Below are 144,179 nucleotides of genomic sequence, written 5' to 3'. Positions count from 1 at the left end.
GGACATTGTGTGACTTTTAGACTTCTCCTCGGACTTTCCAGAAGCGGTGAAGTCACTGTAATCTTTGACTGTCTTTTTATTTTATCATTTGCCTATTATTTCCTTCTCTTTGTTTGGTTTAACTTAGGAATTTGGTTGGAAGATGAATGAGAGTTCTTTTTTTTTCCTTTTTTCCTTTTTTGGTCAACCTTAGGTTTCATCCTGCCAAGAATCATTGCTGGGCGATGGGCATCCACACAAATAAGATGGACGGAGAGAGAGAGAAATGGACAGGGAGTGAGAGAGAGAGACGGAAAAAGAGAGAGAGTGTGTATGTAAAGGGAAAATATGAGATCTTTGTTACTTGGGTACAATGAAGCTAATGGAGGTGCATTCCATTGCACCCAACGGAGGGTTTTCTTTCTCATTTCTGCAGTATAAAATGTACATTTAAGCTGAGCTGAATTTCTGGTGCCTGACTAGACCGCGACATCCACGTTATTTTCTTGGCAACAATATAGATGTTCTTTTCCATTGCCATATTTTTTTTGGGGGGGGGGTTGTCTTTCCTATCCACCCCAAGAGCATCTTTTTGGTGTTTGAGCTTGGTTGTTTCCTGCAGACATTTCATTATCAAACTAGGTAATATCATCAGCATGATCTGTGCATATGGTTTACACAATTACACCCTAAGCTACAAGTGTGGTTCTTGCTCACACTCGCCACCTTCCTTGTCACCCTCCCCTTTGTTTCAACCCCCTCTGTACTTCCAGGTGAGGCTAACAGTGATTTACTCTTAATGTGGAAATGGGAAGGGGGGGAGAGAAGAAGGCGTCGTGAGAAGAGAAGAGCAAACTCCCCTAGTGGCATCTCAATGAGGCTTCTTTGAAAGCAGAGGCCCATCTTCTCTTCTGACTGAATCTTCTGAACTGAAGGGGCGAAGGAGATGGGGGCAGGGTATTGGGCTTCTCCCCAACCTCCATGGAGCCCTTGTGCAAGCTCTACTCTTGAGTAAGGCTACAATAGGAACATGAGGATAAATAATAATGGGGGCATTGCCATTCCAGAGAGGTTAGGAAGATTGCTTCCTAGAGCAGATAAGGGTATGAGTATTGGGCAACTGTGAGTCAGAAGGTTCAGATTTTCTGGGGTCTCTGTGTTATGCAGCTGATCTGTAAAACACACATAAAAAGAAGAACAGAAGTCAGAAACCATTTAATCTGTTTCTGTCAGAGAACATCTGTGATTCTTTTTGGGATCTAGGTCCTGATCACGAAATGTCAGGGAGGGGCTAAACACATATTACTCCCCCAGCGTCCGATAAAAAATGGTCAGTAAGGCTGGAATCATTTAAAAGTGTTTACTCCTGTCCCTACGGTAACCCTGGACATTCTGAGATGCCAAGAGAATTTCCAGAGTGGAAGCTGATGATGAAACGTGATGTCAGTGCAGAAGGCAAGGAGCGCATCAGTCATGGCTATCAAGAGCTGAGCTTGGGGGAAAGAAATCATCCAGCCCTTCTCCTCACCACTCACCTTCCCTGGTAGACAATCTTCACTTTCCGAGAGGTGGGAAATAGCTTTCATTTGGACAGCAGATGACTTCTTTATGCCTTCAGCTAACCTGAGGGAGTGAAGGGGCTGAATCCTCAGCCAACCTGCCTTGATCGTTTGGTGCTTGTCACACCGCCCTACATCTCAGGACCATTGAAAGAAAACATGGGTCACAGGGCCACCCCGTGTGCTGTAGATCTTTGGATGTTGGCAGTATCCAAAGCCTTGCGAGATGGCCTTTTATCCAGCTGTGCCCAAGAGAGGGACATTGTGTGACTTTTAGACTTCTCCTCGGACTTTCCAGAAGCGGTGAAGTCACTGTAATCTTTGACTGTCTTTTTATTTTATCATTTGCCTATTATTTCCTTCTCTTTGTTTGGTTTAACTTAGGAATTTGGTTGGAAGATGAATGAGAGTTCTTTTTTTTTCCTTTTTTCCTTTTTTGGTCAACCTTAGGTTTCATCCTGCCAAGAATCATTGCTGGGCGATGGGCATCCACACAAATAAGATGGACGGAGAGAGAGAGAAATGGACAGGGAGTGAGAGAGAGAGACGGAAAAAGAGAGAGAGTGTGTATGTAAAGGGAAAATATGAGATCTTTGTTACTTGGGTACAATGAAGCTAATGGAGGTGCATTCCATTGCACCCAACGGAGGGTTTTCTTTCTCATTTCTGCAGTATAAAATGTACATTTAAGCTGAGCTGAATTTCTGGTGCCTGACTAGACCGCGACATCCACGTTATTTTCTTGGCAACAATATAGATGTTCTTTTCCATTGCCATATTTTTTTTGGGGGGGGGGTTGTCTTTCCTATCCACCCCAAGAGCATCTTTTTGGTGTTTGAGCTTGGTTGTTTCCTGCAGACATTTCATTATCAAACTAGGTAATATCATCAGCATGATCTGTGCATATGGTTTACACAATTACACCCTAAGCTACAAGTGTGGTTCTTGCTCACACTCGCCACCTTCCTTGTCACCCTCCCCTTTGTTTCAACCCCCTCTGTACTTCCAGGTGAGGCTAACAGTGATTTACTCTTAATGTGGAAATGGGAAGGGGGGGAGAGAAGAAGGCGTCGTGAGAAGAGAAGAGCAAACTCCCCTAGTGGCATCTCAATGAGGCTTCTTTGAAAGCAGAGGCCCATCTTCTCTTCTGACTGAATCTTCTGAACTGAAGGGGCGAAGGAGATGGGGGCAGGGTATTGGGCTTCTCCCCAACCTCCATGGAGCCCTTGTGCAAGCTCTACTCTTGAGTAAGGCTACAATAGGAACATGAGGATAAATAATAATGGGGGTAGTGGACATCCTTGCCTTGTGCCTTTTCTTATCTCAAAGCTCTCAGTACAGTGTACTCAGATGAAGAAGGAAGAATTGTAATATATCTACATCAAAACAGACATTGTTAGTGGCAATCTACGCCCCAAATAATAATTGGATATTTTGGAATCTCAAATAGTGTTCCACTTTTTTCATTTCTGCCATTGCCTGCTCTAGCTCTTGATTTCCTTGTCCAAATTCTTCTTCTTCTTCTTCTTCTTCTTCTTCTTCTTCTTCTTCTTCTTCTTCTTCTTCTTCTTCTTCTTCTTCTTCTTCTTCTTCTTCTTCTTCTTCTTCTTCTTCTTCTTCTTCTTCTTCTTCTTCTTTTTGTAATAACATTTCTACCTTTTTATCAATGATGCCCTGAGTTTTATTTTCCTGGATTTTCTTTTCATTTTTAATGATCGTTTGATTTTGGGCTTTAAATTTCACCTTTATGTCCAGAATTTCTTCACTGACTTTCTCTAGTTTACTTTGTGTCTCTTCATGACTTTTTTGTGTCACTTCCTGACTTTTTTGTATCATCTCTTGGATCAGTTTTAATGAAGGCTGTATTTCTTCTTGAGCGGGGCTTGCAGCATTGTCCCAACAGATCCCTGGGTTGTTGGACTAGATCAGGGGTCGGCAACCTTAAATACTCAAAGAGCCACTTGGACCTGTTTCCCAGAGAAAAAAAACACTGGGAGCCACAAAGGCTGCTGTGCATGAGTTCTCTCTCTCCCTCTCTTTCTCTCCCTCCCCCTCTCTCTCCCCCCTCTCTCCGATCTGCTCATCTGGCAAGCTGGCTTCACGCTGTTATCGAACAAGCTGACACACATTCTTATTGGGCTGGCTCTCCTGCCCTTGAGAGCTGCTGCTTCCTGCGGAGATGCAGCAAAGGCAGGAGCTCCACCCAATAAGCTTGTCAGCTTCTCAGAGAACAGCATGAGTTACAGAGAGAGAGAGAGAGAGAGAGAAGGGAAGCACAAGTGCCTCTCTCTATCTCTGTCTCTCTCTGCAAACTGGGAGCTGCAGGAGAAGGTTGAAAGAGCTGCATGTGGCTCCAGAGCCACAGGTTGCTGACCCATGGACTAGATTGTCCCACAGAGGGCACAGAAGAGGTTTTCTTTGCAAGTCTGGTAATATTTGATGTACTCATTTTGCAACTCACAGTCTTAAACCAATATCCAAGATATAAAAAGAAGGCAGCTGTTGTATGGAAAATCCACCTCCTCCAGTCACATCTTGCATTTAAAATGTTCTCTTTCTCCATATAGTGTTGATTTAGTTTTAACCAAAGTCAACAAATGTAGCTGTAAACAATCTTTTCACTTTTGCTTGTAATCTCAAACCAAGACACTATATCATTCACAGATATCTGTCAAGGTCATTTGTAGTAAAAATACTTTTTCCTCCCCCCCCCTTTTTTTTCTTGCTACTGTTGTTTCTTTTTCTGCCACTAGATGACCTCGGCTTATTTATTAATCTCCGATACCCTTAAAGTGCTTCCCCCGTGTTATAATTGGTTGCCGCTTTTAAATTAGTTTTTCTGGGGGTCTTTACTCTTTCAGCTTTTCCCCATCAGGGTCTCAACATTTTTTAATCCACAAGGAGAAGGAAAAGACTTCAGCTCACCCAGCCTCAGCTCGTTGTTGAGGATCAGCTGTTTTACAGAGCTTCCCTTCCGGCTGGAGATGACTTGGGCTGCCTTGGCTCTCCCAGCAGCCTTTCTTCCGCCCCTTTAGAGGGGTTCTTCAGTTTGTTCAGATTGGTTGCCACCAAATCCAAGCTCCTGGAATGCCCCTCTTTCTTTGTTGCCCCTCCAGGGCAGCTTTCTGGCCCTTTAAGGGACGCTGGGTGAAGCAAAACCGGACTGAGAAGCTGGAACTCCAGCTTCTTCCATCTGTCTCGTCCTCCACCTCGGTCTGGGTTTTGTAGAGGGATCTTCGAGCGGTACTCTAAGATGCAATGCCCCTTTCCCGCATTTGAAACAGCCTGTTGATTTCTTGGCCATGGCCGGTGGTTTTGCTGGTTCGCATGAAGGCTCAGGAGGCGAGTGTCCCCATGGTTTTCCTCGACGGTGTCTCTTCAGTAGATTGATCTCTGCTTCCTCCGCTAGGACGTACCATTTGTCGCGTTGGTGTGGGTCTCCTCTAGGCATGCAAGCATCATACAGGTCGTAATTTAGACCATCTTTGAAATGGCTAAAGAGGATGTCTTCCGGCCAGTTCAACTTGTTGGCTATGGCCTGGATTTCTTGTGTGTATTCAGCTACTGAATTTGATTTGTTTTGATTCTCTCGCGGGCTTTTCGGTCAGCCAGGGGGTCCTCGAATTGCCTTCTCAAATAGGACATGAAGTGGTTGAAGTTGTGGAGTTCTGGGGCATTGGAATCATGCAGGTTCACTGTCCAATCTGTGGCCGCCCTGTCCAGAGCGGATTGCACAATACAGATACGAGCTTTGTCGCTGGGGATGTCTCTCCATACTCTTCCATGTAGCTCAGGACTTGGGTTAGGAAGAACCCTGAGCACTGCAACTCCCTCTAGATTTCGCATCCAGCAGCGGGAATCTTTGGGTGGACCAGTACCTTCACCACCGACGGTGTTCTCTTCCATCCCAATTGGCAGTTGTGGGTCAGTGGGGAGTGGGGGGTGCTGAAACGGTGGCTGCTGCCTCAGCGGACGCCCCTGGGACTTCAGCATCCAATTCCCCCTCAGTGTCTCTCTGGCTGCGGTCCAAGGTAGTGGAGCGGCCACGGGGTTCAGGTTTGTCATCCCCAAGAATGCCAAGGGTTTTCCTCATCAGGTGAATAGCTTTCTCTAAGATCCAATTCGAGTGCTGCACATGATCTCCTTCCTCTTCGCTAAGGTGAAGGGATCTCTCCATTTCTTGCTTCCATCCGGGTTGGTGGCTGCCACGTCTCATGGTCACCTTCCTTGATCTCTTCTCCCACTCGTCTTTCTTCCCAACGCCCATCAACCACCGATGGGTGCATAGCTGTGCATATCTCCCACTTCTTCTTTGGAGGAGTAGGACGTCTCGGATCCCAACAGCTGGCAGGGTGCCAGCCGGAGGAAGGGCTCCCCATTTGTGGTGGGTTCCTTTTTCCCTGCATCAGTGTCTGACATTATAGTTTTTGCAAAGTCCCCTGGTAAGGGTCTTCCTTCCAGGTTGACTATTACTGCAGATCCTGTCTAATGTCAGGACCCACTTCAAGCCCACATCTTAAGAAAGCAGAACTCTTGGAAACAATTTCTTCCAAGCGGGAACTTTTATTAAGAGTAGGTGATAGCAGGCAAAATAGACAGGATCTGAGATTTCCCGCACAACACAGTAGATTATAGTATCCCCAAGCAGGACACCAACACATAGATCGACCGCCTGATGCGGGATAGCCAATCCCTAAGTGTTAAGTCTGTTGTGGGAACCAGCGAGATAACATTGGCCCATCTCCAGCTCACGCAGCAAGGGGCAGTGGCTTCTTCACACCTTTCTCGGAGAGCGTAGACATAAACCAGGCACTGAGGTTACATTCCTTATTTCCTCCTCTGTTCTTAAACTGACAGTTTAAAAGATAAGAGAGATAAGGCAGGGAACAGGATACAGACCCAATAAAGTAAAGGATTTCATTGTAGTGAATAGGGGAAGTGAAAGTAATAGCCCTGCAGGCATATCCCCCCTCCCCCTTGGAAGTATGGCAAAACCTAGGAAAAGGTGGAATGAAATAGAAATGAAATAGGAATGGGTTTTGACGGGCTGATTATTTGCATTCTAAAATATCTTTTGCTAGGTTTTCCCTTATCCTGAAAAGCCAGTTAAAACCCATTAAATCAGACATGTCAAACACAAGGCCCGGGGGCCGGATCCGGCCCGCGAAGTGGTTTCATGTGGCCCGCGAAGCCACCTTTGAAACAGTGAGGGAACGGCCCCCACTGCCTTGACCCTGGCCCAGAGACCCTCCTCCTGCCAGAGACCCTCAGATCCGTCCCACTCCTGCCCAGGCCCCCATAGGCACCCTTGATACCAACGATGTAGAGCTGGCCACGCCCACCCAGTAGGCCACACGCACTCTAGCCACGCCCACCCAGGCCACACCCACCCAGCCCCTTGAGGGCAACTGCAATGCTGATGCGGCCCTCAATGAAATTGAGTTTGACACCCCTGCATTAAATGAATACTTTGGAAAATTTATTATGGTGGTGCTCCCAAGCTATCCATTTTCATGATCGGAGTAACAGTAACAGACTTGGAAGGGACCTTGGAGGTCTTGCCATCTTGATATTTTTACCTACATGATGAAAACTCCTTAATTTCACAACACATGGAGAGACATAACCGTAGTTTCAACTGGGAAACAGTGTGCATCCTAGACCAGGGGAAGGCAACCTTGGTTCTTTTATGACTCGTGGACGTCAACTCCCAGAATTCCTGAGCCATCATGGCTCAGCTTGGAAACCTCTCCCTTTCCCCTCAGTGTGGCTGGCTTACGAATTCTGGGAGTTGAAGTCCACAAGTCATAAAAGACCAAGGTTGCCTACCCCTGTCCTAAACCAAGCTAAGTCCAAAAACATTTGAAAATTCCTGGAGGCCTGGCAATCAGATAAATCGGCCTTCAGCAGGCACATAGAGATAAGCAACATCTACATAGTATTCAAAAAGATACCATGGATACTATAATGTATTGGGCTTGCTTTGTTAAGGGAACACCACGTGGTAATTGCTGGAAGCTGTCTAACGGCTCCCAGCCCCCTTAGACAACCCATCTCCCGCACAGCTATTGGTTGCCTCTAGGGCGACAATAGGTTGTTTCAAACCTATTGGCTGCCGCCTAGAGGCCAGGGTATAAATTGCTGCGTCTGCAGCCCTATTTCCCAGTTCAGATCCTGCAAGCAATAAACCATGTTCTTTGCTGAACTCACTCACCTTGTCTTCATTCCTGCGCAACGAACCCAGTACTTAACAGATACCATGATACAAAGTAGGTCAAAAGAAAACTAAGCCACCTTTAAACTCAATTTTGGGGAAATCTTGACTTTTTATTGGATGTGCCCATATCTAATAATTTATTCCGTGGAGTTTTATATGTGCTGCCAATAGATATTTTTCAAAGTATTTTTTATAGAAATAGATTTTTAATTCTGTTAACACTGGCTAGGTACGTTGTTAGAGCTGACCAGGTGATCAATGACTAATGGGCTTGCTTCTCTGTATTTGTGTCTTACAGTTCAGATGTATGACCCATGGGCAGCAGAAAATCTGAATCTTCAGACCAAGTTCTCCAATAATATCTGTATCTGCTCAAGGAGGCAATCATCTTAACATCTCTGGAACAGGAACACCAGTTCTGAGCAATCTTTGGGTCCAGCCTTCTATATCCCATCTGCCTGAGCAGTTGACCCCAGGCATTCAAAGCCATTTCCATCCAGGAGATTCACACCTCCCAAATATCCATGGAGAACAACTGCAACCTCCCACCTTGGCAGCCAGTAACCCTCTCATTTCTGCCTTTCCTCAGCCTTGCAATATACCACCTCAGTATGAAAATCTTCCTGGCACCAGCCCCGTACAGCAAATACACAAGCCTTCCTACCCCTAGCATTGGCTGTCAACTGGTTAGAGACAACACCTTGGACACAAACAACCAAAACCTGTGCCTTCAGTTGGCACAGAGGAAGGCTTTTGGAGAAGGACACAGGCAACGGGCCTCTTTGTAAGATGAGAGAACCCTGAAATTCTGACTCCCATCCCTTTGGGGGAGAATTTGGGGCTGAATGGTGGGTGCAAAAGTGTTGCACATAGAGAGAGTGTCCACGTAACAAAGGATTATTCCCTACAGGGTGCCTGAAGATGCACAGTCTCATCATGTTCTTCCAAAATGTGCGAAATTTTGCTGTGGGCTCTAGAGAATACAACCCATTGAGACTAATCCCCCATCAATAATGGATATTGATCCAGACCCATGGAGGGGCTATACAAGAGAAGGAAATGGAAACCACGACAGAAAGTAAGTCAGAAGAGCCATCTCTCAATCCAATTTTGGGAAATTCTTGACTTCTTTTTCTTGGATGTGCTCATGTATTTGGCACTATATTCAGTGGAGCTTTGTACAGTATCTGCTGCCAATAGATATTTCTCAATTATTTTTTTCAGAAACAGTTTTTTTAAATTCTGTTAATACTGGGTAAGTATATTGTTAGGCCTGATCAGGACACAGACTAGTAATAGCCTTTGTATTTAGGTCTTACAGTTCAGGTGTATGATGCATGGACAGCAGAGCATCTGAATCTTCAGACTTCAGGTTGTCCAATAGTAAACAACCCTTGTTACCCCAAACCTTGGTTATCAGCAGGTGCAGAGGCGACACCTCGGGCACAAACAATCTACCACTTGTGCCTTCAGCTTGAGCCCTGGAAGCCTTTTGAAGAAGGACACCAGAAATTAGGCTCTTTGCAAGGTGAGAGCTACTTGTGCAAGCCTGGAATTCTGGCTCCCATCCCTTTGGGGCAGAATTTGGGGCTGAATGGTGGGTGCCAAAGCATTGCTCATAGAGGGACCGTCCATTTACCAAGGGATTATTCCCTGCAAGGCGCCTGAAGATGCACAGTCTCATTGTGCTTTTACAAGATGTGTGCAAAAATATGTGTAAGTTGAGGACAATCTGTAAAATACCAGCTGTGCAGGTAGCCACTAGACCGGGGGTAGGCAAAAAGAGCCGAGGTTGCCTAGCCCTGGTCTAGACCCTCCTTGGCTAATTCTGGTCTTCGGAAGAATATTGTTTGCTTCCTGATGATGCTCCTCACTCAAGGAAGACGCCAAACAGGAGGAAGAAAAAGTGCCCTCCCTTTGTCCCTGGGATCTGCTTATTTCCAGATCGTTTTAGTTTTCCAATTCAGCACTTTCTCAGAATTCAAGAAATCTTGATGGTGGGAGCCAATGTCCTTGGAGAGGAGTTGCCGGGAAAGATAGCTTTAAGAAGGACAATTGTATGCACAGGGCTGGAGAACTACCAGTTAGTCCTTGACTTATGACTGGTCACTTAGTGACTATTCAAAGTTCCAAGGGACCAATCTTGGGTGGACCCAAACATTTGTACAGCTTTCGCCTCTGCTGCCCCCTCCTGTCTACTCTGACCTGTCTTATTTTCCACTTAGTTTCCAAGCAAAGATGGAGGTTTTATTGAGGGAAGAAGGCTGTGTGTGTGTATGTGTGTGTGTGTGTGTGTGTGTGTGTGTGTGTGTGTGTGTGCGTGTGTGCATTGTGGTCTTCCTATTGCAAGGAAGAATCTGGCCTGTGGACATCACTTCCCTGTCGAGCTCAGCTGGATGAGGAAGTCTGGTGGTTCTCTTGGCTTCACTCGTTCTTGAAGGCATCTGGTGACAACTGGTGCAGAAGAACTTCTGTGGGGCCATTATTCTCCACTGCTTCCAGGTGATCTGGTTGCAGACTGTAACGTCTAGAAGGAGGAGAACCTCTTTTGCCTGTTTCCAAATTCATTTACTTGGAAGGAATCTACTACAGCTCAGTGGGATTACTTTTTCAAGTCTCCTGCGCAAGCAGAGGGTAGGACTAGAAAACCTCCAAGGTGCCTTCCAATCCTGTTATTCTATGTTGTAGACACACACTGGCTCAGGAGAAAGTGTAGGAGAAAGTTTCTGCCACCTGCACAGGAGATCCATTAAAGTAAAGAAAAGTACAGTGAGAATACATTGACTCTTTACATCTCATGTTCAATTTCTTGGTAATCCAGAACAATTTCTCACCCTTCTATTAAATGATACAGCAAAAACAAAACAAAAAAAAACAAAACAGTTGTGCCATATTTGTGGCCTTTCCCCCCGCCACTGTTGGTTTGGACAACATACTGATGTGAACGAGTATGCTTCTACTGTGTCTGCTTATCTCCAAAAGTGTATGGACGATGTCAGTGTTCTTCAGTCTATTATCATGCGAGCATATGAGAAACCTTGGATGTCACAGAAGGTCCACACAATGTTGAAGGTGAGAAACACAGCTTTCAAATCAGGTGATGTGGCCGCACTTAGAATAGCAAGAGCTGAGTTGAGGCATGCTATAAAATCAGCTAAGTGGGCCTATAGTCGGAAAGTGCAGAATTTCTTTCAAGATCCTATGGACCCAAGACATATGTGGCAAGGTATTCATGTAATTCCTGATTATAAGGCAGCTTCTCTGACACGTAAGGGTGACACAGACACTCTAAAGAAGCTTAGTATGTTTTTGGGATGGTATGAAGCCACAAACAACATTCCAGCAAGGAAGGCTGTTTCCCCTTCCTGATGAGCAGGTGCTCAGCTTTGATAAAACTGCTGTTCAGAAGGTCCTGAGGAAAGTCAACACTCAGAAAGCTGTGGGTCCTCATAATATCCCTGGGTGAGTAAAGGAGTGTGCACTAATGTAGCTTGATCATCAGGAGTCCTTACAAATCTAACCAATCAATAAAATATAATGGTCTTCCTCAGCCTGATCATCTTCACTTTCATGCTGGCTACGTGTCAAGGAGCATGCTTTAGACGTCCCTTTATAACTGAGTTTAAGGATGGTAACCAAACTCTTTATACCTCTGAACAAATTTCACTGCACTACTTGCGAAGGTTTAGTAATGCCAGGAGAAATATTGCTAATTTAATTTCTACCACCCAGGTTTTCATTAAAGATCTACTAACTGAGCCAGGAAACACCAACTGTATTAGTGCAGAAGTCGTTTGATCATCAGGGGTCGTTACAAATCTAATCAATAAGTAAAATAAAATGGTATGCAGCAAATGCAGAGACTTTATATAATGGTCCCATTCGTCCCGTAGTAGCGATCGCCATGGCAATAGCATTTAGACTTACGGTATATACTGCCCTGCAGTGCTTTACAGCACTCTCTAAGCCCTTTACAGAGTCAGCATGTTGCCCCCAACAATCTGAGTCCTCATTTTACCAACCTCGGAAGGATGGATGAATCAACCTTGAGCCGGTTAGGATCGAAGTCCTGGCAGTGGGCAGAGTTAGCCTGCAATACTGCACTCTAACTACTGCGCCATCAGAACTCCTCAATAGACTTCTGATAGTAGCCTCCAACTCTAGTAGATGGTTTCTCGGTACAATATGGCGATTTGGGTTCTGCTGCAGGTTCAACTTTCAGCCCATTCTTTTTTCTTAGGTAAAAGCCGTCCTGCCTCACACATGTGTCGATATATATGATGGGAGGAAGCATCTTATTGGGTCGACTTGGAACACAGTTAATTGTGTAAGATCCGATTGCATCAGAGATGGATTGTGGTGCTGCCACAGGTAGCAAGAGGTTGCAGGCAAGCACCAGATATGTTAATTAGCACGTTTTTTCTTAAATTGAGCCAGAAGCATTTATTGCGATAGCACATGTTCAGCTATGCATAAAAAACACCTTCTGCGTTAGAGATCGGCCGAATGCTGCTGGAAGCAGACAAAGAGACAAGGCAAAGATGGCAAAGAAGAGCCTTTCCTTGGGACTTATCTTCTGGCAACAGGGACAGGAAAGGGCAATGACCTCTCCACCCTTTTTGCATGTGCAGATGACTGACCAGCAGCCCTACTTTGAATGGTCAGGTCTCTCTGGGGCAAGGGAGGGTGAGGGACACTATCCAGGGTCGATCTGAGGCATAGTCCATCTCTCAGATGGAGCGCAGCCTTCCTCAGAGTTGGTGTTGTGATTCAGGGTCAGCCTGTGGGTTCGGCATTTGGGTCGGACGATTCAGAGGAGGGGGGGGGTGTTGGAGAGCTTGCTGAGGGGGTTGGAGAGCTTGCTGATGAGAGCCCTCAGCCAGGCCCCTCTCATCTGGTCACGACGCAGACCCAGCTGTGTGAGCCTGACAGCATGGATGAAGATGACCCACAGCTGGCCCTGTTCAAGGACGCCCGACGCAGGAGGCAATCAATCAGGAGTAAACAGAGGAAGGCAATGGGGCACCTCGGAAGGAGGCAGAGAGAAGCCACGCCCTGAACTGTATAAAAGGGGAATGCGTGGGAGGGCTGGTTTGCTGAAGGCAACCGTTTGAATAGTTCCTGTTTCATCGTTCGTGTTTGCTCTCTTTGCTCTCTTTGCTCTGTTTATGTTTTTATGTTAATAAATTTGGCAGGCTTAGTTCCAGCCTCTTGCCTTCTTGTAAAAGGGGTTGTCCCTGCCTTATCTGCAGGGCCGGTAGCAGGCTGGTACAGAACAGTTGGACCCTAGCTGGGCACATCCTTTGCAGGCCATGGAGATATGGCTGAGCCTTGATATTTTAGAGGAGTTTGAGGCAGTTGCTCTTCAGGGACCGGACATGGTCATTGGGGGTGTGATATTCTGGACCCTTGTTCCTCCTGGTTGGTTAAGGCCTCCTGAGAATGGGCAAGTGGTTGATCCAAGGATATTTAATGCCTCTCTGTGGAAGAATTTGAAAACACCTGTTGTCCCAAAAGGTCAACATTAGACACCACAGCATTAAGACAAGTTTAATCCCGTCTAAAATCTCCCCCTTTGCAGGAAGATTACAGAAAGAGTGGGTGGTATCCAGCAACAGAGGGACCAAATTGAAGCAAATTATCCAGACCCTTTTCAGTCTGGCTTCACAATGGGATGCAGCATTGAAATACAAATAGAACGACTGTGGCAAAAGCAAGCAAGGGTACTACTAATAGTAATAGGCACCCTGGGTGCAATCCCAAAGCAACTGAAGCTCCTCTTGAACACCATCGGCACTGACAAATTCACCATCAGTCAATTGCAAACAGCATATATTCTGCAACAAGAACGCCATCAAATGTCCACATCTGCCTATCCCAGGTACTTGGGAAGGAATCAACAGATGGATAAAATTGTCAAATACAGTCTGAACATCTGGCTGACTGTGAGACAAAAAATAATATGTATAATAATGGTGATTTGCTTAATGACTACAAAAAAGACTATAAAATCAGGATGTTTACATGATGACACACCTTATGGCCATCATATATGGGCAGATTCCATTAAAGTCATTGAGGACCACTATTGTCCCCTGTCACAATTCCATTCTGTGGCATTTGCAATATTGGGGAAGCTCAATCTGTATATGGCTCCAAAAAAGCTTTGCCCAGCATTAAAAAAAATGTTCTTTTCATGGCTGAATTAAAATCGTTTCACTAATTTAGCACAAAACCAACGTTTCCTATGTCCACTTGCAAGCAGTACCTTGGCAGAGTTATAATGCCAGCAAACGATGCCCTCCTAAAGAATGTCAGAATGAAAAATGGACAATGGATTCTCACTTCTAATGCTTTTAATTCTTTCTCGCTCTTTATGAGCTTTCCAACGAGCAACAGAAATGCTCAAGTGTTGTTACACAATGGCAAACTGATGCAGACCTTATCCTCCCATACGGCATGGCTGACATCATAGCACCAGCTTCATGTTTTACATAATTGTTTTTAATAAAAGAAAAGACAAGGAGAAAGATTAAGATGCTGATGTGAGAGATTTATTCAGGTTCATTTACACATGAGAAGTTTATTCCAGTGTGTCCAAGTGAAGAGATCAGGCACCACAGCGCTTTGACAGGTCATCAAGCCTATAGAATTCATATTCACATGTTTCTCGATTTAACACTGTTTTGCATCCTTCCCTTACAGTAATACCACCAGGCCTTCAAAGGGGAAAAAGGAGAAGGAAGAAGAAGTTATGATCAGTCAATGCTGATTTTAAGAAAATATCTCTAAGATCATCTGCCACCTTAGAACTTGCAGACAACTATTGAAACTTTCTGGGAGAAAGGTTGATTCAGTCAAGGCTTGGCTTGATTCTAAAAAACCAATTCTTGGAAATGCTGTTTTTCATGGAGAAATCTCAGGACTGAGACAACCAGAAATTCATTTTGAATGCCCATATTGATTGCAATAAGATTATCAAAAAATGTAACCAAAGCCAGAAAGTAAGTATTAGCGTAGGCACTTACTTGCTCTTGTTGAATTTGCTCTTTGTTTGCCTCCAGCAGCACTCTGGGCGTCCCTAATGCAGAAGATTTGTGTGTAGAATGTCTGTCTGTCTAAGTGCTATCTCAATGAATGCTTCTGCCCTAACCTAAGAGAAAACATGGTATCCATAGCAGAACACCGAGATTCAGCCACAGTTTCATTCCACACAGCATTAACCTTGTGAACTCTCAGGCTTCCTCCTTCCGTTATACATTCAAGATAGACAGTATTTAATAATTTATTATTATGTATATGAAGGGGTGTGTGTCTATACATATGTTGTATATAGTATGTTTTAGGTTTGTGTCATGTATGAGAGCGGGAAATTAAATTTCATTTTTTTATGTGTGCCATTGTGCCCACAGTAAAAAATGACAATAAAGATTATCTTATCTTATCTTACATCTGACGCTTGCCTGGAATCTGTTCCTACCTGTTGCAGCATCTCAATCCTTCTCTGGTGCATTCACACCTTAAACAATCAGCTGTATTCCAAGTTGATCCAATGAGATGGTTTTTCCGATTATAACGATCAACACATGTGTCTGGCGGCACGTCTTTACCTAAGAAAAAAGAATTGAAGAGTTGGAAGTTGAACCTACAATGGAATCCAGATCACCAAGAAACCTGCTAAAGTTGGAGGTTACTTTTGGAAATCTGCTATTGGACAAATGTAACTAGTATAGAAATTCTCTGCATTTGATGCAAAGCATTTTATTTTATTGATCAGATTCATAAGGACCCCTGATGATCAAATGACATCTTCATTAACAAAGAAAGTGTTTTGTGGCCAATTTAATAGATCTTTAATGAAAACTTGGGGTGTAAAAATTAAGCCAGCAATATTTCTCCTGGCATTCCTAAATCTTTGTAAGCAGCACAGTTTTCTGCAAATTTATACAAAGTTTGCTTACCATCCAGAAAATCAGGTACAAAGGGACCGCGACCGCAGGCTCCTTGACATGTAGCCAGCATGAAAGAGAAGATGATCAGACTAAAGAAGACTCTCTGTGAAAGGAAAATAAGAAAATGTAAGCCACCACAGAGAACTTATTGATTGTTTGAGCAACTGACTGTTCAAAGTTTACTAATGTCCTTTTTGATAATGCAGTGCTGTTCATGAACTTTAGAAAAAGCCTCTGGGTTAAGTTTACAATCTTGTGCAAGTGTGTATTTGGATCTCTGTTGCACAACAGGGTCAACCTGGAACATCTCCCTCCCCTTTTTGTGTCAACAGCAAACAATCCGGGATACCCAAATATCTCAGCCATTTGTTCATCCACTATGGTAGTAGTCCTCAGCGTGGAATGTCTTTCAGTTCTTTCCCCTTCCAGAGGCAAAACTCTCCACTGATATCATTGGGATTTGTTATGTACTGGGCTTGTGGTGATACACCACGTGCGTTGCTGGAGCAGCTAACAGCTCTCCAGTAACCCAGGCTAGCTGTCTCCTGTCCTGCAATTGGCTAGCCCCAGGCAGCAAGAGTGGGTTCAAACCTATTGGCTGCTGCCTAGGGGCTAGACTATATATTGCAGCTAGTTGCAGCCACTTCCCCAGTACAGTTCCTGAACGAAATAAACTATGAGTTACCCTGTTCTCCGTTCCACATCTTCATTCCTGCACCAAAGAACCCGCTATTTAACATCCCCCATATCAAAAAAATGTGTTTTGGCATTTGTGCATCTACTGTTAATCCTTCTAAACAGCTAGAAAGTAAACATAATGCAGGAATCCTTGCCCACATAGTACACCAGGAAATCTTTAGTACATCTCAAACTATCCCATCAAATATTTCCTTTTCCTTTTCCCTTAATATCTACTATCTCAGATTTAAACTAATACAATTCTTATTATATCCATTAAGTAAAGATAGCATTGTTATATTTATCAATAAATTATTAGCTTATACATATCCTAGTTACTTTAACATTCAATCTTTATAAATACTCAATGTCCTGTAGTTAGTTTTTCCCAATTTTTTAGTTTCCTGTCAATATTTAAATTTAATATTTATAATTTCCAATTTTTTGGTAACCAAAGTTTATCACAATTCTTAACGAAGTCTAATATTCAAAATACACACCTTATCTGAGTATATTCTATTTCCCACCATCTTACATCATCTAATTAATAATACAATATAACATTTCTTATTTTCAACTAGTTTCCAAATGTCTTAAATTTAATGATCAAAATTTCCCCTATTTCAACATCAAATATTTCCTTTCTTTTTCTCTTGATATCTACTATCTCATATTTAAGCTGATACAGTTCTTATTATCTCAGTTACATAAAAACATATTTATTATATTTATCAATAATATTTTAGCTTATTACATATCTTAATTACTTTTACATTCAATCTTTATAAACAATCAATATCCTATATTTGTTTTCCCCAATTTTTAATTTCCATCAATATTCAGATTCAACTTTTAGTTTTTATACTTCCAAGTTTTAAATAACCAAAGTTTTCTTTATCTCAATTCATAACAAAATCTGGTATTCAAAATACACATCTTGTCTATTTAAGTATATTCTGTTTTCATTAATAATACAAAATCCTCGCTGATAAAGCAAAACCCCAATTTTTTTCAGCCTTATTCTAGTTTTCTTCCCTTGCCATCTCGCCCTCCATATCAGTGCTTTAGGTCATCAAATAGATTGCCCTCTGTTATTATAGAAATTATTCAAAATAAAAGAGACCATCCAGTTGCTATTTTTTTGGAAGGGCTAATAAATCATCTCTCTATTATTCCAGATTCCCATAATTGTCCTGATACATTTATCTTCCCTTTGGTCTGTTCTTTTTGCTCCTCAAGTTTCTTCTGGTTTATATAGAAGTCTTTTCCATTTTCAGTGTTGTCAGTCCCTTTTCTGGACTTTTCACTGACTGTATTTGTTGGACAGTCAAATCCTCTGTAATAGCATTTAATTGTTCCACTTCTTCTGTTATTTTTTGTGTAGTTGATTCTTTAGGTAAAGGTAAAGGTTCCCCCACACATGCGTGCTAGTCGTTTCCAACTCTAGGGGCCGGTGCTCATCTCCGTTTCAAAGCCGAAGAGCCAGCGCTTGTCCGAGGATGTCTCCGTGGTCATGTGGCCGGCATGACTAGACGCCAAAGGCGCACGGAACGCTGTTGCCTTCCCACCTTAGTGGTCCCTATTGTTCTACTTGCATTTTTACGTGCTTTCGAACTGATTCTTTAGTTGTAGTCAAAATTTGAGTTTGTATATCTAGGCTGACATCTTGTTCTTTTCTGTAGCATCTTATTTCATCACAAACTGAAAGAATAGTTTTATGTATTGCTTTTAACATAAGGAGAATCTGTTCCTGATCTTCATCCATATTCTCTTAGTAGTGTGTTAAATTAAGAACTTTAAAGTCAGAGAGTGAAAATAATTTAATAACTGAATATAGAACACAGCTGAGCTTCTCACAGCTGATAATTGTCAAAGTTAAAAAAGTCTTATCTGTAGTCTGGGCTTCCAGCCAAGTCTCCTTTAGACTATAACAGGTTATAATATCAAACTTAGCCACAAGATGTCACCAATGCCATTTAAGGTTATTTTAAGTCCAACATTTTTATAATCCTTTTTCCAATTTTATTTCTTTTTGTAAATAAAAACCAAGGTCTTCGATAAGGATAAAAAATCTTTTGGTCCCCAAATTCTAGAACCATATAAATCCAGTTAGATTAAGGTTATTCTTTCAGTGTTTTAACTCCCCTGGATAGTCACTTGCCGCTATTTGTAAAGGGTGGGATAAAAGTTCCCTTCCCTCTCTCCTCAAAGGGGGAAGATACTTTGGGCAGCTTTTGCAGGAGAAAAAAATGCTTGGGATTAAAGAGAGGTTCAGATCTCACCCAGTATCATCCGCACTGCTTTGGAGTGCCTGGTGGTAAGTTTGACTTTGGCTGTTGTGCAGCCTAGTGACGAGCCATATTTTTATGGCCGGTCTTTTGTCCGCTCATTTGGAGGGATGGCCCGGATTGAGCCCTCCTTGCTGGTAGCCCCTACAGGGCGACTTTTGACCCTTTCCAGGGTCCCTCAGTGGTGTGAAATTGAACATGGAAGATGGAGCTTACCTTTCAACAGCCACAGCAGCTGCGATGGAAAATGGGAAGTCAACAATTCTGACTATATTCCCAAGTTGATATGTCTCCCATACAAAAAAGTCTGTTTGGGCATCTGTGTGTTTACAGTTAATTGTACAAAATAGCTTGAAAATAAACTCTGTTTTTGAATCCTTGCTCAAAAATTAGATCAGCAACATCTGGATTTTAAACTCATCCCACATGCCCCAAAAGTGTGATTAATTGGTTTTGCAAACAGTTCTTTTTGTCCTATCTCGCTTTTGGGGTTATAAAGAAACATCTGGTGACATTTGATCTTCATTTCTTTCTATATTTTGGTCTCTATTGCATCAAAATAATGTACAGAGTATTTCTCCCATTATTATAACCACAGCTATTTCTCTGGGCTCTGCTGGAGAGCGTGACTGTCCCAAAGGGGCCACCTCATTCCTCCAGCCATTTTATTACATCCAAGTCAGTGAAAGCTCATCTTGCAAATGAAGGAGACACCACTTTACTTACCATCTTGGCTTTGGGGAAGACCAGGAGACTCTTGGTAGGGAGGAAGGAGAAGGAGGGACACCTTTCTCTCAGGTCGGCAAGAAATCTGCTCCTCCAATTTATACAAAAACCAAGACCACCCCTTGTGCAATTTTTTTAAAAAAATATCTGAAAGTTTTGCCAGAATAGCCACTGCCAGAAGAAAAACATTTGCTTTATGACTAGCTTGTGTTTGCTTTGTAGATGTGATAAAGGGAAAGTATTTTGTCAGCTTTAGAAAAAGTCCAGATTATGGTGAGATTGAATTCCTCCAGCAGAATGTGAGAAATTGAAACAGCCAGATGGGCAGCTTCCTCCCCATGTCTCCCAAGATGAGCCCTATGCATTTTAAGGATTGTAGCCCACCCAACAATTAGTTGTCCTACTCTTGGAAATGGGACTTACTCTCATGAATGTCCAGGGACTCCCAAGCCAGAGTCAGCACTTTTCGAGCTTTCTTTCAACCTCAGAGTAATATCCTTTGTTAATACTCTCTGAGTCCTCTCTTTATGTGGCTTTCACTGCAGGCTTTTGTCTGTCCATCCAAATCTTCAATAAGGCATTTGACAGAGTAGAGTTGCTTTCCCGGAAAGCTCTTTCTCTCCAGGTGGCAATCTCACAGGTTCTTGTCCTGTGTTAGTCCTGCCCTCCGGCTCTGCTCAAGGGGATCTGCATGCTCTCCAGTGGATTTCCTGCAGTAGATTTTTCTGTTAAAGGTGCACAGTGTGCTTTGTTGCTAAAAGAAACAAACAAAGAAAAATAAATAATAAAACCAATCAAAATTTAGTGACAACAACAGAGCAGCCCAGTAAATATTGACTCACACTTACTTATGCTCTGAACAAAATGAAAGTGTCTTCATTATCTTCCTGAAAGAACTGGGGGTGAACTGGTCACTTGGAAGCAAACAACTTTGTCACCCAAAAAGTAGAGAAGGGAACTAGGGGATTAGCCATTTTGAATCTAATTCTCACTAATAGAGATGAAATGATAGAAGGTGTTGAAGCCACAGGAACATTGGGAGGAAGTGATCATGCAAAATTGGAATTCAACATTATAGAAGCACAAGCAATAGAATATAGTCAAACTAGAGTCTTGGACTCTAGTTTTTGCACTGACAATATATGAGACAGCCTTTTGTTTAAACTGCTTCGCTTTGAATCTTGAGAGGGATATTTTCAAACGGCTATCTTGAGAAGATAAGATTAGCTGCACAGAAGGGGAAGTGTAATTTCATATGTAAAACTAATTGGTGAATGTGATTTATGACGTGTAATTAGGGGAGGGAGATTGTGCAGGATATGATGTATCAAGGGAAGGAGAGGTCAGATTCTGGCATCCCTCCATGAGTGCCAATGTTTCGTTTCATTACTAAGACTTTTTAGATAAATAATATGCCTGCAATTTGTTTGAATTGTCTCATTTATCGGAACCATGACATCAGTCTAGCACAATACCAACAAAGAGGAAAAATAACAGCTCTCAAAAGAAACCAGCATGGCTGCATAAAGAACTCTCGGATAAATTGAAAGATAAAAAGGACAAGTATAGAAAGTGGAAACAGGGGCACATAACTAAGTCAGAATATCAGCAAATAGTCTGAGCCTGGAAAGACGAAGTGAGGAAAGCTAAGGCTCAAAATGAACTAAGTGTTGCGACCAAAGTCAAAATTAATAAAAAAAAAGAGCTTCTTTCAACATGTAAAAAACAAGAAAAAAGTGAAGGAAATGATTGGTCCATTAGTGGGTGAAAATGGCAAGAAGGTGACAAGCAACAGGGAAATAGCAGTTTTTTTGCATCTGTCTTTACACAAAGGGAAAAAACAGACCAACCTATCAAAAATAGTGCCATAAAAAACAGAATAGAAACACGTTAAGATAGGCAAGAAAATGGTAAGTGAGCACCTGACCAGCTTAGACGAGTTCAAATCACCAGGACCCGATGGATTACACCCCAAGGTTCTCAAGGAACTGGCAGATATGATCTCAGAACCACTGAACTATATTTTCAAAGATCCTGGAGCACTGGGGAACTACCAGAGGACTGGAAAAGAGCTGATGTAGTTCCCATCTTCAAAAAAGGAAAAAAAATGGATCCAAGAAATTATAGACCTATCAGCCTGACCTCAATACCTGGGAAGATTCTGTAAAAGATAATCAAACAACGAATCAGCGAGCACCTAGAGGCAAACAAAGTCATTAGTAAAAGCATGCAAACAACATGCAAAGCAGTAGATACAGCATTTGCAGAACCCATTAAATTTCTTTTGTTTAAATGTCACGTCTTTTCCCTTCCGCTTCATCTGTTGCACAGATCCAGACCTTTGGGTGCAGGATATTTTTTAGGAAATGAGAATGTGGGTTAATGTTTTAAGCAGTATAAGCCGTGGCATGAATATCGCTGTTGTCATGAGCAGTATGCCTAAGCTGTGATTACTCCAAAGATCTATCTGGAAAAAAGCTCACTGATTGATTGAAGCAGAATATTTGCTATATAAATTGAATGAATGAATGAATGAATGAATGAATGAATGTTGCCTATTTAGTTTGTGAGATACTGAACACACTGATATCAGGTCCCAAAGACCAAGACCAAGACATGGAATTATTTGGAGCAGTTTAGATGTAGTCCTTGGCTGCATCGATCGAGGAATAGCATCCAGGCAAGGAGAAGTGAAGCACTGGTAGACCACAATACTGTTGATTGTTCTTGTCACTATGATACAAAAAAGATGTTGAGACCCTGGAATCTGTGCAGAGAAGAGCAATAATATGATGAATGTCTGGAATTAAAGCATCCTGGGATGTGGAGAATGATGTCCACAGGCTCTTCTAATTCTTAAAGTTACATTTCTAGCTTTTGCAGTGAGAGAATCAAAGAGTGATGAAAGCTAAAGAAAGAAATCAAGGGATATTTCTGTTTCTCTGCTCCCGTAACTTCATGATCTCTACACTCATTCTCAGGTCCCGAAGTTTACAATGCCTCTGAAGTGAGAAATTTGTACCACAGCATGATTGTTTCAATGACTCTGATAATCTGCACTTATTATTCAGTTCAAAGATCTGACTGTAAAAGGTGTCTCTTTCTCATCTCTTTTGCATACAAATTACAAAGACAAATCTATTAAATAGTCCTGCTCATTATTTCAAGATGAGCCACCCCCCAACCCCTTACCCACCAAAACTGAATAAACATTCAAAGAAAGAAAAATAAAATCCAGGTTGCTTTTGTATGTTTTATGGTTGGAAATACAAATGGATACACAGACACAAGCACAAGCACACACTCCAGCTTCCTTTGATCCAGATGCCTTATAAAAACAAGATGAAGGAGAAAGAAACAAAATGGTCAAAGCCTGTGGTCAGTCCACCTTTGCAGCATTGTATCATAAGTCCAAAAGTCACACAACGTCCGTCTCTTGGGCACAGCTGGACAGAAGGGCCATCCAGCAAAGCTTTGGATATTGCCAACATCCAAAGATCTAGAGCTCAGAGGGATGGCCCTTTGATATTAAATCTTTAGCAACTCATATTTTCTTACGGTGGTCCTGAAATGTAGAGACGCGTTACAATCACCAAACCATCAGGGGCTGTTGGGCTGAGGACACAACCTCTTAGGTGTCTTCTGCATCACTATTGAAATGGATACCTGATCTTGGAAATTTTGAATACATTCCGCCCCCCATAAAAATTATTTACTTTAGAGAACTTCAGCAATTGTTTAAAATGGTATTAAATTGAAATGGATTAAGAACATGTGGTTAAGAAACTCAAAACCCTCTTATTCCTGCACAGCTGAAGCAGACTAAGGATGCTAATCTTTGACCATTCAGGTTAGCTGAAGGCATAAAGAAGTCATCTGCTGCCCAAATGAAAGCTATTTCCCACCTCTCGGAAAGTGAAGATTGTCCACCAAGGAAGGTGAGTGGTGAGGAGAAGGGCTGGATGATTTCTTTCCCCCAAGCTCAGCTCTTGATAGCCATCATGGATGTGCTCCTTGCCTTCTGCAGTGACATCACGTTTCATCATCAGCTTCCACTCTGGAAATTCTTTTGGCATCTCAGAATGTCCAGGGTTACCGTAGGGACAGAGTAAACACTTTTAAATGATTCCAGCCTTACTGACCATTTTTTACTGGATGCTGAGTGGTTAGCAGGCAGCATCTATATCTGTCGTCGTTCGAAATACAGTATTCTCCCTATCATGGCAGGTAGGAATTGGGCCATCTTGCTCTTTGAAGGAATCTCTTCTTTCTCCAGAAGATCCAGTTAGAGGGAAATCATTGCATAACAGAGGCAGAGCTGGGGAAAGGAGAAGGTTTGGGAATGGGCTGTACAAGAGAAGGAAATGATAAAATAAGTCAGAACAAAACCAATAAGGGGACCCATCTCTCAATCCAATTTTGGGTAATTCTTGACTTTTTTTCTTGGATGTGCTCATATATTTGGCACTATATTCAGTGGAGTTTCATATCCACTTCCAATGAATACTTTTCAACGTAGTTTTTGATAGAAACAGACATTTAATTCTATTTCCTCATCTCATCAAAAATTTAGCAGGGGGACTAATGGAACTGAGGGAGTAAAAGAAATAGGCAACACAAAACTGGAGAGCCAAACTGCCTTGCTTTAGTTGTATGTGGCCAAGAAGACAGTTTGGTACTCTTTTTTTTTTTTTTAAAAAAAGAAGTTTTATTGGTTTTCCAGTTTAACATCTATATATTTAGAAAGCATCATGGTGACTAGGTAATCAAAAATTCAATAACAGACTTTGTAGTACATAGTTCAGGTTACATTATCAAAACATCCTTCTCTATTTCCCTTAACATTTAATAGAACATGCTTAAACTAATAAATTTCTAAGAGTAACATGGTCAATTTAAAAATTTGTCAATCCAATTTTAGTTAAACATATCCATGTCCTGTTATTAAATTTTACCTAGTTTTGATTTTGATTATGGTATTCAAGTTTAGCCTTTGACATCCAAAATAGTATTCACAGCCAAAAATTCCCTTATTTCACTGCACCAAAAATTGTAAAATCTAACATATACACAATAGCTGAATAACTAAACTCTACCTAATAGACATTTTCTATTTCACATTGTAATACATGAACGTTATTAATAAGGTAAAAGTAAAGGTTCCCCCGCACACGCGTGCTAGTCGTTTCCAACTCTAGGGGCCGGTGCTCATCTCTGTTTCAAAGCCGAAGAGCCAGCGCTTGTCTGAAGACATCTCCGTGGTCATGTGGCTGGCGTGACTAGATGCCAAAGACGCAAAGAACGCTGTTACCTTCCCACCGTAGTGGTCCCTATTTTTCTACTTGCATTTTTACGTGCTTTCGAACTGCTAGGTTGGCAGAATCTGGGACGAGTAACAGGCGCTCACTCTGTTACATGGCACTCGGGATTCAACCCACCAAACTGCCAACCTTCTGATCAACAAGCTCAGCGTCCTAACCCACTGAGCCACCGCGTCCCTGTACATTATTAATAGAACAACCTATATTTATCAATCTACATCTACTTATACATAACCAAATTCTATTTTAATTTTTAGCTAATTCTTAGTTCTTAGTTAAGGGACATGGCTTTGAAACAGAGATGAGCACCGGCCCCTAGAGTTGGAAACAACTAGCACGCATGTGTGGGGGAACCTTTACCTTTACATAGTTCCTAGTTAAAATATTCAAACATCTTTTAACATTAAACATAGGATCCAAACGCCAAATTTCCGTTATTTCAGTATACAAATTATAATATCTGAAATAAGCCTGATAAATACATAAGCACATTCTAGTTTTATCTTATAAACATTTTCTATTTAAGATCCTCAGTGCTTTTTTTGTAAAAGAAAAAGGTGCTGGAACTCACATATGTCATACAACCCGCCTTGCCTACCCTACAAGGTTCCATCCAAAAAAGGTACCGGAACTCCGTTCTGAGCGTTCTATGAGAAAAAAAGCCCTGAAGATCCTAATAGGTCAGAGATTCTTTAGTTGGGGTCTGGGTTTCAGTTTGTGGATTGAAGGTAACACCTTTATTTTTCAGTATGGAGATAAATATCTCAGTGGCTTTGTGGATTTTTTCAAGTATGAGCTTATAGTCAAACGAAGTTTGTCGCTGGCCTCCCTCCATTTGGAATAGTTATAAATAGTCCTTTAGTGGAGGCTAGTTTTTAAACAAAAGTCAGTAAATGTTCACCTCCACAAATCTTAAAAGCTGAATTCGCCACCCAGCTGTTTCAGGTTTTTATCTTTAGCTCGTGCCAAGGACAGATCCAAATTATAAAATTTATTTGCCAGTAATATTCACTTGCTGAACCAAGCTTAACTACAAGATGTCCCCAGAGCATTTAAAATCCTTTTCAGGCAGAGTAAATTTTATCAGGTTTAAATCCTTCTACATGTTTTTTCCCCTTTTTTCCCTTTTTATTTGTCAGATAGATAGGATAGCCAGTTCCCATGAAAATAGAAGTTTTGGGGTCACCAAAAATTAGTTAATATTTTTTCAGGGTTTTTTTTCCTCCCGGTGTGTTCAAAAGCCACCATTTAACAGAGTGGGGGAAAAAGTTTCCTTCCCTCTCTCCTAACAAGGGGAAACAGATTCAAAAGGCTTTTCGCAGGAACAAAGTAAAAAGTTGGAATAAAGAGAAGGCAGTTCTCACCCAGCTCCTCCGCTGTGTTTTCAAGTGCTAATTTGTTAATTTGGCCTCTGAAGGGAACAGCAGAAGTGATGGGCCATGGGAGTGGCCGATCCTTTCTTCGTCGATCTGAAGAGCTGCTCCAGGTTGACAGGAGGGCTGCTACCCTTCCACCATCGATCAAAGGATCCTCTCCCCCACTCGTTGCCCCTCCAGGGTGACTTTCAACCCCTTTACAGGGGTCCCCCAGCGAAAGAAATCCAGATGATGTGAGGAGCGATCGCCTCACACATCTGGCCATACTCTGAAGCATTACCGGGAATACTATCTACTACTTGGAAGGTCCCAACTTTTGTGTCCCCCAACTATTTTTATTTGGAAGGACTTTAAGGTCAGTGGGGTGCATCTCTCAGACCGCTTAGGATGTGACTGAGGGCTAAACTCCATGATGCCCTCAGCCATCCTATCTGCTTCCAAGGACATTGTAAAGGAAGGAGAATGGTCCTTTCTTAGCCACTCATTTTTCTTTCCCTTTCATTCTGGGTCACGTGTAGAACTGTATTTGTGCCTGGGGGAGTAATATGTGTTTAGCTCCTCCCTGACATTTCATGATCAGGACCTAGATCCAAAAAAGAATCACAGATGTTCTCTGATTGAAACAGATCAAATGGTTTCTGACTTCTGTTCTTCTTTTTATATGTTTTACAGATCAGCTTCATAACACAGAGACCCTAGAAAATCTGAACCTTCCGACTCACAGTTGCCCAATACTTATAGCCGTATCCACTCTAGGAAGCAATCTTCCTAACCTCCCTGGAATGGCAACACCAGTTCTGAGCAACCTTTGGATCCAGCCTCCTTTTCCCCATCTGCCTGTTCGGCTGATCCCAGGCAACACCAGCCTCCAAACCTTTCTACCTCCAGGAGTTTCGCACCTCCAAACCGTCCAGGGTGAACATCTGCACTTAGCCAACCTGGCAGCCTGTAATCCTCCCGTCTCTGCCTTTCCTCAGACTTTCTATGCACCTCCGCCACCTCAGTATGAAACTCTCACTGACACCGGCAACCATCAGCAGATCCCCAGGCCACCCTACCCCCAACATTGGCTTCCAGGTCCTTCATTGCAAGGTAAGGGCTACTTGTGCAACCCTGGAACTTGGTCTCTCATCCACAGAATGCCATAGATAAGACCTAGCCACAGATGTCCGACACATGTCCTGGAGGTCTTTAAGATAGGTTAGAGCTAGGGTAAGAGATGTTTCTTGAAGACCGAGATGCTATAAGATAGTTTTCTTGAGTTCATTTATGAAATGGGACCAGCTGCTTGCACAGGACTCAGTGAAGAGCTACCTCCATCCTCTTCTGCATCTCCATCCACTTGCATAGAGCTCTGAACGACAACTTGATAGGAGTCACAGGCAGATTGAGCCACCAAGGCAGGATCAGCTTGAATAGTACAGAGTCCGCTCAGTTTCTCTTGTTGACTCTTTCAGAGGTCAGAGCCCCAGAAGAGGAATCACAGAAAGCCCAGACTTTCCATCTTCCAGGCTCCCTGGATCAGCCAAGTAGTAGCCTCCATGCATTTGAGGGATCACCTTTGGCTCCTTCTTCATCGTTGCACTATAATTTGGAGGACATTTCTCATCTTATTGGGTTGGAAGGTGAGTGCTAACCATACTTGGTACCAGGTATTACTTGCAGGTACTGACCTTTCTTATCCTTTGGATGACATCCTGGACTTCAAGGGTGGTGAAGATGTAAGAAGGGAATCCATAGCTGGGAGAAAGATGGTAGAGAATGTTTGCTTGAAGAAATACCTCTTGACTTCTTTCTTTCAGTGGGCCAAGCTCCAGGACACCCATCAGATGCCATTATGGAGATTGAGGTCCCACAGGCCTCTCCAGACCAAGAAGCATCAGAGCCACACCAGGGCAAATGTTTTGGGTTGAATGGTGAGTGCCAAAGCATTGCAGATGGGAAGACTATCCACCAACCCAGGGTAGATACTTTGTAAGATGCCTGAAGCTGCAGAGTCTCCTCATGCTCTTCCAAGATGTGTGAAATGTTGCTCTGGGCTTTAGAGAAGACAGTGCATTCAGAATTATCCCCAATCAATAATAGACGGCAATCCAGAGCCTTACCTTTCCCTTCCCTTCCTTTCCCTTCCCTTCCTTTCCTTTCCTTTCCTTTCCTTTCCTTCCTTTCCTTTCCTTTCCTTTCCTTTCCTTTCCTTTCCTTTCCTTTCCTTTCCTTCCTTTCCTTTCCTTTCCTTTCCCTTCCCTTCCCCTTCCTTCCTTCCTTCCTTCCTTCCTTCCTTCCTTCCTTCCTTCCTCTTTCCCCATTACCTTCCTGGGAAGAACATGGAGGACCTCATTTGTCAGCCCTAAAGGATGACTTGAATGTGTAGCAGGGGCTCCGGACTGAGTTTCCTGACACTGAATATTTTTTTCCTTCTATCCCTTCCAGTTAGTCAGTTGCATCAATCATCAAAAGGCAAAGGAAAAAGAAAAACCCCTGGGACTGAAGAAGACCCTCCAGCGAAAAAATCCAAGGAGGGGAAGAAAACTCAGCATCCAATGCCATCTAAGACCAGGGCAAAAAGGCAGCCAAGAACCAGACCTTGCAAAGACATCGCTGTAAAGGTGGCAACGGATGCTCCTAAAACAAAAATATTCCCTTCTCTTCTGCAAGCCCCACAAAATCAGTTCCAGGGTAAGATGCCTGCTGAACTTCTGTCTATGCACGAAGACCCAAAGGTTGCGCTTCCTGAACTTCTTCCACAGCAGCCAGGGGAACAGTGTGACTCATCAGGCTTGGAGAAGAGTCAGCCTAAAAGCCAAAATAAACAGGAAGCAAGGAAAAATGTGAGCCTGTGTGGGGCAAAAAGCAGAAAGTGCTACCCCAGAAGAGAAGCGGAAGGAGCCCCAAAGCCAGTCCCAAAGACCAACCTGGATTGTAAACTGATGGAGTCTGTGCAAGTGTTTCACCCACTGGGGCAGCAGAACGTTCCATCTCTGCCAAGCAAGAAAGTCCATTCCGTTCTACCTCAAAAGCCCGTTCCAGACAATCTTATCCCAAAGGCAAAGCTTTTGCCCAAATCATCAGCTATTCCATCTTCCCAACCTCTGATCACTGCACCGAAGCCACCATTGCGCTTCCTACCTGCCTCTCGGCTGCATCCCCAGTACAGGCCACCAGCATCCTCTGTGTCAGAACTACCTTCACACCCTCCGTCCAAACCTTTATCCCATTGTCTGACCAAGCCCCAGTCACAGCCTTGGCAGAAGCGCTCGTTAATTCCTGTGCCTGTGCCTCCTCAGCCACCAAAGACCCTTGGGAAGCAGGTGCCCCTTGCCACAATCCCACCTGCAACAAAGACCTTGGATTCTGCACTTCTACCCAGAAGAGGCTCACCTGCAACAATCCCACCTGCAACAATCCCACCTGCAACAAAGACCTTGGATTCTGCACTTCTACCCAGAAGAGGCTGGACAACCCAGGCTGCAGCTCCTGGGAAAACCACCAGTCTGGGGTCGAAGCCAGCTGGCGTAGCACAAAATCTTGGGCACTCAAGCAACATGGCAGCACCAACCAAAGACCCAGTGCCCAAAGGTCCACCTTCTTCACCACCATATAAGGGGGACACATTCAGGCCCTGGAGAATGCCACCCCCTGACTTAGAGGTCTCGCGACCCATCACGGATGAGCAAAGGCCCATTCGGGAGAAGATGAAGCGAGAAGCTCAGAAGGAGAGGGAGGAGGCAGCCTGCTGGACTTCGTTGGGGAGAATCAAGGCTTTTGAGGAGCGGGAGAAAGAAATGGACATCTCCCTACATTATGGCTATCCCAGCTTTGGCTGTCCTTGGAGAACATCTACTTGGGCTGGTCCATCTGGAAGACTACAGTCTGGGAACATACAACTACAGTTGGGATTGCACTTTCGGTCAACAAGAGACTGAGGGGGTCATCAACCAATATGTCCCATGACTGCTTCACTTAGCAATCACCATCCCAGTGGTCACGCTTGTGGTCGTTCACTGAGAATAGAGGGTCGTTGACCAAGGACCCATCCCAGTGCAAGCATTCCACGCTTGGCCCCTCAACTCCCCCCCACTTCCCTGTCTGCTCCCAATCTGCCCTATGGCTACCCTAAACCCTGTTGGCCAAACCCCAGCAAGGCACAGCCATGTAGCCTGTTCCTGACCGCAGCCCCCACCCAAAACCGAGGGTCCTCATTCCTTTGGCCCCCAGTCCACCCTCCCCCCCAGATATCCCTGATTTTAATTAACAGGCTTGAAATGGGATTCACACATGGTTGCTGCTAAGGAATTTTAAAAAGAAATGTATTTATTTGGATTTTTTGTTTACAGATTATAACTTAATATATCAAATATTTGAAATTAGACTTCCTTTTAACATACTGTAACATTTAGAAATAGAAGATTCTTTTTTTTACCATAAATGTATTGCTTTAGATTAGTTAAACATTCTTGTTCACTCTTATTACATTCTTATGAATTCAATTAATAGTCATATTACTTTGAGTATCTTAATTACAGATTTGATTGTAATATTTAAAGTTAAGTTAAAGTTCTCAATATATTCCTTGTGTTTTATATTCTGTCTTACAATAAAATGTTTTAAAAAAATATAAAAAGCACTTCCATATTCTTGTAAGAGAAAAACCCCTAATCATCCTAAAAATCAACCAAGTATTACATCCACTTCTTTCTTTTTGTTTCTTGGTTCCAAAAATGAACTGGATGGAGAATCTCTTGGGGTCTCTTCCATGCCACGGAAGGAGCAAAGCAATGGCGCAGAAAAACACAGAAGGAAAGAAGGAAGGAAAGAATTTCAAACTGACAAATTCTTGGAAACATCATTTCCCTTCATTGCAAGAAAAAAGGGATTGTTAAAACCACTTAAGATGTAGAAATTGGTAAATTATCACACTTGAAAATGTCCATGGATTTTTACTTGCCAGTCAGAAATTATGTAAGAATTTAATTCCAGTGTCATTTAATGCAATTTTTAGATTAGATCTTATTGAAGAAACATTTGTCTAAATTGCATTTCTTATTTCCAAACTAACATTCTGCGCAGATATTTAAAAATTCCCCAGTGCTAATTAGCTCCCAGAAGAGCTAGCTGGATTTTCCCAAATCCTGGAGACTGATATTTGGACAGCTATTAAAGGACTCCAGTCCCAAAGAAGCCTCTGATTGATTGATTGTTTGATTGATTACAATTATGCAACACCCATCTCGTCAGAGGCAACCCCGAGTGGCTTAAAAACATTAATCCACCCTACATTAAATTAATGAAACAAAAAATAAGAATAAAAAACAATAAAGCCAGACTTTTTACTAAATTTCTCAAAGCCTCTAATGAGGTGGACACTCCTCTCTTTAAGAGAAACTTAAAGACAGGCAGACAAACAGACACACAGAGACACTTACATGTGATGTTCATATTCTTTTCCAAAGAGTTAACTTGTGATGATATACAGAAATCTTGTGAACAAATTCAACAGATGTTTTCAAAATTCACTTCTGTCCCACAAAGATTTTTAATCTGAATCACAAAGATATTTTCAAAGCCCAAGTATGTTTCTCTTCCCACCATCACAAAGATTTGGTCCGAGTTAAAACTAACGCACCTATTTTCCAAAATACCAGAAGACAAGAAATTAGGGATGAAACTAATCAAGGAGAGAAGCAACCTAGAACTAAGAAGAAATTTCCTAACCTGAGAAGAATTAACAAATGGAACGGCTTGCCTTCAGCGCTTGTGGTGCTCCATCACCGGAGGCTTTTAAGAAGAGGCGGGAGAGCAATGTGTATGAAATGGAACAGGGCCTCCTGCTCGAGTAAGGGTTGGACTTGAAGACCTCCAAAGTCCCTTCCAAGTCTGTTACTGTTACTCCGATCATGAAAATGGATAGCTTGGGAGCACCACCATAATAAATTTTCCAAAGTATTCATTTAATGAAGGGGTGTCAAACTCAATTTCATTGAGGGCCGCATCAGCATTGCGGTTGCCCTCAAGGGGCCGGGTGGGTGTGGCCTACTGGGTGGGCGTGGCCAGCTCTACATCGTTGGCATCAAGGGTGCCTATGGGGGCCTGGGCAGGAGTGGGACGGATCTGAGGGTCTCTGGCAAAAGGAGGGTCTCTGGGCCAGGGCCAAGGCAGTGGGGGCCGTTCCCTCACTGTTTCCAGGATGGCTTCGCGGGCCGCATGAAACCACTTCGCGGGCCGGATCCGGCCCCCAGGCCTTGGGTTTGACATGTCTGATTTAATGGGTTTTAACTGGCTATTCAGGATAAGGGAAAACCTAGCAAAAGATATTTTAGAATGCAAATAATCAGCCCGTCAAAACCCATTCCTATTTCATTTCTATTTCATTCCACCTTTTCCTAGGTTTTGCCATACTTCCAAGGGGGAAGGGGGATATGCCTGCAGGGCTATTACTTTCACTTCCCCTATTCACTACAATGAAATCCTTTACTTTATTGGGTCTGTATCCTGTTCCCTGCCTTATCTCTCTTATCTTTTAAACTGTAAGTTTAAGAACAAAGGAGGAAATAAGGAATGTAACCTCAGTGCCTGGTTTATGTCTACGCTCTCCGAGAAAGGTGTGAAGAAGCCACCGCCCCTTGCTGCGTGAGCTGGAGATGGGCCAATGTTATCTCGCTGGTTCCCACAACAGACTTAACACTTAGGGATTGGCTATCCCGCATCAGGCGGTCGATCTATGTCAGGGGTCGGCAACCTAAAAAAGGAAAAGAGCCACTGGGAACCGGTTCCATCACAAATTAAAAAAAGTGGGAGCCGCGTGCGTGTGTCCATGCACGCGCATGCGCAAAAAGGTTTTTTGCGCATGCGCGGATGCACGCGGCTGCCATTTTTGAAAAAAATGAGATGGAACCGGTTCCTGGTTGCCCGACGGCGCGGCCCGTCTGCAAAGCTGCCGCGTTCGGCAGCTTTGCAGACGGGCTGCGGCAGCCTCCTCAAAGAGCGGCGCCCCTGCCCATTCCGGGAGGTGCGCGCGTACCTCCGCACGAACGGGCAGCGGTGCCACTCTTTGAGGAAGCTGCCACGGCCCGTCTGCGAAGCTGCCGAAAGCGGCAGCTTCGCAGACGGGCCGCGGCAGCTTCCTCAAAGAGTGGCACCGCTGCCTATTCCGAGAGGTGCGCGCGCACCTCTCCGAACGACCGGAGTTGCGCGTGCACCACCCCAAACCTTTGGGGAGGTGCGCGCGTACCTCCGTGCGAAGGGGCAGCGGCGCCGCTCTTTGAGGAAGCTGCCGAGAGACACTGAGGGGGAATTGGATGCTGAAGTCCCAGGGGCGTCCGCTTAGGCAGCAGCCACCGTTTCAGCACCACCCACTCCCCACTGACCCACAACTGCCAATTGGGATGGAAGAGAACACCGTCGGCGGTGAAGGTACTTGTCCACCCAAAGATTCCCGCTGCTGGATGTGAAATCTAGGGGGAGTTGCAGTGCTCGGGGTTCTTCCTAACCCAAGTCCTGAGCTACATTGAAGAGTATGGAGAGACATCCCCAGCGACAAAGCTCATATCTGTATTGTGCAATCCGCTCTGGACAGGGCGGCCACAGATTGGACAGTGAACCTGCATGATTCCAACGCCCCAGAACTCCACAACTTCAACCACTTCATGTCCTATTTGAGAAGGCGATTCGAGAACCCCCTGGCTGACCGAAAAGCCCGCGAGAGAATCAAAACAGTGAGGCAAGGCAGATGCCCAGTAGCTGAATACACACAAGAAATCCAGGCCATAGCCAACAAGTTGAACTGGCCGGAAGACATCCTCTTTAGCCATTTCAAAGATGGTCTAAATTACGACCTGTATGATGCTTGCATGCCTAGAGGAGACCCACGCCAACGCGACAAATGGTACGTCCTAGCGGAGGAAGCAGAGATCAATCTACTGAAGAGACACCGTCGAGGAAAACCATGGGGACACTCGCCTCCTGAGCCGTCATGTGAACCAGCAAAACCACCGGCCATGGCCAAGAAATCAACAGGCTGTTTCAAATGCGGGAGAGGAGCATTGCACCTTAGAGTACCGCTCGAAGATCCCTCTACAAAACCCAGACCGAGGTGGAGGACGAGACAGATGGAAGAAGCTGGAGTTCCAGCTTCTCAGTCCGGTTTTGCTTCACCCAGCGTCCCTTAAAGGGCCAGAAAGCTGCCCTGGAGGGGCAACAAAGAAAGAGGAGCATTCCAGGAGTTTGGATTTGGTGTTAACCAATCTGAACAAACTGAAGAACCCCTCTAAAGGGGCGGAAGAAAGGCTGCTGGGAGAGCCGAGGCAGCCCAAGTCGTCTCCAGCTGGAAGGGAAGCTCTGTAAAACAGCTGATCCTCAACAACGAGCTAAGGCTGGGTGAGTTGAAGTCTTTTCCTTCTCCTTGTGGATTAAAAAATGTTGAGACCCTGATGGGGAAAAGCTGAAAGAGTAAAGACCCCCAGAAAAACTAATTTAAAAGCGGCGACCAATTATAACACGGGGGAAGCACTTTAAGGGTATCAGAGATTAATAAATAAGCCGAGGTCATCTAGTGGCAGAGAAAGAAACAACTGTAGAAAGAAAAAAGGGGGGGGGAGGAAAAAGTATTTTTACTACAAATGACCTTGGCAGATATCTGTGAATGATATAGTGTCTTGGTTTGAGATTACAAGCAAAAGTGAAAAGATTGTTTACAGCTACATTTGTTGACTTTGGTTAAACCTAAATCAACACTATATGGAGAAAGAGAACATTTTAAATGCAAGATGTGACTGGAGGAGGTGGATTTGCCATACAACAGCTGCCTTCTTTTTATATCTTGGATATTGGTTTAAGACTGTGAGCTCCCAGTTTGCAGAGAGAGACAGAGATAGAGAGAGGCAATTGTGCTTCCCTTCTCTCTCTCTCTCTCTCTCTCTCTCTCTCTCTCTCTCTCTCTCTCTCTCTCTCTCTCTCTCTCTAACTCATGCTGTTCTCTGAGAAGCTGACAAGCTTATTGGGTGGAGCTCCTGCCTTTGCTGCATCTCCGCAGGAAGCAGCAGCTCTCAAGGGCAGGAGAGCCAGCCCAATAAGAATGTGTGTCAGCTTGTTCGATAACAGCGTGAAGCCAGCTTGCCAGATGAGCAGATCGGAGAGAGGGGGGAGAGAGAGGGGGAGGGAGAGAAAGAGAGGGAGAGAGAGAACTCATGCACAGCAGCCTTTGTGGCTCCCAGTGTTTTTTTTTTCTCTGGGAAACAGGTCCAAGTGGCTCTTTGAGTATTTAAGGTTGCCGACCCCTGATCTAGTCCAACAACCCAGGGATCTGTTGGGACAATGCTGCAAGCCCCGCTCAAGAAGAAATGCAGCCTTCATTAAAACTGATCCAAGAGATGATACAAAAAAGTCAGGAAGTGACACAAAAAAGTCATGAAGAGACACAAAGTAAACTAGAGAAAGTCAGTAAAGAAATTCTGGACATAAAGGTGAAATTTAAAGCCCAAAATCAAAAGATCATTAAAAATGAAAAGAAAATCCAGGGCATCGATAAAAAGGTAGAAATGTTATTACAAGAAGAAGAAGAAGAAGAAGAAGAAGAAGAAGAAGAAGAAGAAGAAGAAGAAGAAGAAGAAGAAGAAGAAGAAGAAGAAGAAGAAGAAGAAGAAGAAGAAGAAGAAGAAGAAGAAGAAGAATTTGGACAAGGAAATCAAGAGCTAGAGCAGGCAATGGCAATGGCAGAAATGAAAAAAGTGGAACACTATTTGAGATTCCAAAATATCCAATTATTATTTGGGGCGTAGATTGCCACTAACAATGTCTGTTTTGATGTAGATATATTACAATTCTTCCTTCTTCATCTGAGTACACTGTACTGAGAGCTTTGAGATAAGAAAAGGCACAAGGCAAGGATGTCCACTACCCCCATTATTATTTATCCTCATGTTCCTATTGTAGCCTTACTCAAGAGTAGAGCCTGCACAAGGGCTCCATGGAGGTTGGGGAGAAGCCCAATACCCTGCCCCCATCTCCTTCGCCCCTTCAGTTCAGAAGATTCAGTCAGAAGAGAAGATGGGCCTCTGCTTTCAAAGAAGCCTCATTGAGATGCCACTAGGGGAGTTTGCTCTTCTCTTCTCGCGACACCTTCTTCTCTCCCTCCCTTTTCCATTTCCACATTAAGAGTAAATCACTGTTAGCCTCACCTGGAAGTACAGAGGGGGTTGAAACAAAGGGGAGGGTGGCAAGGAAGGTGGCGAGTGTGAGCAAGAACCACACTTGTAGCTTAGGGTGTAATTGTGTGAACCATATGCACAGATCATGCTGATGATATTACCTAGTTTGATAACGAAATGTCTGCAGGAAACAACCAAGCTCAAACACCAAAAAGATGCTCTTGGGGTGGATAGGAAAGACAAAAAAAACAACCCAAATATGGCAATGGAAAAGAACATCTATATTGTTGCCAAGAAAATAACGTGGATGTCGCGGTCTAGTCAGGCACCAGAAATTCAGCTCAGCTTAAATGTACATTTTATACTGCAGAAATGAGAAAGAAAACCCTCCGTTGGGTGCAATGGAATGCACCTCCATTAGCTTCATTGTACACAAGTAACAAAGATCTCATATTTTCCCTTTACATACACACTCTCTCTCTTTTTCCATCTCTCTCTCTCACTCCCTGTCCATTTCTCTCTCTCTCCGTCCATCTTATTTGTGTGGATGCCCATCGCCCAGCAATGATTCTTGGCAGGATGAAACCTAAGGTTGCCCAAAAAAGGAAAAAAGGAAAAAAAAAGAACTCTCATTCATCTTCCAACCAAATTCCTAAGTTAAACCAAACAAAGAGAAGGAAATAATAGGCAAATGATAAAATAAAAAGATAGTCAAAGATTACAGTGACTTCACCGCTTCTGGAAAGTCCGAGGAGAAGTCTAAAAGTCACACAATGTCCCTCTCTTGGGCACAGCTGGATAAAAGGCCATCTTGCAAGGCTTTGGATACTGCCAACATCCAAAGATCTACAGCACACGGGGTGGCCCTGTGACCCATGTTTTCTTGCAATGGTCCTGAGATGTAGGGCGGTGTGACAAGCACCAAACGATCAAGGCAGGTTGGCCTCAGGTTAGCTGAAGGCATAAAGAACTGCTGCCCAAATGAAAGCTATTTCCCACCTCTCGGAAAGTGAAGATTGTCTACCAGGAAAGGTGAGTGGTGAGGAGAAGGGCTGGATGATTTCTTTCCCCCAAGCTCAGCTCTTGATAGCCATGACGGATGCGCTCCTTGCCTTCTGCAGTGACATCACGTTTCATCATCAGCTTCCACTCTGGAAATTCTTTTGGCATCTCAGAATGTCCAGGGTTACCGTAGGGACAGGAGTAAACACTTTTAAATGATTCCAGCCTTACTGACCATTTTTTATTGGATGCTGAGGGAGTAATAGGTGTTTAGCCCCTCCCTGACATTTCTTGATCAGGACCTAGATCCCAAAAAGAATCACAGATGTTCTCTGACAGAAACAGATTAAATGGTTTCTGACTTCTGTTCTTCTTTTTATGTGTGTTTTACAGATCAGCTGCATAACACAGAGACCCCAGAAAATCTGAACCTTCTGACTCACAGTTGCCCAATACTCATACCCTTATCTGCTCTAGGAAGCAATCTTCCTAACCTCTCTGGAATGGCAACGCCAGTTCTGAGCAACCTGTGGATCCAGCCTCCTCTTCCCCATCTGCCTGTTTGGCTGATCCCAGGCAACTCCAGCCTCCAAACTGTTGTACCTCCAGGAGTTTTGTGTCTCCAAACCGTCCATGGTGAGGGCTACTTGTGCAACCTTGGAACTTAATCTCTCATCCCCAGAATGCCATAGATTAGACCTAGCCACAGATAAACGATACCTGTGCCACCACTCCTGGAGCTCTTTAAGATAGGTTAGAGCTAGGGTAAGAGATGTTTCTTGAAGACCAAGATGCTTTAACATAGGTTTCTTGAATTAATTTATGAAACAGGACCAGTTGCCTGGTATACACAGGATTCAGTGAAGAGCTATCTCCATCCTCTTCTGCATCTTCATCCGCTTCCGTAGAGCTCTGAAGGACAACTTGATAGGAGTCACAGGCAGATTGAGCCACCAAGGCAGGATCAGCTTTGCTAGTACAGAGTCCGCTCAGTTTCTCTTGTTGACTTTCAGAGGTTAGAGCCCCAGAAGAAGAATCACAGAAGGCCCAGACCTTCCATCTTCCAGGATCCTTGGATCAGCCAAGGATTGAGGGATCACGCGTTTGAGGGATCACCTTTGGCTCCTTCTTCATTTTTACACTATGATTTGGAGGACATTCCTCATCTCCTTCCTGGGTTGGAAGGCGAGTGCTAACCATACTTTATACCAGGTATTACCTGCAGGTACTGACCTTTCTTATCCTTCCTGGACTTCAAGGGTGGTGAAGATTTAAGAAAAGAATCCCTAGCTGGGAGAAAGAGGGTACGGCATGTTTGCTAGAAGAATCACCTCTTGACTTCTTTCTTTCAGTGGGCCAAGCTCCTGGACACCCATCAGATGCCATTATGGAGATTGAGGTCCCACAGGCCTCTCCAGACCAGGGCAAATGTTTTGGGCTGGTTGGTATCCTCCAGACATCTTTTCTTTTCTTTTCCTTTTTTCTTTTCTTTTCCTTTTCTTTCACTTTCAGAGAGCTGGGTTCATAGGAGTAGGAGTAGGGCCTTGGATCACCTCCTTTCTGGGAAGAACATGGAGGATCTCATTTGTCAGGCCTAAAAGATGACTTGAATGTGTAGCAGGGGCTCCGGACTGAGTTTCCTGACACTGAACAGTTTTTTTTCCTTCTATCCCTTCCAGTTAGTCAGTTCCATCCATCATCAAAAGGCAAAGGGAAAAGAAAAACCCCTGGGACTGAAGAAGAGCCTCCAGGGAAAAAATCCAAGGAGGGGAAGAAAACTCAGCATCCAATGCCATCTAAGACCAGGGCAAAAAGGCAGCCAAGAACCAGACCTTGCAAAGACATCTCTGTAAAGGTGGCAACGGATGCTCCTAAAACAAAAATATTCCCTCCTGTTCTGCAAGCCCTGCAAAATCAGCCCCAGGGTAAGATGCCTGCTGAACTTCTGACTATGCACGAAGACCCAAAGGTTGTGCTTCCTGAACTTCTTCCACAGCAGCCAGGTGAACAGTGTGACTCTTCTGCTTCCAAAGGTTCTCAGACGGTCCACACCTCTTCAGGCTTGGAGAAGAGTCAGCCTAAAAGCCAAAATAAACAGGAAGCAAGGAAAAATGGGTGTTCATTGTTATATTATTATTATTATTATTATTATTATTATTATTATTATTATTATTATTATTATTATTATTATTATTTTATTAGTATGAGTTTAATTAATTTCTATTATCTTGACTGGTTTTTTTTTAATTCCTGATTTGATTGTAATACTTAAAGTTCTCAGTGTATTCCTTGTATTTTATATTCTTCCAATAAAATGTTAAAAAAAATAAAATGCAGTTCAATATTCTTACAAGGAATATTACATATTTTTCCTATCCCTCAGCAAAAGCCATTAGTTTCTGCTAAGGAATTTAAAAAAGAAATGTATTTGGAATTTTTATAGATTATAATTTAATATATGAAATATCTGAAATCAAGAGTTCCTTTATCATAAAATTTTGAAACACAAGGCTGTGATTTACCATCAATGTAGTGCTTTATTTTATTTAAACATTTTGTATTTTTTTTTCTTTTGTGTCTTACAATAATAATCTTTAGGCTTCAAGCTTCCAGTGATGGGGCACCCACAGGCTCTGGTGGCAATTTAAATTTAAAACCTACAAACTACAGTAATATATGCTAATCTCCAAAACAAAAGCTCAATAGTTTGCAAATACAATAGTTTGCAAAGTAGAGAACTTAAAAAGCACAGCAGTTCCCAAAGTGCTTGCAAACTGTTTATTTGCAAGCAGTATAAAGTAACAAAATATATATTTTAAAATACTTACAGAAGTGATTCCACCATAGCACTCCCAGTAGCAAATTGCAGGAAAAGCCAAAACAAACCGGCCCCTGAATGGCTCTCGTTTGGCCAGAGACAGAAAAACAAAACCCTTCCGGCTTCTCCTAGGCCCCAAAGGCCCAGGCCAGTCACAGAGTTAAAATGGCCGCTGCTGCGGCAGAGCCTTAAAGCAGGTCACATGGTTACAAGGACCTCTTTTTGGTTGCAATTTTGAACTTCTAATGTAAGCACCCTTTCTGAATGACTTTGTTTGTGTGAAAACTCACCAAATAAATGTTCGTACCTGGGGGAATTACCTGTATATCAAAGGCACTCTCCTGAAAAAAAATGGACTGTGCAAATCACATTGTACAGGAAACTAGGCAAAATAGCCAGACAAGCAGACTGTTTGAGCTTATGACACAAAAGAACCTGGCATAGGACTGCAGACTTTAGCAAAAGGCTGCAGGAATAAAGCCATGCGTGGTTCAATCAACTATTCCTGCTGTTTAAAAGCAAAAGAGATCAGGTGCCTTTCCTTTCTACAAGTTGCACAGACCTCTTCTAGATTTTCCTCTTGCCTTTCCTAGTTAACTCCTTGGTCTGTCATTGAGCAAGAATTGACTTTGTAGGGAAGCATATTATCATTTGATGTATATTTAACATATGTTCTACCTTTATTTACCGATTATATAATATTTGTATGCAATCCACATGGCAAGGTTTGGGGCTACTTACAATATTTTTAAAATCAGAGCCGGAGTCCAATTCCATCTTACATGGAACTCCTTGTAGCTCTACCAAGAGCTTAAGTTTAGGCTTGAGGGCCCCAGTGCTTCTCCGGCTTCTGAAGAACCCCACACTAACTGGACCCTGGGCCCCAGTACCTCTCCTTGTCGGTTCCTCTGACTGGTGTTTGGGTGGCCAGTCTCTCTGGCGGGCTCTGCAAACCACCGCAATGTGGCCCGTTCTCCTGCAAGGTCTACACGTGGCTGAGCAAAATCTGCATTTGGCACGAAGATGGTTGCCTCCACACCCTTTATATATAGGGAAGAAAACTGCCTTGTAAGCGTCTTCTCGCTGGTGGTTGTTACGGTTTTGAGCATTGGATTGTCTCTGAAGTCTGTCGATCTCAGGTTCTTCATCTTCTGACGATTCTCCAGTGGCTTTGGTGACCTCTAGATAGACTGATTCTTCGACTTTAGATGATTTGGTGGGCTGAACTGTCTGCACTGCACTCCTGGCTGCTTCGTTGGCCATCACCTCGTCCTGTGCCTTGGAGATTGTTAAGTTGGGTCTAGCAAACAGTCTCTGCTGGAGCGTTCTGTTATGAAGGCCACAGACAAGCCAGTCTCTTAGTTGTTCTTCGAAGTTTGAGAACTTGCAAAGGCGTGCGGCCTGTCTTAGGCCCGCAATGAACTCCGAAGCTGTCTCCCTGGGTAGTTGCACTCTTTGATCAAATTTGAATTGCCACGCCATCTCCGACATCTTGGGCTGGAAGTGCCTGGTTAGTTTCTTCTTAAGGTCTGCATATACTACTGCTTCGCTGGGCATCGGTGCAAAAAGATTCTCTGCTAGGTCGAAAGTTGCTGGCCCGCACACGCAAAGCAACGTGGCGGCCTTCAGGCCTTCCTCTGCTCTCAGATAGTTCTCTACTTGCAAGAGGTAAGACGGCCATTCTTCTGGATGCTTTACATCAAACTCTCTTAATTTGCCGACTTTCGGCATTCTTCAGCTTCATGCGATCTTCGGATCCTGCTTCTGGGCTCAGGGTTTGCGTCCACCGAGTGTGAGGCCGCTAGTGTTGCTTACTAGCCGGCCTATAGAGGGGTGGGGAAATGCCTCTTCCCTCCAGTGAGTGTTGCCGACCCCTCGTTGACTTCAGCTCTAAACGGTGAGGCAGAATCCCACCTTCGTCGCCACTATTATGTTGTGGGCTCTTAGTTGCAGGAAGGAAGACACGAGGCTGAGTGTAGAATAACTCATTCTTTTATTCTTGATGGAACCGTGCTGAAGCTAGGGCCGCAACCAGCCACAATATATAGCCTAGCCCCTAGGCGGCAGCCAATAGGTTTGAACCCATGCTTCCCACCTGGGGCTGACCAATTGCAGGACTGGAGACAGCCTGTCTGGGATGCTGGAGAGCCGTTAGCTCCTCCAGCAACGCACGTAGTGTACACCACAAGCCCAATACATAACACCACTCCTGCAGGGAAAGCCATTTAAATGCTCTAAAATGCCTGATTCTGGCCTGGGAGTTCCTGGGAAGAGTGAGAGTAAGTCCCACTTCTTACAGCAGGACAGTCAGATGCCTGGTGGTCTACACTCCTGGGTACTCAAGATGGGCAGGGGGTATTTTGTGGGAAACTGAGGAGGAGGCTGCACATCTGGCTGTTTCAACTTCTCACATTCTGCTGGAGATGTTCAGTCTCTCCATAGTTTGATCTTTTTCTGGCCCTGTTGATCTGAAGCTGATGAAATACTTTCCTTTCATCACATCTACAAAACAAACAAACTACTCAGGAAGCAAATATTTTCCTTCTGGCAGTGGATTTTTTGGCACAACTTTCACCCAGAATTTTTTTTTATGTGCACAAGGGGCGGTCTTGGTTTTCGTTTAAATTGGAGGAGCCGACCTGAGAGAGACAGGTGCTGCTCCTTCTCCTTCCTCCCCACCAAGACTTTCCTGGGTCTTCCCCAAAGCCAAGATGGTAAGTAAAATGCCTTTTTAAAAAATTCAGGATCAGAACTCAATTTAACTTGGACGTGAGAAAAGAAGGGCTGGAGGAATGAGGTGGCCCCATTGGGACAGTCACTCTTCCGCAGCCGAACCCAGAGTCGTAGCTAAGGTTAAAATAATAAGGGGATGGTTCTGCACATTATAAGTATTAAATAAAGACAGAAATATATGAAGATGTGCGGGATGGCTGCAATGTCCAAAATTTCCTGGTGTACTATATGGGCAAGGATTCTTGCATGTGTTTGTTTTCTAGCTATTTAGTGGGATTAGCTGAGATAAACAAATGCCCCAAAATAATAACTATTGTGTGGGCCACATATCAACTCAGGAATACAGAGTTAGGATTGCCACTTTTTCGCCCCAGAGCATCATGGGTGGGAGGAGGCATGAAAAGGGGCACAAACTGAGGTGAGGGTAGGGCACATCTCCCTCCATCTCTCTGTGTGTGTGTGAGAGAGAGAGAGAGAAAGAGTGTGTGTTTGTGTGTGTCAATCCCAATAATATCAATGGAGAGTTTTGCCTCTGCAGGGGGAAAGGACTGAAAGACATTTCACGCTGAGGACTTCTAGGGAGATGAACAAATGGCTGAGATATTCGGGTTTCCTGGATTGTGTGCAGCTGGCACAAAGAGGGGAGGGAGATCTTCCAGGTTGACCCAGTTGTGCAACAGACATCCGAATGCACACTTGCACAAGATTGTAAACTTAACCCAAGGCCTTTTCCTAAAGTTCATGAACAACATTTTATGATCACACGGGACATTTGTAAAACTTTAAACAGTCAGTTGCTCAAACAACTACTAAGTTCTCTGGTGGTTTAAATTTTCTTATTTTCTTATTTTCCAGAAAGTTTTCTTCAGTCTGATCATCTTCTCTCTCATGCTGGCTACATGCCAAGGACAAAAGTGCATTGGGCAGTTTTCTCTAACTGAAGATGGTAAATTAACTCTTTATTCCTCTGAACAAATCCTTGTACTGCTTCTAAATGTCTAATAACACCAGGAGAAATGTTGATTAAATGTTGACCCAATTTTCAGTCAACAGTCTCTTGACTGGGCCAGTCATTTGATCATCATTTCAAAGCAAGTAAAATAAAATAAATAATAAAATAAGATAATAAAATAACATTAAAATAATAAAATAAAATAATTAGATGAAATGAAATAAAATAAAAAATAAGATGAAATAAAAAATGAAATAAAATAAAATAATATAATAAATAAATAAATATAAAAATAAAATAAAATAAAATAAAATGGTATGTAGCAATTGCAGAGAATTTATATACAGGAAGTCCTCAACATAAGAACCACAATTAAGCCCAAAATTTCAGTTGCTAAGTGAGACAATTGTTAAGAGAATTTTGCCCCATCTTACGACCTTTCTTGCCACAGTTGTTAAGTGAATCCCTGCAGCTGTTAAGTTAATGACATGGTCGTTAAATGAATCTGGCTTCTCCACTGACCTTGTTTGTCAGAAGGTCACAAAAGGGAATCACCAGGACACTGCGACCGTCATAAACGCGAGTCAGTTGCCAAGCATCCGAATTTTGATTATGTGACTTTGGGGATGCTGCAACAGTCATGTGTGAAAAACAGTCAGAGGTCACTTCATTCAGTGCTGCTATAACTTTGAATTGTCACTAAACAAATTGTTGTAAGTCAAGGACTGCCTGTTCCTCTCCATTAGTAGATTTCTGAAAGTTGTCTCCAACTCTACGAGAAGGTTGCTCAGTATAGTTTGACAATTTGAGTGCAGTTGCAAGTTCAACTTGACTTTTTTTTCTTAGGTGAAAGAATACTGCAAAGGACATGTGTTGATAAATATGATCGGAAAACGCATCTCATTGGGTCCACCTGGAAAACAGCTCATTGCTTCAGTTGTGAGTGCCGTCAAGATGGAATGGAGTGTTGTGAAAAGTAAGAAAAGGTTCCACGCAATCATCAGATATCATAATTTTCTGACGTGTTCCCCTAAGATAAACCAGAAGCGTTTTTTAAGATAGCACATATTCCTGGATGGATAAACGTTCTACGTGGGTCTTCTGTATTAGAGATACCTAGAACACTGCTTGAAGAAGACACCAAGTGAGGCCTACCAAGCAGAAATAAGAGGGCATATTAGGACATGCCTTGTGGTGATAGAAAAGTCCAATTGCCTCTCTGCGCTTATTGCATTTGTAGAGATCGAACCAGAAGCCCTATAGATCCCTCCTGAGCAAGGGGGAGGTGGGGGACCATGTCAGGTTTTGCTGGGAAGATAAATTTGCTCAGTTGTCCTTATAGGTAGACACGAGCTGGGCAGATCTTTTGGCGATGATGGAGACACAACTGACCCTTATTGTCTGGGAAGTTGAGGTAGATGTTTGTCTCTCTTAAATATCAATTTGATTTATTTATTTATGCACTCACAAAATTTATAGGCTTCAGATTTTACCTCAAGGTCACTCTGGGCAGCGTACAATCGTTATCTTTCCAATGCTGAGCAAGCAATATTACGGGGAGACCCAGGATGGTTGGGTGCAGAAGGGAGTAGAGAAACTGAGGCAGGCAAGGAGCAGAATCTCTCCCTGCTTTCCTCCCTTTCTCCTGGCCAATCAGGACTGGGGAACACTCAGGCCAGTGGTGGGATTCAGCCGGTTTGCACCAGTTCGGCAGAACCAGTAGCTAATTTTCTGTTGCCCAGGTCCAGAATGGACTTCCGGAAGCGGCATCCGCACAGAGAACCGGTGGTTCACATATTTGAATCCCACCACTGACCTAGACTGACACTTTGTCCACCCTGCTGGTCGTGCTTGCATGTCTCCAACAAAACACAGGGACATTCAAAACCAATTCCTACTTGTCCCACCCTTGAGATTTCTCTAGGCAAAGGAGAATGTCCAAGACCTGGGTGTTTAGAATCAAATCAGACCATGGATGAATCAACCTTTCCCCCAGGAAGACTGAATAATTCTCTGCCAGTTCTAAGGTGGCAGAGGTCCTTAGAGGTACTTGCCAATGAAGGCCACCTTTGACTGACCATAACCTCTTCTTCTTCCTCCTCCCCCCATCCCTTTTTCCCCATCAAAGATTTAGTGGTGATGCCGAACGCGAGGGATGCAGAACAGTGGCAAATCCAGAAACATGTCAATATGATCACCTTTGTGTGATGACTGCTGTAGCATAGAATATACTTGCCATAGCACACTAGTCATAAGCTTGGATTCTCATCTCTTCACATGGATGAACTTGAATAAGTCTTTTCTGTTTAAATGAACCTGAATAAATCCCTCATCTCAATATTTTTCTCCTCTTTTCGTTTTATTAAATAACTACTGTGTTAAAGACAGAAAATTTGAATATGAATCTTTTGGATTGACGCCCAGCTCAGGAATTCTGGGAGTTGAAGTCCACAAGTCATAAAGGGGCTAGTTAGTTCTCCACCTGTGACATAGAGGGAGCATAATAGATAGCTCATTTGTAAATAAAACTGAATATATCCCTCAGATAAGCATATAATCTTTGATGCTCTTTGAAGCCCATAGTCTGGAGCTAAGCAGGATCAACCTGGAGAAGGAACTCACATTGCAAAGGGATGGGATGGCCACGGGTGAAGGCTACACAGGGCTCTGGATTCTCCCTTGCAGGACCTTCTGGTAGGAAGAATGAAAAGCAGGGAGAGAACTGTCAGGGGGGCCTGGTGGGAAGAAGCTGTGGAAATGGTGACAGGGGTCTCTCAAGAGGTCGCACCCGGCTCATTTAACTCACTGCAAGACAGGGTCAGTTTTGATAGATGGCTAAACCTCTTGGTTGGATTGTCTTGTCAAAACCCATCTCCTCAGTCCTAGTCCCAGTTCCTGCCCTCTTTATGGGGAGTATTTAATGCATATTTTCCCATGGTTAGTGATGTTTGTTTGTTTGTTGGAGTGGTAGGGAAAGCCCATGGTCCCTCCACTTAATGAGCCCTATGTCATGGTTCCGATAAATGAGACAGTTCAAACAAAATCCAGGCATTGTTTATCTAAAAAGTCTTAATAATAAAACGAAACATCGACACTCATGGGAGGGATGCCAGAATCTGAAATCTCCTCCCCCGAAACCCATCGTAACATACACAATTCCCGCCCTTATCTACATGTCATAAATCACATTATCCAATTAGTTTTACATATGAAGTTTCACTACCCATTCTGCACGCAGGCTTTTCTTATCTTCTCAAAACATCTGCTTGACGTCCCCCCCACCCTCAGGGATTCAAAGTGAAGCAGTTAAAGTAACAGGCTGTCTCTTATATTGTCAGGGCAAAGACATGTCAATGTTTGCAGCATTGACATCCGCCCCCCCCCTTACAAAAAGCACAGATCTTGTAATATAAACAAACACAAGTTAGGAGCTGGCTTTTGATTTGTTGGGGTGTTTCTCATAAAACTTTTTGATAAGTCTGTCAGCTTTCACATTGCTAGATTTCACCCAAAGGGCTTCAGACAATGGGTATCCCTTCCATTATACTAGGTACTGCAATTTTCCCTTAAAGATTCTAGAGTCAAGAATACGTTGCACTTCATAATGGGTCTGACCCACTACTATGAGGGGTCCAGGTGCTTTCTTAGGGGGAGGTCTTAAAGTGGAGGCTCGAAAAGGTTTCAGTAAGCTACAATGGAACATCGGGTGAATTTTTCCCAAAAGTCTGGGGAGTTTCAATTTGATCAAGTGTCTTGGAAGCAGAGGGCAACTGAGGATAGTTAGGCATCAGGCTGAACTCTTTTCTTGTGGCTACTCTGAAAGGCATGTAGCCAGTGCTGCTGTGAACAGAATTATTGTAGACCACCTCGGCGAAAGGGAGGAGGTCAGTCCAGTTAGTCTGTTGGTAGGAAACATAGCATCTGAGGTATTGCTCCACCATTTTGTTAGCGGATTCTGCAGCCCCATTGGTAGCTGGATAAAAAGCAGATGATAAGCCTTGAGATGATCCAATTAATTTAAGGAAATTCATCCAAAATTTTGCTGTGAATTGCACCCCTCTATCTGAAACTATTTGCTTAGGGGCACCATGCAGTTGGTAGATATTTTTCAGGAACAATTTAGTCAGTTGTTGTGTAGATGGGAGTCCTTTACAGCTGATAAAGTGAGCTGGCTTCGAAAACAGATCTATCGCAGTCCAGATGACAGTATTTCTTCTACTGTTGGGTAGGTCTACAATAAAGTCCATAGCTATTTCTTCCCATGGTTGAGAAGGGTTGGCTACCAACTGCAGTAGCCTAGGGTTTTTCCCTGGAATTCTTTTCATAGTGGCACATACGGTACAACTCTTGACATAGTTTTCCACATCTCGTTTTAGCCCCGGCCACCAAAATTGCCGGCGGATGAGGTGTAGAGTTTTTAAATATCCGAAGTGTCCAGCCAGTTTCACATCATGGTTGTGTCTGAGAGCATTGAGACAGAGGGTTTCCGGTAGATACAATTTTTTTCCCATGTATGCCAAACCATCCCTGCATGTTAGGGAGGTTTGATTATCTTTGAACCATTGATCGGTAACAAGCTCTTGTTTTAACTTCTTCACTCCTAGGTCATCAGGATTAGGGGTTCTGCGAGTTGTGAGTTGTGCTGCAGGTTGTGAACTGGGGATAATTGCCTCGTAGACCTCTTTGCGTTCACTTTTGTATTGCCTCAGTCAGGATAGCACATCAGCTAGGAAGCTTTTTCTTCCCAGTATGTACTTTAAAGTAAAGTTAAAACGGTTGAAGTACTGTGCCCATCGTACTTGTTTTGGGGACAATTTGCGGGGAGTTTTTAGTTCTTCTAAATTTTTGTGAACTGTCCAGATTTCAAAAGGCACCTTGCTCCCTTCTAAGTAGTGCCGCCAGTTTAATAGCTCCCACCTAATAGCAAAGGCCTCCTTCTCTTAGATTGTCCATCTGCTCTCGCTTTCAGTAAATTTCTTAGAAGTGTAAGCACAAGGTTGCAGGACCCCATTTTTCTTCTTTTGCAATAACACTGCTCCAACTGCTACATCGATGGCGTCTACCTGAATTACAAAGGGCTCCCTTGGGCAGGGGTGCTTTAGGACCGGTTCAGCTGCAAATAGTCTTTTTAAATTCTCAAAAGCTTTCTGACAACTCATAGTCCATGCTAGCAGTTGGCCAGGTCGCCGTTTTCCCCCTCCCTTGCCCATTTTGAGTAGTTCTGTAAGAGGTAGAGCAATCTCGACAAAAGAGGGAATAAATTGATGGTAGAAGTTGGCAAACCCTAGGAAGCTCTGGAGCTGTTTGTGAGTTTTGGAGGGCTGCCATTCAATTATTGTTTTCACTTTGGCTGGGTCCATTATTATGACCTTGTTGGAAATTCTATAGCCAAGATAATTAATTGGATTTGGTGAAATTCACATTTCAACAATTTGACATAAAGTTTGGTATTCAATAGTTTCTTTAACACTTCTCTGACCAGTCTTATGTGATCAGTCATATTCGTGCTGTATATCAGAATGTCATCAAGATACACCAGAACCCCTTTGTATAAATGTTCATGTTCTGTTCCCCCTCCCTACACATGGTGTGGTAGGATGTTTGTTGTCACTGTGTGTTGGGGGGAGAGAGCATGGTGGGGAGGCTCAGCTAATTTCAATGTACACATGTTGTACTTTGACAATAAAGGTTTATTATATTATTTATTATTATTACAAACAAACAGACAAGCAGATACTAATCAAAAGGGTTAAGTCTTTATACCACAATATAATTGCTGTCCGATAAAGTCTTGGCAACAAGCTACCCACAGTCAGCCAAAAATAAGCTAGTTATCTCAAACGTTTGCTGACATGAGATAACTGCCAACAAGTAAGTCCAAGAAAATCCAGGCAAACAAGCCAAAATCAGAGATGAAGAAGCATAGTCACAAAATCCCGACCAGGGTTCACACAGGTAGAGAAATCTGACAGACGTGACCAGAAGCAGTGTTGAATTAAATTGTTCATCACAAAGATCTGAGAGCAGCCACACCCCATTTTGTACCTTATGAGGTGTGGCTCAATGACTCAGCTACTCCCTGGCCCTCCTACTCATCCTACGTTGCTGCAAACGCTTGGCCCTGTGTCTTTCTCGAGAGTCTAGCCATGAGTCATCTTCACTAGACTGTATTTGCTGCAGCTGCTTGAGCTCTGTCCCAGCCTGGCTCCCAGCCTGGCTACTCCCAGGCTGCTCCTCTCGGCCTTCAGATGGAGACGGAGGCCTTGCCAGAGAGGAGGGCCCCGGAGAAGGAGGCCTTGCCAGTTCCTCCCCATCATCCTCAGAGTCCTCTTCCTTGTTTAGGACAGGCACGGGGGTCGGGGCCACAACAGTTCATGTAGGACCTCATTAATCAACTGCATAAATATGGCTGGAGCCCCCTGCAGTCCAAATGACATGACTTTGAATTGGTAGCTCCCCAAGGGGCAGTTGAAGGCCGTTTTTCATCCCCCTCCTTTATTCTCTTTTTTTATTGAAAAGTTTTACAGTACATTTTATTTTTAACAAAACAAAACCCCTCCCAACCCCCTCCCCTCTTCCCAACCCTCCCCAACACCTCCCTCCCTCCCCCTCCCCCCTCCCCGACTTCCCAGAGCTAAATACAAGGTATAAAAGTACAAACAATCATAGTCTACCATAGTCTACCTTTATTCTCATCCGGTAATATGCTTCTCTCAGGTCTAACTTGGTGAAGATACTCTCCTTTGCCAGGTAGGTTAGTAAGTCTTTCAGGAGTGGGAGATGGTATTTATTTTCCACACTCACAGCATTTAGGCCCTTATAGTCTATGCAGAGATGAAGAGACCCATCATTTTTTTCTTTGAACAACACAGGGGCTCCCACAGTAGACTTGGCCCGTTCAATGAATCCCCTTGGTAGGTTTGTATCCACATATCGCTGCATCTACTCCATTTCAAGGGGGGACATAACGTACATTCTTGGTCGTGGAAGTTTGGCCCCTGGCAACAGTTCAATGGAACAATCATTGGGCCAGTGAGGAGGCAAGGTATCACATTCTTTCTCACTAAATGCCTCCGCTAGGTCCCGGTACTCACTGGGGGATGAGCGGCTCGCCTGGTGGCCGTGAGGTAGCCATGTGCACTCACTCAGTGGGTGGGCTAAAATCCCCTGTAACATCTGTTGAATCAATGGGGGGGATCGGGCCCTATGGGCTCACAGTTCTCAATCCTTTCTCCCATCAGATAAACAGTTTCCATTTGTCCAAGCAGGCTAATCCTAGAATCACAGCCTCAGTCATTTTTGGAGCCACCAGGAAGCGAATAAATTCCCAGTGCTCACCTATTTCTAGGCACAGGGGCTCCGTTAATTGCGTGACTAAAGTCCCTCCTATCAGGGAGCCATCAGATTTCTCGAACCTCACAGGTTTAGAGAACAGTTTTGCTTGTATGCCCAGTTTCATGGCAAATGGCAAGCTAATAATGCATTGGTAGCATCCAGAATCAATTAGCACCTTTAAATCTATCTGCGTACCCGACTTAGGGATTATGAGCTTGGTAGGTAGCGAGAAAGTGGGATGTGTCGGCTCACCATTGGGTCATTCTCTCCTTCATCGTCGCTGTTGAAAGAGGGTAGAACAGGGGTGGATCCAGCCTGAGTTCCGCTGTCCCCCTGTGTGGGGGAAGTGACCTGGGCAACAGGTTCCTGCATCATCCAGTTGGATTTCTCTCCCATTAGGTGCTGTGCAGATCTCTTTCTCACTGCTGGTCCTGGTCTGTTCTGCTGTCAGGGGAAGGGGACTGGGCATTTTGCTGCTCAATGACCCTGCTGTCCTCATCGGAAACACTTAAATGCCTACAGGTGGCCTGGGTATTTCAGCCATCACAATAGCTGGAGATTTACATGGGGGTGATTGCCATTTGGGTTGTTCTGACCTTGATTCGGCTTCAGGGAGGAGAGACTTCTTATAGCGGGCGAGCTGAACATCTAATTTCACCACTGTCTGGTACAATTCATGCAGCTGGTCAGGCAGAGCTCGGTAGATACATGCCTTAGAAATGTGGTCATCTAACCCTTCTCTAAAAATGATGAATTATGGATTGCTCAGGCCATCTTTCTATCCGACCAGCCATCTTTCAAAACTCCCGCACATACTCTAGGGCAAGCCGTTCAGCTTCCTTTATCTTATGGATTTGTTCTTCCACTTTGAGGGCAATGGATGGGTCCTCAAATCCTTCCCTCAGCCCCAGGAGGAGAAGGTGGGGGTCCCCCAACTCAGGGGCCTGCTCGTTATATAAATTGTTCAACCATTTGCATTCTTCTCCCTCTAGGCTGGATGCAATCACATCTACCATAGCACCTGGGTCCAGGTAGAGATGACCCCAGCGATTCAAATGAGAGTATACTTGGTTGAGGAAGAAAATCAGTTTCTCTGGGTCCCCATTGAAGGTTGCTCTGAAGGGTGGGCTCATCATTGGTTGCTGGGGGCCCCATTGCTGCTGGCCCCACCCTGATTTCATGCAAATATCAATGAAAAGAAATCAAGTGAAATGGGCACAGCTTGTGGGATTGCCCTTCCTATTCATAAAATTTTCCCTTTATCTAAGTGATCTGGGGCAGCTTTGTGGTTGCACCCAGCTTTAGCAATATTTTCCTTCCTTCATCACTGTGAAAGTGCACACAAGGCCCATGGTTCGTTGAGGCGCTTCTAAGCAAAAGGCAGCACGCAGAGATACAATCAGGTGAAGCTTTATTTAAAATATAAAGCAGAGAAAAGAGTTCCCTGGCATGGAGTCATCCATGCCTGGATTGAGCCCGTGGATCAGTCCCAAAGGGAGCTAGATCAAGAGCCAAAGAGCAGCCCCTGTGCAGAGGTTTTTATGGGGGTTCCCGGCCCCTCCCTTACCAATGAGAGTGAGGGGGCCGGAGGGCCATTAACTCTCTCCAATGGGGCTGCAGGGGCTGGAGGCCCCTGACCCACCAGTGGGAGCAAAGGTGCCTCCTTGCTCCCATCTGGTGACCTTTTAAGGAACTGCCATGGCTGGCACAAAAACATCTAACAATCACTGTGACAATCTTTATATCATTGTTTTTCAACTATTTGTGTAGCCAAGGTTTTCCTTCTGGAAGTGGATATTTTGGCACAACTTTCACACAGAATTCTTGGTTAAGGTGCACAAGGGGCGCTCTTGGTTTTTGCATAAGTTGGAGGAGCAGATTCCTTGCCTACGTCAGAGAGAGATGCTGCTTCTTGGCCTTCCTCCTTTCCAAGAGCTTCAAAGCCAAGACGGTAAGTACGATGGTTTGTTCGTTATTCACAGCCAGAGCTCAGTTTGACTTGGAGGGGAGACGAGAGTGGCTGGAGGACTGAAATGGCCCCTTTGGGACAGTCACTCTCCTGCAGCCGACCCACCCCTCAGGGTTGTAACTGTGGGGAAAATAATAAGAGGTTCATTCTGTACATGATTTAGATAAATAAAGACAGAAATATAGAAAGAGATGAAGGTTGAATGCCATAAGACAGGGGTGTCAAACTCAATTTCATTGAGGGCCGCATCAGCATTGCGATTGCCCTCGGGGGGGCGGGGGGGTATGGCCAGGGGGGGCGTGGCCTACCGGGTGGGCGTGGGTAGAGTGCGTATGGCCTGCTGGGTGGGCGTGGCCAGCTCTACATCGTTCGCAACAAGGGTGCCTATGGGGGCCTGGGCAGGAGTGGGACAGGTCTGAGGGTCTCTGGCAGAAGGAGGGTCTCTGGGCCAGGGCCAAGGCAGTGGGGGCCGTTCCCTCACTGTTTCCAGGATGGCTTCGTGGGCCTCATGAAACCACTTCGCAGGCCGGATACGGGCCCCGGGCCTTGTGTTTGACATGTCTGCCATAAGATGTTACTTTAGGACTGCAGAAGAGACAAAGGAGAAAAAAAAAATCACATAACCAATTAATTACATTTTGTATTATGTGGGATGAACTCTCAAAAGAGAGTTTTCTCCCAAGCTGAAATATTCAAGTATTCTGGAGGGAGATGTTCTAGGTTGACCCTGTTGTGTAATAAGAGTTCAAATGCACACTTGCACAAGATTGCAAACTTAACTAGAGGCGTTTTTCCAAAGTTCATGAACAACCTCATATTATGAAAGAGGACATTAGAAAGACTTTGAACAGCCAGTTTCTCAAACAACTGCTAAGTTCTCTGATAATAATAAACCTTTGTACAACATGTGTACATTGAGATTAGCTGAGCCTTCCCCCCGTGCTCTCACCCCCCCAACACACAGTGACAACAAACCCTCCATCCCACCACACCATGTGAACCAACTACACCACACACCGGCCTCCCAAGTCAATTCTGCATAAGTTCACAGAGATTATGTCCCATTTAAAAGCCCAACAGCCCACGGATAAAAGCCATTTTTCAGCCTGTTGGTACGGCTGGCTATATTCCTGTATCTCCTACCGGATGGTAGGAGAGTAAAGAGATACCGTCCAGGGTGTGAGTCATCCCTGAGAATCTTCCTCACTCTTCCAAGGCAGCGGGCCCTGGTGAGATCATCCAGTGGTGTCAGGGGACAGCCCACAATGTCTTGTGCTGTGCTCACTACCCTCTGTAATACTTTCCTATCCGCGGCTGTCAGACCAGCATACCAGAACACAATACCATACGAGAGGACGCTCTCTATAGTAGACTGGTAAAAGAGGGTCATTAGCCGTTGTTCTACCCTGTTCTTCCGCAAGACCCTAAGAAAGTGGAGCCTCTGTTGGGCCTTTCTAGCCACCTGGGTGGTGTTAACTTTCCAGGTCAGATCTTCACAGAGGTAGACTCCCAGAAATTTAAAAGAGGAAACTCTCTCTACACAGTCCTCCCCGATGTAAAGTGGGGCAGGTTCCTCCTTTTTTCTCTGGAAGTCTAACACCATCTCTTTCGTCTTGCCGATGCTTAGGTGCAAGTTGTTGTTACTACACCATATGGATAGTTTTTGTACCTCTGCCCTATATGCTGTCTCATACCCACCACAGTTGTATCATCTGCGAACTTGATTATCGCAGTGGATGGGTCAGATGATACACAATCATAAGTGTATAAAGAGTACAGGTAGGGGCTAAGCACACAGCCCTGTGGCATGCCGGTGCAAAGCTTCAGGGGGGTGGACAAAGCAAACCCGACCCTCACTGTTTGTAACCGATCCCTAAGAAAGTCTTGAATCCAATCGCAGATGGCGGGGGAGAATTTCAAGTCAGTCAGCTTCTCGATGAGAATGCTCGGCAAAATGGTGTTAAAAGCCGAGCTGTAGTCAACAAAAAGCATCCTGACATAACTTCCAGGTCTCTCGAGATGACTTGCTACAGAGTGTAAAGCAGTAGCTATGGCATCGTCTGTCGACCTATTTCCCCTGTAGGCAAATTGATGTTTATCAAAGTCCAGTGGGAGGCATGTCCTAAGATGTTGGAGAACCAATCTTTCGAAGCATTTCATGACTACAGACGTTAATGCAATAGGTCTGTAGTCATTCAGGCACTCAACTGCAGTTTTCCTGGGGACTGGGACAATGGTAGCTGCCTTCAAGCACGATGGTACACATGCCGTTTGCAAGGAGATGTTAAAAATCCTTGTCAGGACCCCTGCTAATTGATCGGCACAATTCCTGACCACTATCCCCAGCACCCCATCTGGGCCTGCAGCTTTGCTGGGATTCACAGCCTTCAATACAGCTCTCACTTGGTGTTCACACAGGGTGAGTGGCAGAGAGTCAGAAGGCCGGCCAGCAAAGGCTACGGGGTCTGGTCTTTTAACCTCGTAGCAGGCGAAGAAGATATTCAGCTCCTCAGCCAACGAGGCATCAGTGTTTACCATGCTCCTCGTGCTGCCCTTATAGTTGGTTAAGTGCTGCAGTCCCTGCCATACTTGCTTCGGATTGTTATTCACTAAGTGGTTCTCCACCTTTTGTTTGTATTGTTGTTTTGCCATCCTAATGCCTCTTCTGAGATTTGCCCTGGCCTCTCTGTATGCGTCCCTGTCTCCTGCCTTAAAGGCAGAATCTTTTTTTCTTTTATTCTTTTCTCAGAGAGTCTTCTTCAGCCTTACCATCTCTCTTTCATGCTGGCTACATGTCAAGGAGCATGCTTTTCTGATCCCTTTACAACTGAGCTTAAAGATGATAAGCAAGCTCCTTATTCGTCCACGCTGCTCGCAAAGATGTAGCAATGCCAGGGGAAATATTGCTGGCTTAATTTCTGCAATCGAGGTTTCAATCAAAGTTCTCCTAACTGGCCCAGAAAATGAATCTTTTGTATTAATGCAGAAGTAATTTGATAACGAGGGGTCCTTGTCAATCCAATAGATACGTAAAATGAAATAGTATGTTGCAGGAGAATTTATGTATTTATTTATATGTCCAATCGTTGTTTCCTGAAAGAGGCCTCCCACCTTAGTGGCAGATTTCTTGGTACAGATTGATGATTTGGGCCCAGCTGCAGGCTCACCTGGACTCTTCTTTCTTAGGTGAAGTGGTGAGGCCCACCACCTGCATTGAAGTTGAGTTGAAGTCCACACATCTTTAGGCAACCAGAGAACACACATTGTGGGCAATCTTGCACAATATATTTAATAGGTAATCAAAAGCCTTCCAAGATGGCGGCCACAGAGGAAGCAGGGTTACATCGCGGGAAGAGAAGTTGCTATTAAACTAAGTTATCTTAAACTAAGACAAAATGGTAGGAGGAAAGAGGGAAAGATAAGTCAGAAAAATAAAAAAGTCTGGAGAAGAAAAAAGGAGAAGAAAGATCTGTGGAGCAGAGAGGCTCATTCTGTGCATCATTTAGATAAAATAAAGATAGAAATACAGAAAGAAATGAAGGTCGAGTGCTCTAAGATGTTACTTTAGGACTCCAGAAGAGAAAAAAGAGGGGGGGAGGGGATCACATAACCAATTAATTACATTTTGTACTATGTGGGATGAATGTAACATCCAAACGTTCCTGGTGTACTATGTGGGCAAGGATTCCTGCATTTTGTTTACTTTCTAGCTGTTTAGAAGGATTAACAGTAGATGCACAAATGCCGAAACACATTTTTTGATATGGGGGACATATCAGCTCAGGAATAGAGTCAGGATTGTCCCTTTTCCCTCCACAAAGCAGCATGAGTGGGAGAAGGCATGAAAAAGTGGCAGATACCACCAATGTGGGAGTAAGGCAAATCTCTCTCCATCTGTAGCCGGGTCAGTCCCAATGACATCAAAAGAGAGTTTTCCCCCCAGCTGAGATATTCAAGTATTCTGGAGGGAGATGTTCTAGGTTGACCCTTTGTGTAATAGAGTTGAAATGCACACTTGCACAAGATTGCAAACTGAGCTTAAAGATGGTAAGCAAGCACCTTATTCATCCATGCTGCTCGCAAAGATCTAGTAATGCCAGGAAAAATCTTGCTGGCTGAATTTCTACAATCAAGGTTTCAGTTAAAGGTCTCCTAACTGGCCCAGAAAACACCTTATCCAGGAAAAGATAATCAAAAAGCAAAACTGTGAACAACTAGAAGCGAACAATAGTATAGAATAGAATAATAAATTTATTGTCGCTTTGAATGTACACTAATCGGCATACATTAAAATGAAATTTCGTTGCATTCAGCTCTCAAAGGGTCACCACTTCCTGTATGCAACTACATAAATATGACAAAGACAAATCAATAAATAAATACAGAATTATGCATATACCCACATATATTATGTGACACAGAGAAACAACACTCTAGTTCGGGTTTATGTATACATGTGCATGGCGAGAAAAACAAATCTTGCGAGTTTACCAGATGGATGGCACAGGGAACAAAGCTATTACAGAATCAGGTAGCCAGCACGGGTTTGTTAAAAACAGATCATGCCAAACCAATCTTATAAGTGAGCAAATTAGGCAAACTATAGGATGCAGAAAAGATGTGAAGTAAAGTTTAAAAAGCATCATTGATATGTGACTCAATATGCACAAGTTCTTCTGAAAGATGTACCCCAGAAAAGTGGACTGGGTAAATTGCATTGTGCAGAGAACCAGGCAAAATAGCCAGACAAGATGAATGAACAGGCTATTTAAGCTTTTGAAACAAAAGAACATGGCATAGGACTGGCGACTAGCCAAAGGAATAAAGCCGTGCATGGTTCAATCAAGTATCCCTGCTCTTTAAAATAAAACAAAACAAAAATATGTGGATGCACATTTCTTGAGAAGAAAAGGGATCTTATCCCCTAGAAGTGGTTTACAGCATCATTTGCGGCCAATTCAAAGATCTGCAGAAGACGGAAATAGAAAATTATGGAAGCCACTTACTGCTCTGGACCACCAACCACTTTGGAGCATTGGAATTCCTGGAAAGTGCACATCATGTCTCAGCAAAGACCCAGATCTGGAGAAATGCAGCTCTGCGCACCTTCACCAGAAGCATCTCCTACAAGAGGTCCATGGGAGAGTATGAACCTCCCCTCAAGCAGAGCCAGAAGGCAAGTGGGCAGGACTAATGCAGGGGAAAAAACAAGTCTTACTCTGTCAAATGCCTTCTTGAAGATTTGAATGGGCAGACAAAAAGCATGCAGGGAGAGCCTTATGAAGAGAAGACTCAGAGGACATTCCTAAAGCTCTAAAAATACCTGCTTTTAGTTTGCAAGTCGCTGGGAAAGAGTGAGTGTAAGTCCCACTTCTTAGAGTAGGACAGTTAATTTCCCTGTGGTCTACAATCCTTAAAATACGTAGGAGGCATCTTGGGGGAAGGTGAGTAGGGGGACGCACCTCCAGCTATTTCAACATCTCACATTCTGCGGGAGATTTTCAATCTCTCTATAACTTGGTCTTTTTCTAGTCACGTAGTTCTGAAGCTGATGACATACTTTCTCTTTATCACATCTACAAAACAAACATGAAACTATTTGGAAAGCAAATGTTTTCCTTCTGGAAGTGGATATTCTGACAAAACTTTCACTGTTTTTTTTAAAAAAGTGCACAAGGGGCTGTCTTCATTTTCCTATAAATTGGAGGAGCAGATTCCTTGCTGACCTCAGACAGAACTGCTACTCCTGGTAATTCCTCCCTACCAAAAGTCTCTTGGGTTTTCCCCCAAGCCAAAATGGTAAGTAAAATTATTCGTTCTTCTTTTGCAACCAGAGATTGATTTGACTCAGACCTAAGAAGAGAATGGCTGCTGGAGGAATGAAACGGCCCCTTTGGGTCTCTCCTGCAGCCAAACCATCCTGCAAGTTTGTAACTGTGGGGAAAATAATAAGAGGTTCATTCTGTGCATTATTTAGATAAAACAAAAATAAAAATAGAGAAAGAAATTAAATGCCATCAGATGTCTCTTTAGAACTCCCAAAGAAAGTTAGGACAAGAGGAATTCATTGCAAAACCAATAAATTGCATTTTGGGGTGAGCGGGACAAGTTTAAATTAGATGTTGATTGTCTAATTTTGGGGAAAGTGTCCAAACAGAGTTTATTTTCTATCTATTTAGAAAGATTAACGACAGATAGATAAATACAGAAATGCACTTTTGGGTTTGAGGGACACGGCAACTGAGAAATGCAGGGACAGGATTGTCATTTTTCCTCCAGAAAGCATCACGGGTGGGAAAAGGCAGGAGAAGGCACAGAAGCTGAGGTGGGGCTGAGACACCTTTTCCTCCATCTGTCCGGGGTCAATCCTGTTGCCTCTGGAGGGGAGAAGGCCTGAGAGATATTCCATGGTGAGGACCTCTAGGGAACAAATGGCTGAGATATTCGGGTATCCTGGATTGTGTGCAGCTGGCACAAAGGGAGATCTTCCAGGTTGACCCAGTTGTGCAACAGTGATCCTAGTGCACACTTGCACAAGATTGCAAACTTAACCTAGAGGGCTTTCCCCAAAGTTCATGAAGATCATCACATTATCGGGGAGGACATTAGATAGACTTTGCACATCCAGTTTTTGAAACGATCAGTAAGGTCTCCCATGGCTTATTTTTTTCTCTCTTTTTTCCCTTTCTCAGAAAGTCTTCTTCAGCCTGATCGTCTTCTCTTTTGTGCTGGCTACATGTCAAGGAGCATGTTTTCTGGGTTCCTTTGAAGCTAAGTTAATAGATGGTAACCAAACTCTTTATACCTCTGGACAAAACTTCACTGTACTGCTTGCCAGGTTTTAGGGATGCCAGGAGAAATGTTTTCGGCTTAATTTTTACAACCCAGGTTTTCATTAAAGGGGTCCAGGAAACACCTGTATTAATGCAGAAGTCATTTGATCATCAGGGGTCCTTACAAATCTAACCAATCAGTAAAATATAACGGTATTTGGCAAATGCAGCAAATTTATATACCTGTCACATTTATGCAATAGTAGATTTCTGGTAGTAGCGGTCTCCAACTCTAGCAGCAGGCTTCTCGGTAGAGCTTGGCGGTTTGGATTCTGCTGCCAGTTCAACTTTCAATTCTTTAATTCTTTTTTCTTAGATAAACTGGTCACGCCTAACAAATGTGTTGACATATATGATGGGTCGAAGCATCTCCTTGGGTCCACTTGGAACACAGCTCATTGTTTCAGATGCAAGTGCCACAAAGATGGATTCTCATGTTGCCACAGGTAGGAAGAGGCTCCAGGCAAGCATCAGATATATTAATTTGCACGTTTTCTCTTTAGCATTTATTGAGATAGCACATATTCAGGTATACATATACATAAACCTTCTAGATAACTCTTCTGCATTAGAGATACTTAGAATGCTGTTGGAGGCAGACAAAGAGCCAAGCCAAAGATGGCAAGTAAGAGCCTTTCCTTAGAAATCATATTCTGGCAATAGGGACAGGAAAGTGTAATGACTTCTCCTCCCTTTTTGCACATGCAGATAATTGACCAGCAGCCCTATTTTGGGTGATTAGGTATCTCTTGGGTGTGGGGTAGGTGGGAGAGGCTTTCCTGGATGGCTGTGAGGAATATTCCATCTTTCAGATAGAGCATCTGTCCTCAGAGCTGGACCTTAGCTGGGCAGGTCCTAACTAAGTCCTATTATCTGGTATATGTTTGAGTCAGTTGCACTTGAGGAACTGGACACGGTCTTAGTAAATTGGTGACCCTTGCCCTTCCTGGTTGGTTAAGACCTCCTGGGAGTGGGTAAGTGGTTGATCTGAGGATTTTTAATGCCTCTTTGTAGATGAGGGTGAAACCACCTGTTGTCTCAAGAAGCCATCCTTAGTCCCAACAGACAGCATTAATCAGGTTTCCAATCTTTTTGGAGAAGATTGTTGAGAGAGTGGTTGGTGAACAGAGGGACCAGGTTGAAGCAAATTATCCAGACCCTTTTCAGTCTGATTTCAGAGTGGGACATAGCAGTGAAATGGCATTGGTTACACTTGGAGAACTTGGGATGGAGTAGTGTAACCATTTTGGCCTTTCTGGACTTCTCAGTGACTTTCAATACCATCAACCATGTTTCTCTTCTGGACGAATGTTCAGGATTGTGAGTGGGAGACATTGTTTTTCAGTAGTTCTCTTCCTTCCACCATTGCCAGTTCCAGATGGTTTTGGTGGAGCAGGAGAGGTCAGGTCATCTGCAATATGGGCACTTCAGGGATCAAGACTTTCACCTTTTCAACATCTATATGAAGTTTTGAGGGAGGTCATCCCTCAGTGGGGTGCAGCAGCATCATGCTGATGATACCCAGTTATAGATCTCCATTCTTAGTCAGCGAGATGATGCTGTGGGGGTTCTGGCCAAGTATGTGGAGGTCCTTAAAGGATGGGGAGGAAATGACTTTGACTCAACCCTGACAAGGTGATATATCGTCTTTGACTCTGCACAGGGTGGCACTCCCCCAGACTGAGCTGGTACACAATTTTGTTGTCTTCCTAGACTCACAGCTCCTACTCAAGGAGCTGGTGGCATCCATGGCTACAGGGACTTTTGTTCAATTTTGATTAGTGTGCCAATTGCACCCCTTCTAACCCAGAGGCCACTCATGCCTTGGTCACTCATGCCTTGTTCACTTCCTGTTTGGATAACTACAATCTGTTCTACTTGGAGCTGTCCTTGAAGATCATCCAGAAGCTGAACTGGTCCAGAATGTGGAGTCATGTGCAGTCATGAGTACACTTAGATTTACCCACATCACACTGCTGTTGCATGAGCTGCACTGGGTCCCAGACCCTAGCTTTCCAACAAACATTTAAGACATGAAACGAGCACCGGGATAGATGAGGCTGATGAGAATGCTTGTGGTCAACCATTTGCTACAAGTTTTTATTATTTGTGATTTCCATAGATATGTATATAATAATTGTACGAGGATACAGTTTAACTGTCGCTGGCAACCACCCAGAGTTAGTATAAGATGGGCAGGCATATCATGATTTAAATAAATCCATATTTCAATAAATGATAACTGCTTCATGATAATCATTCGTGCCAAATTCAGATCAATATGTGACATGCTCCTCTCTTGCTAATAATACAGTATTAATATTCAAGACTATTGACAAGTTCAACCACTTGTTTATCTTTCCAAGACTGAGGAAGTGTTATTATCTGGAGATGCAGGATTGTTGGATGCAGATGGGAGCAGGGAAACTGAGGCTGGCAAGGGGCAGGAATTCTCCCTGCTTTACTTCCTTGCTCCTGGCCAATTGGGACTGAGGAACAGCTGGTCTGTCACTTTGTCCACCCTGCTGGCCATGGTTGCAGGTCTCCAGCAAGCCCATTATGCTTTTTGCAACAAAACACAGGGACATCCAAAATCAATTCTTATGTGTCTCAGCCTTTAGAATTTTCCACGCAAAGCAGGATTTGTGAGAACTGGGTTTTCAAAATCAGGCCAAGCCTTAGCTGAATCAACCTTTCTCCTAGGAAGTTTCAATAGCTCCTTGCAAGTTCTAAGGTGGCAGATAATCTTACAGGCATTTGCCAATTAAAATCAACTTTGATTGATCATAATCTCTCCTCCTTCCTCCTCCTCCTCCTCCTCCTCCTCCTCCTTTTTTTCCTTCAAAGTTATGGTGGTCCTGCACATGTTGAAGGATGCAACACTGTGGTAAATCCAGTAACGTGCAAACATGAACACTATCGGCTTGATGACCCATCACAGCGCTGTTAAACTTGGATCCTCATCCCTTCACATAGATGAACCTGTAATCTCTCATGTGTAAATGAACCTGAATAAATCTCCCTTATCGGCATCTTAATCTCTTTTGTCTTTTCTTTTTATTAAATAAGAATTGCGTAAAACATGAAGCTAGTGTCAACCCTGCAAAATGGAAGGATATGGATTATGGAAAATCACATTGCGTAGGAAACAGGATAAAATAGCAACCAAGCAAGTCAGCCAAACAGTTTACCTAAGCTGAGGACACTAAAGAACATATGATTGGTGCTTGTTTTGTAGAGGTGATAAAGAGAGTGTTCTGTCAGCTTTAAAACAACATGGCGAGAGGAAAGACCAAATAATGGTGAGATTGAAAGCCCCCAGCAGAATGTGAGAATTTAAAACTTTTAAATTGAAGTGGAAACTTTGGCTAAAGTGTCCAGGAATAAAGCCATGCGTGGTTCAACCAACTATTCCTGCTGTTTAATAGCAGAAGAGATCAGCTGCATATTTCTTGAGAAGGAAAAACCATCTTATGCTCTAGAAGTGGTTTACAGCAACATTTGTGGCCAATGCAAATAACTGCACTAGGAGGAAATTGACTATTACGGACGCCTCTTACTCCTCTGGGCCATTTATCATCTTGGAATACTGAAATTGCTGGGGAGTGGAAATTTTGTTTCAGCAAGCACCAAGAGTTGGAGCAAAACACTCTTTGCACCTTCACCAGAAACATCTCCTACAAAAGGTCAATGGGAAAGTATGAAGCTCTCCTCTAGCAGAGCCAGAGAGCAAATGGGCAGGAGCAGGTCAAAAGATTGTAAAAGAGTCTTCAGGAAACACCGTACAAAGAAAGGACTCAGATATATTACCATAGCTCTAAAAGTCCTGATTCTGGCTTGGGAGTCCCTGGAAATTCATGAGAGTGAGTCCTACTTCCAAGAAGAGAAAGGGCAATTGCCGGGTGGGCTACAATCCTCACAAGGGTTAGGGCTCAACTTGGGTGAAGCTAGGGAGGAGGCCTCACATCTGGCTGTTTCAATTTCTCACATTCTGCTGGAGGAATTCAATCTCACCATAATTTGGACTTTCTCTAGCCGTGTTGTTCTAAAGCTGACGAAATACAACCATCTTATGCTCTGGAATTGGTTTACAGCAACATTTGTAGCCAGTGCAAATGCACTGAACAAGAAGGAAGCAGAGAATTATGGAAGCCTCTTACTGCTCTGGGCCACCACCTTGGAATATTGAAGTCAGCTCCCCAGAGAAGGAAATATTAAAAGGGCAGGAAAATATATTTCCTCAAAGCATCTTGAAGAGGCAGGAAAGCTTGCCCAGTTTTCTTAACGGGCCCAAGCAGAAACCAGTTCTATAGAAATGCAGATGTCAACCATCTGGACGGTTGGAGCTAGGAGATTAAGAAGACAAAGACCTAAAATCTACATACTCCATCCAAAGAGTCATCAGCCCAGCCCCAGGGAAGCAGGACATGATCTTTGGACATAATAGGATTAACCCATCACCATCAGAATACCAGAAAGGCACACTCAGGTTAAAGGTTCATGACAGAGGAAATAGCCTCAAAGAGGAACAGGAAGCAGCTCCAAACAAAAGGCTCCAAAGGGTGTAAAAAACTGATGTCAACATTGCTAACATCGAATGTTATTGCTTAACAAGAGATGAAGAAGTAGCCATTTCATAGGTTAAACTTGTGTATTGCTTTAAAAGGTTGGGAGGGGGAATGAGTAGGATTGCACCTTCAAGGCCATCTCTCTAACTAAAGAAGATAAGGCCTTGGCGGGTTTTCTAATGGAAGGGAAACTGATTCTTTAAATTAATTGGAGAATATGATTAATGACAAAATTAGAAAGGTGGAGAATTGTGTTTTAAAATATTGTGCAAGGGGCGGAGGTTTCAGATTCCAGCTTCCTTCGAGCAAGCATTTGCCGGTGTATTAGGCTAATAAAGGACTTTTAAGGTAAACAATGCCTCAGAGTCACTTGAAAGGCCCATACGTCGGAAACTGGACATCAGGCTGGAATCCACACTACTTTTTAAACTAATTAGGGAGTCCCAACCTTCCATCGCTGTCTCCAAGTTTGGGAGGCAGCATGGCAAACAGTTGGGGAAGATACCATAATGGAGGGAGTAAAATTGCCTGAAGCCAGTTCCCCGGTACCAGCAGCCACCCCAGTGGGGGAAGGGCCAGCAAAGAAGCCAGCAGGGAAAGAGTTTCAGCAATCCTCCCAGCTGGGAGCTAGACCCAAACAACCAGGAGAATTGGTCTGGTCATCAGAGTGGATTAAGCCCAGTGGAGACTTCAGGAGCCTCAGAGCAGCCAGGCCAGCTGAGATTGAATACTCTGGTGAGTGGAAAATCCTGTCTGCAGATCAGACTGCTTGCCAGACCCAGGAGTCCCCTGCCAAGCCCTCCAGACCCATAGAGAAAGAGGACCCCAGCCTGGGGCCTCTGCAGCAATGGGAGGTTGGGAAGCCCCCACAAGTGAAAGGCCAACAACCTCTGAGCTTGCCCCAGCTAATAGAAGCCTTGCAACAGCTGGGGGTGGTGCAGAAGCCTGAAGATCAGGAGCTGGTGGGAGGACAACAGCAAGGGTGGCAGCAGCAGGACTCAAATGTGCAACCCCTGAACGTACAGCAGGACCAGTGGGGCCAGCAGCGGGGGGGGGGGGCCCTGGCAGTCATTAAATCAGCAACCAGGGTGGGGGCAGCAGCAACTGGGGGCACAACAACAGCAGTGGGGGTTCCAGCAACCGTTGATCCAACAACCAAGGGGGGACAGCAGCAATGTGGGCCCCAACAAGCAATGATGAGCCCACCCTTCAGAGCAACCTTCGATGGGGACCCAGAGAAACTGATTTTTTTTCCCCTCAACCAAGTACGCTCTCACTTGAATCGCTGGGGTCACTCTTACCCGGACCCGGGTGCGATTGTCGATGTGATTGCATCCAACCTAGAGGGAGAAGCAATCCATCCTTATTCCTTGTTCCTCTAATTCAGGGGTCGGCAACCTCGGCTCTTTTATGACTCGTGGACTTCAACTCCCAGAATTCCTGAGCCAGCATAGCTGGCTCAGGAATTCTGGGAGTTGAAGTCCACGAGTCATAAAAGAGCCGAGGTTGCCGACCCCTGCTCTAATTGTTGTTTGGTTTTCAGCTTCCCCGTATCTGTTAGTAGGTCTTTATATCTTAATAATGTTTCCCATGTTAAACATATTGGGGTATATTAACGCTTCCGTCGTTGAGAGCCAATCTGGAATCCTCAAGTAGTGCTTCCTCTTTATTTTCTCCCAAACCATCAATAAAGAATTCCTGATATGATGTCTCTGGAAATAGCTGTGTATTCTATTTTTCCCATACCATATGAACGCACGCCATCCCAACTGTAAATCATGTCCCTCTAGTGTCAATAATCTAGTATTCCTCAGTAAAATCCATTCTCTCATCCATGACATTACTGTAGCCTGGTAATATAATTCCCAATTAGGTAAGCTAAACCCACCTCTGAGTCTTGCATTTTTAAATTAATCCTTGCCTTTTTCCCCTGCCAAATATATTTCAAAATTATTTTATTTAGCCCCTCAAAATATTTCTTTTCCAATCTTATTGGTATTGTTGAAAACAAAAACAACAGTTGTGATAATATATTCATTTTGATTATTGCAATCCTGCCCATTAATGATAGTTGTACCTTTTTCCATTTATCCAAATCTACTTTGATTTGACTTTTCAATTTGTAATAGTTATCTTCTTTAATTGTTGTACATCTTGCTGTCAGGTGAATCCCCAGATATTTTACCTTCTTTACAATCTGTATCTCTTAACTTTCCCATCAATTCTTTTTTTTTTTCAGTAATATTTTTCACTAACATTTTTGTTTTATCTTTATTAATCTCCAAACATGCTACCTCACCATATTTTTCTATTTGTTCTTTTAATTCAGGTCCTGTCTCTAGTGGCTCCTCCAAGATAAATACTAAATCATCTGCGAAAGCTTATAGCTTATATTCTTCTCTCTTAACTTTCATACCTTTTATATCCTTATTCTGTCTTATAGTTCTATTTAGTATCTCTAGTGTCAATACAAACAATATTTTTTTATTTTTTTATTTTTTATTTTAATTCCATTTATATCCCGCCCTTCTCCGAAGACTCAGGGCGGCTTACAAGCTTAGCAGTAGCCTTCATTCTATGTCTATGCCTGCTTATTAGGGCTTTCACACACACACCCCAGCGGCATTATTACAAAGTCAGCTTAATTGCCCCCAACAATCTGGGTCCTCATTTTACCTACCTGGGAAGGATGGAAGGCTGAGTCAACCTTGAGCCTGGTGGGACTCGAACCTGCACTAATTGCAGGCAGCTGGTGTTACTTAAGGAGGCATTAGCCCACTGCTCCACCAAGGCTCTAATGCAGTGCTTTTCAACCTTTTTTGGGCAAAGGCACACTTCTTTCATGAAAAAAATCACGAGGCACTCCACCGTTAAAAAATGTTAAAAAATTTAACTCTGTGCCTATATTGACTATATATAAAGTAATTCTCTTGAATAGGAATCAAATAAACACAAAGAAAGTATTTTATAATTACTTTATTATGAAATAGTAAGTAAACAGAAATATGAAAAATTATAAAATACTTTATTCAGTGCGCAACCTGGGCCTGTTTGGCTGAACACAAAGCTGATATTCTGGCTGGAATGGAAGAAAGACACACACGTAGCTCTTCGTCAACAGCTCTCAGTCTCTCCCTGTATTTAGTTTTTATAGCAATCATGCTTGAAAAGCTCATCTCACACAGATATGTAGTGGAAAATGGGAGCAATGTCAAAATAGCTTTGTTTGCCAGAAGGGGGAACTCCTTGGCAGTATACAACCCAAAACTGTCCAAAGGTAGATCAGCAAATCTTAGCCTGAAACCACGATTTTGTCTCAGTTCAGTTAGTTCCTCCTGCTCCTGCACCATCAAAAACCACACTTTCGATGTCTGCAGACATGTCATTAATACGTCTGGAAATTGTGTTGTCTGAGAGAGGGACTTTGGCTATTTCCTTAGCTGCTTCAGGTCCGAGCATCTCCTCTACAATAGCTTTGCAGGCGGGAAGTATTAATGTCTCTGCCACAGTGTGCGACTTTTTTGACTTGGCTATAAGTTCAGCGACTTGATAGCTAGCTTTAAGAGTTCTTTCATTTACCTTTGTGGTTTTTCTCATGAAAGTTGCCTGTTTCTCCGTGTTTTCACGCAGGCGAACAAAATAGTCCGCATTCTTGTTTTGAAGCGAAGGGTGTTTCGTTTGGAGATGGCGTTTAAGTTTGCTTGGGACTACAGCACTGTTAGCTAGCTTTTCACCACACACCACGCACAGTGGAGTTGGTTTGTTTGCATCTCCGGTGAAAGTAAATCCAAATGAAATATAGCTTTCGCTATATTGCCTTGACCTAACCATCTTTGCTTTCTTTTGATCCCCACTCATACTTGGGCTCTCATCTGGCTCCAAATTTTGTTCAGAGTCCAGTTCTTTCCTTTTCAAAAACCTGTCCATCACTGCAGTATCTCACTGTCACTCAGTACTTACTGCGCTTGTCTCCTCCAGATAGCCGCTGTCCGTCACACTCAGCACTCTTCTGCGCATGTCTCCATCCAGATCCATCAGTCAGCGCTCTTCTGCTCTTCTGCTCATGTTTCCTCCAAATCCAGATCCATTGGCGCTCTTCTGCTCATCGGCAGAAGAGGTATAGAATCAAAATCATATGAAATATTAGTACTGCTTTATAAAGTCTTAGTAAGGCCACACAGTATCCAGTTTTGGTCACCACTTTACAAAAAGGATGTTGTGACTTTGGAAAAAGTACAAAGAAGAGCAACTAGATGATTAAGGGCCTGGAGACAAAAACATATGAAGAATGGTTGCAGGAATTGGGTATGGCCAGTTTAGAGAAAAAAAGGACCAGGGGTGACATGAGAGCAGTATTCCAGGATTTGAGGGGCTGCCACAAAAAAGAGGGGGTCAACCTATTCTCCAAAGGACCTGAAGGCAAGACAAGAAACAATGGATGGAAACTATTCAAGGAGCAAAGCAACCTGGAATTAAGGAGAAACTTCCTAACAATGAGAACAGTCAATCAGTGGAACAACTTGCCTCCAGAAGTTGTGGGTGTTCCAACACTGGAGGCTTTTAAGAAGAGATTGGACAGTCACTTGTCTGAAATGGTATGTCAGGGGTCCCCAGACCCCAGTCCGTGGACCAGTACCAGGCTGTGGCATTCCAGCAACCGGTCCGCACAAACAAGCAAAGCCCCATCTGTGGGATGCAGGCAGCACACAAAACCACGCACCTTCCGGTCCGTGGAAAAACCTCTCTCCACGGAACCGGTCCCTGGTGCCCAAAAGGTGGGGACCTCTGGTATAAGTGCTTGAGCAGGAGTTTGGACTATAAGACCTCCAAAATCCCTTCCAACTCTGTTATTCTATGTAATGTTTCTTATGTGCAGCAAGTGAATTTTAAGCCACCCAAAGACACTTTGCAGATTGAGCTGGGCCGAATATAAATGTCATAAAAAATAAATGTTTTATTAGGCAGAGCAGGCAAACAAGTGTGTGCTGGTTTACCTTTAAGCGTTCTTCATTAATATCTCATGTTCAACAATCAGTGCTATGCAAATCTAGAAGAAAATGTTCTGTCATTTAAGCCATCAATTTTAATCAGTTGATGCAATCAGTATTCAATTAATCACACAACTCCATCCTCTCATTTCCTTTGAAAGAGAGGACGAGTTGCTGATGTACTTTTAAATGGAATATTAGAGAAAGCCTTGTACCACAGGTAATCTTTGACTTATAACCATTTATTCAGTGATCATTTGAAGTTACAAGGGCAGTGAGGGGAAAAATGACAAGATCATTTTTCACACTGCAGCCTCCCCAAAATCCAGATGCTTGGCAACTGTCTCACATTTATGACAGTTGCAGGGTCCTTTTGTAACCTTTTGACAAGCAAAGTCAACAAGGAAGCCAGATTCACTTAATGACCGGGCGACTAATTTAACAACCCGTTTGATTTGCTTAGCAACGGTGGCAAGGTAGGTTGTAAAATGGGGCAAAGCTCACAACAGCTGTCTTGCTTAGCAACGTAAATTTTGGGCTCAATTGTGGTTGTAAGTCGAGGGTTATATTAGTAAATTATGCTTGTGAAATATTAATTAGATGGCTACCTTTTACGTATATTATTTGGGCTGCAGCGAAACAATTCACTAATATTCCTGAATTACTGTAGCGAAGTAATATTATTTAAGACTATCACTCTGTCCTTATTATCTGTATTACAGAGACCATTCAGTAATATTCCTGAATATATTTGCGAATTATTGTGGTGAAGTAACTCACCAATATTAATCAATTGCTGATAATGAAATAATATTGCAGATATTTTGGTTTGTTTGAACTGGATCCCCTTCTTTTGCAGTGTACTGTATAAATGGTCTTTATGGGGGTGGGAGGAATGCTGGCTCGGTTTTTCTCTCAGGCCAGGCAGGCCCACCTCGCAGGGTTGTTCTGGGGAAAATAGGATCAGGCAAATTTGCTACCTTGAGTTATCCCAAATACATAAAAAGCAGGATAAAAATTCCATCAAGGCAAAATAAAAATTAATAAATTAAATAAAAACGCACCTCACGGCAAAGCGCCGAGCCGTGGATTCCCCTCAGAACTGCTGAGGGACCAACCCGGGCTGACCCAGAAACATGTGAATGCGGCCCCGGACTTTTTTCGCCTCACCACTGGTCTCCCTAGGCTTCGGGCACTCACTCCCATCATCCCCAGCCCACACCTTCCTCCGCTCACCAATTGCCGCCGCCACCGGCGCCGCCGGGCCGCAACCAAAATGGCGCCCACCCGGCTTCCTCAGCGCGAATGATGGACCACGCATGCACTACAACGCAGAGCACGGGGAAAGATTCGCGCCTGCGCAAAGAGGGAGGGCCGCCCTTTTCTTCCTATTGGCCAGAGCTGCTGTGGGCGGAACTCTCTCTTCCGGAACGCCCCCATCGCGTGGCTTTAGAAGCTTGTAAAAACTATGCGAGGTTTGGTTCTTACTTGACCAAGAAACGTGGTTTATCATCACTCAGGGTTTTCCCATCGTTCAGCTTTTGTATAGATCTGCTTGGGGATTGCTTATGGTGCGGTGATCGCTTTCATCAATATTTTTAGTTTTCTTTTGCAGTCAAGGCTCTTGCAATTGTTATTTGTGTATATTGAGAGCTATATGCAACGAAAATCTCATTTTAAAGTATGCCGATTTATTTATAGTACAATAAAGTTCTTATTCTATTTTCTGTAAACATAAAAGGGTGCAACATGGACTTTAGTAAGACATTTGATAAAGTAGACCACAACCTACCACTTGATAAGATAGGAAAATGTGGGCTAGCCGCACCAGATGGATTTGTAGCTGGCTGACCGGCAGGCAAAGTCCGCGTGTGGTCCTCAATAGAACCGCATCTACATGGAGGGAAGTGTGTAGTGGGGTGCCCCAGGGCTCTGTTCTGGGCCCAGTGCTCTTCAACATCTTCATCAGTGATCTGGACGAGGGGATAGATGGGGAACTCATCAAATTTGCAGGCGACACGAAGCTGGCAGGAACAGCCAACACTCCAGAAGATAGGCTTAAGATACAGCAGGATCTTAACAGACTTGAACATTGGGTGCTATCTAACAAAATGAAATTCAATGATGGAAAAAAGTAAGGTTCTACATTTAGGCAAGAAAAACCAAATGCACAGGTATAGTATAGGTGGTACCTTGCTCGATAGTAGTAACTGTGAGAGAGATCTCGGAGTCCTAGTGGACAATCACTTCAATATGAGCCAGAAGTGTGCTGCAGCTGCCAAAAAGCCAACACAATGCTAGGCTGCATTAACAGAGGGATAGAATCAAGATCGTGTGAAGTGTTAATACCACTTTACAATGCCTTGGTAAGGCCACACTTGGAATACTGCATCTAGTTTTGGTCACCACGATGTAAAAAAGATGTCGAGACTTTAGAAAGAGAGAAGAGCAACAAATATGATTAGGGGACTGGAGACTAAAACATACAAAGAACGGTTGCTGGAATTGGGTATGTGTAGTTTAATGAATCTAATGGCAGAAAGTGAAGAGGAACTAAGAGCCTCTTGTTGCGAGTGAAGAAGGAGAGTGCAAAACTTGGGTTGAAACTAAACATTAAGAAAACCAAGATCATGGCATCTGGCCCTCTCAACTCCTGGCAAATAGATGGGGAAGAAATGGAGGTAGTGACAGATTTTATTTTCCTGGGCTCCAAGATCACCGCAGACGGGGACTGTAGCCAAGAAATTAAAAGACGCTTGCTCCTTGGGAGGAAAGCCATGGCAAATCTAGACAGCACACTAAAAAGCAGAGACATCACCCTGTCAACAAAAGTGCGTATAGTCAAGGCTATGGTCTTCCCAGTTGCAATGTATGGCAGTGAAAGCTGGACCATAAGAAAGGCTGAGCGCCAAAGAATTGAGGCCTTTGAACTATGGTGCTGGAGAAGACTCCTGCGAGTCCCTTGGACTGCAAGGCGATCAAACCGGTCAGTCCTAGAGGAGATCAACCCTGACTGCTCTTTAGAAGGCCAGATCCTGAAGCTGAAACTCACCTAATGAGAAGGAAGGACTCACTGGAGAAGAGCCTAATGCTGGGAAAGATTGAGAGCAAGAGAAGAAGGGGACGACAGAGAATGAGGTGGCTGGATGGAGTCACTGAAGCAGTAGGCATGAGCTTAAATGGACTCCAGAAGATGGTAGAGGACAGGAAAGCCTGGAGGAACGTTGTCCATTGGGTCGCGATGGGTCGGACACGACTTCACAACTAACAACAACAAAGTTTAATGAAAAGGACTGTGTGTGTGTAACATGATAACTAGTGTTCCAATATCTCAGGGGTTGCCACAAAGAAGAGGCAGTCAAGCTATTCTCCAAAGCACCTTGAGGATAAGAAAGATCTAACAAAATGGATTATAGAGCTGCCAGAAGAATTACTGTTTGGGAGATAAAAAATGCACATCCTACCTAATTTGTCTTTCCTATTCCCAACAACACTGATAAAAATAGGGAACGGTTGCTGGAATTGGGTATGTGTAGTTTAATGAAGAGAAGGGTGAGGGGTGACATGATAGCAGTGTTCCAGTATCTCAGGGGCTACCACAAAGAAGAGGGAGTCAAGCTATTCTCCAAAGCACCTGAAAGCAGGACAAGAAGCAACTGATGGAAACTAGTCAAGGAGAGAAGCAACCTGGAACTAAGGAGAAACTTCCTGACAGTTAGAACAACTAACCAGTGGAACAACCTGCCTCCAGAGGCGGTGAATGCTCCAACACTGGAGGTTTTTAAGAAGACACTGGACAGCCATTTGTCTGAAATGGTATAAGGCTTCCTGCCTGAGCAGGGGGTTGGACTAGATGACCTCCAAGGTCCCTTCCAACTCTATTCTGATTTTCTAAGATGATAAACTCCAGATGATAAATGTATAGACATGAGGGTGGAGCATCATGAATTCTAGCAAGTAGGTGAGGGCTTTTCTATGTGACAATTTCCAGGAAGAGGATGATGAGGGACTTTTGAGATGGGGCTGGCATAGTGCTGTGTGGTGACCTTTATGATGCGCTCAGAACACATCATACAAAGACCCTGTTTATATTTAAACCCAGCCCAGGACTTTAGCTATCTGGATATATTTTTTTCCAGTATGGAGCTGGCAGCTCCATGTTTTGGCATTTTAGCTCTTCAGAAATTGATCATACTTCTCGGCAAAAATGCCCCTTTGATCTTAGTTTTCTTTATTATCTGGAAAATCTTGAAAACTTTCACAGTGTGGCGTGTGGCTTTTGAGCTGATCCAAAGCAGCTTGAAATTCCTCTTGGACCCTCGTAAATGGTTTCCCAAGGCAGAATCTGTAAGTTTTTGAGACATCTGTGCCATAGGGAAGAAGTCATAGGGAGAAAATGTGACTTTTCTTAATAAGATGAATTCAAGGCCTGAGTCTTACGTCTGTAGTTGAATATGCTGAAGAAACCTGGTGTATAACAGACTAACAGACTTGGAAGGGACCTTGGAGGTCATCTAGTCCAACCCCCTGCTCAGGCAGGAGACCCTATACATTTCAGACAAGTGGCTGTCCAGTCTCTTCTTAAAAACGTCCAGTGTTGGAGAGCATTCACAACTTCTGGAGGCAAGCTGTTCCACTGGTTAATTGTTCTAACAGTCAGGAAATTTCTTCTTAGTTCCAGGTTGCTTCTCTCCTTGATGAGTTTCCCATCCATTGCCTCTTCTTCTGCCTCTGGGTGCTTTGGAGAAGAGGTTGACACACACCCCTATTCTTTGTGGCAGCCCCTCAAATATTGGAACAGGGCTTTTCAACCAGTGGTTCGGGTACCACCTGTGGTACACTGGCACCTGGCAGGTGGTATGCGACCATCCTAGAAAAGTAGTGGGGGAGGGGAATGAGCTGAACCGGTGGCAGCACCGCACAAGCCTGAGCGAAACATGGCTGGAGCTGCAGGGCTGTCAGGGCTCAGCGGAAGCACCAGGATCAGCACCAGGCTCCACCTGGAGCTCAGCGCTGATCCCGGTGCTTCTGAGCCCAGAAGAAGCGCCGATCAGCTGGAATGTTGCAGCATCTCCAGGGTCTTGTGATTTACATTCAGAGTCTTGGCAACTGATTCATATTTATGACGGTCACAGTATCCCGGGGTCATGTGAAGTGACCAAAACCTGCTGCAACCACCCAGCAGAGGGGGAGAAATAAAAACCAAACAGCCCCCCACCCCCACTGCCAATCCTCAACAGAAATGCTCACAACAATGAAAACCTCGGACAGGAGGAAGAGCGCCACCAGGTGGGCAGGCAGGTGTCTTGCTTGGTTGTGGCTTGGGGGGCACTTTTTCAGTGCCATTGTAACTTCGAACAGTCACTAAGCGAACTGTTGTAAGTCGAGGACTACCTGTACTTCATCACTTTTTTCCTTTTTTTTGTCATCAAGTTTTTGACACCTTGCTAGGCGACTGGTGGTACTCGGATGTTGCCATATCCTAAAAGTGGTACAATGGGTGAAAAGGTCGAAAAGCCCTGAGTTAGAACATTGGGTATTTCCTTTGCTGTCCTTTCATGACCCAGCATTCAGAGGCCTGCAAGTGACCAGAGAGAGAGTGGGCATCTGGACACATTCACTGTCCCCTAAGTCCTGGTCATCACTTGGAGAAAAGATTTTCTTTTTTCTGTCTCTTTGCAGGTTCAGCAGAAAAGTGAGGCCAGCCTGCAGGAAACTAAAACCATCGGAAAAGGTTTTAAGTTTTTACAAGCATTTAACCCACCAGTTTGTTGCAGTACTTTTTCTGTCTGTCTGTCTGTCTCTCTATCTATTCATCATCTTTCTCTCCATCCCTCTATCTCTCCATCTCTGTCTGTCTGTCTGTCTGTCTATCTATCTCTATCTATCTATCTATCTATCTATCTATCTATCTATCTATCTATCTATCTATCTATCTATCTATCTATCTATCTATCTATCTATGTCTATCTATCTATCTATCTATCTATCTATCTATCTATCTATCATCTATCATCTATCTATCTATCTTTATCATCTCTCTATTTCTTTATCTCTCTATCTCCCTAGCTAGCTATTATCTTCTCCCTCTCTCTGTCTCTTCCTTCTGTTCCCTTGTGTCCGCTTCTGGGCAAGGCCCTGTAGTTTTCTTGCCAAGGTTTTTCATAAGTGGTTTGCTATTCCCTGCTTCCAAGGGCTGAGAGGAAGTGGCTAGCCCAAGGCCACTCATCTGGCTTTGTGCCCCAGGCAGCATTAGAACTCAGGATCCCAGATTCCGGATTCTAGCCTGATGCTATCATCATGACACCTAACTGTCTCCCAAAAATATGGATCACTTCACCAATGAGCTTGTCATCCTTGCCAAGGGCGATCCTCTCTGTTTCGTTCCAATTTTGCTTTTCTCTAAAAATGCTACCCAGGACAGCTTACCTTGTATTAATCAAGGCATATCCATCAAAAGTAATCAACAGCACCTTACTCCAGGACTAACCATTTAAAATGAACGAAAGGCACTATTTAACTTAAAACAAAGGCAGTAGAACTGGGCATACAACGACTCCTCAAGTTATAACCATAATCAAAACTGCAATTATGGCCGTAAGTCATTGTGCTTGTAAGTCAAGGCATCACAAGACTGGATACGCTTTTTTAACATTTTATGCGGCGGTTGTTAAGTGACTGCTGTGTTTGTTAAGCAGAGTCCGCAATTTTAAGTGAATTAGTTTTCCTCAATGTGGAAGTCAGATTCACTTGACAACCGTGTGACCAACTTTACAATTGCAGTGCTTCATTTAACAACTGTAGCAAGAAAGCTTGTCAAAATGGGGCAAAAATCACCCAACCAATGTCTTTCTTAGCAACAGAAATTTTGGACACAACCGTAGTCTTAACTTGAGGACTACCTGTAATCAGCGTAAGAGTTTGGTTCCCAGAGTCATGGATGCCGGAGGTTTTCGAGAAAAGATGGGACAACCATTTGTTCAGGATGGTATAAGGTCTCCTGCCTTGAGCAGGGGGTTGGACTAGATGACCTCAAAGGTCCCTCCGAGTCCTAAGATTCTTTGATTCAGCTGAAACATTCACCCCGTGTCCTCTTAGAGAAATAGCTTGCAAGCCGTCCTCTTCAACCGAGCATGGAACAGAATAACAGAGTTGGAAGACATCCTGGAGGTCTTCTAGTCCAACCTCCTGCTCAAGTAGTAGACCCTACTTCATCCTGGACAAATAGTTGTCCAATCTCTTCTTAAAAACTTCCAGTAATGGAGCACCCACAGGTTCAGGAGGCAAGCCATTCTACTGATTAATTAATAGAGCTGGAAGGAAACTTGGAGGTCTTCTAGTCCAACCTCCTGCTCACGCAGGAGTCCATATCCCATTCTGAACAATTGGCTGTGTCCTTAAAAGCCTCCAGTGATGGAGCATCCACAACTTCTGAAGGCCAGCTGTTCCACTGATTAATTGTTCTAACTGTCAGGAAATCCCTCCTTAGTTCTAGGTCAGGGGTAGGCAACCTCGGCTCTTTTATGACTCATGGACTTCAACTCCCAGAATTCCTGAGCCGGAGTTCTAGGAGTTGAAGTCCACGAGTCATAAAGGAGCCGAGGTTGCCTACCCCTGACCTAGGTTGTGTCATGTAGCACCACCTGGGCCCCTTAGCCGTTTTACCTTTAGATGGGACAGGCAAAGATGTTCCCCAAAGAGGTCCAATGTTGGGACAATTCTTCTCTGTAGGGACCACAGAAGACAGTGTCCGTCTGACGTCCTACCAGCAACCTCTCCCCAAGCTTATCCTTCCTGGTCTCAGGACCCCCCAGACTCGTAGCCCCTGCCTCTCCTTTGACTTGTCAGCCATGGGTCAGATCGAAGTAACTTTGCAACGGGGTCGCTTGGTGTCCCTCTGGGGCCTGGGGCTAAAGTACGTGGAGACATTGGCAGCTATGTGTCCTGGAGGACCTTTGTCTTCAGTCAGGTTCAAAGAGATTCCCGTTGAGTTTTCAGAAGTAAAGTCTCTGTTTTTCAAAAATGCGGTCAGAGAAAACTTAGAAATGCATGTTAAGAAGAAGAGACTACAACATGAGTGGGGATATTCTACCCTGGTCCAGAGATCCCTTAGAAGCTTAATTGGCATTGTGATCTTCCAAAGGCGGTGACTCAGATTTCCTTGCTTCATCTAGAGTTGCATTTCCTTTCTGAGAAAGTCAAACAAAACCTGGAGTTCCACATTCAACGGCTAAAGTTACAGCAAAAGTGGGGCATCCCTCAGAAAGTCCATCAGTTGGTAAAGTTTTTTCACTCACTACTTCCAGAGGAGAAACCTCGAGCCACATTTGGAGAAACTCAGGTGGAGAGTGGAAGGTGGGAAGAAACCAACATTCTCCTCCCAAATAACACGGGATGTCTAGAAGATCTGCTTAGATATACTCTGGAGACTCACCTCAAGAAAAACTCTCTGGAGATTAAGTTCCAGTTAATAAGATATAAGAAGTTTTATGGCCCCATCGAACATGCTTTTCTTCCTAAATGTTCCCTTGTGTCCTCAGAAATCAAACCCAGGCCATCTTGCTTGTATTTTCTGGAACAGGACATTGTGGAAAAGATGGACTTGAACATTAAATGCAAACAATTAGTGCATCTTTGGGGTCTTCCCAGTATCTACACTAAATCCTTAAACAAGATGTTTGGCAATGTTATTGTAGGAAGCCCACCACTAGAGATGTCCAAGCTCAGGAGGTGGACTCTGGAGAAGAATGTTGGCCAGGAGAGTCAAACAGCCAATGTAATGGATTCCAGAACAAAAGAACTGAGATTCTCAAGGACAGGTCCATGTTTTGTCCAAACAGAGATTTTGGACCTTCTGGAGATGCACATTCGGCGCAAGAAGTTACAGCATGAATGGGGATTACCATCCATGGTTCAAAAATCTCTTCAGGCCTTTGCTGCACCCCCTTTAGAACCAGAACGGCTCCTGGAGGGACTTGGCATTGCCATCACCGCTTCGTGGGGTGTATTAAAAGTGACAATTAAAATAACCATCAGCTTGTTCTTCTTGGGTCTTGTGACGCAGAAACTACTGGAGGCTCACATGAAGAACCGAACTGCAGTCCATCGATGGGGTCTTCCCAAGCATGTCCAGGAGTCACTGAAAATGTTTCTGCCCCCTGCTTCTTGTTCCCAGGCTGAGGGCGACCAGGTTCAAGCTGAAACCCCACAGCATGCCTACAACCGACTCTTCCAGACTGCCTCAAAGCCATGGCACAAAGCAGAAGACATACATCATGTAACCACAGTCAAGAGGGCTCTCCCCAAAGGTGATCTTCTAGGAGAAAGATCCCCAGGAAAAATCTCAAGGTCTGGGAGAGAAAAGATGGCACTTGATGAAGAGACCACCCCGATGTCCCTTAAACAGGAAGACCTGGAATTTATGGGATTACATGTACAATACAAGAGGATCCAGCACGAGTGGGGATTACCTGCTCTTGTACACAAATCTCTACAGGCTTTTGCACCAGTCCCACCTGAGCCTCAGAAGAGGTCCTTCAGAGGTCCAGGTCTACAGAGATTGGGAGATGGAAGAAAAACACACAGGGGGGGTACAAGTGCCATCGTCTCTGAGTAAAGTACTGGTCCCTCCCCATTGTTTGCATTTTCTTAGTCAAGATGCAAAAGATCACCTGGAGTCCCATGTGAGGAGTTGGATCAGGGAACATAAATGGGGCCTTCCTCAACTGATCCAAGATTCGTTGAGAGCAATGGTTCCTCCTCCACAGGTCACTGATGAAAAACCCCACTGTGAATGTCATTTCAGATTCCCACTGCAAGAGGGAGCTCATGCTTCCCATTCCAGAAGAAAAGGATCACCATGGTGGACTTTATCCTGGAAAGAAGCCACCATGAAGCCTATGAAGAACATCCACCAGAGGAAACCAGATGCAAGAAATAGTTCCAGCTTTCCAGTGGCTGCCATCAGATCCCCGGAGATGAGGCTGCTTTTCTACATCCATACGTCCTGGGATCTTTTGGAGTTTCATGTCACCCACAAGAAGATCCAGCACGCTTGGGGACTGCCATCTGCTATCTTGAAATCTCTGTGCATCTTTGCTCCTTTTCCACTTGGCCTACAGAAGCACACCAGAAAGAGAACTCAGAGGAGTCCAAGAGACAAGGCAGATTTGGAAAGGAAGGCCCAGCAGCTTTGGTTCCTCAACACAAATACACAGGAACATCTGGAGACCAGTGTGAGGACCATGGTCATAAAGCATAAGTGGGAGATTCCAAAACGGATTCAACATTCATTTCATCCATTCCTGCCTTCTCTCCCCTCTTCCCAGGTTCCAGCACAGCCTCACTGGCCTTGCAGGTATAGACCATTTCAAGACACATCATCTGCTCCCCGAATTTCAGTGCCATTGCAAAAGGCAAAGCACCATTTGGGGGCGATGAAGATACCTCCCAAAGCATTACAGGTTAAGACAGGGGGGACTACTGAAGCAACAAGGTTCTTATGTCCCAAAATAGTGCTCTCTTTCCTCCCCATTGAGGAGGGGGACCTCCTGGAATTCCATATCCAACGAAAGAAAATCCAGCATGCATGGGGCTTACCATCGATGGTGGTTAGATCTCTCCATGTCTTTGCCCCATATCTTCTTCAATCAGAGAGGACTACTGGGAAAATCACATCTAGGAAACCAAGAAGGGAAAAAATAGATGTGCAGAGCCTTAGTCAAGACCTTGTTTTCCTCAGCATTGAGATGAAAGAACTCTTGGAGGCCCATCTGAGACATCGTACATCAGAGCACAGATGGGGTCTTCCAGAAAGAGTTCGGCAATCTCTGAGGGCCTTCCTACCACCCAGATCTCCTTCTCATCCTGGGATGACTGGATTCCAGCCACTCTTGCCTTTACCACCCAAATCCTTACAGAAAAGTGGACCTGATTTGCAAACCACAGACATCTATGAACCGGCATTGTTTAAGCCAGAGCAGAAGACTTTAGAAAAGCCCAAGAGCAAAGTTGGCAATAAGAGACAGAGAGCAACAGGCAAGTCTAGGCAAACTAAAGTCCAGATTTGCTCCGGTACCAAGATGGGGCTCTCTTTCCTCCCAGAGAGCAGCCGGAACCTTCTGGAATTCCACATCCAGCGGAAGAGAATCCAGCATGCATGGCGCTTGCCATCAACAGTGCTAAAATCGTTGCAAGCTTTTGCCCCACATCTCTTTAAAGCAGAGAAGATCACCACAGACACTGTGACCAAGATTCCCCCACGGGATAGAGAAGTGCAAATCCTCAGTCAAGGCCTCGATTTTCTCAGTGTTGAGGAAAAAGAACTCTTGGAGGCCCATCTGAGACCTATTACATTAGAGCACCGATGGGGACTTCCAGAAAGGGTTCGGCGATCTCTGAGGTTGTTCTTGCCACCCAGATCTCCTTCTTGCTTTGAGATGACTGGATCCCAGCCTCTCTTGCTATATCCACCCATAGCCACCTCTGTGCAGCCTTCAAGGATTTCTAAGGGGACAGAAGAACCTGAAATCCTGCCACCTTCCTCTCCTCCTGCATACACCACCAGGAATTACATGCCCAGTGTTGAAAATATAGCCAGCTTCCGAAAAGTGAAGTTTGGAAGTGGAAGGACCACACCAAGGGTGAAGAACAAGATGCCTCTTCCAGGCTTTAAGGCAAAGAAGGTTGCCCGGCAAAACAAAGTTGGTTTTCAGAGGACAGCCAAAGAGAGAAGGGCTGACTCCTCCTCTGAAACCTTCAGTTCCTAGAAGGGAACTGAAAAAGTCTCTTAAGAGTTGTCTTTCCTGTCATTCATCAGCCTCAATCTCCTCATCAAAGTCTGATAGACCAGTGCTTTTCAACCTTTTTTGGGCAAAGGCACAAATGTTTCATGAAAAAAATCACGCACTCCACCATTAAAAAATGTTAAAAAATTTAACTCTGTGCCTATATTGACTATATATAAAGTAATTCTCTTGAATAGGAATCAAATAAACACAAAGAAAGTATTTTATAATTACTTTATTATGAAATAGTAAGTAAACAGAAATATGAAAAATTATAAAATACTTTATTCAGTGCGCAACCTGGGCCTGTTTGGCTGAACACAAAGCTGATATTCTGGCTGGAATGGAAGAAAGACACACACGTAGCTCTTCGTCAACAGCTCTCAGTCTCTCCCTGTATTTAGTTTTTATAGCAATCATGCTTGAAAAGCTCATCTCACACAGATATGTAGTGGAAAATGGGAGCAATGTCAAAATAGCTTTGTTTGCCAGAAGGGGGAACTCCTTGGCAACCAAAAACTGTCCAAAGGTAGATCAGCAAATCTTAGCCTGAAACCACGATTTTGTCTCAGTTCAGTTATTTCCTTCTGCTCCTGCACCATCAAAAACCACACTTTCGATGTCTGCAGACATGTCATTAATACGTCTGGAAATTGTGTTGTCTGAGAGAGGGACTTTGGCTATTTCCTTAGCTGCTTCAGGTCCGAGCATCTCCTCTACAATAGCTTTGCAGGCGGGAAGTATTGATGTCTCTGCCACAGTGTGCGACTTTTTTGACTTGGCTATAAGTTCAGCGACTTGATAGCTAGCTTTAAGAGCTCTTTCATTTACCTTTGTGGTTTTTCTCATGAAAGTTGCCTGTTTCTCCGTGTTTTCACGCAGGCGAACAAAATAGTCCGCATTCTTGTTTTGAAGCGAAGGGTGTTTCGTTTGGAGATGGCGTTTAAGTTTGCTTGGGACTACAGCACTGTTAGCTAGCTTTTCACCACACACCACGCACAGTGGAGTTGGTTTGTTTGCATCTCCGGTGAAAGTAAATCCAAATGAAATATAGCTTTCGCTATATTGTCTTGAGCTAACCAGTCCGGCGCCCGCCTAGTGGGCGAAAATTTGACATTTTTTTTAAAAAATCTTTCAAATTTTTCAATTTTTCCCACGGCACACCAGGCAACATCTCGCGGCACACTAGTGTGCCGCGGAACAGAGGTTGAAAAACACTGATCTAACAAAATGGATTATAGAGCTGCCAGAAGAATTACTGTTTGGGAGATAAAAAATGCACATCCTACCTAATTTGTCTTTCCTATTCCCAACAACACTGACAAAAATAGAGAACGGTTGCTGGAATTGGGTATGTGTAGTTTAATGAAGAGAAGGGTGAGGGGTGACATGATAGCAGTGTTCCAGTATCTCAGGGGCTACCACAAAGAAGAGGGAGTCAAGCTATTCTCCAAAGCACCTGAAAGCAGGACAAGAAGCAACAGATGGAAACTAGTCAAGGAGAGAAGCAACCTGGAACTAAGGAGAAACTTCCTGACAGTGAGAACAACTAACCAGTGGAACAACCTGCCTCCAGAGGCGGTGAATGCTCCAACACTGGAGGTTTTTAAGAAGACACTGGACAGCCAATTGCCTGAAATGGTATAAGGCTTCCTGCCTGAGCAGGGGGTTGGACTAGATGACCTCCAAGGTCCCTTCCAACTCTATTCTGATTTTCTAAGATGATAAACTCCAGATGATAAATGTATAGACATGAGGGTGGAGCATCATGAATTCTAGCAAGTAGGTGAGGGCTTTTCTATGTGACCATTTCCAGGAAGAGGATGATGAGGGACTTTTGAGATGGGGCTGGCATAGTGCTGTGTGGTGACCTTTATGATGCGCTCAGAACACATCATACAAAGACCCTGTTTATATTTAAACCCAGCCCAGGACTTTAGCTATCTGGATATTTTTTTTTTCCAGTATGGAGCTGGCAGCTCCATGTTTTGGCATTTTAGCTCTTCAGAAATTGATCATACTTCTCGGCAAAAATGCCCCTTTGATCTTAGTTTTCTTTATTATCTGGAAAATCTTGAAAACTTTCACAGTGTGGCGTGTGGCTTTTGAGCTGATCCAAAGCAGCTTGAAATTCCTCTTGGACCCTCGTAAATGGTTTCCCAAGGCAGAATCTGTAAGTTTTTGAGACATCTGTGCCATAGGGAAGAAGTCATAGGGAGAAAAATGTGACTTTTCTTAATAAGATGAATTCAAGGCCTGAGTCTTACGTCTGTAGTTGAATATGCTGAAGAAACCTGGTGTATAACAGACTAACAGACTTGGAAGGGACCTTGGAGGTCATCTAGTTCAACCCCTTGCTCAGGCAGGAGACCCTATACATTTCAGACAAGTGGCTGTCCAGTCTCTTCTTAAAAACGTCCGGTGTTGGAGAGCATTCACAACTTCTGGAGGCAAGCTGTTCCACTGGTTAATTGTTCTAACAGTCAGGAAATTTCTTCTTAGTTCCAGGTTGCTTCTCTCCTTGATGAGTTTCCCATCCGTTGCCTCTTCTTCTGCCTCTGGGTGCTTTGGAGAAGAGGTTGACACACACCCCTATTCTTTGTGGCAGCCCCTCAAATATTGGAACAGGGCTTTTCAACCAGTGGTTCGGGTACCACCTGTGGTACACTGGCACCTGGCAGGTGGTACGCGACCATCCTAGAAAAGTAGTGGGGGAGGGGAATGAGCTGAACCGGTGGCAGCACCGCACAAGCCTGAGCGAAACATGGCTGGAGCTGCAGGGCTGTCAGGGCTCAGCGGAAGCACCAGGATCAGCACCAGGCTCCAGCTGGAGCTCAGCGCTGATCCCGGTGCTTCTGAGCCCAGAAGAAGCGCCGATCAGCTGGAATGTTGCAGCATCTCCAGGGTCTTGTGATTTACATTCAGAGTCTTGGCAACTGATTCATATTTATGACGGTCACAATATCCAGGGGTCATGTGAAGTGACCAAAACCTGCTGCAACCACCCAGCAGAGGGGGAGAAATAAAAACCAAACAGCCCCCCACCCCCACTGCCAATCCTCAACAGAAATGCTCACAACAATGAAAACCTCGGACAGGAGGAAGAGCGCCACCAGGTGGGCAGGCAGGTGTCTTGCTTGGTTGTGGCTTGGGGGGCACTTTTTCAGTGCCATTGTAACTTCGAACAGTCACTAAGCGAACTGTTGTAAGTCGAGGACTACCTGTACTTCATCACTTTTTTCCTTTTTTTTGTCATCAAGTTTTTGACACCTTGCTAGGCGACTGGTGGTACTCGGATGTTGCCATATCCTAAAAGTGGTACAATGGGTGAAAAGGTCGAAAAGCCCTGAGTTAGAACATTGGGTATTTCCTTTGCTGTCCTTTCATGACCCAGCATTCAGAGGCCTGCAAGTGACCAGAGAGAGAGTGGGCATCTGGACACATTCACTGTCCCCTAAGTCCTGGTCATCACTTGGAGAAAAGATTTTCTTTTTTCTGTCTCTTTGCAGGTTCAGCAGAAAAGTGAGGCCAGCCTGCAGGAAACTAAAACCATCGGAAAAGGTTTTAAGTTTTTACAAGCATTTAACCCACCAGTTTGTTGCAGTACTTTTTCTGTCTGTCTGTCTGTCTCTCTATCTATTCATCATCTTTCTCTCCATCCCTCTATCTCTCCATCTCTGTCTGTCTGTCTGTCTGTCTATCTCTATCTATCTATCTATCTATCTATCTATCTATCTATCTATCTATCTATCTATCTATCTATCTATCTATCTATCTATCTATCTATGTCTATCTATCTATCTATCTATCTATCTATCTATCTATCTATCTATCTATCTATCTATCTATCATCTATCATCTATCTATCTATCTTTATCATCTCTCTATTTCTTTATCTCTCTATCTCCCTAGCTAGCTATTATCTTCTCCCTCTCTCTGTCTCTTCCTTCTGTTCCCTTGTGTCCGCTTCTGGGCAAGGCCCTGTAGTTTTCTTGCCAAGGTTTTTCATAAGTGGTTTGCTATTCCCTGCTTCCAAGGGCTGAGAGGAAGTGGCTAGCCCAAGGCCACTCATCTGGCTTTGTGCCCCAGGCAGCATTAGAACTCAGGATCCCAGATTCCGGATTCTAGCCTGATGCTATCATCATGACACCTAACTGTCTCCCAAAAATATGGATCACTTCACCAATGAGCTTGTCATCCTTGCCAAGGGCGATCCTCTCTGTTTCGTTCCAATTTTGCTTTTCTCTAAAAATGCTACCCAGGACAGCTTACCTTGTATTAATCAAGGCATATCCATCAAAAGTAATCAACAGCACCTTACTCCAGGACTAACCATTTAAAATGAACGAAAGGCACTATTTAACTTAAAACAAAGGCAGTAGAACTGGGCATACAACGACTCCTCAAGTTATAACCATAATCAAAACTGCAATTATGGCCGTAAGTCATTGTGCTTGTAAGTCAAGGCATCACAAGACTGGATACGCTTTTTTAACATTTTATGCGGCGGTTGTTAAGTGACTGCTGTGTTTGTTAAGCAGAGTCCGCAATTTTAAGTGAATTAGTTTTCCTCAATGTGGAAGTCAGATTCACTTGACAACCGTGTGACCAACTTTACAATTGCAGTGCTTCATTTAACAACTGTAGCAAGAAAGCTTGTCAAAATGGGGCAAAAATCACCCAACCAATGTCTTTCTTAGCAACAGAAATTTTGGACACAACCGTAGTCTTAACTTGAGGACTACCTGTAATCAGCGTAAGAGTTTGGTTCCCAGAGTCATGGATGCCGGAGGTTTTCGAGAAAAGATGGGACAACCATTTGTTCAGGATGGTATAAGGTCTCCTGCCTTGAGCAGGGGGTTGGACTAGATGACCTCAAAGGTCCCTCCGAGTCCTAAGATTCTTTGATTCAGCTGAAACATTCACCCCGTGTCCTCTTAGAGAAATAGCTTGCAAGCCGCCCTCTTCAACCGAGCATGGAACAGAATAACAGAGTTGGAAGACATCCTGGAGGTCTTCTAGTCCAACCTCCTGCTCAAGTAGTAGACCCTACTTCATCCTGGACAAATAGTTGTCCAATCTCTTCTTAAAAACTTCCAGTAATGGAGCACCCACAGGTTCAGGAGGCAAGCCATTCTACTGATTAATTAATAGAGCTGGAAGGAAACTTGGAGGTCTTCTAGTCCAACCTCCTGCTCATGCAGGAGTCCATATCCCATTCTGAACAATTGGCTGTGTCCTTAAAAGCCTCCAGTGATGGAGCATCCACAACTTCTGAAGGCCAGCTGTTCCACTGATTAATTGTTCTAACTGTCAGGAAATCCCTCCTTAGTTCTAGGTCAGGGGTAGGCAACCTCGGCTCTTTTATGACTCATGGACTTCAACTCCCAGAATTCCTGAGCCGGAGTTCTAGGAGTTGAAGTCCACGAGTCATAAAGGAGCCGAGGTTGCCTACCCCTGACCTAGGTTGTGTCATGTAGCACCACCTGGGCCCCTTAGCCGTTTTACCTTTAGATGGGACAGGCAAAGATGTTCCCCAAAGAGGTCCAATGTTGGGACAATTCTTCTCTGTAGGGACCACAGAAGACAGTGTCCGTCTGACGTCCTACCAGCAACCTCTCCCCAAGCTTATCCTTCCTGGTCTCAGGACCCCCCAGACTCGTAGCCCCTGCCTCTCCTTTGACTTGTCAGCCATGGGTCAGATCGAAGTAACTTTGCAACGGGGTCGCTTGGTGTCCCTCTGGGGCCTGGGGCTAAAGTACGTGGAGACATTGGCAGCTATGTGTCCTGGAGGACCTTTGTCTTCAGTCAGGTTCAAAGAGATTCCCGTTGAGTTTTCAGAAGTAAAGTCTCTGTTTTTCAAAAATGCGGTCAGAGAAAACTTAGAAATGCATGTTAAGAAGAAGAGACTACAACATGAGTGGGGATATTCTACCCTGGTCCAGAGATCCCTTAGAAGCTTAATTGGCATTGTGATCTTCCAAAGGCGGTGACTCAGATTTCCTTGCTTCATCTAGAGTTGCATTTCCTTTCTGAGAAAGTCAAACAAAACCTGGAGTTCCACATTCAACGGCTAAAGTTACAGCAAAAGTGGGGCATCCCTCAGAAAGTCCATCAGTTGGTAAAGTTTTTTCACTCACTACTTCCAGAGGAGAAACCTCGAGCCACATTTGGAGAAACTCAGGTGGAGAGTGGAAGGTGGGAAGAAACCAACATTCTCCTCCCAAATAACACGGGATGTCTAGAAGATCTGCTTAGATATACTCTGGAGACTCACCTCAAGAAAAAATCTCTGGAGATTAAGTTCCAGTTAATAAGATATAAGAAGTTTTATGGCCCCATCGAACATGCTTTTCTTCCTAAATGTTCCCTTGTGTCCTCAGAAATCAAACCCAGGCCATCTTGCTTGTATTTTCTGGAACAGGACATTGTGGAAAAGATGGACTTGAACATTAAATGCAAACAATTAGTGCATCTTTGGGGTCTTCCCAGTATCTACACTAAATCCTTAAACAAGATGTTTGGCAATGTTATTGTAGGAAGCCCACCACTAGAGATGTCCAAGCTCAGGAGGTGGACTCTGGAGAAGAATGTTGGCCAGGAGAGTCAAACAGCCAATGTAATGGATTCCAGAACAAAAGAACTGAGATTCTCAAGGACAGGTCCATGTTTTGTCCAAACAGAGATTTTGGACCTTCTGGAGATGCACATTCGGCGCAAGAAGTTACAGCATGAATGGGGATTACCATCCATGGTTCAAAAATCTCTTCAGGCCTTTGCTGCACCCCCTTTAGAACCAGAACGGCTCCTGGAGGGACTTGGCATTGCCATCACCGCTTCGTGGGGTGTATTAAAAGTGACAATTAAAATAACCATCAGCTTGTTCTTCTTGGGTCTTGTGACGCAGAAACTACTGGAGGCTCACATGAAGAACCGAACTGCAGTCCATCGATGGGGTCTTCCCAAGCATGTCCAGGAGTCACTGAAAATGTTTCTGCCCCCTGCTTCTTGTTCCCAGGCTGAGGGCGACCAGGTTCAAGCTGAAACCCCACAGCATGCCTACAACCGACTCTTCCAGACTGCCTCAAAGCCATGGCACAAAGCAGAAGACATACATCATGTAACCACAGTCAAGAGGGCTCTCCCCAAAGGTGATCTTCTAGGAGAAAGATCCCCAGGAAAAATCTCAAGGTCTGGGAGAGAAAAGATGGCACTTGATGAAGAGACCACCCCGATGTCCCTTAAACAGGAAGACCTGGAATTTATGGGATTACATGTACAATACAAGAGGATCCAGCACGAGTGGGGATTACCTGCTCTTGTACACAAATCTCTACAGGCTTTTGCACCAGTCCCACCTGAGCCTCAGAAGAGGTCCTTCAGAGGTCCAGGTCTACAGAGATTGGGAGATGGAAGAAAAACACACAGGGGGGGTACAAGTGCCATCGTCTCTGAGTAAAGTACTGGTCCCTCCCCATTGTTTGCATTTTCTTAGTCAAGATGCAAAAGATCACCTGGAGTCCCATGTGAGGAGTTGGATCAGGGAACATAAATGGGGCCTTCCTCAACTGATCCAAGATTCGTTGAGAGCAATGGTTCCTCCTCCACAGGTCACTGATGAAAAACCCCACTGTGAATGTCATTTCAGATTCCCACTGCAAGAGGGAGCTCATGCTTCCCATTCCAGAAGAAAAGGATCACCATGGTGGACTTTATCCTGGAAAGAAGCCACCATGAAGCCTATGAAGAACATCCACCAGAGGAAACCAGATGCAAGAAATAGTTCCAGCTTTCCAGTGGCTGCCATCAGATCCCCGGAGATGAGGCTGCTTTTCTACATCCATACGTCCTGGGATCTTTTGGAGTTTCATGTCACCCACAAGAAGATCCAGCACGCTTGGGGACTGCCATCTGCTATCTTGAAATCTCTGTGCATCTTTGCTCCTTTTCCACTTGGCCTACAGAAGCACACCAGAAAGAGAACTCAGAGGAGTCCAAGAGACAAGGCAGATTTGGAAAGGAAGGCCCAGCAGCTTTGGTTCCTCAACACAAATACACAGGAACATCTGGAGACCAGTGTGAGGACCATGGTCATAAAGCATAAGTGGGAGATTCCAAAACGGATTCAACATTCATTTCATCCATTCCTGCCTTCTCTCCCCTCTTCCCAGGTTCCAGCACAGCCTCACTGGCCTTGCAGGTATAGACCATTTCAAGACACATCATCTGCTCCCCGAATTTCAGTGCCATTGCAAAAGGCAAAGCACCATTTGGGGGCGATGAAGATACCTCCCAAAGCATTACAGGTTAAGACAGGGGGGACTACTGAAGCAACAAGGTTCTTATGTCCCAAAATAGTGCTCTCTTTCCTCCCCATTGAGGAGGGGGACCTCCTGGAATTCCATATCCAACGAAAGAAAATCCAGCATGCATGGGGCTTACCATCGATGGTGGTTAGATCTCTCCATGTCTTTGCCCCATATCTTCTTCAATCAGAGAGGACTACTGGGAAAATCACATCTAGGAAACCAAGAAGGGAAAAAATAGATGTGCAGATCCTTAGTCAAGACCTTGCTTTCCTCAGCATTGAGATGAAAGAATGCTTGGAGGCCCATCTGAGACATCGTACATCAGAGCACAGATGGGGTCTTCCAGAAAGAGTTCGGCAATCTCTGAGGGCCTTCCTACCACCCAGATCTCCTTCTCATCCTGGGATGACTGGATTCCAGCCTCTCTTGCCTTTACCACCCAAATCCTTACAGAAAACTGGACCTGATTTGCAAACCACAGACATCTATGAAGCGGTATTGTTCAAGCCAGAGCAGAAGACTTTAGAAAAGCCCAAGAGCAAAGTTGGCAATAAGAGACAGAGAGCAACAGGCACGTCTAGGCAAACTAAAGTCCAGATTTACTCCGGTACCAAGACAGGGCTCCCTTTCCTCCCAGAGAGCAGCCGGAACCTTCTGGAATTCCATATCCAACGAAAGAAAATCCAGCATGCATGGGGCTTACCATCGATGGTGGTTAGATCTCTCCATGTCTTTGCCCCATATCTTCTTCAATCAGAGAGGACTACTGGGAAAATCACATCTAGGAAACCAAGAAGGGAAAAAATAGATGTGCAGATCCTTAGTCAAGACCTTGTTTTCCTCAGCATTGAGATGAAAGAATGCTTGGAGGCCCATCTGAGACGTCGTACATCAGAGCACAGATGGGGTCTTCCAGAAGGAGTTCGGCAATCTCTGAGGGCCTTCCTACCACCCAGATCTCCTTCTCATCCTGGGATGACTGGATTCCAGCCACTCTTGCCTTTACCACCCAAATCCTTACAGAAAACTGGACCTGATTTGCAAACCACAGACATCTATGAACCGGTATTGTTTAAGCCAGAGCAGAAGACTTTAGAAAAGCCCAAGAGCAAAGTTGGCAATAAGAGACAGAGAGCAACAGGCACGTCTAGGCAAACTAAAGTCCAGATTTGCTCCGGTACCGAGATGGGGCTCTCTTTCCTCCCAGAGAGCAGCCGGAACCTTCTGGAATTCCACATCCAGCGGAAGAGAATCCAGCATGCATCGGGCTTTCCATCAACAGTGCTAAAATCGTTGCAAGCTTTTGCCCCACATCTCTTTAAAGCAGAGAAGATCACCACAGACACTGTGACCAAGATTCCCCCACGGGATAGAGAAGTGCAAATCCTCAGTCAAGACCTCGATTTTCTCAGCATTGAGGAAAAAGAACTCTTGGAGGCCCATCTGAGACATCGTACATCAGAGCACAGATGGGGTCTTCCAGAAAGAGTTCGGCAATCTCTGAGGGCCTTCCTACCACCCAGATCTCCTTCTCATCCTGGGATGACTGGATTCCAGCCTCTCTTGCCTTTACCACCCAAATCCTTACAGAAAACTGGACCTGATTTGCAAACCACAGACATCTATGAAGCGGTATTGTTCAAGCCAGAGCAGAAGACTTTAGAAAAGCCCAAGAGCAAAGTTGGCAATAAGAGACAGAGAGCAACAGGCACGTCTAGGCAAACTAAAGTCCAGATTTGCTCCGGTACCAAGACAGGGCTCCCTTTCCTCCCAGAGAGCAGCCGGAACCTTCTGGAATTCGACATCCAGCGGAAGAGAATCCAGCATGCATGGGGCTTACCATCGATGGTGGTTAGATCTCTCCATGTCTTTGCCCCATATCTTCTTCAATCAGAGAGGACTACTGGGAAAATCACATCTAGGAAACCAAGAAGGGAAAAAATAGATGTGCAGATCCTTAGTCAAGACCTTGCTTTCCTCAGCATTGAGATGAAAGAATGCTTGGAGGCCCATCTGAGACATCGTACATCAGAGCACAGATGGGGTCTTCCAGAAAGAGTTCGGCAATCTCTGAGGGCCTTCCTACCACCCAGATCTCCTTCTCATCCTGGGATGACTGGATTCCAGCCACTCTTGCCTTTACCACCCAAATCCTTACAGAAAACTGGACCAGATTTGCAAACCACAGACATCTATGAACCGGTATTGTTTAAGCCAGAGCAGAAGACTTTAGAAAAGCCCAAGAGCAAAGTTGGCAATAAGAGACAGAGAGCAACAGGCACGTCTAGGCAAACTAAAGTCCAGATTTGCTCCGGTACCAAGACAGGGCTCTCTTTCCTCCCAGAGAGCAGCCGGAACCTTCTGGAATTCGACATCCAGCGGAAGAGAATCCAGCATGCATGGGGCTTGACATCAACAGTGCTAAAATTGTTGCAAGCTTTTGCCCCACAACTCTTTAAAGCAGAGAAGATCACCACAGACACTGTGACCAAGATTCCCCCACGGGATAGAGAAGTGCAAATCCTCAGTCAAGACCTCGATTTTCTCAGCGTTGAGGAAAAAGAACTCTTGGAGGCCCATCTGAGACATCTTACATCAGAGCACCGATGGGGACTTCCAGAAAGGGTTCGGCGATCTCTGAGGTTGTTCTTGCCACCCAGATCTCCTTCTTGCTTTGAGATGGCTGGATCCCAGCCTCTCTTGCTATATCCACCCATAGCCACCTCTGTGCAGCCTTCAAGGATTTCTAAGGGGACAGAAGAACCTGAAATCCTGCCACCTTCCTCTCCTCCTGCATACACCACCAGGAATTACATGCCCAGTGTTGAAAATATAGCCAGCTTCCGAAAAGTGAAGTTTGGAAGTGGAAGGACCACACCAAGGGTGAAGAACAAGATGCCTCTTCCAGGCTTTAAGGCAAAGAAGGTTGCCCGGCAAAACAAAGTTGGTTTTCAGAGGACAGCCAAAGAGAGAAGGGCTGACTCCTCCTCTGAAACCTTCAGTTCCTAGAAGGGAACTGAAAAAGTCTCTTAAGAGTTGTCTTTCCTGTCATTCATCAGCCTCAATCTCCTCATCAAAGTCTGATAGACCAGTGCTTTTCAACCTTTTTTGGGCAAAGGCACAAATGTTTCATGAAAAAAATCACGCATTAAAAAATGTTAAAAAAATTTAACTCTGTGCCTATATTGACTATATATAAAGTAATTCCCTTGAATAGGAATCAAATAAACACAAAGAACGTATTTTATAATTACTTTATTATGAAATAGTAAGTAAACAGAAATATGAAAAATTATAAAATACTTTATTCAGTGCGCAACCTGGGCCTGTTTGGCTGAACACAAAGCTGATATTCTGGCTGGAATGGAAGAAAGACACACACGTAGCTCTTCGTCAACAGCTCTCAGTCTCTCCCTGTATTTAGTTTTTATAGCAATCATGCTTGAAAAGCTCATCTCACACAGATATGTAGTGGAAAATGGGAGCAATGTCAAAATAGCTTTGTTTGCCCGAAGGGGGAACTCCTTGGCAGTATAAAACCAAAAACTGTCCAAAGGTAGATCAGCAAATCTTAGCCTGAAACCACGATTTTGTCTCAGTTCAGTTATTTCCTCCTGCTCCTGCACCATCAAAAACCACACTTTCGATGTCTGCAGACATGTCATTAATACGTCTGGAAATTGTGTTGTCTGAGAGAGGGACTTTGGCTATTTCCTTAGCTGCTTCAGGTCCGAGCATCTCCTCTACAATAGCTTTGCAGGCGGGAAGTATTAGTGTACGACTTTTTTGACTTGGCTATAAGTTCAGCAACTTGATAGCTAGCTTTAAGAGCTCTTTCATTTACCTTTGTGGTTTTTCTCATGAAAGTTGCCTGTTTCTCCGTGTTTTCACGCAGGCGAACAAAATAGTCCGCATTCTTGTTTTGAAGCAAAGGGTGTTTCGTTTGGAGATGGCGTTTAAGTTTGCTTGGGACTACAGCACTGTTAGCTAGCTTTTCACCACACACCACGCACAGTGGAGTTGGTTTGATTGCATCTCCGGTGAAAGTAAATCCAAATGAAATATAGCTTTCGCTATATTGTCTTGAGCTAACCAGTCCGGCGCCTGCCTAGTGGGCGAAAATTTGACATTTTTTAAAAAAAATCTTTCAAATTTTTCAATTTTTCCCACGGCACACCAGGCAACATCTCGCGGCACACTAGTGTGCCGCGGAACAGAGGTTGAAAAACACTGATCTAATGGGGATAAAGGGCATCCCTGCCTTGTTCCCTTCATAATGTTAATCTTTTCAGTCATATCTCCATTATTCATTATTTTGGCTATTTGCTTATTGTAAATTGCTTTAATTACATTTATAAATTTCTCCCCAAAATCCATAATCTGTAGTTTTTCTTATCATGAATTGCCAATTCACATTGTTGAATGCTTTCTGCGCATCCAAAAACATCAATGCCGTCTGTTTTTCGGGATGTGTTTCATAATATTCTAATGTGTTTAATATAATTCGCATATTGTCTCTAATCTGTCTTTTGGGCAGGAACCCATTTTGATCCATATTCGGCATTGATAGATGCGAATATTTCATAGTCCACATTCAGCAAGGAAATCGGTCTATAGTTCTTTATTTTCTGTATTTCCGTTTCTTCCTTTGGTATCAGGGTAATAAGCGCTTCCGACCACAAATCTGGTATCTTAGCTTCAGAGAGGAGTTCATGATAGAGTTCCAGCATTACATTGCCTAACAGTTCCTGCAATGTTCTATATAGTTCAACTGGTAGCCCATCTGGTTCTGGTGTTTTGCCATTCTTTTGTTTTTTAATTGCTTCTGTTAATTCCATCATTGTTATTTTCTCTTCTAGTAGCTTTTTAAATTTCTCCAGTACTTTAGGTATCTCTGTTTTTTTCCAAGAATTGTTTTATCCTATCATCTGAAACCACTTGTTGCTTATATAAATTCTCATAATATTCCCAAGCTATTTCTTTTTTCTTTTCTTCATTCAGGTGTTGTAAAGTCCCCTCGGCATCTTCCAGTTGTTTAATCCATCTCTTCTCTTTCTCCTTTTTACTTTTATTTTTTTTATTTTTTATTTTAATTCCATTTATATCCCGCCCTTCTACGAAGACTCAGGGCGGCTTACAAGCTTAGCAGTAGCCTTCATTCTATGTATATGCCTGCTTATTAGGGCTTTCACACACACACCCCAAGCGGCATTATTACAAAGTCAGCTTAATTGCCCCCAACAATCTGGGTCCTCTTTTTACCTACCTGGGAAGGATGGAAGGCTGAGTCAACCTTGAGCCTGGTGGGACTCAAACCTGCACTAATTGCAGGCAGCTGGTGTTACTTAAGGAGGCATTAGCCCACTGCGCCACCAAGGCTTTTATATGTCAACCATCTCCCTGGTTTGTTTGCATGTTCGAAAAAGGTTTGTTTAGCTGCCTTTATTTTCCTTGCCACCTCTTCATTTTCTATTAAGTTCATTTTATGCTTGTTCAACTCCATTAATTTTTTTATCTTTTTGTTTTGTGTATCTTTCCGTAATTCTTTCTCAAGAGTCTTATATTCTTCCTCCAGCTTTTCCCCAATTTGTCTTTTCTGTTTATTCTTTTTCCCCATATAAGATATAGCCAGTCCTCTCATGTACGCTTTCGCCGTATCCCAGACATTTTGAAGTGAGGAATTTTCTCTTTTGTTTTCCTTAAAGAAGAAAGTCATTTCTAAGAGTTAAAGTGCGATAGATTTAATAGTTTATTGTTGTTTGCATAAGGTAGACTATGATTGTTTGTATTTTTATACCCTGTATTGAGCTCTGGGAAGTCGGGGAGGGGAGAGGGGGAAGGGAAGGAGGTGTTGGGGAGGGTTGGGGAGAGGGGAGGGGGTGGGGAGGGGTTTTGCTTTGTTAAAAAATGTATTGTAAAACTTTTCAATAAAAAAAGTCATTTCTTTTTCCATATATTGCTGGAATGCATTCAATACAGTTTGATTTAATGTCCATCTTGTTCTTTTTTTTTGTCCTTTCCATGTAATTGTGACTGGGTTGTGGTCCGCCCATGTGCTTGTTTCTATGTTTATATTTTGTGTATTTGTAAATAAGTCTATTGATGTGCATATCATATCTATTCTCGACCAGGACAGGTGTCTGTTAGAAGAGAATGTATACTGCTTCTTTTCCGGATATTTTTCTCTCCAAACATCTAGTATATTTAATTTGTCCACCATATTACGAAAAGATTTTGGAAGTGCTCTCCTCAGGGTCTTTTTGTTGTTGTTATTGTTGTATTATAATCCAGCCCGGCCTTTACGATAGCATTGAAATCTCCAATCATACATATGCTTTCGAATTCCAATTCTATTATTTTCTGGTGTCGGACAAGCGCCGGCTCTTCGGCTTTGAAACAGAGATGAGCACCGGCCCCTAAAGTCGGAAACGACTAGCACGCAGGTGCGGGGGAACCTTTACCTTTACCTTTTAAATTTTGAATAGAAATTTTCTTGGTTTTCATTTGGGGCGTAAATCGCTACCAATAAAGTTTTTTTTACAATTCATAATTACTTCCACCATTAAAATCCGCCCTTCTTCATCTGAATATTACAATGTAGTTTGCATTGTTTTTTTGAATATATAATACCACACCTCTTTTGCTCTGATCTGCAAGTGAGGTGTATAATTCTCCCAATTTTGGATATTCTAGTAGATTTTTATGTTGTTTCTTAATATGAACTTCTTGTAAACAAATTATATCCAATTTTAATTTCCCCAATTTATTTAGTGTTCTTTTTCTTTTTATAGCTGAATTCAGTCCATTTAACGTTTATCAAAATTGCTTTTATTTCTTCTTCCATGATTATTTATTTAAAGTTTTAGTTGCTCTCGTTATTCTCATCTCTCTTTGCTCTTTTGCCTCTTTTGCTCTTGTCCCTTCTCTCAACACCCTTTCCTCCTGTTCTACGCTGTATGCAGTGTATGCACTTACTCCGTTGCTTCTCTGTCTCGTCTCCTTGCTGTCTGATTACTCTTTCCCCTCTCAGCCTTTCTTCTTCTTGCTGCCCAAGTATTGATCATAGAAAAATTCTGCTTTCTCTATTGTGTCCAGTCTATGTCTCTCTTCTTGCCAATTTATCATTACTCCTTCTGATATTAACTGTTAAGGAATTTGTTGTGCAGAGGTCTCCTTGTGCTACCAAAGAGTTGCTCAGACAAGAAAGGGTACTGAGAGCACAAGAGTCACACAAGAGTACACTGAGTTGTAAAAGCAAAAAGTAGTTTATTTTTGAGGTGGTGTAAGAACAAAAATGCACAATCAAAAATATACAGTCCAGGTCATAAACAATAGCAACAGTCCAAGTAGCAATCCAAAATACAAAGTCTTCTTACCGGTCCAGAGGTCAATACACAGTTCAGGTTTACAACAGTAGTAAACCAACAGCAGAGCAAAAACAGTAATAGTAGAGATCAGTGAATTCAGAGAGAGAGAGAAGCTACGTTCCTAGCTCCCTCTTATGGCCATGAGAACACTTACACACCCATTGGCCAATTAACAACTTAAAGACATAGCATTATGGTTAATATATTTTCAACCCAACATTGTAGGCTAACACCATATGCCTAACATTAACCATCTAAAATTTATCCCTTTTTAAATTAAGCGTTTTGTCAGAAATTGATACTCCTTTCTCAGGTCTCTCACTCTTCTTGGGATCTGTTTTAACATCACTCTCTCTCTTCCTTTATATTTTATTTTAACATTTCTCAGCTTCTGTAGCATATTTACCCTTAATGCTTTTTTAGTAAATCTTATATGCACCTCTCTGGGGAGAGTATTTCTCGTTGCATATCTAGTGTATATTCTAAATATCTCATCCGTGTCATTAATTATTTTTCCCTTGCTTTCCTCCAATGCTTCTGCTAATATTCCCGCCATTACATCTGCTAGGTTCTCTCCCTTTTCTTCTTCAACATTTTGGAATCTTAAATAATAATCAGCTCTATCCATCAGTTCTTTGACCTCTTTTAGGTCCTCTTCTAGTTGGCCAATCCCTTCTTTGAAGTCTGTGTGTAGAGCCAGTATCATAATTCCATGTTGGATCTATCTTGCTGCGTTGTGTTGTCCAGTGATTTCTGTGCCACCGGACTCTCTGATATTAGGGCAGCTGTTGCTGGGTGTGTTGTGGTCTTCTTCATTTTCTCCAGTGGTTTGTAATCCAAATGTTAATGGGGTATTATAATCCAAATGTACTCCAAAAAAAAAAGAGTACGAAAAATTTCAGCGACAAGTAAAGGTGAGTACAAAGGGAAAAGGAGAAGGAAAAAGCCAATTATCCTTATATCTAAAAAAAGAAAAGAAAAGAAAAGAAATTAATCCATAGAGGCTACGCTCTTTGCTCGTTTCAGAGTCTCTGTTGCTTAGTCCCAAAGAAAAAAAAATCAAAGTAAAAAACAACCCACCATTCCGCAAACTAAAAAAAAAACAGATTCTGTAAACTTCTTATCAATGAGTCCAGCAGCTGTCATTCAAGGTCACTTACTCTCCCTTTTTTTCTTAAGCTTCAAGGGTATTCTCAGCCGAGATACTTGATTCATTGCCTTCTTTTGCCTTCCATTGTTATCCGCTGCAATTCCAGGAGAGGAGCAGTTTAAAAATCTGCTCCCCTCCCCCACTTCTCCACGGCTTCAAATTCTTCTTATTCCCCCCCCCCCCCGCAGTTTCCAGCATTTAAGGATTCTCAATCTTCTCACCCAGGCAATCCTCCAAACTTACTTTCAAGATCTTCCAAGTGGCCGCCCTGGCTTGTGACGGCTTGCAATGGCCGTCTGACAGTTGCTGGTCCGGGAAGCTTCCGTCGGCTCTCCAGGAGGTTGCGATCTCTCCTGTGCTGCCAAAACTGTGCCTCCCTTCCTCACCATCCCTACAGGACAGCTCTGATCTGTCTGAAATTCAGACAGATCCCCCAAACAGCTGAAAAGCAACAATCCTTCGGGAGCTTCCAAAGGATGTCATCCCGCCATGGCGCTCCAATCGAGTGCTTTCGATGTGGACAGCAGGGACATCGAGCAGCAAACTGCCCAGTTCCTTACCCGCAACAGCAGAGTAGACCAGATCCAACAACAAGGAAGAAACCCGCACAGCAGCCATCGAGAGAAAAGTCCAACTGGACCACCCAGGAGCCCGTTACCCAGGTTACGTCCCCCACCCAGGAGGATGCTGGCCCACCGACTGGACCCACCCCCACTTTACCCGGTTTTGACAGCGATGATGAAGGGGAGAATGACCCGATGGTGAGTTGACGCATCCTACCTTTTTTATTGCCTGCTAAACTCATAATCCCTACGTCAGGGCCACAAGTAGACCGGAACGTGCTACTCGATACCGGCTGCTCCCAATGCATCATTAGCCTGTCATGTGCCTTGAGACTGGGCATACGGGCCAAGCCGCTCTTCAAACCTGTAAGGTTTGAGTAAGCCAAGGAGGGAGGGGAGGGACTTTAGTCATGCAATTAACGGAGCCCTTACACCTGGAAATAGGTGAGCACTGGGAGTTTATTTGCTTCCTGGTAGCTCCAAGGATGTCTGAGACTGTGATCGTAGGACTAGCCTGGCTAGACAAATGGAAGCCGTTTATCTAGTGGGGAAAAAGGAATGAGAACTGTGAGATTACCCATAGGGCCTGATCTCCCCATTGATTCAACAGATATTACAGGGGATTTTAGCCCACCCAATAAGCAAGCGCACATGGCTGCCTTACGGCCACCTGGCGAGCTGCTCATCCCTAACAAGTACCAGGACCTAGCAGAGGCATTTAGTGAGAAAGAATGCAATACCTTCTCTCCTCACTGGTCTAATGATTGTTCCATTGAACTGTTGCCAGGGGTCAAACTCCCCGACCAAGAATGTAAGCTATGTCCCCCCTTGAAATGGAGGAGATGCAGTGATATGTGGATACAAACCTAGCGGGGGAATTCATCGAACGGGCCAAGTTTACTGTGGGAGCCCCTGTGTTGTTTAAGGAGAAAAAAAGATGGGTCTAAACGTCTCTGTGTTGACTATAAAGGCTTAAACACTGTGAGTGTGGGAAATAAATATCCTCTCCCCCTCCTGAAAGACTTGCTAACCCACCTGGCAAAGGGGAGCGTCTTCACCAAGTTAGACCTGAGAGAAGCATATTACCGGGTAAGAATAAAAGAGGGGGATGAGTGGAAGACAGCCTTCAACTGCCCCTTGGGGAGCTCCCAATTCAAAGTCATGCCATTTGGACTGCAGGGGGCCCCAGCCGTATTTATGCAGTTGATTAATGAGGTCCTACATGAACACCTATACAAAGGGGTCCTAGTATACCTTGATGACATTCTGATATACAGCACGAATATGACTGACCATATAAATCTGGTCAGAGAAGTGTTAAAGAAACTATTGAATGCCAAACTTTATGTCAAATTGTCGAAATATGAATTTCACCAAACCCGATTAGATTATCTTGGCTATAGAATCTCCAATGAGGGTATCGAAATGGACCCAGCCAAAGTAAAAATCATAATTGAATGGCAGCCCCCAAAAACTCACAAAGGGTTTGCCAACTTCTACTGTCAATTTATTCCCTCTTTTGCCGAGATTGCTCTACCTCTTACAGAACTACTCAGAAAGGGCAAGGGAGGAGGAAAACGGCGACCTGGCCAACCACTAGCATGGACTATGAGTTGTCAGAAAGTTTTTCAGAATTTAAAAAGATTATTTGCGGCTGAACCAGTCCTAAAGCACCCCTACCCAGGGGAGCACTTCGTAATTCAAGCAGACAACAGCGATGTGGCAGTCGGAGCAGTGTTATTGCAAAAGAATAAAAATGGGGTCCTGCAACCTTGTGCTTACACCTCTAAGAAATTTACTGAAAGTGAGAGGAGATGGACAATCTAAGAGAAGGAGGCCTTTGCTATTAGGTGGGGGCTATTAAACTGGTGGCACTACTTAGAAGGGAACAAGGTGCCTTTTGAAGTATGGACAGATCACAAAAATTTAGAAGCACTAAAAACTCCCCACAAATTGTTCCCAAAACAAGTATGATGGGCACAGTACTTCAACCATTTTAACTTTACTCTAAAGTACATATCAGGAAGAAAAAACTTCCTAGCTGATGTGCTCTCCCAATTGCCACAGTACAAAAGTTCACGAGGCAATTATCCCTGGTCCACAAATTGCGGCCCAACTTACACCTCGCAGAACCACTAATCCTGATGACCCCGGGGTAAAGAAATAAAGCGAGAACTCCTCACTGATCAATGGTTTAAAGACAATCAGACATCCCTAACATGCAGGGATGGTCTGGCTTACAAGGGGGGAGGGGAATTGCACTTGCCTGAAGCTCTTCATCTTAATTCCCTCAAACACAGCCATGATGTCAAACAGGCTGGACATTTTGGATATCTAAAAACTCTACATCTCACTCGCCAGCAATTTTGGTGGCCGGGACTAAAACAAGATGTAGAAAACTATGTCAAGAGCTATACTGTATGTGCCACCATGAAAAGAATCCCTGGAAAGACTCCTGGGTTACTGCAACCGGTGGCCGAACCTTCTCAACCATGGGAAGAAATAGCTATGGACTTTATAGTGGACCTACAGTACAGGAAATACTGTCATTTGGACTGTGATAGACCTATTTTCAAAACAGGCTCACTTTATCGCCTGCAAAGGACTTCCATCGGCTCAACGCCTGACTAAGTTGTTCCTAAAACATATCTATTGACTACATGGTGCCCCTAGGTGAATAATTTCGGACAGAGGGGTGCAGTTCACAGCGAAATTTTGGAGAAACTTTCTTAAATTAATTGGATCATCTCAAGGCCTATCAACTGCTTTTCACCCGGCTACTAACGGAGCCGCAGAATCCGCCAACAAAATGGTGGAACAATACATTAGATGCTACATCTCTTACCAACAAACAAACTGGACCGACCTCCTCCCTTTTGCAGAAGTGGCTTACAATAATTCAGTACATAGCAGCACTGGCTACACTCCTTTCCGTGTAGCCACAGGGAAAGAATTCAACCCCATACCGGAATACCCTCAGTTACCCTCTGCTTCCCAGACTCTTGATCATTGGGTGAGGGGTTGGGAAGAAGTTTGGAAAAATTCAGGGGTGGCCTTAAAAAAGACCTTTGAGACCTACAAAAAGCAAGCTGACAAAAAGAGAGCTCCCCAAAGAAGATTCCCAGTTGGGGAAATACTTACGCCTTAAACTACCCAATAAGAAATTGGGACCGAAATTCTTGGGACCTTTCCCCATTGTGAAAATCATCAACCCGGTCACAGTAAAATTGAAACTAACCAGACTTTTGGGGGAAAATTCACCCAGTGTTCCATTGTGGAAACCTTTTCGAACCTCCACTTTAAGAAAGCACCTGGACCCCTTGTGATAGCAGGTCAGACCCATTATGAAGTGAAATGTATTCTTGACTCTAGAATCTTTAACGGAAAATTGCAATACCTAGTATAATGGAAGGGATACCCATTACTAGTACCCAAGGTACTAGTAATGGTGTTTAAGGCCCTACATGGCAGGGGTCCAGAGTACCTAAGGGAACACCTGCTGCTGGCATCAACTTCCCTGCGCCCTGTGCGTTCCCACAGAGAGGGCCTCCTCAGGGTGCCACCGATCAGAGAATGTCGATTGGTGGCCCCCAGGGGGAGATCCTTCTCTGTGGGCGCTCCGGATTTATGGAATCGGTTGCCAGTGGAGCTCCGGATGGCGCCCGATCTTCGCCGCGATGTAAAAACATTCTTATTCGAACAAGCCGTCCTGGCCTGATGGGGGATTGGTGGGGTTTTTTATTGTTGTTTTTATTGGTGTTTTAATATTGTATTGACTGTTTTTAGTGGGCATATATCTAATCCTTTTTTAATTTTTGTAACTTTGTATTTTTTATTCTTGCCCTGTTCACCGCCCTGAGTCCTTCGGGAGAAGGGCGGTATATAAATATTATTAAATAAATAAATAAATAAATTGCCTGAAGCCATTTGGGTGAAATCTACTGATGTGAAAGCTGACAGACTTATCAAAAGGTTTTATGAGAAACACCCCAACAAACCAAAAGCCAGTTCCTAACTTGTGTTTTGTGTTTTGCTTACATTACAGGATCTGTCCTTTTTGTAAGGGGGGCCAGATGTCAACGCTGCTAACATCGAATGTTATTGCTTGACAAGAGATGAAGAAGTAGCCATTTCATAGGTTAAATTTGTGTATTGCTTTAAAAGGTTGGGAGGGGGAATGAGTAGGATTGCACCTTCAAGGCCATCTCTCTAACTAAGGAAGGTAAGGCCTTGGTGGGTTTTAACGGAAGGGAAACTGATTCTTTAAATTAATTGGAGAATATGATTAATGACAAAATTAGAAAGGTGGAGAATTGTGTTTTAATATATTGTGCAAGGGGCGGAGGTTTCAGATTCCAGCTTCCTTCGAGCAAGCATTAGGCTTTAGCAAGTATTAGGCTAATAAAGGACTTTTAAGGTAAACAATGCCTCAGAGTCACTTGAAAAGCCCATACGTCGGAAACATGACACCCACTTCCTACACGTGTTCAGTCCTTTTTCTGCCAGACCATCTTCCTGTCTGGTTCTCCACTTCAATAAACTACAACCTTCTTCCTAAAGCAGTCACCATGTTTATTCCCAGCTTGGATGGAACCATGATAAAGACTTTTCTTCCAACAGCTGGAAAGTGGAAATCTTGTCTCAGCAAGGACCAAGATCTGGAGCAAAGCAGCTCTATGCACCTTCAACAGAAAGATCCATGGGAGAGCATGCAACTCCCCTCAAGCAAAATCCCACTTCTTAGAGTAGGATAGTCAGTCACCTGGTGGTCTACACTCCCGGTTACTCAAGATGGGCAGAGGGTATTTTGTGGTAAACTGAGGAGAAGGCTGCACATCTGGCTGTTTCAACTTCTCACATTCTGCTGGAGATGTTCAGTCTCTCCATAGTTTGATCTTTTTCTGGCCCTGTTGATCTGAAGCTGATGAAATACTTTCCTTTCATCACATCTACAAAACAAACAAACTACTCAGGAAGCAAATATTTTCCTTCTGGCAGTGGATTTTTTGGCACAACTTGCACCCAGAATTTTTTTTTAATGTGCACAAGGGGCGGTCTTGGTTTTCGTTTAAATTGGAGGAGCCGACCTGAGAGAGACAGGTGTTGCTCCTTCTCCTTCCTCCCCACCAAGACTTTCCTGGGTCTTCCCCAAAGCCGAGATGGTAAGTAAAATGCCTTTTTAAAAAATTCAGGATCAGAACTCAATTTAACTTGGACGTGAGAAAAGAAGGGCTGGAGGAATGAGGCGGCCCCATTGGGACAGTCACTCTCCCGCAGCCGAACCCAGAGTCGTAGCTAAGGTTAAAATAATAAGGGGATGGTTCTGCACATTATAAGTATTAAATAAAGACAGAAATATATGAAGATGTGTGGGATGGCTGCAATGTCCAAAATTTCCTGGTGTACTATATGGGCAAGGATTGTGTGGGCCACATATCAATACAGAATACAGAGTTAGGATTGCCACTTTTCCGCCCCAGAGCATCATGGGTGGGAGGTGTGTGTGTGTGTGTGTGTGTGTGTGTGTGTGTGTGTGTGTGTGTGAGAGAGAGAGAGAGAGAGAGAGAGAGAGAGAGAGAGAGAGAGAGAGAGAATCCCAAAAATATCAATGGAGAGTTTTGCCTCTGGAGGGGGAAAGGACTGAAAGACATTCCACGCTGAGGACTTCTAGGGAGATGAACAAATGGCCGAGATATTCGGGTTTCCTGGATTGTGTGCAGCTGGCACAAAGAGGGGAGGGAGATCTTCCAGGTTGACCCAGTTGTGCAACAGACATCCGAATGCACACTTGCACAAGATTGTAAACTTAACCCAAGGCCTTTTCCTAAAGTTCATGAACAACATTTTATGATCAAACGGGACATTTGTAAAACTTTAAACAGTCAGTTGCTCAAACAACTACTAAGTTCTCTGGTGGTTTACATTTTCTTATTTTCCTTATTTTCCAGAAAGTTTTCTTCGGTCTGATCATCTTCTCTCTCATGCTGGCAACATGCCAAGGAGAAAAGTGCTCTGGGGAGTTTTCTCTAAATAAAGATGGTAAATTAACTCTTTATTCTTCTGAACAAATCATTGTACTGCTTCCAAATGTCTAATAACACCAGGAGAAATGTTGATTAAATGTTGACCCAATTTTCAGTCAAATGTCTCTTGACTGGGCCAGGGAACACCTTATATTAATGCAGAAGTCATTTGATCATCATTTCAAAGCAAGTAAAATAAAATAAATAATAAAATAAGATAATAAAATAATAACATTAAAATAATAAAATAAAATAATAAGATGAAATGAAATAAAATAAAAAATAAGATGAAATAAAAAATGAAATAAAATAAAATAATAAATAAATAAATATAAAATAAAATTAAAATAAAATAAAATGGTATGTAGCAATTGCAGAGAATTTATATACAGGAAGTCCTCAACATAAGAACCACAATTAAGCCCAAAATTTCAGTTGCTAAGTGAGACAGTTGTTAAGTGAATTTTGCCCCATCTTACGATCTTTCTTGCCACAGTTGTTAAGTGAATCCCTGCAGCTGTTAAGTTAATGACATGGTCGTTAAATGAATCTGGCTTCTCCACTGACCTTTTTTGTCAGAAGGTCACAAAAGGGAATCACCAGGACACTGCGACCGTCATAAATACGAGTCAGTTACCAAGCATCCGAATTTTGATTACATGACTTTGGGGATGCTGCAACAGTCATGTGTGAAGAATGGTCAGAAGTCACTTCATTCAGTGCTGCTGTAACTTTGAATTGTCACTAAACAAACTGTTGTAAGTCAAGGACTGCCTGTTCCTGTCCATTAGTAGATTTCTGAAAGTTGTCTCCAACTCTACGAGAAGGTTGCTCAGTATAGTTTGACAATTTGAGTGCAGTTGCAAGTTCAACTTGACTTTTTTTTCTTAGGTAAAAGAATGCTGCAAAGGACATGTGTTGATTCATATGATCGGAAAACGCATCTCATTGGGTCCACCTGGAAAACAGCTCATTGCTTCAGTTGTGAGTGCCGTCAAGATGGAATGCAGTGTTGTGAAAAGTAAGAAAAGGTTCCACGCAACCATCAGATATTATAATTTTCTGACGTGTTCCGCTAAGATAAGCCAGAAGCGTTTTTTAAGATAGCACATATTCCTGGATACGTATCCATGAATAAACGTTCTATGCGGGTCTTCTGTATTAGAGATACCTAGAGCACTGCTTGAAGAAGACACTGAGTGAGGCCAACCAAGCAGAAATAAGAGGGCATATTAGGACATGCCTTGTGGTGATAGAAAAGTCCAATTGCCTCTCTGCGCTTATTGCATTTGTAGAGATCGAACCAGAAGCCCTACAGATCCCTCCTGAGTAAGGGGGAGGTGGGGGACCATGTCAGGTTTTGCTGGGATGTTAAATTTGCTCAGTTGTCCTTAGAGGTAGACACGAGCTGGGCAGACCGTTTGGCGATGATGGAGACACAACTGACCCTTATTGTCTGGGAAGTTGAGGTAGATGTTTGTCTTTCTTAAATATCAATTTGATTTATTTATTTATGCACTCACAAAATTTATAGGCTTCAGATTTTACCTCAAGGTCACTCTGGGCAGCGTACAATCGTTATCTTTCCAATGCTGAGCAAGCAATATTATGGGGAGACCCAGGATGGTTGGGTGCAGAAGGGAGTAGAGAAACTGAGGCAGGCAAGGAGCAGAATCTCTCCCTGCTTTCCTCCCTTTCTCCTGGCCAATCAGGACTGGGGAACACTCAGGCCAGTGGTGGGATTCAGCCGGTTTGCACCAGTTCGGCAGAACCGGTAGCTAATTTTCTGTTGCCCAGGTCCAGAATGGACTTCCGGAAGCGGCATCCGCACAGAGAACCGGTGGTTCACATATTTGAATCCCACCACTGACTTAGACTGACACTTTGTCCACCCTGCTGGTCGTGCTTGCATGTCTCCAACAAAACACAGGGACATTCAAAACCAATTGCTACTTGTCCCACCCTTGAGATTTCTCTAGGCAAAGGAGAATGTCCAAGACCTGGGTGTTTAGAATCAAATCAGACCTTGGATGAATCAACCTTTCCCCCAGGAAGACTGAATAATTCTCTGCCAGTTCTAAGGTGGCAGAGGTCCGTAGAGGTACTTGCCAATGAAGGCCACCTTTGACTGACCATAACCTCTTCTTCTTCCTCCTCCCCCCATCCCTTTTTCCCCATCAAAGATTTAGTGGTGATGCCGAACGCGAGGGATGCAGAACAGTGGCAAATCCAGAAACATGTCAATATGATCACTTTTGTGTTGGACCCCCCATGGCCGCTGTAGCATAGAATATACTTGCCATAGCACACTGGTCATAACCTTGGATTCTCATCTCTTCACATGGATGAACTTGAATAAGTCTTTTCTGTTTAAATGAACCTGAATAAATCCCTCATCTCAATATTTTTCTCCTCTTTTCGTTTTATTAAATAACTACTGTGTTAAAGACAGAAAATTTGAATGTGAATTTTGTAGGATTGATGCCTACTGTTGGTATCATGGCTGGCTCAGGAATTCTGGGAGTTGAAGTCCACAAGTCATAAAGGGGCTAGTTAGTTCTCCACCCATGACATAGAGGGAGCACAATAGATAGCTCACATGTAAATGAAACTGAATATATCCCTCAGGTATAGAAATATTAATAATAAATAAATAAATAATAGATAAGCATATAATCTTTGATGCTCTTTGAAGCCCATAGTCTGGAGCTCAGCAGGATAAACCTGGAGAAGGAACTTTGGTCTCAGCCAAGAATTTAATGTGCCATGGCCTATTCTGGTCTTCACTCCCATCATTCCAGCCTCCATGAATTCGCCTGCACTGAAGATGCAATGGGAAACGTAGAAGTTTGGAAACTGGGATTAAACAACTGCAGTGGTGCAAAGCTAAGAGAAGGTCCCAGATCTACACCATATAATAGTTGTGCTTGGAACATACACTCAAATAGCTTCATTGCTGCAGATGGGGCCACACGGACTCCCCCCCTTCTCAGAGAATGACAAAAACTTAAAATAACCAAAGCACTTTCGTGCACATTCCTGATGGCACACAAGGAGTCCCCAACCTAGAACAGTTTCTTTAATGACCAAAGTTACAACAGGACGGAAAAAGTGACTTATGACTGTTTTTCACACTTACGACCGTTGCAGCATCTCCATGATCAGGTAATCAAAATCCCGATACTTGGCAACCGGCTCCTATTTATGATGGTCACAGTGTTCCGGGTCATGTGGTTCCCCTTTGTGACCGTCTGACAAGCAGACTCAATGGGGAAGCCAGATTCACTTAACAACCGTGTTACTAACTTCACAACTGCAATGGTTTGCTTAACAATGGTGGCAAAACTCATTTAACAACTGTCCCACTTAGCAACATAAATCTTTAGCTCAATTGTGGTTGCAACTCAAAGACCACCTGTAGTTACCCTGGGCCCTTTCGTTACTGGTTGCACTGGGATTACCTTTCTGATTGCTATGTAAATAAAATGCTGGGAGTAGAAACAGAGACAATTCTGGGCACTAGTGAATGTTGCACCTGGGCAGGAATTTTCCCTGTTCTGTCCGTTTTCAGTTCTCTCGTGTCAGGTGGGGGAAAGGTCCGCCACATATCTTGCTGGGATGAGATTCGGGGTTCTCCTCTCCCTTAGGTTCCTGGCAGGAAGCATCGGGGTAGCATTCATGCCTCCCAGGAAACAATCCAACTCACATTGCAAAGGGATGAGATGGCCACGGGTGAAGGCTACACAGGGCTCTGGATTCTCCCTTGCAGGACCTTCTGGTAGGAAGAATGAAAAGCAGGGAGAGAACTGTCAGGGGGGCCTGGTGGGAAGAAGCTGTGGGAATGGTGACAGGGGTCTCTCAAGAGGTCGCACCCGGCTCATTTAACTCACTGCAAGACAGGGTGAGTTTTGATAGATGGCTAAAGCTCTTGGTTGGACTGTCTGTCAATGCATAGACAGGTGGACTGCGTTTTAAGTCAGCCATTTAAAGAAAGGAAAATTTATTTTTTAACTGTAGGAAAACTTTTTCAAAGTGCTACACTTGAGCTTCCATATTACTGCAAATGGCCCAGATTGGGGAGCTCAGTTCAGACTGGAACTGGGGCAGGAAAAATGGTTAGCATTCCCCCCATCAACTGTTAGTCTCCGTGACCTTTGCATGGTTCCTACAGGCTAGAATGGATTTAGCTTCTGCTGACCATCTCATAAGCTTCATTTTACTGACAAAAGCAATAACACAAATCAACACTTGGCCACTACATCATCTTTCTAATGTGAGGTTTCTTTGAGCCTGTCTATCTTACCTGCTGCTTACTCTGGACCTTTGGAGTGCAAGGTCCAAATTCTTGGCCGTCAGATCCAACCTGGAGTACCACTCTTGACTATGGACTGGAGTTCTCCAAGCAAGGACTTTGTTAACTTCATGCCTGTCCCACCTCCAAATTATGGATTATTTGGGGTTCATTGTGGTGGTTTTGTTTTCCGTTGGCAAAGATCTAAAGAAGAACCTCTGGTGCAGGCCATCTTCCCCAAGACAGACTGTGATAGAGTTTCTTTCTCCCTGATCTTCTCCATTTCTTGACTTTGATTTATAGCCCATGAGATGATGGTGTAGCGTTTCCTGTAATGCCGGCTGCCTAGTAATTGATCTCATCAAGCAGAAAGATGGAAAGAATATTTTCCAGTCTGGGGAATCTTGACTCTTTTGAATCAGTCTTGACTCTTTTGACCATAGCCTGAGGATTCCCTTCCAAAATAGGGGTTCTCCCTAAAATGCTTTTAAGGTGTGGGCTAAATTTAATTTTTCAGAGATAGTTACAGTAACCAAGGCCAGGAGAAGGAGAGATTTAAGGGAAGGCATCAGACCTGCCACTACTTAAACCTCTAAGTAAAAACCATCCTTGGTTCCCTTCACTGGGAGAGGAATAGTTTTATTAGAAGTCAGGCACATAGCTGTCAAGTCTAACCAGAACTGAGAATCACGGGCCAAAATCCCTAAGTTCAACTTTTCCCTCCCTTAGATGCTTTCCATCACTGACCCTTCCCACCCCAATGACCAATCAGGTTCAGGCAAGATGTTTCCAGAATAGTAATAATTAGTAATAGTAATAATTTTATTTATATACCGCCCTTCTCCCGGAGGACTCAGGGCGGTGAATAGGGCAAGCATAAAAAATACAGAGATACAAAAGTTAAAAGGGATTAAATATATGCCCAACTAAAAACAGTAAATACAAATATTAAAATAACAATAAACCCCCCCATCTCCCATCAGGCCAGGCCGGCTTGTTCAAATAAGAATGTCTTTAGATCACGACGGAAGGAGCGAAGGTCGGGCGCCATCCGGAGCTCAACCGGTAACCGATTCCATAGCTCCGGGGCGCCCACAAAGAAGGACCTCCCCCTGGGGGCCACCAATCGACATTCTCTGATCGGTGGCACCCTGAGGAGGCCCTCTCTGTGGGAACGCACAGGGCGCAGGGAGCTTGATGCCGGCAGCAGGTGTTCCCTAAGGTACTCCGGTACAACCTGAAGCTCAGGTTGGTATGCAGCTGCTTTTTTCTCCCAGCCAGGTGACCTTAAGGCAGCATCTCAGGGAGACACAGCTGTTACTTTGGCTTTCCCCCAAGCATCCCCCCTCTCCCCAGAGTTCATGGCAAACTGTCACCACAACGAAGCAGAAGCATAAGGTGGCAGCTGACAGAAGGACAAAAACTAAGCTGGATTTCATGCAAATATCAACGAAAAGAAATCAAGTGAAATGGGCACAGCTAGTGGGATTGTCCTTCCTATTCATAAAATTTTCCTTTTATCAAAGTGATCTGGGGCAGCTTTGTGGTTGCACCCAGCTTTAGCAATATTTTCCTTCCTTCATCACTGTGACAATCTTTATATCATTGTTCTTCAACTATTTCTGTAGCCAACGTTTTCCTTCTGGAAGTGGATATTTTGGCACAACTTTCACACAGAATTCTTGGTTAAGGTGCACAAGGGGCGGTCTTGGTTTTTGCATAAGTTGGAGGAGCCGATTCCTTGCCTACGTCAGAGAGAGATGCTGCTTCTTGGCCTTCCTCCTTTCCAAGAGCTTCAAAGCCAAGACGGTAAGTATGATGGTTTGTTCGTTATTCACAGCCAGAGCTCAGTTTGACTTGGAGGGGAGACGAGAGTGGCTGGAGGACTGAAATGGCCCCTTTGGGACAGTCAAAATAAAGATAGAAATACGGAAAGAAATGAAGGTTGAGTGCTATAAGATGTTACTTTAGGACTCCAGAAGAGAAAAAAGAGGGGGGGAGGGGATCACATAACCAATTAATTACATTTTGTAGTATGTGGGATGAATGTAATTCCCAAACCTTCCTGATGTACTATGTGGGCAAGGATTCCTGCATTTTGTTTACTTTCTAGCTGTTTAGAAGGATTAACAGTAGATGCACAAATGCCGAAACACATTTTTTGATATGGGGGACATATCAGCTCAGGAATAGAGTCAGGACTGTCCCTTTTCCCTCCAAAAAGCAGCACGAGTGGGAGAAGGCATGAAAAAGTGGCAGATACCACCAATGTGGGAGTAAGGCAAATCTCTCTCCATCTGTAGTTGGCTCAGTCCCAATGACATCAAAAGAGAGTTTTTCCCCCAGCTGAGATATTCAAGTATTCTGGAGGGAGATGTTCTAGGTTGACCCTGTGTGTAATAGAGTTCAAATGCACACTTGCACAAGATTGCAAACTTAACCTAGAGGGCTTTTTCCAAAGTTCATGAACAACCTCATATTATGAAAGAGGACATTAGAAAGACTTTGAACAGCCAGTTTCTCAAACAACCGCTAAGTTCTCTGATGGCTCTTTTTTTCTTTTATTCTGGCTACATGTCAAGGAGCATGCTTTTCTGATCCCTTTACAACTGAGCTTAAAGATGGTAAGCAAGCTCCTTATTCATCCACGCTGCTCGCAAAGATCTAGCAATGCCAGGGGAAATGTTGCTGGCTTAATTTCTACAATCAAGGTTTCAATCAAAGTTCTCCTAAGTGGCCCAGAAAACTAATCTTTTGTATTAATGCAGAAGTAATTTGATAATGAGGGGTCCTTCTCAATCCAACTGATAAGTAAAATGAAATAGTATGCTGCAAGAGAATTTATGTATTTATTTATATGTCCAATAGTTGTTTTCTGAAAGAGGTCTCCCACCTTAGTGGCAGATTTCTTAGTTAATAACAACAACAACAACAATAATGTTGGAAGGGACCTTGAAGGTCATCTAGTCCAACTCCCTGCTCAGGCAGGAAACCATACTGTTTCGGACAAATGGCTGTCTTCTTAAAAACTTCCAGTGTTGGAGCATTCACAGCTTCTGGAGGCAGGTTGTTCCACTGGTTAATTGTTCTAACTGACAGGAAGTTTCTCCTTAGTTCTAGGTTGCTTCTCTCTGTTATGTACTGAGCTTGTGGTACCACACCACGTGAGCCAAGGCTCCCTTGAAACCTAGACAGACCGTCTCCAGCCTTGCAAGTGTTCTACCTTGGGGGTAAGCATGGTTCCATTCTATTGGCTGCTGCTAGAGGGTGGGACTGTATACTGTATATATTTAGTGGCTGGGCACTGCACGGGTTAAGCTCTGTCATAACTAATAAAGGATGTGTTGCATTATGAATAACTGTCTGTATTCATTCCTGCTCACCCCAGCCCATGACATAACAGTGGCAACAAAGGTGGGATCCTGCTTCACTGCCTGAAAGAGTTTAAGTCAGCAAGGGGTCGGCACGACACGCTGGTGGGAAGAGGCATTTTCCCCCCCTCTCCAGGCCGGCTAATAACGCTACACTAGCGGCCGCGTGCTCAGAGAAAGCATTCCTGAGCACTCAAAGCAGGATCCGTGAGCATCGGAATCAAGAAAGATGCTGAAGGTCGGAAAACTCAGAGAGTTCGACATCAAGCATCCAGAAGACTGGCCGTCTTACCTCTCACAGGTAGAAAACTATCTATGCACTGACCAGATTGCAGAGGAAGGCCTAAAAGCTTAGGACTTAGAGCAGACATGTCAAACACAAGGCCCGGGGGCCAGATCCGGCCCATGAAGTGGTTTCATGTGGCCCATGAAGCCATCTTGGAAACAGTGAGGGAACGGCACCCCCTGCCTTGGCCCTGGCCCAGAGACCCTCCTCCTGCCAGAGACCCTCAGATCTGTCCCACTCCTGCCCAGGCCCCCATAGGCACCCTTGATGCCAACGATGTAGAGCTGGCCACGCCCACCCAGTAGGCCACACCCACTCTAGCCACGCCCACCCAGTAGGCGACGCCCACCCAGGCCATACCCACACGGCCCCCTGAGGGCATCTGCAATGCTGATGCGGCCCTCAATGAAATTGAGTTTGACACCCCTGCCTTAGAGGAACGCCTGAGAGACCGGCTTGTCTGCAGTCTCAGAGACAGAACTTTACAACAAAGCCTGTCTATCTTACCTGCTGCTTACTCTGGACCTTTGGAGTGCAAGGTCCAAATTCTTGGCCGTTAGATCCAACCTGGAGTAGCAACCTTGATTATGGACTGGGGTTCTCCAAACGAGGACTTTGTTAACTTCATACCTTTCCCACCTCCAAATTATGGATTATTTTGGGTTCATTGTGGTGGTTTTCTTTTCCTCTGGCAAATATCTAAAGAAGAACCTCTGGTGGAGGCCCTCTTCCCCAAGACAGACTGTGATAGAGTTTCTTTCTCCCTGATCTTCTCCCTTTCTTGACTTTGATTTGTAGCCCATGAAATGATGGTGTAGCGTTTCCTGTAATGCCGGCTGCCTAGTAATTGATCTCATCAAGCAGAAAGATGGAAAGAATATTTTCCAGTCTGGGGAAGGACAGAAGGACAAAAACTAAGCCTGATTTCATGCAAATATCAACGAAAAGAAATCAAGTGAAATGGGCACAGCTAGTGGGATTGCCCTTCCTATTCATAACGTTTTCTTTTTATCAAAGTGATCTGGGGCAGCTTTGTGGTTGCACCCAGCTTTAGCAATATTTTCCTTCCTTCATCACTGTGACAATCTTTATATCATTGTTTTTCAACTATTTCTGTAGCCAACGTTTTCCTTCTGGAAATGTTATGTATTCACTATAATGCACATTGTTATGTATTCATTATTTACATTGTTAGGTATTATTGTAATAGAGATTAACAGGGCTGAGGTAAAAGCCGCGGCAGCTTTTGACAGCTGTCAAAAGCTGCCGGACAGAACTACGCAGGCGCAACCGACTGACAGTTCTGCACGCGCCTCCACTGACAGCTCCGAGCTGTCAAAATCTGCCGGCTCCGATTGGAGGAGACGAATGGCACGGGAACCAGCTCAGCCCTGATTGGCTAACCTACTGACAGCTGCCAGTATAAATAAGAGCCATGTTCTTCTGTTTGTTGCCTGGTTCGGAATAAAAGTTAAACCGTTTAACTCGCTGTCTCGCCTGCTTCTTAGTTAAAGCACTGGCGACGAGGGTGGGATGCCTGCTTGCCTAAGCTGAAGTCACTACCTAAGGGGAGAAGAGATTTTTTCCCTTAGCCCGAGCTAGTCACTCGCTGAAGTCACTTGGAAGCCGAACTTCCATTCAACGCAAGCAGCTGCACCCACGGTTTACAGACAGCATGACGAACCATGGCCACATTCGAGAGTTCAATACCCGCCACCCAGAAGGCTGGGAATCTCATCTGGGCCAGGTAGAAGGATACCTGGTGGTAAAGAAGATTACGGACGACTGGGCCAAGGCAGCCGCCCTCCTCTGGCTCAGCGGGCCCGCTGTATATGATGCCGCTGTGGGAATCTTCACTCCTGAACCGATCGCCACTATCTCCTACGCCGATCTTACCGAGGGGCTGAGCAAATACTTCATGCCCATCAAGTCGGAACTCTTCTGGAGGGTAAATTTCGCCCGAAAACTACAGCTTCCTGACGAGCCAGCAAATGACTTCATAACCCGGGTCAGACACGCCGCACGACGGTGTCGGTTCCCGGACTTAGAAGACCGAATCCGGGACCAGATCGTCATAGGGCTCAAAGACGAGCGGCTGAGGAAGAAGCTGATCGCCAAGCCAGAAATGACAATGACCGATGTGGCGAGGGAAGTCATTGCATACGAGGACAGCCACGGTGATAACCGACGTTCACCTGACAGCGGGCCCAGTGGGTCCGTGCACCAGGAGGGTGGTGGGTTCAGCGGTCCCGAAGTTGACGACGTCTCCATGGACATCGATGCGGTACAGCGGCGGTTCGAAAAGCTCAGGCTGCAACGCAACTACAGAGGGGGGCCTGCCAACAATCAGAGGGGCGCTAACTTCCAGCCAAACAGGGCTAAGTGTGCCAGCTGCGGCGGAAGCCACCCGAGAGCAACGTGCCGGTTCCGCAGTGCCAAATGCCATGGGTGCGGAAAGACAGGTCACCTCAAAGCCGGAGCCGAGAAAATCTGCATGAACTGGAGGTGACACCCGCAGGTATGAGCCAACACACACCCAGAGCCAGGCACAGTTCCAAACCCCTAGTGCTTAATGTGAGGGGAAGGGCAGGGGAATACACAGTCCACAGCACTCTTAAGCCCAAAATCAAGGTGGACGTTCTGATTCATGGAATCCCCTGTGAGATGGAAGTGGACTCTGGGTCCTCCGTCTCACTCATTTCGTGGCAAACCTACAGGGACATTTGTAACCAAAGTAGAAAACGGCCCGCCCTTCGACCCACCAAACTCCGCCTAGCTGACTTTCAGAAAACGCCCATTAAACTCCGGGGAAAGGCTTCCGTCCCCGTGAGTTCAAACAATTTAAAGGATCCCTCCCTATACTAGTGACCCAGGAAAAAAGAATCAGCCTGCTAGGACTAGACTGGTTCGAGGCACTAGGGATAGCGTTGACAGGCGTCAACGCCATTCAGCTGTCAAACTTAGAATCCGTCTGCCTTCAATTCGCGGACGTCTTTGACAGCTCGCTAGGGAAGTACACTGGACCGCCCGTATCGCTTAAACTAAACCCTAATGTAATGCCTGTCAGAATCAAGGCAAGAAGATTTCGCCTTGAGAGAAAAAATAGAAACTGAGCTAGACCGATTAACTAACTTAGGAGTCCTAGAACCAGTAGAAGGGGCAGAGTGGGAGACACCCATAGTGACCCCAATTAAGCCAAATGGCCAAATAAGATTATGTGCCGATTATAAAGCGACCCTCAACCGTGCATTAAATGCCCATGCCTACCCGGTCCCGGCTGTCAAAGACATCCTCGCGGCCATTAAGTCAGGCGCCATTTTTGCCAAGTTAGACTTGGCGCAGGCGTATTTACAGCTGCCTGTCACCCCTTAGCTCAGACAATCATCACCCACAAAGGAGCATTTAAAATTAACCGCCTTCAATTCGGCATCTCCGCAGCCCCGGGGATCTTTCAAGAAATCATGGGAAAAACACTTAAAGGGATCCCCGGGGTCTGTCCATATTTTGACGACATCCTAATTGCAGGGGAATCAGAAAAAGACCTAGCTGACAAATTAACAAAGGTGCTCCTTAGATTCAGGGAGGCTGGTCTCAAATTAAAACGAGACAAATGGTCCATCGGGGTGCCCTCAACAGAGTTCTTAGGATTTAAAATTGATGCTAAGGGAATTCACCCCACTGAAACAAAAATTAAAGCCATTAAAACAGCACCAACCCCTAAAAATAAACAAGAACTTCAAGCCTTCCTAGGGTTAGTTAATTTTTATCATACCTTCCTGCCTCATAAAGCATCCATTGCTGAACCCTTACACAGACTTTTAGATAAAGGCAAACCGTGGAACTGGTCATCTGAGCATGATAAAAGTTTTAATCTACTAAAAAACTTACTCACCAGCAATGCAACAGTAGCCCTGTTTAACGAACAGCTGCCCTTATGTCTGGCTTGTGATGCCTCCCCTTACGGCATTGGAGCGGTCCTAAGCCACTTAACTAAGGAAGGAACGCAGACCCCTGTAGCGTTCTATTCCAGAACGCTGTCAAAACCTGAGCATAATTACGCTCAGATTGACAAAGAGGCTTTAGCTATAGTGGCCAGCGTAAAAAAGTTTCATGACTACCTATACGGCCGACCCTTTACCATTTTTACGGACCATAAGCCCCTATTAGGACTTTTTACAGTAAACAAACTAACCCCACAAATATTATCTCCCCGCATCCTGAGATGGTCTACCTTTCTGTCAGCCTATTCATACAACTTAGAATACAAGCCAGGGAAATCCATGGGCCATGCTGATGGCCTTAGCAGACTGCCCCAACCGATAGTCGACCCAGACCCAGCACCAGCTGGAAGGATACTGGCTATCTCAGACCTGCCAGAATGCCCATTATCTGTTAAAGACATCTCTGCAGCCACTGCTGCAGACAAAATTTTAGGCAGAGTCTTAGGCTATGTCACGTCTGGCTGGCAATGCACACCCCCAGACCCGGAATTCCAACCTTATATTTTAAAGCAAAAGGAATTATCCACCCATCAGGGGTGTCTATTATGGGGCAGCAGGTTAATCATACCCGACAAACACAGACTCAAGGTGTTAGAGAGCCTCCACGAAGGTCACCCGGGGACCGTCAAAATGAAGGCTCTGGCCAGAAGCTATGTCTGGTGGCCAGGATTAGACAAGCAAATTGAAACACATGTAGCTGGCTGCTATTCCTGCCAACTTGTTAGAGCCGCCCAGCCACAGGCTCCCATACACAGATGGGAAACTACAAAGACACCCTGGTCTCGTATCCACATAGATTATGCAGGTCCATTCCAGGGACAATCATTCCGAATAGTCGTAGATAGCTATTTGAGATGGCTAGAGGTGGCACCAGTGACTAGCACAACTTCAACAGCCACAGTACAAGTTCTAAGGGGGTTGTTCGCAACACATGGGCTTCCAGATGTTATAGTTTCCGATAACGGCCCCCAATTTACTTCCTACGAATTCCAGAGTTTCACAACGGTGAACTCTATTAGGCACACCACCACGGCTCCATTTCACCCATCCACGAACGGCTTGGCAGAGGTGATGGTGAAATCAACCAAAGAGGCACTGCGGAAAATCATCTCCGGCAACTGGCACCGTAGACTGGCTCAATTCCTTTATCACAACACACCACCCCTTGCACAACTACTGGAAAGTCTCCAGCAGAGCTTCGCTGGGGCAAAAGATTAACTACCAGACTGGACCGTCTACACCCAGACAGATCCCCTCCAGACCCAGAACTGCCCCTCCAGCATAGAACTCTCAGCACAGGGCAAGCTGTCTGGGCAAGGAACTACGGGGGGGGCAACAAATGGACACAGGGGGTTGTCATTGAACAAACGGGCCCCCTATCATACATCATAGACACAGGACACAATTCCCACATCCGCAGGCACATCGACCAACTCCGAAGGCGCAGCCCGCAAAATATAGGTGAAAGGGGGAACGACGAAATGCAGGCAGAAGCCCCACCGCAAACACTTTCACGCCGCAACCCCCCCGATCAGAATGTACCACTTCAAGACCCCACTCCAAACGACGCTGAAACGACGGAACCATGCCCCATGACCCCTGAACCAGTCTTCGAGTTGCCTGGGGAAAAGGAACAACCAGCTGAGACGACCCCCCGGCGCTCCGAAAGGATAAAAAGACCCCCCGCCTACTTACAAGACTTCGAATGGGGAAACCCAAAAAAGAAACAGTTGGGGAAAAAATCAACACAATCAGAGGGAGGGGTAAGGGGTGTTATGTATTCACTATAATGCACATTGTTATGTATTCATTATTTACATTGTTAGGTATTATTGTAATAGAGATTAACAGGGCTGAGGTAAAAGCCGCGGCAGCTTTTGACAGCTGTCAAAAGCTGCCGGACAGAACTACGCAGGCGCAACCGACTGACAGTTCTGCACGCGCCTCCACTGACAGCTCCGAGCTGTCAAAATCTGCCGGCTCCGATTGGAGGAGACGAACGGCGCGGGAACCAGCTCAGCCCTGATTGGCTAACCTACTGACAGCTGCCAGTATAAATAAGAGCCATGTTCTTCTGTTTGTTGCCTGGTTCGGAATAATAGTTAAACCGTTTAACTCGCTGTCTTGCCTGCTTCTTAGCTAAAGCAGGAAATGGTTATTTTGGCACAACTTTCACACAGAATTCTTGGTTAAGGTGCACAAGGGGCGCTCTTGGTTTTTGCATAAGTTGGAGGAGCAGATTCCTTGCCTACATCAGAGAGAGATGCTGCTTCTTGGCCTTCCTCCTTTCCAAGAGCTTCAAAGCCAAGACGGTAAGTACGATGGTTTGTTCATTATTCACAGCCAGAGCTCAGTTTGACTTGGAGGGGAGACGAGAGTGGCTGGAGGACTGAAATGGCCCCTTTGGGACAGTCACTCTCCTGCAGCCGAACCACCCCTCAGGTTTGTAACTGTGGGGAAAATAATAAGAGGTTCATTCTGTACATGATTTAGATAAATAAAGACAGAAATACAGAAAGAGATGAAGGTTGAATGCCATAAGATGTTACTTTAGGACTCCAGAAGAGACAAAGGAGAAAAAAAATTCACATAACCAATTAATTAACTGCTAAGCTTGTAAGCCGCCCTGAGTCTTCGGAGAAGGGCGGGATATAAATGGAATTAAAATTAAAAATTAAAAAAAATTTAATTACATTTTGTAGTATGTGGGATGAATGTAACATGCAAACTTTCCTTGTGTATTATATGAGCTGGTTTTCTCCCTCCCCCCCCACCACATGAATCGCTCTGCCATCGCCACCATTTCCCCTCCACCTGTGGAGTTGAAGTCCACACATCTTCAAGCTGCCAAGATTGAGAAACAGTGTTTAGGCAACCAGAGAACACACATTGCGGGCAATCTTGCACAATATATTTAATAGGTAATCAAAAGCCTTCCAAGATGGCAGCCACAGAGGAAGCAAATTTACATCGCAGGAAGAGAAGTTGCTATTAAACTAAGTTATCTTAATCTAAGATAAAATGGTAGGAGGAGAGGGTAAGAGGGAAAGATAAGTCAGAAAAATAAAAAAGTCTGGAGAAGAAAAATGGAGAAGAAAGATCTGCAGAGCAGAGAGGCTCATTCTGTGCATCATTTAGATAGAAATACAGAAAGAAGTGAAGGTTGAGTGCCAAAGATGTTTCTTTAGGACCCCAGAAGAGAGAAAGGAGAAAAAAGGATGTCAAACTCGCCGCGTCACGTGACATGTGACGACGTATCGTGACTTTTTTGCATTGCCGGAGCTGGGGTAGGTGTGGCCTCGGTATGATGCAACCAGCAGTTTGACACCCCTGCTCTACACCATTCAGACTTGTAGCTGTCCAGTCTCTTCTTAAAAGCCTCCAGTGATGGAGCATCCACAACCTCTTAAGGCAAATCATTCCACTGGTTAATTGTTTTAACTGTTAGGAGATTTCTCTTTAGTTCCAGGTTGTTTTTCTCCTTGATTATTTTCCATCCATTGTTTCTTGCCTTGCCTTCTGGTGCTTTGGAAAATAGGTTGACCCCCCCTCTTCTTTGTGGCAGCCCCTCAAATACCGGAACACTGCTATTGTGTCACACCTCGTCCTTCTTTTCACTAGACTGGCCATACCCATTTCTTGCAATCGTTTTTCATATGTTTTAGCCTTTAGGAGTCTAGGACCTTTTGCTGCTCTTCTCTGCACTCTTTCCAGAGTCTCACAATCCTGATGTCCCTAGCTGATAACTTTGTCACCCAAAAGATGGAGGTGGAAACTAGAGGGACAGCTACACTGGACTTGATTCTTACTAATAGGGTGTCAGGTCCCCAAACCCTCATCGTTTTCCCTGCATATACTGTATATTCTACTTTGGGGGCCTGCGATTCTGCTGGGGGGAGGGGGAGCTTACTCTCGCTTGGGATAACTTTCGCTTTCTACTCTCTCCTCCTGCCTCTACCCCCAGGAGAAAGGAATGTGTCTCCCTTGCTAGAGAAGACCTTGAGATGCACGCCAACTGTGGATTGGCTGGATTTCAAATGGACATTTGGTGGGAGGAGGAATATGGCTAGCTTAACTATACTGTTTGTGTGGGATTTCCCCCAGATCTCGCCTCGACTTCCCTACTGTCACTGTAAAAGTATCCTTTTGAGACAATGCCTGTTTCAAGAGTTCTTCTGTCTTGGGTGGTTAGTTGAAGTGAGTCCTTATAGAGGGACAAAATGATTGAGGGAGTAAAAATTATAGGTACCTTGGGGGAGAGCGACCAAGTCAAACTTGAATGAACCATAATGCAACCACAGGTAACTGAACCAAGTCAAACTAATGTTTTAGAGTTTAAGAGAGCTGACTTCAGCAAGCTAAGAGGGGAACTAGGAAGGATTCCATGGATGGAAATCCTAAAAAGGAAAACAGTTCAAGATGCTTGGGAAAGCCTGAAATAATGAGATAACGAATGGCCAAGCAAAAGCAATATCACAAAAACAGAAAAACAAAAGACACCACATGGTTGCACAAAGAGGTCTCTGGTAAATTAAAGGGACAAAAAGATCAACTATGAAAAATGGAAAGAAAGGCATACAACTAGAGCAGAATAACCCAAATCTGCAAGGAGGGAGACAAGAAAGCGAAGACCAATAATGAGCTAAGTCTGGCAACTAACGCCAAAGTAGCCAAAAAGCCTTCTTTCAATATATAAGGAACAAGGAGAAAGTCAAGATCAGTCCACTAATAGGAGCAGATAGCAAGAAGGCAGCAGGGAGAAAGCTTAATTCTTTCTTTGCAACTGTTTTTACGCCAAAGAAAGAAATAGTACAACCAATCAAAAGCAGCACTGAGGGAGACAGAACAGGTAAACATGTCAAAATAGGCAAGGAAATAGTAAGGGAATATCTATCGATCCTGGATGAGTACAAATCACCTGGACCAGATGGTTTGCATCCCAGCGTTCTGAAGGATCTGGCGGGTGTACCTTGGAGACGCTGAATGTAATCTTTCAAAACTCCCGTAGTACAGAAGACGCTGGTTTGCACACTTCACTAAGGATGAGATGTGGAGAGACCAATTTCTGGATGTCTCAATCCTGAGTTTTCTCCATGAAAAACAGCATTTCCAAGAACTGGGTTTTTAGAATCAAGCCAAGCCTTGGCTGAATCAACCTTTCTCCCAGAAAGTTTCAATAGCTGTCTGCAAGTTCTAAGGTGGCAGGTGATCTTAGAGGTATTTTCTTAAAATCAACGTTGACTGGTCATAACTTCTTCTTCCTTCGCCTTTTTCCCCTTTGAAGGCACGATGCTATTCCTATAAGGGAAGGATGCGAATCAGTGTTAAAACCAGTAACATGTGAATATGAATTCTATAGGCTTGATGACCCATCAAAGCTCTGTGATGTCTGATCTCTTCACTTGGACACACTGGAATAAGTCTCTCATGTGTAAATGAACCTGAATAAATCCCTCACATCAGCATCTTAATCTTTTTCCTTGTCTTTTCTTTTATTAAAAACAATTATGTAAAACACGAAGCTGGTGCTATGATGTCAGCCATGCCGTATGGGAGGATAAGGTCTGCATCAGTTTGGCATTGTGTAACAACACAAGGAACTGCCTACTATAGAAGAGTGGACTTTGAAAGTTTCAAACCTGGCGGAAATGGCAAAGATCTCAGCATATTTGAAAGAACAATCGCAACAGAGATACATTGTGGAATGGAGAAGATGGATCGAATATATTCAGAATAAATATGGGAATAAAAAGTTTCATTTAGCATTTGAATAAGTATTAGTTTTATATGATGTATTATTAGTTATTTATTACTTGTTAGTAATTTAGTTATGTTTAAGGGGAGTTAAATTGAGATAGAATTTAATGTGGGTTTTTTTAGTTAGTTGGCATATTTTAGCTTAGGTTTGTAAAGTTAATACCCTGTATTCAGCTCTGGGAAGTCAGGGGGGGAGGGTAAGGGAGGGCAAGGGGGAGGGGAGGGGGAGGGAGGGAGTTTATGTCTTTAAAAATTTATTGTAAAACTTTTCAATAAAAAAAAAACCCGTGCTGGCTACCAAGTATAACTTTGTTATACTTCTTTATAACTTTCTTATACTTTGTTATAACTGGGCCTATTAGGTTTTAATACTCCTTTATGTAATTGGATACTTGATTTCTACTCTACTCTACTCTACTCTACTCTACTCTACTCAACTCTACTCTACTCTACTCTACTCTACTCTACTCTACTCTACTCTACTCTACTCTACTCTACTCTATTCTATTCTATTCTATTCTATTCTATTCTATTCTATTCTATTCTATTCTATTCTATTCTATTCTATTCTATTCTGAAAGCATCAAATATCTTATGTTCCAGAAGTGGTTTACAGCAACATTTGTGGCCAGTGCAAAGAACTGCACAGGAAGGAAATAGACAATTCTGGAAGCATCTTACTGCTCTGGGCCACCAACCCCTTTGAGGTATTGGAATTCCTGGAAAGTGGGAATCTTGTTTCATCAAAGACAAGTTGGAACAAAGCACACTGTGCACCTTTAACAGAAAAACCTACCGCAGGAAATCCACTGGAGAGCATGCAGATCCCCTTGAGCAGAGCCGGAGGGCAGGACTAACACAGGACAAGAACCTGTGAGATTGCCACCAGGAGAGAAAGAGCCTTCTGGGAAAGCAACTCTACTCTGTCAACTTTCAGAATTTTTTTTAAAAAATTGCACAAGGGGCGGTCTTGTTTTTTGTATAAATTGGAGGAGCAGATTCCTTGCCGACCTGAGAGAAAGGTGTCCCTCCTCCTCCTTCCTCCCTACCAAGAGTCTCCTGGTCTTCCCCAAAGCCAAGATGGTAAGTAAAATGGTGAATGCAGGTGGTGGGCCTCACCACTTTACCAAAGAAAGAAGAGTCCAGGTGAGCCTGCAACTGGGCCCAAATCATCAGTGGGGTGCCCCAGGGCTCTGTTCTGGGCCCAGTGCTCTTCAACATCTTCATCAACGATTTGGACGAGGGGATAGATGGGGAAACTCATCAAATTTGCAGACGACACCAAGCTGGCAGGAATAGCCAACACTCCAGAAGACAGGCTTACGATACAGGAGGATCTGGACAGACTTGAACACTGGGCGCTATCTAACAAAATGAAATTCAGTGGTGAAAAAAGTAGGATTCTACATTTAGGCAAGAAAAACCAAATGTACAGGTATAGTATAGGGGGTACTTTGCTCATTAGTAGTAACTGTGAGAGGGATCTTGGAGTCCTAGTGGACAATCACTTAAATATGAGCCAGCGGTGTGCTGCAACTGCCAAAACAGCCAACACAGTGCTAGGCTGCATTAACAGAGGGATAGAATCAAGATCACGTGAAGTACTAATACCACTTTACAATGCCTTGGTAAGGCCACACTTGGAATACTGCATCCAGTTTTAGTCACCATGATGTAAAAAAGAAGTTGAGACTCTAGAAAGAGTACAGAGAAGAGCAACAAAGATGATCAGGGGACTGGAGGTTAAAACATATAAGGAACGGTTGCTGGAATTGGGTATGTCTAGTTTAATGAAGAGAAGGGTGAGGGGTGACATGATAGCAGTGTTCCAATATCTCAGTGGCTGCCTCAAAGAGGAGGGAGTCAAGCTATTCTCCAAAGCACCCAAAGGCAGGACAAGAAGCAATGGATGGAAACTAATCAAGGAGAGTGTTATGTCGTGGGCTCGGGTGAGCAGGAATGAATACAGACAGTTGTTCATAATGCAACACATCCTTTATTAGTTATGACAGAGCTTAACCCGGGCTGTGCCCAGCCACTAGATATATATACAGTCCCACCCTCTAGCAGCAGCCAATAGAATGGAACCATGCTTACCGCCAAGGTAGAACACTTGCAACTCTGGAGACTGTCTGTCTAGGTTTCAAGGGAGCCTTGGCTCACGTGGTGTGGTACCACAAGCTCAGTACATAACACTCCTTCCCCCTAAGACAAAACTAATTTCCCAACAACTGGACAACAGTCAAGACATATTAATCACTCCCAATAACCAACATACAAATAAACAATATACAAATAATAGTTAATGGTATTTTTCCATTCAGTGTAGGTATAACGTGACCTTTACAGATGTGACTACAATGAGATTAAAGAACGAAAATGCTTGCACCCAGACAGTTCAAACCACCCCTATTTCTGTAGGTAGTGGTACACTTGTCACATACATTATAGTACACTCATTTTACAACATAATCAGATAGATATGCTGGAGGTTTGTGTATCCGGGATGAACGCCTTGGGGTTCCCCCCACTTTGCGGTCTACCAGCTTACCCAGTGGGCTGGGTAGACCTAAGTCCCCTTGTGCTCCCTTGTCCAGGGGAAGTAGTATGCTCTGGCTGGCCTCACCTGGTTGGCCCACCCCAGAGTCAGTCTGTCCTTACTTAATGACCGTTCTGGAAACCTTTTCCTTAGTTGGTCAATATGTCTTCTTATCTGACGATCCCCCTCCACCCCCACTACATAAGATAGGAGCCCTGACACCTTGGTTACCTTACCAGGAACCCACAATTGCCCAGGCCCATAGTTTCTGGCCCAAACCAAATCACCCATTTGCAACCCCCTCAGGGGTTTCGGCCTGGAGGCTTCTGCTGCCACTCGGTCTGGATGCAATCTGTCCAGTTTAGTAATTAATTGTCTCCCCCAATGAAGCTCAGCAGGACTTTTACCTGTAGCTGTGCAGGGAGTGGTGTGCTGGCAGAGCAGAAAATCAGCCAATCTGTGATGCCAGTCACCTGTGATAATACGCCTGAGTGCATCCTTTGTAGTCCTTACCATCCGTTCGGCTTGTCCGTTCAATGAAGGGTGGAATGGTGCAGATGTAGCGTGTCTGATGAGGTTAGCCCTGAGAAAAGCTTGAAACTCAGCAGCAGTAAATTGAGCCCCATTATCAGAAACCAGAACGTCAGGCAACCCATGGGTTGCAAAGAGTTTTCTCAGCACCTGGATGGTCCTAGCAGTAGTCATATTAGGAACTGGGGTGACCTCTAGCCATTTGGAATGGCTGTCTACAACTATTAGGAAAAGTTGTCCCTGAAAGGACCCAGCGTAATCAATGTGAACCCTGGACCATGGTGTATGTGTTTCTTCCCACCTGTGAACTGGGGCCTGAGACATTTCAGGCCAAGATTGCTGACAAGTATAGCAACCATGCACTTGATCCTCCACAGCCTTATCCAGACCCGGCCACCAAAGGTAGCTTCTAGCTAAGGTTTTCATCCTTACAATGCCAGGGTGGCCTTCATGTAGAGATTGTAAGACTCTGTCCCTCAATGAGGTGGGAATTACAACCCTGTTGCCCCATAAAATGCAGTCCTTGTGAGCAGACAACTCATGTCTCCTGACAAAGTAACTTTGGAATTCTGATCCTGGACTTTTTTTCCAGCCAGCCCGTGTATACCCATGACAAAACCCTGCTCAGAATTTTATCTGAGGCAGTTTCAGCAGCAATGTCCCCAGCATGAAGAGGAAATTCAGGTAAATCCTGAATAGACAATATTTTAGTAGCAGGTGCAGGGTCAGGCTCCATTAGTGGCAGTGGCAGTCTGCTTAGGCCATCCGCATGGCCCATTTCCTTCCCTGGTTTATGAAGTAACTTGAAAGTGTATGCAGACAAAAATATGGACCACCTTAACATTCTGGGTGAAAGTATGTGAGGAGTTTGTTTGTCTGTTGTAAACAGCCCCAAAAGAGGTTTGTGATCTGTGCAGACAGTGAATTCCCTTCCATATAAATAATCATGAAACTTTTTATCTCCTGCCACTATTGCCAATGCTTCCTTATTGATCTGGGCATAATTACGTTCAGCAGATGATAAGGTTCTGGAATAAAAGGCAATGGGAACTTGTTCCCCATTTCTCTCAATGTGGCTCAAAACTGCCCCCACCCCAGTGGGAGATGCATCACATGCAAGACAAACTGGTTTAGACTCAATGTAATGAGTGACAGTAGACTTTTCAGATAAGAGACTTTTCAAGGTTTGAAAGCTTTTTTCATGCAAGTGTAACCACTTCCAAGGGGCTTTTTTATCAAGCAGCCTATGTAGGGGCTCTGCTATGGCAGCCTTATGAGGTAGAAATGTGTGATAAAAATTGAGAAGGCCCAAAAATGCCTGCAACTCCCCTTTTGACTTTGGCCTTGGAGCCATTTTAATGGCCTTCACTTTTGAATCTGTGGGGTGTATTCCATTAGCATCGATATGGAACCCCAAAAACTCCGTGGATGAGACTCCAATACTACATTTATTTTTCTTTAATTTGAGGCCCGCAATGTGAAGCCTCTGTAAAACAGCACTAAGCCTATTGGCCAACACTTCAGCGGATTCTCCAGCGATGAGAACATCATCAAAATAAGGACAGACTCCCTGAATACCTTTAAGAGTGTGTTCCATAACCCCTTGGAAAATACTTGGTGCCACACTGACTCCAAACTGTAACTGCTTGACTTTGAATGCTCCCCTATGAGTTACGATTGTTTGGGCCGCGGCTGTGGCCTCATCAACCAGCAATTGCTGATACGCTTGCGCTAAATCGAGCTTAGCAAAAATAGTTCCCCCTTGCAACAAAGCCAAAATATGGCTGACTACAGGAACTGTGTATGCATGTTGACTAAGAGCCTTATTCAATGTACACTTATAGTCTGCACATATACGAACTTCCCCATTAGGTTTCAGAGGGGTGACAATAGGGGTTTCCCAATCCCCCCCATCTACAGGGTCTAAAACGCCTTGTTCCATGAGTTTATCGATTTCTGAATCGATTTTGTGCTTCAGGGCAAACGGAACCCTCCTAGGTTTAATTTTGATGGGTACAACTAGGGGATTTAATTTGAACAAAATTGGCGACCCTTTATAAGTTCCCAGACTTGACTCGAACACATCGGCAAATTCCTCACAAACGGACATGAGGCCTGCTGTCTGAGTTCGGTTAATGCCTAAAATTTGAATGTCCAGGGCATCAAACCAATTGAGTCCTATAAGACTCATTCTTTGGCCCTCTACTACTATGACATCCAGGTGCCCCAAATTTTACCAGTACAGAGGCTTCCCCCAAAACTTTAACATTAGCGTTCTGGAAGTCAGTTAACACAATATCAGAGGGTCTTAATTTAACCCATTTGTTGCTGCGCCTGCAAACACAGTTGAATGTGTCTTGCGAGATGATTGATATAGCCGAGCCGGAGTCCAACTCCATTTTACAAGGAACTCCTTGTAGCTCTACTGCGAGCTTGAGTTTTGGCTTGAGTGGGCAATGAGCCCCAGTGCGGCAAACGCTTCTTCGGCTTTTGAAAAATCCCACACTCAACGGACCCTGGGCCCCAGTACCTCTCCTAGTCGGTTCTTCCAACTGGTGTTTTGGTGGCTTGTCTCTCTGGCGGGCTCTGCAGACCATGGCAATATGGCCAGTCCTTCCGCATGCTCTACACGTGGCTGAGCGGAATCTGCAAATAATGCAAAGATGGCTGCCTCTGCACCCCTTACATCTAGGTAAGAGAACTGTCTTGTAATCGTTCTATTTTTGCTGGCTTCTACGGTTTTGCACGCTCGGTTGTTGTTGGAGCTTGTTGACTTCTGGTTCATCGTCTCCTGACGATTCCTCAGCATGTTTGGCAACCTCGGAATGAATTGAATCTTCAACCTTCGGGTTTTTTGTTGGCTGTACAGTCTGCACAGCTCCTCGTCGGCCATGATCTCGTCCTGAGCTTCTGAGAAGGTTAGGTTGGATCTCGTGAACAATCTTTGTTGTAAAGTTCTGTCTCTGAGACTGCAGACAAGCCGGTCTCTCAAGCGTTCCTCTAAGTTCAAAAACTTGCAGAGGCGTGCGGCCTGCCTTAGGCCCGCAATAAATTCTGACGCTGTCTCTCCGGGTAGCTGTATTCTCTGATCAAACTTAAAACGCCATGCCATCTCTGACATTTTCGGCTGAAAATGTCCACTCAGCATCCTTTAGAGATCTGCAAATGATACGGCTTCGATGGGCGTTGGCGTGAAGAGATTTTCAGCTAAGTCGAACGTCTGCATACGCACAGCAATGTGGCAGCTTTTAGGCCTTCCTCTGCAATCTGGTTAGCGCATAGATAGTTTTCTACCTGTGAGAGGTAAGACGGCCAGCCATCTGGATGCTTGATGTCGAACTCTCTGAGTTTTCCGACCTTCAGCATCTTTCTTGATTCCGATGCTCACCGATCCTGCTTTGAGTGCTCAGGAATGCTTTCTCTGAGCACGCGGCCGCTAGTGTAGCGTTACTAGCCGACCTGGAGAGGGGGGGGAAAATGCCTCTTCCCACCAGCGTGTCATGCCGACCCCTTGCTGACTTAAGCTCTTTCAGGCAGTGAAGCAGGATCCCACCTTTGTTGCCACTGTTATGTCATGGGCTGGGGTGAGCAGGAATGAATACAGACAGTTATTCATAATGCAACACATCCTTTATTAGTTATGACAGAGCTTAACCCGTGCAGTGCCCAGCCACTAAATATATACAGTATACAGTCCCACCCTCTAGCAGCAGCCAATAGAATGGAACCATGCTTACCCCCAAGGTAGAACACTTGCAAGGCTGGAGACAGTCTGTCTAGGTTTCAAGGGAGCCTTGGCTCACGTGGTGTGGTACCACAAGCTCAGTACATAACAGAGAGAAGCAACCTAGAACTAAGGAGAAACTTCCTGTCAGTTAGACCAATTAACCAGTGGAACAACCTGCCTCCAGAAGCTGTGAATGCTCCAACACTGGAAGTTTTTAAGAAGACAGCCATTTGTCCGAAACAGTATGGTTTCCTGCCTGAGCAGGGAGTTGGACTAGATGACCTTCAAGGTCCCTTCCAACATTATTGTTGTTGTTGTTGTTGTTGTTGTTGTTGTTAACTAAGAAATCTGCCACTAAGGTGGGAGACCTCTTTCAGAAAACAACTATTGGACATATAAATAAATACATAAATTCTCTTGCAGCATACTATTTCATTTTACTTATCAGTTGGATTGAGAAGGACCCCTCATTATCAAATTACTTCTGCATTAATACAAAAGATTAGTTTTCTGGGCCACTTAGGAGAACTTTGATTGAAACCTTGATTGTAGAAATTAAGCCAGCAACATTTCCCCTGGCATTGCTAGATCTTTGCGAGCAGCATGGATGAATAAGGAGCTTGCTTACCATCTTTAAGCTCAGTTGTAAAGGGATCAGAAAAGCATGCTCCTTGACATGTAGCCAGAATAAAAGAAAAAAAGAGCCATCAGAGAACTTAGCGGTTGTTTGAGAAACTGGCTGTTCAAAGTCTTTCTAATGTCCTCTTTCATAATATGAGGTTGTTCATGAACTTTGGAAAAAGCCCTCTAGGTTAAGTTTGCAATCTTGTGCAAGTGTGCATTTGAACTCTATTACACAAAGGGTCAACCTAGAACATCTCCCTCCAGAATACTTGAATATCTCAGCTGGGGGAAAAACTCTCTTTTGATGTCATTGGGACTGACCCGGCTACAGATGGAGAGAGATTTGCCTTACTCCCACATTGGTGGTATCTGCCACTTTTTCATGCCTTCTCCCACTCATGCTGCTTTTTGGAGGGAAAAGGGACAGTCCTGACTCTATTCCTGAGCTGATATGTCCCCCATATCAAAAAATGTGTTTCGGCATTTGTGCATCTACTGTTAATCCTTCTAAACAGCTAGAAAGTAAACAAAATGCAGGAACCCTTGCCCACATAGTACACCAGGAAGGTTTGGGAATTACATTCATCCCACATACTACAAAATGTAATTAATTGGTTATGTGATCCCCTCCCCCCCTCTTTTTTCTCTTCTGGAGTCCTAAAGTAACATCTTATAGCACTCAACCTTCATTTCTTTCCGTATTTCTATCTTTATTTTGACTGTCCCAAAGGGGCCATTTCAGTCCTCCAGCCACTCTCGTCTCCCCTCCAAGTCAAACTGAGCTCTGGCTGTGAACAATGAACAAACCATCGTACTTACCGTCTTGGCTTTGAAGCTCTTGGAAAGGAGGAAGGCCAAGAAGCAGCATCTCTCTCTGACGTAGGCAAGGAATCGGCTCCTCCAACTTATGCAAAAACCAAGACCGCCCCTTGTGCACCTTAACCAAGAATTCTGTGTGAAAGTTGTGCCAAAATATCCACTTCCAGAAGGAAAACGTTGGCTACAGAAATAGTTGAAGAACAATGATATAAAGATAGTCACAGTGATGAAGGAAGGAAAATATTGCTAAAGCTGGGTGCAACCACAAAGCTGCCCCAGATCACTTTGATAAAGGGAAAACTTTATGAATAGGAAGGGCAATCCCACTAGCTGTGCCCATTTCACTTGATTTCTTTTCGTTGATATTTGCATGAAATCCAGCTTAGTTTTTGTCCTTCTGTCAGCTGCCACCTTATGCTTCTGCTTCGTTGTGGTGACAGTTTGCCATGAACTCTGGGGAGAGGGGGGATGCTTGGGGGAAAGCCAAAGTAACAGCTGTGTCTCCCCGAGATGCTGCCTTAAGGTCACCTGGCTGGGAGAAAAAAGCAGCTGCATACCAACCTGAGCTTCAGGTTGTACCGGAGTACCTTAGGGAACACCTGCTGCCGGCATCAAGCTCCCTGCGCCCTGTGCGTTCCCACAGAGAGGGCCTCCTCAGTGTGCCACCGATCAGAGAATGTCGATTGGTGGCCCCCAGGGGGAGGTCCTTCTTTGTGGGCGCCCCGGAGCTATGGAATCGGTTACCGGTTGAGCTCCGGATGGCGCCCGACCTTCGCTCCTTCCGTCGCGATCTAAAGACATTCTTATTTGAACAAGCCGGCCTGGCCTGATGGGAGATGGTGGGGTTTATTGTTATTTTAATATTTGTATTTACTGTTTTTAGTTGGGCATATATTTAATCCCTTTTAACTTTTGTATCTCTGTATTTTTTATGCTTGCCCTATTCACCGCCCTGAGTCCTCCGGGAGAAGGGCGGTATATAAATAAAATTATTACTATTACTAATTATTACTATTCTGGAAACATCTTGCCTGAACCTGATTGGTCATTGGGGTGGGAAGGGTCAGTGATGGAAAGCATCTAAGGGAGGGAAAAGTTGAACTTAGGGATTTTGGCCCGTGATTCTCAGTTCTGGTTAGACTTGACAGCTATGTGCCTGACTTCTAATAAAACTATTCATTTCCCAGTAAAGGGAACCAAGGATGGTTTTTACTTAGAGGTTTAAGTAGTGGCAGGTCTGATGCCTTCCCTTAAATCTCTCCTTCTCCTGGCCTTGGTTACTGTAACTATCTCTGAAAAATTAAATTTAGCCCACACCTTAAAAGCATTTTAGGGAGAACCTCTATTTTGGAAGGGAATCCTCAGGCTATGGTCAAAAGAGTCAAGACTGATTCAAAAGAGTCAAGATTCCCCAGACTGGAAAATATTCTTTCCATCTTGCTGCTTGATGAGATCAATTACTAGGCAGCCAGCATTACAGGAAACGCTACACATCATCTCATGGGCTACAAATCAAAGTCAAGAAAGGGAGAAGATCAGGGAGAAAGAAACTCTATCGCAGTATGTCTTGGGGAAGATGGCCTCCACCAGAGGTTCTTCTTTAGATCTTTGCCAACGGAAAACAAAACCACCACAATGAACCCAAAATAATCCATAATTTGGAGGTGGGACAGGTATGAAGTTAACAAAGTCCTCGTTTGGAGAACCCCAGTCCATAATCAAGGTTGCTAACTCCAGGTTGGATCTGACGGCCAAGAATTTGGACCTTGCACTCCAAAGGTCCAGAGTAAGCAGCAGGTAAGATAGACAGGCTCAAAGAAACCGCACATTAGAAAGATGATGTAGTGGCCAAGTGTTGATTTGTGTTATTGCTTTTGTCAGTAAAATGAAGCTTATGGGATGGTCAGGAGAAGCTAAATCCATTCTAGCCTGTAGGAACCATGCAAAGGTCACGGAGACTAACAGTTGATGGGGGGAATGCTAACCATTTTTCCTGCCCCAGTTCCAGTCTGAACTGAGCTGCCCAATCTGGGCCATTTGCAGTAACATGGAAGCTCAAGTGTAGCACTTTGAAAAAGTTTTCCTACAGTTAAAAAATAAATTTTCCTTTCTTTAAATGGCTGACTTAAAACGCAGTCCACCTGTCTATGCATTGACAGACAGTCCAACCAAGAGCTTTAGCCATCTATCAAAACTCACCCTGTCTTGCAGTGAGTTAAATGAGCCGGGTGCGACCTCTTGAGAGACCCCTGTCACCATTCCCACAGCTTCTTCCCACCAGGCCCCCCTGACAGTTCTCTCCCTGCTTTTCATTCTTCCTATCAGAAGGTCCTGCAAGGGAGAATCCAGAGCCCTGTGTAGCCTTCACCCGTGGCCATCTCATCCCTTTGCAATGTGAGTTGGATTGTTTCCTGGGAGGCATGAATGCTACCCCGATGCTTCCTGCCAGGAACCTAAGGGAGAGGAGAACCCCGAATCTCATCCCAGCAAGATATGTGGCGGACCTTTCCCCCACCTGACACGAGAGAACTGAAAATGGACAGAACGGGGAAAATTCCTGCCCAGGTGCGACATTCACTAGTGCCCAGAATTGTCTCTGTTTCTACTCCCAGCATTTTATTTACATAGCAATCAGAAAGGTAATCCCAGTGCAACCAGTAATGAAAAGGCCCAGGGTAACTACAGGTGGTCTTTGAGTTGCAACCACAATTGAGCTAAAGATTTATGTTGCTAAGTGGGACAGTTGTTAAATGAGTTTTGCCACCATTGTTAAGCAAACCATTGCAGTTGTGAAGTTAGTAACACGGTTGTTAAGTGAATCTGGCTTCCCCATTAAGTCTGCCTGTCAGACGGTCACAAAGGGGAACCACATGACCCGGAACACTGTGACCATCATAAATAGGAGCCGGATGCCAAGTATCGGGATTTTGATTACCTGATCATGGAGTTGCTGCAACAGTCGTAAGTGTGAAAAACAGTCATGAGTCGCTTTTTCAGTCATGTTGTAACTTTGGTCATTAAACAAACTGTTCTAGGTTGGGGACTCCTTGTGCGCCATCAGGAATGTGCATGAAAGTGCTTTGGTTATTTTAAGTTTTTGTCATTCTCTGAGAAGGGGGGGAGTCCGTGTGGCCCCATCTGCAGCAATGAAGCTATTTGAGTGAAAGTTCCAAGCACAACTATTATATGGTGTAGATCTGGGACCTTCTCTTAGTTTTGCACCACTGCAGTTGTTTAATCCCAGTTTCCAAACTTCTACGTTTCCCATTGCATCTTCAGTGCAGGCGAATTCATGGAGGCTGGAATGATGGGAGTGAAGACCAGAATAGGCCAGGGCACATTAAATTCTTGGCTGAGACCAAAGTTCCTTCTCCAGGTTGATCCTGCTGAGCTCCAGACTATGGGCTTCAAAGAGCATCAAAGATTATATGCTTATCTGAGGGATATATTCAGTTTCATTTACATGTGAGCTATCTATTGTGCTCCCTCTATGTCATGGGTGGAGAACTAACTAGCCCCTTTATGACTTGTGGACTTCAACTCCCAGAATTCCTGAGCCAGCCATGATACCAACAGTAGGCATCAATCCTACAAAATTCACATTCAAATTTTCTGTCTTTAACACAGTAGTTATTTAATAAAACGAAAAGAGGAGAAAAATATTGAGATGAGGGATTTATTCAGGTTCATTTAAACAGAAAAGACTTATTCAAGTTCATCCATGTGAAGAGATGAGAATCCAAGCTTATGACCAGTGTGCTATGGCAAGTATATTCTATGCTACAGCGGCCATGGGGGGTCCAACACAAAAGTGATCATATTGACATGTTTCTGGATTTGCCACTGTTCTGCATCCCTCGCGTTCGGCATCACCACTATATCTTTGATGGGGAAAAAAGGGATGGGGGGGAGGAGGAAGAAGAAGAGGTTATGGTCAGTCAAAGGTGGCCTTCATTGGCAAGTACCTCTAAGGACCTCTGCCACCTTAGAACTGGCAGAGAATTATTCAGTCTTCCTGGGGGAACGGTTGATTCATCCATGGTCTGATTTGATTCTAAACACCCAGGTCTTGGACATTCTCCTTTGCCTAGAGAAATCTCAAGGGTGGGACAAGTAGGAATTGGTTTTGAATGTCCCTGTGTTTTGTTGGAGACATGCAAGCACGACCAGCAGGGTGGACAAAGTGTCAGTCTAGGTCAGTGGTGGGATTCAAATATGTGAACCACCGGTTCTCTGTGCGGATGCCGCTTCCGGAAGTCCATTCTGGACCTGGGCAACAGAAAATTAGCTGCCGGTTCTGCCGAACTGGTGCGAACGTGCTGAATCCCACTACTGGCCTAGGTGTTCCCCAGTGCTGATTGGCCAGGAGAAAGGGAGGAAAGCAGGGAGAGATTCTGCTCCTTGCCTGCCTCAGTTTCTCTACTCCCTTCTGCACCCAACCATCCTGGGTCTCCACATAATATTGCTTGCTCAGCATTGGAAAGATAACAATCTGCCCAGCTCGTGTCTACCTCTAAGGACAACTGAGCAAATTTATCTTTCCAGCAAAACCTGACATGGTCTCCCACCTCCCCCTTACTCAGGAGGGATCTGTAGGGCTGCTGGTTCGATCTCTACAAATGCAATAAGCGCAGAGAGGCAATTAGACTTTTCTATCACCACAAGGCATGTCCTAATATGCCCTCTTATTTCTGCTTGGTTGGCCTCACTCGGCGTCTTCTTCAAGCAGTGCTCTAGGTATCTCTAATACAGAAGACCCACGTAGAACGTTTATTCATGGATACATATCCAGGAATATGTGCTATCTTAAAAAACGCTTCTGGCTTATCTTAGGGGAACACGTGAGAAAATTATAATATCAAATGGTTGCTTGGAACCTTTTCTTACTTTTTGCAACACCACATTCCATCTTGACGGCACTCACAACTGAAGCAATGAGCTGTTTTCCAGGTGGACCCAATGAGATGCGTTTTCCGATCATAAATATCAACACATGTGCTTAGCCACACATTTTCACCTAAGGAAAAAAAGTCAAGTTGAACTTGCAACTGCACTCAAATTGTCAAACCATACTGAGCAACCTTCTCGTAGAGTTGGAGACAACTTTCAGAAATCTACTAATGGACAGGAACAGGCAGTCCTTGACTTACAACAGTTTGTTTAGTGACAATTCAAAGTTAAAGCAGGACTGAATGAAGTGAATTATGACCATTTTTCACACATGACTGATGCAGCATCCCCAAAGTCACATAATCAAAATTTGGACGCTTGGCAACTGACTTGTACTTATGATGGTTGCAGTGTCCTGGTGATTCCCTTTTGTGACCATCTGACAAAGTCAATGGGGAAGCCAGATTCATTTAGCGACCACGTCATTAACTTAGAAACTGTAGCGATTCACTTAACAACTGTGGCAAGAAAGATCATAAGATGGGGCAAAATTCACTTAACAACTGTCTCACTTAGTAACAGAAATTTTGGGCTTAATCTATAAAACATTTTATAAAAATTTTCTCTTAAATTTTGAGCCTGAGTAAATTTAACATCTGGATCCCAAGAAGTTGTCCAACATGTATCCTAATTTACAGTCTAAATGTTGGAAGTGTGGTAGTTTAGAAGCTACCTATTTTCACATGTGGTGGACTTGTAGAAATATAAAAGTTTTTTGGATTAAAATTTGGTGGAACATTCAAAAGATTTTTAAGAGAAAGATAAAGTTTTCTCCGCAATTGTTTTTATTGGGTATTGTTGTAGATTGTGATGTTAAAGAAACTAACTTGATGTTGAACATGATAACAGCAGCACGGTTACTGGTGGGACAATATTGGAAGAAGGATAGTTTGCCCACTATAGAAGAATGGGTGTTTAAAGTTTCGAATCTTGCAGAAATGTCTAAGATTTCTGCTTATTTGAAAGATCATTCACAGGAAAGATATATTTCAGTTTGGAGGAGATGGACAAATTATATTCAGAACAAATATGGGACTAAAAAGTTCCATTTAGCTTATGAGTAGATTTTAGTGGGATATTGTTATTGGTACTTTGTTTGTAGTTATGTTAAAGGGGAGTTAAAGCACATTATGAATTTGGTTAATTGTATATTATACATAATTTCTATTTAGAATATGATTATTGTAACTATAATCCTGTATTTAGCTCTGGGAAGTGGGGGGGGGAAGTGGGCGGGTTTGGGGTGGGAGGGATTTGGGGATATATTGTAAAATTTTGTTTTTGTAAAACACTTTAATAAAAAAAAAAGAGAAATTTTGGGCTTAATTGTGGTTTTACGTTGAGGACTGCCTGTATATAAATTCTCTGCATTTGCTACATATCATTTTATTATTTTATTTTATTTTATTTTATTTTATTTTATTTTATTATTTTATTTTTATTTTATTTATTTTATTTTTTATTTATTTTATTTTGTTTTGTTTTGTTTTTATTTTATTTATTATTTTATTATTTATTATTTATTTATTTTATTTTTTATTTTATTTTTTATTTCATATTTTATTTCATCTTATTTTATATTTTATTTCATCCTACTATTTTATTTTTTTACTTTTTACTTTTTATTTTATTTTATTTTATTTTCCTTTAAAAGGACCCCTGATGATCAAATGACTTCTGGATTAATATAAGGTGTTCCATGGCCCAGTTGAGAGACTTTTGACTAAAACGTGGTCAACATTTAATCAAAATTTCTCCTGACGTTCTTAGACCTTTGCCAGCAGCAGAGTAATGATGATTTGTGCAGATGAATAAGGAGTTAATTTACCATCTTTACCTTTAGGTAAAGGAATACTCCCTATGCAGTCTCCTTGGCATGTAGCCAGCATGAGAGAGAAGATGATCAGACTGAAGAAAACTTTCTGGAAAATAAGAAAATAAGAAAATTTAAACCACCAGAGAACTTAGTAGTTGTTTGAGCAACTGACTGTTTAAAGTTTTACAAATGTCCCGTGTGATCATAAAATGTTGTTCATGAACTTTAGGAAAAGGCCTTGGGTTAAGTTTACAATCTTGTGCAAGTGTGCATTCGGATGTCTGTTGCACAACTGGGTCAACCTGGAAGATCTCCCTCCCCTCTTTGTGCCAGCTGCACACAATCCAGGAAACCCGAATATCTCGGCCATTTGTTCATCTCCCTAGAAGTCCTCAGCGTGAAATGTCTTTCAGTCCTTTCCCCCTGCAGAGGCAAAACTCTCCATTGATATTATTGGGATTGACACACACAAACACACACTCTTTCTCTCTCTCTCTCTCACACACACACACAGAGAGATGGAGGGAGATGTGCCCTACCCTCACCTCAGTTTGTGCCCCTTTTCATGCCTCCTCCCACCCATGATGCTCTGGGGCGGAAAAGTGGCAATCTTAACTCTGTATTCCTGAGTTGATATGTGGCCCACACAATAGTTATTATTTTGGGGCATTTGTTTATCTCAGCTAATCCCACTAAATAGCTAGAAAACAAACACATGCAAGAATCCTTGCCCATATAGTACACCAGGAAATTTTGGACATTGCAGCCATCCCACACACTGCAACATGCAATTAATTTGTTTTGTGACTAGTTTCTTTTGTCCTTGCCCTCTTTAGGAGTCCTAAAGAAACATCTGATGGCATATCATCTTCATATATTTCTGTCTTTATTTATTTATTTTATTTATTTTATTTTAATTCCATTTATATCCCGCCCTTCTCCGAAGACTCAGGGCGGCTTACAAGCTTAGCAGTAGCCTGTAGCAGTAGCAGTAGCAGTATTTAATACTTATAATGTGCAGAACCATCCCCTTATTATTTTAACCTTATTATTTTAACCTGAGCTACGACTCTGGGTTCGGCTGCGGGAGAGTGTGACTGTCCCAATGGGGCCGCCTCATTCCTCCAGCCCTTCTTTTCTCACGTCCAAGTTAAATTGAGTTCTGATCCTGAATTTTACTTACCATCTCGGCTTTGGGGAAGACCCAGGAAAGTCTTGGTGGGGAGGAAGGAGAAGGAGCAACACCTGTCTCTCTCAGGTCGGCTCCTCCAATTTAAACGAAAACCAAGACCGCCCCTTGTGCACATAAAAAAAAATTCTGGGTGCAAGTTGTGCCAAAAAATCCACTGCCAGAAGGAAAATATTTGCTTCCTGAGTAGTTTGTGTTTGTTTTGTAGATGTGATGAAGGGAAAGTATTTCATCAGCTTCAGATCAACAGGGCCAGAAAAAGATCAAACTATGGAGAGACTGAACATCTCCAGCAGAATGTGAGAAGTTGAAACAGCCAGATGTGCAGCCTTCTCCTCAGTTTACCACAAAATACCCCCTGCCCATCTTGAGTACCCAGGAGTGTAGACCACCAGGTGACTGACTGTCCTACTCTAAGAAGTGGGACTTACTCTCACTCTTCCCAGGAACTCCCAGGCCAGAATCAGGCATTTTAGAGCGTTTAAATGGCTTTCCCAGCAGGAGTGGCATGGTGGCCTAGAGGTGAAGCTCTCACCTCACAATCAGGAGGCTGTGAGTTTGATCCTAGGTAGCACATACATTTTTCTCTCAGGGCGTAAGGAGAAAATAACTGCTGCACGCTCCGCATTAGGCGTCAGGAAGGGCATCTGGCCAATAAATGCTCAGCCCATTCACTCGCCCTAACTCCATCCTGATGGAAGCGATTACAAGATTGTTGAAAGAAAAAAATGGCTTTCCCTGCAAGTTCTTTGTGGATTACAATCTTGGGTGTTTTTCTCCTGTCTTGGTCCTACCCACTGGTTCTCTGGCTTTGCCTGAGGGGAGTTGCATACTCTTCTGTGGATCTCTCGCAGGAGATCTTTCTGTTGAAGGTGCACAGAGCTGCTTTGCTCCAGATCTTGGTCCTTCTGAGATTTCCACTTTCCAGCAATTCCAATGTTCCAAGGTGGTTGATGGCCCAGAGCAGTAAGAGATTTCCATAATTCTCTGCTTCCTTCTTGTGCAGTTATTTGCACTGGCTATAAATGTTGCTGCAAACCAGTTCTAGAGCATAAGATGGTTGTTTCTTCTCAAGAAATATGCACCCGATCTCTTTTGCTTTTAAACAGCAGGAATAGTTGATTAAACCACGCATAGCTTTATTTCTGAAGCCTTTTGCTAAAGTCTGCAGTCCTATGCCAGGTTCTTTTGTGTCATAAGCTCAAACAGTCTGCTTGTCTGGCTATTTTGCCTAGTTTCCTGTACAATGTGATTTGCACAGTCCATTTTTTTCAGGAGAGTGTTTTTCATATACAGGTAATTTCCCAGGAATGAACATTCATTTAGTGTTAGATCGTGAGTTCTGGACCACATGGGCAAGATGGACGACTCAGGACAACAGGGTTCAACATAGTACACTTTATTGCTTCAGCACAGACTGACTCTAACAAAGGGCAACTGCCCCTTTTTATATACCTAGCCAGGTATACATCGAACCAATCCCAATATCTGGATTTCCCGCCAAAGGATGCCCTGCCAATCCTGACAGAGCACCCTGCCACCTGGTGGTGTCAGTGGCTTATCTTCGTGTGACATCCCCTATGAGTGTGACAACCCCTATGTACATAACACCCCTTCCGCCATACAAGAAAATAAAAATAATAAACAAAAAAATTAAAAAAATAAAGACATAAACAAATACCAACACCCGCAGTGTGAGGCTTGATTTGTTACACAATAATAACTCTAACCTCAAGACCTTACATAATCCTTGAGGTACCCGGGTGGCCTATAATCCTTGAGGTACCCGGGTGGCCTATGTTCTCTAGTTGACCTTTTCACAACTAGCTCTGTGTCCAGGTCACCTAGGTCAGTCGTAGAGTCATCAATTGGGTCACCTGCTAACAAGAAGTCATCAATTGGGTGGCCAGCTAGTTCCTGATTCCTATCATTGTTTTTTCCTGCCTGATTCTGGCCTGAGGACACCGTTTGTGGCTTTTCCGGTTGACGCTTCCTCAACTGGTCAATGTGTCTTCTCACCTCATGGCCCTCCTCCACCTCTACAATGTATAATACAGGACCTGTTTTGTCAACTACCACCCCCTGAACCCAGCAGTGTCCTGGACTATAGTTCCGAACCCAAACCATATCACTGATGTGTAGCTCTCTGCTGGTGTTCATTTGGGTTTGGTTCTCTTGTGCTGCCACTCTGTCAGGGTGAAGTCTGTCCAACTTAGTTATGAGTCGCTGACCCCAAAGTAATTCCGCAGGACTCTTTCCTGTCGATGTGCAAGGTGTAGTATGTTGTGCTAAAAGAAACTGAGCCAACCTTTGATGCCAATCGCCATCAATGATGCGCCTCAGTGCGTCCTTTGTTGTTCTCACCATTCATTCTGCCATCCCATTAGATGACGGATGGAAAGGCGCTGATGTGACGTGTCTAATCAAGTTGGCCTTGGTGAATGCCTGGAAATCAGCAGATGTGAATTGTGGGCCATTGTCAGAGACCAAAACATCAGGCAACCCATGAGTGGCAAATAGCCCCCTCAGCACTTGCACAGTTTTTGCAATAGTCATGCTAGAGACTGGAACTACTTCTAGCCATTTAGAGTGACGGTCAACTACCACTAGGAACAGTTGTCCCTGAAAAGGTCCAGCAAAGTCAATATGCAACCTAGACCATGGGGTGTGTGTTGCTTCCCATTTGTGAATGGGGGCCTGAGGCTGATCTGGCCTTGTTCGCTGACATGTGTAACAACCTGCTACCTGCTCCTCTATGGCTTTGTCCAGACCAGGCCACCATAAGTAGCTTCTAACTGAGGTCACTTTCCTCTTGGTACCAAAATAACAGTCTTTTTGTTTTCACTCCACCTCTTCCTTCCCTATGGGAGTAAATCTTGGTCAGTAGTGTCAGTATGTCAGTTCTGAAATGCAGGTTGCCTGAGGGAAACCTTGGAGCTTCGTGGAGGGCAAAAGACAGTCGGTATGCTCTCCAGAGACTAGGGATGATATTCCAGATGAGTACTATCCTGTCAAAATGGTGGTAGATGTTTTAGCCAAGGAACATCTAAGATACGATCACTGCACAGGTTGCTGATTTGCTTCAGGTCCAATTCAAAGAGCTGGTTATTACACAGCTTTTCAGTGCTGTTATAACTTTGAATGATGATGCAATGAACGGTTGTAAGGTGAGGACTGCCTGTACCACTGGTCCCCACTTCTGTTGCTATGTTTGTGCTGTGGAAAAGATCCCACCCAGAAATCTGATCAGCTCCGACAAAGTTGGCTCTCTCTAGGTCAGATATATTAAACACAAGGCCCGCGGGCCGGGGCAAGCCCGCCAAGGGCCCAGATTTGTCCCCAGGGGCTGTTCCAGAAATGGCAACGGACCAGCCCCCACTGCCCTAGCCCTGGCCCACCCCAACCCGGCTGGGCACCCTCCCAGCACACGCACAGGAAATGGCGAGCGCTTGGGGGCTGATGGTGCACAACAGCAGTGGCAACTCATTTGCCTCACCCCATCATGCCCCTCCTCACCCCCAGCTCCACTTTGCTGCACCAGGCACCAAAGCAATGTTTAAAACAGCAAAGTCTCTGTGCGCATCTGCCTTGCCTGTGTCAGTCACATTCTCTATGGTGAGCTAGAGTTGATGCAAGGTATGGAGGGCATGGCTGACAGGTGAGCTTGTAGCAGGTGCACACACAGTCTCTGTTCTTTTCAGAGGCTCTTCTTGCCGCTGGGGCTGCCGATCACCTTCCTCTGCATGAGCGCCTCCATGCCTTGCTCGCCAGCCTGATCTCACAGGCTACAAGGATTCCTTTTCACTGGGACTGGCCTCTGAGTGGCAAAGCCACGGCCAGCGGTGGCATGGCCACCAGCAATGCTGCCAATCTCTCCCCCTCCCCTCACCCCTTCCTGAGTGTGGAGGAGACAGAATGGGACCTTTAGGCCATGGGCCTTCTGCCTGCCAGCACGCGATAGACGATCGCAGGGGCTGTTGGGGGGACATACCAAGTGACTGGTGGTGGCGTGCGGTTTCTGGCATTGTGAGGGGGGTCGGAAGCAAAACTGCCCTTTGGACTTTCTTGCTTGGCAGAGATGGAACGTTCTGCTGCCCCAGTGGGTGAAACACTTGCACAGACTCCATCAGTTTACAAGCCAGGTTGGTCTTTGGGACTGGCTTTGGGGCTCCTTCTGCTTCTCTTCTGGGGTAGCACTTTCTGCGTATAAGACAACCCCTGACTTTTGAGAAGATTTTCATGGGTTAAAAAGTCGTCTTATACGCCGGAAACTACGGTAAGAAATATTTATTGGAAGTGGATATAAAGCTCCACTGAATTTAGTGCCAGATATATGAGCACATCCAAGAAAAAAAGTCAAGAATTTCTCAAAATTAGACTGAGAGATGGGTTCCCCTTTTGGTTTCCTTCTGACCTACTTTGTGTCATGGTTTCCATTTCCTTCTCTTGTACAGCCCCTCCCCAAAACTTCTCCTTCCCCAGCTGTGCTTCTGGATGAGACGTCTGGAGAAACAAGGGATTCCTTCCAAGAGTGGGATGGCCCAATTCCTGCCTGCCACGATGGGGAAAACAGAAATTGAGGCTGGCTGCTAACTAGTAATGACTGGTCAGTAAAGCTTGGATCCTTTCAACGTGTTTATTCCTGGCCCTGGACATTCTTAGATAAGAGTGTAGCCACTTATTTTATTTTTATTTTTTTTATTTTAATCCCATTTATATCCCGCCCTTCTCCGAAGACTCAGGGCGGCTTACAATTTAAGCACAAACCAATGTGCTTAGCAATAGCCTTCATTCTATGTATATGCCTGCTTATTAGGGCTTTCACACACACCCCAAGCGGCATTATTACAAAGTCAGCTTAATTGCCCCCAACAATCTGGGTCCTCATTTTACCGACCTCGGAAGGATGGAAGGCTGAGTCAACCTTGAGCCTGGTGGGACTCGAACCTGCACTAATTGCAGGCAGCTGGTGTTACTTAAGGAGGCATTAGCCCACTGCTCCACCAAGGCTCTTCAGGAGGCAATGACCGTCAAAAACTAAGCTTGTCTTTGGCCCAACAACCCTTGATGTTTTCGTGATTATTATACTGCCCTGCATTTCAGGACTATCGCAAGAAAACATGGGTCCCTAAATGTTTAGTTTCCAAGGTCCATTTCGATGTAGCTCTGTGGATGTTGGCAATATTTGAAGCCTTGCTCAGCCTTGCTGAGCCCAAAATAGGGACAAAAGGAGAGTTCAGTTGAGTTCAGGCAGGGACATCCATGTGGTTTTCTCAGCAACTGTACAGATCTTCATTTCCACTGCCATGTTTTGTTTTGTTTTGTTTTGTTCCCTGTCCACCTCAAGAGCATCAAGATATCTTGTGGCTCTTTCAGCTTGGTTGTTTTGGTTCTTGTAGGCATTTCACTACCCAACTAGGCAACATCATCAGTGTTACCTGCATAAGGTAGACCAACAGCTACAAATGTTCTCTTCTGTTCGATATCTGATGACTTTGAGTAGCAGTTAGCCTTTTCCAAAAGAGTGGCTCTGCTCAAGTATTCCACCAGGAATGAGTAAGTGTGGTTCTTGTTCACACTTGCCCTCTTTCTTGCTACCTTCCTTTTGTGCTTTAACCCCCTCCTCTGCTTCCAGATGGTTTAC

The 144,179-nt window shown here is 44.1% G+C and overlaps 1 long non-coding RNA gene across 2 annotated transcripts; it reads left to right on the top strand.

The window, feature by feature from the left end:
• The first annotated feature begins 42,691 nt into the window (after positions 1 to 42,691).
• Positions 42,692 to 106,919, top strand: LOC310643790. Of its 2 annotated transcripts, none has more exons than XR_014493156.1 (4): positions 42,692 to 42,772; positions 43,647 to 43,737; positions 105,526 to 105,655; positions 106,818 to 106,919. It is a non-coding gene; the product is annotated as an uncharacterized lncRNA (long non-coding RNA). The 2 variants fall into 2 exon arrangements; XR_014493157.1 differs by lacking the exons at positions 105,526 to 105,655; positions 106,818 to 106,919 and adding exons at positions 44,590 to 44,719; positions 45,872 to 46,063.
• The last annotated feature ends 37,260 nt before the right edge of the window (positions 106,920 to 144,179 follow it).

Source organism: Vipera ursinii (genome assembly GCF_947247035.1).
Source record: "Vipera ursinii genome assembly, chromosome: 8".
In the NCBI taxonomy this organism is placed as follows: Eukaryota; Metazoa; Chordata; class Lepidosauria; order Squamata; family Viperidae; genus Vipera; species Vipera ursinii.
The sequence above is the reverse complement of the archived record's forward strand: the minus strand, read 5'-3'. Positions and strand labels throughout refer to the sequence as shown.